Source organism: Triticum urartu, chromosome 7A, assembly GCF_056163025.1.
Source record: "Triticum urartu cultivar PI428250 chromosome 7A, HENAU_Tu73, whole genome shotgun sequence".
In the NCBI taxonomy this organism is placed as follows: Eukaryota; Viridiplantae; Streptophyta; class Magnoliopsida; order Poales; family Poaceae; genus Triticum; species Triticum urartu.
Window position 1 is genome coordinate 678070180 of NC_141879.1, and position 143809 is coordinate 678213988.

General features: G+C 47.7%; 5 protein-coding genes and 3 pseudogenes across 8 annotated transcripts; 4 read left to right on the forward strand and 4 right to left on the reverse strand.

The window, feature by feature from the left end:
• Positions 1-23795: 23795 nt before the first annotated feature.
• Positions 23796-89638, reverse strand: LOC125528866 (uncharacterized; annotated as a pseudogene). The gene is made up of 6 exons (XR_015610432.1): positions 89385-89638; positions 89145-89245; positions 27767-27937; positions 27028-27692; positions 25102-25714; positions 23796-24202 (listed from the first exon to the last, which is right to left on the reverse strand). The product of XR_015610432.1 is annotated as an uncharacterized LOC125528866 (transcript).
• On the reverse strand, positions 37818-41271 carry LOC147961398 (uncharacterized). Its single transcript, XM_087537591.1, has 4 exons — positions 41218-41271; positions 39270-39840; positions 38853-39118; positions 37818-38757 (listed from the first exon to the last, which is right to left on the reverse strand). Exons 1-3 carry the CDS (start codon positions 41269-41271, stop codon positions 38991-38993), a joined length of 753 nt encoding a protein of 250 aa, XP_087393717.1. The 3' UTR covers positions 37818-38757; positions 38853-38990.
• Positions 44867-46964, forward strand: LOC125519759 (F-box protein At5g49610). The gene is made up of 3 exons (XM_048684518.2): positions 44867-45203; positions 45290-45353; positions 45471-46964. Exon 3 carries the CDS (start codon positions 45485-45487, stop codon positions 46757-46759), a length of 1275 nt encoding a protein of 424 aa, XP_048540475.1. The 5' UTR covers positions 44867-45203; positions 45290-45353; positions 45471-45484; the 3' UTR covers positions 46760-46964.
• LOC125519761 (Inositol monophosphatase family protein) lies at positions 89399-91790 on the forward strand. Its single transcript, XM_048684519.2, has 3 exons — positions 89399-90100; positions 90409-90805; positions 91172-91790. The coding sequence occupies exons 1-3, from the start codon at positions 89681-89683 to the stop codon at positions 91570-91572; spliced, it is 1218 nt and encodes a 405-aa protein (XP_048540476.1). The 5' UTR covers positions 89399-89680; the 3' UTR covers positions 91573-91790.
• Positions 91791-91989: 199 nt separating this feature from the next.
• On the reverse strand, positions 91990-97221 carry LOC125521618 (receptor-like cytosolic serine/threonine-protein kinase RBK1). Of its 3 annotated transcripts, XM_048686676.2 has the most exons (9): positions 96707-97221; positions 96487-96552; positions 94613-95203; positions 93893-94147; positions 93397-93551; positions 93230-93309; positions 92899-93034; positions 92548-92697; positions 91990-92468 (listed from the first exon to the last, which is right to left on the reverse strand). In XM_048686676.2, exons 1-9 carry the CDS (start codon positions 96720-96722, stop codon positions 92307-92309), a joined length of 1611 nt encoding a protein of 536 aa, XP_048542633.1. In that variant the 5' UTR covers positions 96723-97221; the 3' UTR covers positions 91990-92306. The 3 variants fall into 3 exon arrangements, with proteins under 3 accessions (XP_048542633.1, XP_048542634.1, XP_048542632.1); XM_048686677.2 differs by lacking the exon at positions 96487-96552; XM_048686675.2 differs by lacking the exon at positions 96707-97221 and having other exon boundaries at positions 96487-96699.
• A 20603-nt stretch (positions 97222-117824) lies between these two features.
• On the forward strand, positions 117825-119155 carry LOC147961399 (uncharacterized; annotated as a pseudogene).
• Positions 119156-127282: 8127 nt separating this feature from the next.
• LOC147961400 (transcription initiation factor IIB-1-like) lies at positions 127283-130426 on the reverse strand (annotated as a pseudogene).
• Positions 130427-137652: 7226 nt separating this feature from the next.
• Positions 137653-138549, forward strand: LOC147961401 (uncharacterized). Its single transcript, XM_087533791.1, has one exon. It carries the CDS (start codon positions 137653-137655, stop codon positions 138547-138549), a length of 897 nt encoding a protein of 298 aa, XP_087389917.1.
• Positions 138550-143809: the final 5260 nt, after the last annotated feature.

Consider the following 143809-nt stretch of genomic DNA (forward strand, 5'->3'; position numbering starts at 1 on the left):
TACACACGCCAGGAGACCATGGCGTGGCATCAGAGGCTTTATGAACACCAAGTGCAGAGGGAAGCTAGATGCAGCAGGCTTTTCAGGATATGGCGGCCGGCAGGTGTCCTCAGTTCCCTCCAGCACAATGCCCTCCAGCACAACCAGTGCTGATGAGCTTTGAGGAGTTTTTGGCACAGACCGCTGGCCCCTCGCCGGTTAGTTCATCCCCAATCTATTCACCCAAAGCATGTCATGCCTTTCAACACAGTCATATATCCCGTGCATATGTCTTTTCAACATCCAGGGAACAGGTGGATCTACCGTTGGCGGTGGTCTTCGCAGCACTCCGGAGACACGGAGCCCGACCACTCCGATCCACGGAGGCGGAGGCGGTCTTGGCGGTAGCGCTGCCGGTAGCAGTGACGACCTGGGCTTCGGCGGTCTTGGCGGTGACGACCTCCGTGGTGCTCGACGTCCTGACGCTTAAGCCTTTGGGTCACATTGTGGCGGTCTTGGTGGTGATGATACTTATATGCGTTTCTTATTGTTCTTTGTGAGATTCTTATGCTTGGTGGTGATGATACTTATATGTTTATGCTTTGCGATGCTTCTTATGATGTGTGATGATGAATTTGTTCTGTGATGCTGCTGGGCCAGCTGTTATGTGATGCATATATTTGTTGTGTGCTGTATATATTCAAATGAATTGAGCTGAAACAAAACAGAAAAAAGAAAAAAAAACAGACAGAAACTATGCCGACGGCTAGGCCGTCGGCATAGAGCTGCCGTGAGCTCCCAGTGGCTGCCACGTGGAAGGCCTATGCCGACGGCTTAGCTGTCGGCATAGTTTCAAACTAAGCCAACGGCTAAGCCGTCGGCATAGGCCTGCTCCAGGAGCTCCCAGTGGCTGCCACGTGGCAGGTCTATGCCGACGGTCTAGCCGTCGGCATAGTTTCAACCTAAGCCGACAGCTATGCCGACGGCCAGGCCGTCGGCATAGAGCTGCCACATGGCGAGCAAGCATTGGTCAGCACTTGACGGCGGCCACCGTTAGGCGATAACGTTGCCGACGGCCGGGGCCGTCGGCATAGATGTACGGACGCCGTCGGGATAGGTCCTATGCCGACGGCCTTTCTATGCCGACGGCTTTCCTGGCTACGCCGACGGATATGTTGCCGACGGCCCTATGCCGACGGGTGCCGTCGGCATAGGCCTGTCCCGACGGCCTTTCAGGGCTATGCCGACGGCCCTGGCCGTCAGCATAGGGTGCGATTCCGGTAGTGAATAAGGCCTTGGTCCAACACAAAGGGATAGCAACAAGCCAAGGACTGACAAAAACCCGATAAAAACAGAGGTTCACTCCTAAATTAGCCACATAAACAGTGTAGCCCAGAATATTGCCGAGAATTTAGTTGTCAATATTAGCCATAATTTTCAAAACCGGATTGGTAATCGAACCACTAAGGCTGTTGATTTAGGTTATTTTAATCAGTCGGGCCTCCGGCTCAATAGGTTTATTGACGACAACAAAGGAAAATCTTTAAACAACTTTTTAAATAACAATAGATCAATGAATACACAACATAGTGTCATAGTCGAGGGAAAATCTAAGGTGCACCTTTGGTCTTCACTTTCTGCCACATGCCAATGAGAAATTTTCGTAATATAGAGCACATACATGCATGAAGAAATCTCCCACATAAATGTTTAGATCATCACATTAATTGCTATATTCTTATTTTTGGGAGCAAATTTCCGATCTATTCATCTTGCCATGGTAGTACAAAGAACACAAAGATAATAAAAATCACATCCATTTCCGTAGACCATCTAACGACGACTACAAGCACTCTAGCGAGCCAAAGGCGCACCGCCGTCATCGCCCCTCCCTCACTAGAACAGAGCCAAACTTGTTGTATTAGAAATTCGCAGAGCCAAAATTGAACGTGGAGTTAATTGTGGGATGGGGCCGTGACTATCGGATCAAACATGTTTCTCTCGTTAGTCGCAAATATTTTTCGGTCCACATTTTACAGACCGGACTGGCTACTTTTTTGTGCGGGCCTGGACCAAGCCGGGCTGGACCGAGCGGGCCACGAGCGGGCCAAAAAGCCTGCTTGTGTCGTCCACCCTGATGGCCACCATGGACGTCTTGGATATCAGCGTGCCAAGGATGTCAGTTCAACCAGCTGGCCGCTGTGCGAGTTTACCAGTCGAGGTGGCCGTCGTCTTGCCCTCCAAACATCTGGTGTTCATCCTCCATCTTCCACTCGCCTTCAAATGGAACAGATGAGCGAAACAGGGGCTGCATGAGAATATAGAGGCATGGAGGCGGCAGAGAGAGAGGGATATAAGCGAGGGTTGTGCGGCCCCTGCCAGGATGCGGACTGAGCGGAAGGAGGAGGGCAAGAATCACTTGACAAACTCTCTCGCCTCGTCGTTGCCGTTGCCTCTCATAGTCGATTGACCCGCATCCCGCGCCTCCGCTCGATCCCCTTCGTCCCTCGGGTGTATCAGCCTGACCCACATCCCGCGCCTACACTGGATCCCCTCGCGCAACTGGCGTCGGTTGATTCCCTCGCGGACCTCGCCTTAGATTCATGCCATTGATCACCTCGGCTCCATCCACAGAGATCGAGCGCTTCCTCTCTCCTGTATCCCCGCGTACACACATTCTCATCTATACCGGTGACGCCTGTGCTGGATATTTTTCTTTTGAGTCTATAAACATACTTTACTTTATTGAGTAAACAAGTTCATGGAGATAGTCCTTCGAAGATGAAGGAACAATGCTGAAAATTTCTAGATGTTTCCAAAATCTCTTTTATAATGCTTGCATAAACTCCTCTAGTATTGTTCTTGATATCATGAATCACACCTTGGCAGTCCGAGGCCACCAGCACATGTGATAGCGCAAGATCCATGGCTAGCGCCAGAGCTTCACGACAAGCTACTGTCTCCAGAGTGGCTGGGTCAGAAATTCCCCTAGTCCGGATGCTGAAGATCCCATATATGTTCCGGCTGAATCCCTGCAAACTGCACTAAATGTACCTACTGTCTCCAGAGTGGCTGGGTCAGAAATTCCCCTAGTCCGGATGCTGAAGATCCCATATATGTTCCGGCTGAATCCCTGCAAACTGCACTAAATGTACCTTCATTGAGATCACATGCGACTTCACCATCCACTCTAATTTTCGCCATCCCAGGAGGTGGAGGGATCCACTCTAATTTTTGCCTGCCAGGATGCGGACTGAGCGGGAAGGAGGAGGGCACGAATCACTTGAACAACTCTCTTGCCTCATCATTGCCGTTGCCTCTCATAGTCGATTGACCCGCCTCCCGCGCCTCCGCTCGATCCCCTTCGTCCCTCAGGTGCCTCGGCCCGACCCACATCCCGCGCCTACACTGGATCCCCTCGCGCAACTGGCGTCAGTTGACTCCCTCGCGAGCCTCGCCTTAGATTCATGCCATCTATCACCTTCGCTCCATTCACAGAGATTGGGCGCTTCCTCTCTCCTGTATCCCCGCGTACACACATTCTCATCTATACCGGCGACGCCTGGGCTCGATTTTTTTTTGAGTCTAAACATACTTTACTTTATTGATGAATAAACAAGTTCATGGTGATACAAATGTAAGTCCAGTGGGTTTAAGAGCCACACATAGCGCCCGAACTACAGACCAAAAGTATGTTTAGCGAGGCTATGTGCCTCGAAAGTGTTAGAAATATGCCCTAGAGGCAATAATAAATTGGTTATTATTATTATATTTCCTTGTTCATGATAATCGTGTATTATCCATGCTAGAATTGTATTGATAGGAAACTCAGATACATGTGTGGATACATAGACAACACCATGTCCCTAGTAAGCCTCTAGTTGACTAGCTCGTTGATCAATAGATGGTTACGGTTTCCTGACCATGGACATTGGATGTCGTTGATAACGGGATCACATCATTAGGAGAATGATGTGATGGACAAGACCCAATCCTAAGCCTAGCACAAGATTGTGTAGTTCGTTTGCTAAAGCTTTTCTAATGTCAAGTATCATTTCCTTAGACCATGAGATTGTGCAGCTCCCGGATACCGTAGGAGTGCTTTGGGTGTGCCAAACGTCACAACATAACTGGGTGGCTATAAAGGTACACTACGGGTATCTCCGAAAGTGTCTGTTGGGTTGGCACGAATCGAGACTGGGATTTGTCACTCCGTGTAAACGGAGAGGTATCTCTGGGCCCACTCGGTAGGACATCATCATAATGTGCACAATGTGATCAAGGAGTTGATCACGGGGTGATGTGTTATGGAACGAGTAAAAGAGACTTGCCGGTAACGAGATTGAACAAGGTATCGGGATACCGACGATCGAATCTCGGGCAAGTACAATACCGATAGACAAGGGAATTGTATACGGGATTGATTAAGTCCTTGACATCGTGGTTCATCCGATGAGATCATCATGGAACATGTGGGAGCCAACATGGGTATCCAGATCCCGCTGTTGGTTATTGACCGGAGAGTCATCTCGGTCATGTCTGCATGTCTCCCGAACCCGTAGGGTCTACACACTTAAGGTTCGATGACGCTAGGGTTATAAAGGAAGTTTTTATGTGGTTACCGAATGTTGTTCGGAGTCCCGGATGAGATCCCGGACGTCACGAGGAGTTCCGGAATGGTCCGGAGGTAAAGATTTATATGTGGGAAGTCCTGTTTTGGTCACCGGAAAGGTTTCGGGGTTTATCGGTAATGTACCGGGACCACCGGGAGGGTCCCGGGGGTCCACCAAGTGGGGCCACCAACCCCGGAGGCTTGCATGGGCCAAGAGTGGTGAGGGACCAGCCCCTGAGTGGGCTTGTGCGCCTCCCACAAAGCCCAAGGGGCAGCTAGGAGGAAAAAAAAGGAGGAAACCCTAGGCTTAGATGGGCCTAAGGCCCACCCTAGGGGGCGCCTCCCTCTCTCTCCCTCTTGGCCGCCCCTTGTTTCCCATCTAGGGCTGCCGCCCCCCCTAGGGGTGGGAACCCTAGAGGGGGCGCACCCTCCTCCCTCTCCCCTATATATAGTGAGGCCTAGGGCTGCCCATAACACGCGATTCAATCTCCCCGTTGGTGCAGCCCTGCCTCTCTCTTCCTCCTCTTCTCCGGTGCTTGGCGAAGTCCTGCAGGATTGCCACGCTCCTCCATCACCACCACGCCGTTGTGCTGCTGCTGGATGGAGTCTTCCTCAACCTCTCCCTCTCTCCTTGCTGGATCAAGGCATGGGATACGTCACCGGGCTGTACGTGTGTTGAACGTGGAAGTGCCGTCCGTTCGGCACTAGGATCTCCGGTGGTTTGGATCACGACGAGTACGACTCCATCAACCCCGTTCACTTGAATGCTTCCGCTTAGCGATCTACAAGGGTATGTAGATGCACTCTCCTTCCTCTCGTTGCTGGTCTCTCCATAGATAGATCTTGGTGACACGTAGGAAAATTTTGAATTTATGCTACGTTCCCCAATAGTGGCATCATGAGCTAGGTCTATGCGTAGTTTCTATGCACGAGTAGAACACAAAGTAGTTGTGGGCGTTGATTTTGTTCAATATGCTTACCGTTACTAGTCCAATCTTACACGTACGCTTACGTGAGACCGGTTCCACCGACTAACATGCACTAGTTGCATAAGGTGGCTAGCGGGTGCCTGTCTCTCCCACTTTAGTCGGATCAGATTCGATGAAAAGGGTCCTTATGAAGGGTAAATAGCAATTGGCATATCACATTGTGGTCTTTGCGTAGGTAAGAAACGTTCTTGCTAGAAACCCATAGCAGCCACGTAAAACATGCAAACAACAATTAGAGGACGTCTAACTTGTTTTTGCAGGGTATGCTATGTGATGTGATATGGCCAAAATGATGTGATGAATGATATATGTGATGTATGAGATTGATCATGTTCTTGTAATAGGAATCACGACTTGCATGTCGATGAGTATGACAACCGGCAGGAGCCATAGGAGTTGTCTTAATTTATTTATGACCTGCGTGTCAACATAAACGTCATGTAATTACTTTACTTTATTGCTAACCGTTAGCTGTAGAAGTAGAAGTAATAGTTGGCGAGGCAACTTCATGAAGACACGATGATGGAGATCATGATGATGGAGATCATGGTGTCATGCCGGTGACGATGATGATCATGGAGCCCCGAAGATGGAGATCAAAAGGAGCAATATGATATTGGCCATATCATGTCACTATTTGATTGCATGTGATGTTTATCATGTTTATACATCTTATTTGCTTAGAACGACGGTAGTAAATAAGATGATCTCTCATTAAAATTTCAAGAAAGTGTTCCCCCTAACTGTGCACCGTTGCGACAGTTCGTAGTTTCGAAGCACCATGTGATGATCGGGTGTATAGATTCTTACGTTCGAATACCACGGGTGTTGATGAGCCTAGCATGTACAGACATGGCCTCGGAACACATGCAAACACTTAGGTTGACTTGACGAGCCTAGCATGTACAGACATGGCCTCGGAACACAGAAGACCGAAAGGTCGAGCATGAGTCGTATGGTAGATACGATCAACATGAAGATGTTCACCGATGTTGACTAGTCCGTCTCACGTGATGATCGGACACGGCCTAGTTGACTCGGATCATGTAATCACTTAGACGACTAGAGGGATGTCTATCTGAGTGGGAGTTCATAAGATGAACTTGATTATCCTGAACATAGTCAAAAAGGATTTTGCAAATTATGTCGTAGCTCGCGCTTTAGTTATACTGTTTAGATATGTTCCTAGAGAAAATTTAGTTGAAAGTTGATAGTAGTAATTATGCGGACTAGGTCCGTAAACTGAGGTTTGTCCTCATTGCTTCATAGAAGGCTTATGTCCTTAATGCACCGCTCAGTGTGCTGAACCTCGAACATTGTCTGTGGATGTTGCGAACATCTGACATACACATTTTGATAACTACGTGATAGTTCAGTTAAACGGCTTAGAGTTGAGGCACCGGAGACGGTTTTGAAACGTCGCGAAACATATGAGATGTTTCGAGGGCTGAAATTGGGATTTCAGGCTCGTGCCCATGTCAAGAGGTATAAGACCTCCGACGATTTTTCTTAACCTGCAAACTAAGGGAGAAAAGCTCAATTGTTGAGCTTGTGCTTAGATTGTCTGAGTACAACAATCATTTGAATCAAGTGGGAGTTGATCTTCCAGATAAGATAGTGATGTTTCTCCGAAGTCATTACCACCAAGCTGCTAGAGCTTCGTGATGAACTATGATATATCAGGGACATATATGATGATCCTTGAGATATTCGCGATGTTTGACTCCGCGAAAGTAGAAATCAAAAGGGAGCATCAATTGTTGATGGTTGGTGAAACCACTAGTTTCAAGAAGGGCAAGGGCACAAAGGGATACTTCATGAAACGGCAATTCAGCTGCTGCTCTAGTGAAGAAACCCAAAGTTGAACCCAAACCCGAGACTAAGTGCTTCTGTAATAAGGGGAACAGCCACTGGAGCAGAATTACCCTAGATACTTGGTAGATGAGAAGGCTGGTCGATAGAAGTATATTGGATATACATTGTGTTGATGTGTACTTTACTAGTACTCCTAGTAGCACCAGGGTATTAGATACCGGTTCGGTTGCTAAGTGTTAGTAACTCGAAATAAAAGCTACGGAATAAACGGAGACTAGCTAAAGGTGAGCTAACGATATGTGTTGGAAGTGTTTCCAATGTTGATATGATCAAATATCGTACGCTCCTTCTACCATCGAGATTGGTGTTTGCATTGAGCATAGACATGATTGGATTATGTCTATCGCAATATGGTTGTTCATTTAAGGAGAATAATGGTTACTCTGTTTATTTGAATAATACCTTCAATGGTCTTACACCTAAAATGAATGGTTTATTGAATCTCGATCGTAGTGATACACATGTTCATGCCAAAAGATATAAGATAGTAATGATAGTACCACCTACTTGTGGCACTGCCACGTAAGTCATATCGGTATAAAACGCATGAAGAAGCTCCATGTTGATGGATCTTTGGACTCACTCATTTTTGAAAGGATTGAGACATGCGAACCATGTTTATTGGTAGATATGCATGAAGAAACTCTATACAAATGGACCGTTTGGACTCACTTGATTTTGAATCACTTGAGACATGCAAATCATACCACATGGGCAAGATGACCGAAAGCCTCGTTTTCAGTAAAATGGAACTAGAAAGCAACTTGTTGGAAGTAATACATTTTGATGTGTGCAATCCAATGAGTGCTGAGGCATGTAGTGGATATCGTTATGTTCTTACTTCACAGATGATTTGAGTAGATGTTGAGTATATTTACTTGATGAATCACGAGTCTGAATTATTGAAAGGTTCAAGTAATTTCAGGGTGAAGTTGAAAGATCGTCGTGACAAGAGGATAAAATATCTATGATATGATCATAGAGATGAATATCTGAATTACGAGTTTGGCACAGAATTAAGACATTCTGGAAATTGTTTCACAACTAATACAGCCTGGAACACCATAGTGTGATGGTGTGTCCGAACATCATAACTGCACCCTATTGGATATGATGCATACCATGATGTCTCTTATCGAATTACCACGATAGTTTATGGGTTAGGCATTAAAGACAACCACATTCACTTTAAATAGGGCACCACGTAATTCCGATGAGATGACACCGTATGAACTATGGTTTAGAGAAACCTAAGCTGTCATTTCTCAAAAGTTTGGGGTTGCGACGCTTATGTGAAAAGTTTCAGGCTGATAAGCTCGAACCCAAAGCGGATAAATGCATCTTCATAGGACACCCAAAACAGTTGGGTATACCTCCTGTCTCTGATCCGAAAGCAATAGGGATTGTTTCTAGAATCGGGTCCTTTCTCGAGGAAAAGTTTCTCTCGAAAGAATTGAGTGGGAGGATGGTGGAGACCTGATGAGGTTATTGAACCGTCACTACAACTGGTGTGTAGCAGGGCACAGGAAGTTGTTCCTGTGGCACCTACACCAATTGAACTGGAAGCTTATGATAGTGATCATGAAACTTCAGATCAAGTCACTACCAAACCTCGTGGGACGACAAGGATGCGTACTACATCAGAGTGGTACGTAATCCTGTCTTGGAAGTCATGTTGCTAGACAACAATGAACCTACGAGCTATGGAGAAGCGATGGTGGGCCCGGATTCCGATAAATGGCTCGAGGCCATATAATCCGAGAGAGGATCCATATATGAAAACAAAGTATAGACTTTGGAAGAACTACTTGATGGTCGTAAGGCTGTTAGGTACATATGGATTTTAAAAGGAAGACGGACAATGATGGTAAGTATCACCATTAAGAAAGCTCGACTTGTCGTTAAGATGTTTTCTGACAAGTTCAAGGAGTTGACTACGATGAGACTTTCTCACTCGTAGCGATGCTAAGAGTCTGTTGGAATTATATTAGCGATTACTGCATTATTTATGAAATCTTGCAGATAGGATGTCAAAACATTGTTTCCTCGACGATTTTCTTGAGGAAAGGTCGTATGTGATACAATCGGAAGGTTTTGTCAATCCTGAAAGATGCTAATAAGTATGCAAAGCTCCAGCAATCCTTCTAAGGATTGGAGTGAGCATCTCGGAGTTGGAATGTATGCTTTGATGAGATGATCAAAGATTTTGGGTGTATACAAAGTTTATGAGAAACTTGTATTTCCAAAGAAGTGAGTGGGAGCACTATAGAATTTCTGATGAGTGTATGTTGTTAACATATTGTTGATCAGAAATGATGTAGGATTTCTGGAAAGCATATAGGGTCATTTGAAAGGTGTTTTTCAATGGAAAACCTGGATTGAGCTACTTGAACATTAAGCATCAAGATCTATAAGGATAGATCAAAACGCTTAATGGTACTTTCAAATGAGCACATACCTTGACATGATCTTGAAGGTGTTCAAGATGGATCAGTCAAAGAAGGAGTTCTTGCCTGAGTTGTAAGGTATGAAGTTAAGACTTAAAGCTCGACCACAGCAGAATAGAGAGAAAGGACGAAGGTCGTCCCCTATGCTTAAGACATAGGCTCTACAGTATGCTATGCTGTGTACCGCACCTGAAATGTGCCTTGCCATGAGTCAGTCAAGGGGTACAAGAGTGATCTAAGAATGGATCACAGGACAGCGGTCAAAGTTATCCTTAGTAACTAGTGGACTAAGGAATTTTCTCGATTATGGAGGTGGTAAAAGAGTTCGTCGTAAAGGGTTACGCCGATGCAAACTTTGACACTAATCCAGATTATTCTGAGTAGTAAACTGGATTCGTATAGTAGAACAGTTATTTGGAATAGCTCCAAATGTAGCGTAGTAGTTGCATCTACAAGATGAAATAAGAAATTTGTAAAGCACACACGGATCTGAAAGGTTTAGACCCGTTGACTATAACCTCTCTCACAAGCATAACATGATCAAACCCAGAGCTCATCGAGTGTTAATCACATGGTAAATGTGCACTAGATTATTGACTCTAGTAAACTCTTTGGGTGTTAGTCACATGGGGATGTGACCTTGAGTGTTAATCACATATCGATGTGAACTGGATTATTGACTCTAGTGCAAGTGGGAGACTGTTAGAAATATGCCCTCGAGGCAATAATAAATTGGTTATTATTATTATATTTCCTTGTTCATGATAATCGTTTATTATCCATGCTAGAATTGTATTGATAGGAAACTCAGATACATGTGTGGATACATAGACAACACCATGTCCCTAGTGAGCCTCTAGTTGACTAGCTCGTTGATCAATAGATGGTTACGGTTTCCTGACCATGGACATTGGATGTCATTGATAACGGGATCACATCATTAGGAGAATGATGTGATGGACAAGACCCAATCCTAAGCCTAGCACAAGATCGTGTAGTTCGTTTGCTAAAGCTTTTCTAATGTCAAGTATCATTTCCTTAGACCATGAGATTGTGCAGCTCCCGGATACCGTAGGAGTGCTTTGGGTGTGCCAAACGTCACAACGTAACTGGGTGGCTATAAAGGTACACTACGGGTATCTCCGAAAGTGTCTGTTGGGTTGGCACGAATCGAGACTGGGATTTGTCACTCCGTGTAAATGGAGAGGTATCTCTGGGCCCACTCGGTAGGACATCATCATAATGTGCACAATGTGATCAAGGAGTTGATCACGGGGTGATGTGTTACGGAACGAGTAAAAGAGACTTGCCGGTAACGAGATTGAACAAGGTATCGGGATACCGACGATCGAATCTCGGGCAAGTACAATACCGATAGACAAGGGAATTGTATACGGGATTGATTAAGTCCTTGACATCGTGGTTCATCCGATGAGATCATCGTGGAACATGTGGGAGCCAACATGGGTATCCAGATCCCGCTGTTGGTTATTGACTGGAGAGTCATCTCGGTCATGTCTGCATGTCTCCCGAACCCGTAGGGTCTACACACTTAAGGTTCGATGACGCTAGGGTTATAAAGGAAGTTTGTATGTGGTTACCGAATGTTGTTCGGAGTCCTGGATGAGATCCCGGACGTCACGAGGAGTTCTGGTATGGTCCGGAGGTAAAGATTTATATATGGGAAGTCCTGTTTTGGTCACCGGAAAGGTTTCGGGGTTTATCGGTAATGTACCGGGACCACCGGGAGGGTCCCGGGGGTCCACCAAGTGGGGCCACCAACCCCGGAGGCTTGCATGGGCCAAGAGTGGTGAGGGACCAGCCCCTGAGTGGGCTGGTGCGCCTCCCACAAAGCCCAAGGGGCAGCTAGGAGGAAAAAAAGGAGGAAACCCTACGCTTAGATGGGCCTAAGGCCCACCCTAGGGGGCGGCCCCCTCTCTCTCCCTCTTGGCCGCCCCTTGTTTCCCATCTAGGGCTTCCCCCCCCCCTAGGGGTGGGAACCCTAGAGGGGGCGCACCCTCCTCCCTCTCCCCTATATATAGTGAGGCCTAGGGCTGCCCATAACACGCGATTCAATCTCCCCGTTGGTGCAGCCCTGCCTCTCTCTTCCTCCTCTTCTCCGGTGCTTGGCGAAGTCCTGCAGGATTGCCACGCTCCTCCATCACCACCACGTCGTTGTGCTGCTGCTGGATGGAGTCTTCCTCAACCTCTCCCTCTCTCCTTGCTGGATCAAGGCATGGGAGACGTCACCGGGCTGTACGTGTGTTGAACGCGGAGGTGCCGTCCGTTCGGCACTAGGATCTCCGGTGATTTGGATCACGACGAGTACGACTCCATCAACCCCATTCACTTGAACGCTTCCGCTTAGCGATCTACAAGGGTATGTAGATGCACTCTCCTTCCTCTCGTTGCTGGTCTCTTCATAGATAGATCTTTGTGACACGTAGGAAAATTTTGAATTTATGCTACGTTCCCCAACAGAAAGTTCATGCATTTACTGAATTTTTTGAGCTAAATTACCCTGAAATTGAAAATCACTACAAATGAACTCTGAAAAGGTTGAAAGTTGGCATGGTATCATCATTTCACCCACATAGTTTGTGCAAGAAAGTGGAGAGGGTTACGGCAAAAACTGGATGCACTGCGTGTACAAAATGGACAATCTCTTTCAAAGTATCAGGGTTTCGGACGAAAACTCATCTGTTACAAAGGCATTTCATTTTTTAAAACTTATTTCAACTCTAGACTTTTTCTGTGTTCAGTATGCACCATTCAAAGCCACGTCATCAGTTTTCAACCCTTTCTGACATCATTTGCTATTTTTCATGCATTTACTGAGTTTTTGAGCTAAATGACCCTGAAATTGAAAAACGCTACAAATGAACTCTGAAAGGTTGAAAGTTGGCATGGTATCATCATTTTACCCACATAGCATATGCAAAAAAGTTGAGAGGGTTGCAGGAAAAATTGGATGCACTTCGTGTACAAAATGGACGATCTTTTTTGAAGTATCAGGGTTTCGGACGAAAAGTCATATGTTATAAAGGCATTTTTTTTAAATAACCCAAGTATTACCAAATTTAATATAATGATAAAACACACTAATATTAAACATAAAAAAAGAATCACTGAAAAATCTATTATTAAATTTAAGTTATTCACAAACTAGTGATTCACACAAATTTCAAATAATTCAAATTTAAACTATTCAAATTTGAAAACTACTGGCACTAACAGAAACTTTATAATTTTTTGTACCTAAAGCAAAAATATTCACAAAGAAACTCTAAATACAGCAAAAAACAACTCGGAAATAAATAAAAGAAATTAAATAAAGCAGTAAAGAAAAAAACTAAATAAAAAAAGCCCGCCTACTGGGCCACAGCGGCCTGCATACAACTAGAAACTCAACCTGTAGTTGGGCTAGGATGCAGGCCCGCAAGGCCCAGTAGGCCCACATGGCAGCATGGCAGAGTTAGGCTCAGAAGCCTGCTATAGAGAGGAGCTCGAGAAAGCTACCGCACTGGGGCTTATAAACCAGTGCGGACGCTCATCGGCTAGCAAGGTGGGACTAAACTTGTAGAATGAGAATAAAATTTACAAAAATATAAGTATGCAATTTACTTGTTTGATTTCAATGAATAATTATTTAAATAGTTGTTCTTGAAAAGGAAAAATTAAATGCAGAGGGTGATTGATCTTGTAGATGTGAACAAAAGCTTCACGAAAGCATTTTGAAATCATCAAAATAAGCAGTAGCTTATATAGAACATTAGGTATATAGACCATGCAAAGTGTTGCTATATTAAACTGAAGCAACCTTATTGCAGTGGATGTCTGGAAAATGTTTTTTTTTGAAAAGGGGATGTCTGGAAAATGTAAGATAGAGTTAACTTAGCAATGGCATGTTACAAGTGTCTGAACATGTCCTCATAGAATATTACAGGAGTACTGTATTGTGTCAGTATGTAGGCAATATCGTTCTATCTATACACCAAAAAGAAATCTGAACCTTTGTATGGCTAGCTGAGGGAATTAAAAAAGCAACAGCACCTGATTGCAAAGTTACTTGTATGTACGCTTAAAAGCTTTGCTTGATCGATCAAGCGGCCGAAGTGCTGATTGCCCGACCGCTGTGTTCCTGCACACAGAGCAAATTATTTTTTCAAATCAAGCAATTAAGTAGAAAGAAGAATATCATGCGCTTCGTGGCACTTACAAGGTCTGTCATGCAATGGTGGCATTGTCTTTTTAGTCTGTAACCCCATGCCGAGTTGAGCAATAATATTCAGACATACCCATTGCTAACACACTCACGCACATAATGGCTTTTGGCTGATTGATTTGGCTGGCTACAAACACAGGCACACAGCACTCAAAAGTTCACTTGATGGCCACACGTATGTATTGTATGCCTATCAGTTATTTTGTTTGTTGCTTCACAGCACTTCTATTGGAAGACGTGAATTTGGTAGAGGCTACAACGGCTGCCTGGGAGATGCATTTCCATGGAGATGGCAATCAAAACCAAAAGGAGGGAAAAGGAACAATGAAAAACAGGGAATTGATTCATGGATGTAAACTTCTCTGTATATTTTTTGTGTGCCTCTCATGCCGCCGCTGCCGACAGCGGAAACTGGGTGAGTTGTTCTAGATGCCTCCATATCCACGCCTCAGACGACTCCATGGCTGCTGGTTCTTGACTCCATGGCTGCTGGTTCTTGATACTGACACCGAGCGCATGTATCTTTGATGTTTATAGACAGATTTAGCCATTTCAGACGACTTCGCTCCCGTCAACGAACTTCTTATGAAACCCTCCTTAAGCTCTCCTCAAGTTGAAGCCGGTCGACGTGGCTGCTATGCCTTGGGAAGAAAATTCATGAAACCCTCCTCAAGCTCTTTTGAACTTGAAGCCGAGATCGAGCGATGCGCTGGCTAATGTGCCTTGGGAGACAAACGTAGGGACCCTCCTCAAGCTTTGCTCAAGTTTGAATTTAAATCTAAGATTGATCGATGCTGCATCTGATTTGGCCTTGGGAGAAACCATGCAGTATTCGGCTGGATTCTAGAGCGACGGCGGCGGCGTGCGTGAGGGCAGGAGTCTGCAGGCTGTAGCCCTATTTTTGATGGACTCACGTATTGGAAAACTCATCTATCGCCCTATTTTTTTAGTCTTCCTTTTACGCTAGAGTCAATGTATTAATCTACCTAAAATCTAAAAAGTGGTCGGCCACCAACTAACAAAGTCGGGCGGACGACTCGTGGCTGTTCATCGTGCGAGCGATCGCGCCCAGATCCGCCAGGTGCCACCTGGTCTGGATTGGTCGCGCACCGCGGTCGTGGGCGGTTTTGTCCGCATCCGGACGTGGGAGGCCCACCTGTAAGCGGTAGAGGAGAGAGTAGTGGGGGTCGTGGGCGGCGGTTTTCGAAATCTGCGCCTGAAATCCCTCGCCGCAGCGTGCTATCTCTCCCCATTCCGTCTTCGTCTTCCTCCTCGCCATCCTCTCCACCGAACGGGGCGTGGTGGGTGGAGTGCTCAGATTGGCGGCGGCTTGCGGGTGGTTCTCCTCGCGGGAGAATCACCGGTGCTCCTCGCCGTCGGAGGTATGCTCGCCCTCCACTTCTACATGCTTCTCCTCCCTCTCTCTATCTCGTGGAGCGCGGATGGTGCCGAAATGCGAGGGGAATGCTCTCTAGGGTTCGGGAACGGCGCGAACTACCCCCGCTTATCCTCGATTTTGGTCACGTTGAGTTCCCTTCTCCTATCTCGTAGCACGCGCCCAACGGTGGTCGGGATCTACAAGGTGGCCTGAAATCCCTCGCTGCAGCGAGTTCTCTCCCCATTCCGTCTTCGTCTTCCTCCTCGCCATCCTCTCCACCGAACGGGGCATCGCGGCGGAGTGCTCAGTTTGGCGACGGCTTGCGGGTGGTTCTCCTCGCAGGGGAATCGTTGGAGGCGTAGTTCACGGCACGGGGGTGGCTGGACAGGGTCAACGTGTAGTTGGCCAGGGTACGCGGTAGTCGTTAGGTAGAAGGGATGCATGTCCACGGCGCTCGTTGCGCGATTTTAGGGCGATTTGGCTGTTTAGTTCATGTTCCGTTCAATTTTGCAGAGATTTGAGATCTGTTCATGATTCTTAGTTATTCTGTAAGTTGTATTAGATGTGTGCAATGTTGTGTGCAATGCATTGGCTGATTTTGTAGTTGGTGTTCAGAGATTTAAGTGGTTAGTTGCACAAAATTCTCCTCAGTTGGCTGTGTCCATATAGTACTTGGCTGTCCATATGCTCTGCAGTTGCAGCAGTTGTTTTGGTCAGTTGGCTCACTGTCTTTGTACTAGGTGGTTGTCTATACGGTGTTCAGTTGCACAAGTTGCCTGCTCAGTTGGCTGCATCGCTTTTACTAGTTGGCTGTTCATATGTTATACACTTGTGCCAGTTACTTTACTTAGTTGGTTTTACTTAGTTGCATATGTTATACACTTTTACTTGTTGGCTGTTTCCCCCTCTGCTGTGTGCAACTAGGGCCTCTTGTTTGTGCAATTTTAGCACCAATGCTTGCCAGTTTTCCAATATAGTCTACCCAATCCACCAGCGTTGTGGTGGCTGTGGTGGTTTATGTGTTATTCTCCTGCTTTGTGCAACTAGGACCCCTTGATTTGTGCAAATTAGTACCAATGCTTGCCAATTTTCCATTTTAATTTTTTTCAATGTGCAAGTCTTTTGTTGTGGATGTGGTTGTTTTCATGTATCTCCCCTCATGTTCAACTAGGGACGCTTTTTCAGAATAAGTTATCTCACTGAGCTTGTTGCCTTTACTTAACTTTTTTCTGCCTAGGTATTACTTGTCACAGTTGGCAAGTAATAACTAGGCAGAAAAAAGTTAGTTGGCTTATTTGATGTCCAGTTTGCACAAGGTTTACTGCACAGTTGGCTGCATCATTGTAGTAGTTGGTTGTCCACATCTTCTAACTATGTTTTTTTGTTGTATTTTCTGCCGCAGGGCAAAAATGGTTATAATAGGAGGAGATGCGGATGGCAATGAAGGAGATGTATTTTTTCACTTTTTTTCTTTTGTTTTTGACTTGTTTTCAACTTATGCATGTATGCTAATGTCTTTTTTTTCATGTTTTCTTTTGGTTGCTTAATCAGCGTTCTGGAAGTCAGCCGCTTCGCCGAAACTCGAAGCGTCCTGCTAATCGCCAGCCACGACCTGCGCAGACTGTTGAGCAGGGAGAGGATGTTGAGGTAAGTGGCATGCTGATGACACAAGTCCAATTTTTTTGGTTTTGTTTGGGTCATATAACATTTTTTTTGTTTTTTCCCATGCTCATGTTTTTTATTTTTTTTCTTAGGATGCTGATCAGTTCCGTGTTGTAAAGCGGACTAGACGTGCAGCACTTGATAAGGGAGCTGAGTCATCTTCTAGGGTAAGTAAAATCTCGAATATAAGTGTTTTTCTCGCTTTTTTAGATAGTGATGAAATTATGCAGCAGTTCGCACCACTATTTTTGTTTTTAGTTTGTCAATAACAACCTTTTGTAGTTGACATCTCTAGTCATATTGATTTAAATACAGTTGACATTAGTTGGCATTAGTTGGCATCTTGTAGTTCACTAGTTGGCATCTTTCATAGTTGACATCAGTGGTCATTTTTTTGTGCAGGCAGCAGTTGCTGGAGAAGCTGTCGCATCTTCCGCAGCAGATGCTGAGGTATGTGGGTTTTTTGTGTGTGTTTATGATCTATTTGAATAGTTCTTTGCAAACCTTTTTTAGTTACTGTTTTTCTTGTTTGCAGTATCATTTCTTATTGTTGCACATCCACTAGAACTTTTTGTAGCTGCCAGGTCTTGTACTTTTTTTATTTTTTTTGAAGGTTGCACACTGGCAGTCTTGCAGTTATCCTCATGAGCTTTATTAGTTGCACAAATAAATCATATTAGTTGGCATGATCCATTTTATGAATATATAGCTCATTCTAATACTGATCCAAATGATGATTGCTAGTTTTTTTTTCATTCTTGTTTTTTCTCTTGTGTTTAATGTTTGTGTAATGTTTTCATTTTCTCATCAACAGGGCAGTGGTGAAGGAGTTGAGGTGGCTGCAGGGGAAGATGTGGAGCGACCATCACAAGCAGGCAGGATAAGGGCATCACCAGCGCGGTTTGCAAATTTCAACACCTCTCTATCCCCACTATAGAAGTCAGAGCTAGTTTCGAGGTTGTTCGGGGGGCTATTGAACTTATCAGACACACTTCCAGCGGACCTCACTAAGTTCCTAGTGTAGTCCTACCAGCCACAGACCTCTGAAATGGTTTTCCCAGGAAGGGGAAGGATCCGTGTCGATGCTGAAAGTGTTCAGAGGGTATTTGATCTCCCAAACAGGGGTCAAAAAGTCAGATATTTAGTTGACAAGGATGCCACTAGGAGATTCAGACAGGCTTTCAACATAACTGGAAATTCTCATCCCCAGATCACTACATGGCTCAAGATGATTCAGGATATGGCTGGAAGAACGGATGACACATTCTTTATGGCCTGGCTTGCGGTTGCCTTCAGCACTTTTCTAGCACCAACCACGGCCTTGAAGCTCAGCCCAAAGTGTTATGGACTTGTGCTAGATCATCAAATGCTAAAGAATACAAACATCTGCCTCTTTGTAGCAGAACACATTAACGAAGCTTTTCGGAACATGGACCAGGAGAAGCAAACTGTCTGCTGCTACTTGTATCACTTGATGGTTAGTGAAAACGACCACTTTTTCCATCTGTTCTTGTTCTTTCTGTGCAGTTATAGTTTGCTGAAATACTCATAACAATAATTGAACTTGCCTTTTTCTTTTGTTTGGGTCTGGTGCAGATACTATACCTTGATGCGCTCGTACATGACATCCCAGTAAGCAACTGCGTGATACGATCGAATGCATGGGATAGTACTCTAATTGCCAAGGTGATCAAGAAGGATACTATCTCTCCTGGTGTGTTCGGCAAATTACAAGTGAGTTCTTTTTTGTTTTTTTCAACAGTGTCTTCCTTCTATGTTATTTTGATGTCTGGTCACTTTTTTGGAAATTGCACAGAAAACTGTCATCAGTTGGCACAACAATGCATGTAGTTGCACAGCTTGTAGCTTTAAGTTTGGCAATCTGCACACATGTTCATTTTAAATTGGCACACCATCTTTTTTAAGTTGCACAGTTTTACTAATCTTATTGCACAGATGTGTTGCATCAGTTGGTAGAAACTTTTTTTAGGTGCCATGTGGGTTGCACAGTTTTTGTGTCTTTGTTCAGTTGCATATATGTATAGTTGAATTTGTCTACCCAGTATCTTGTTGTAGTTGCACAGGTTGTAATGTGTGGTTTCGTTCAACACACAAATCTATTTTGATAACCTTGTTATTTTTTGTTTCTTTTTTTTCACATCAGCTTAAAGAGGAGTATAGAGGCATGGAGCAGACACCACTGTTTGGTGGAATTTTGCAAGCTGAAGCATTCGTGGCATCCAAGTTACCAATAACCTACAATCCGCAGGTTAGTGTTTTGCATACAGAAACTTGTACCACTTACCAATATTTTTCTATTGGTTGGGATGTATGTTCAGTTGGACATGTATAACTTTTGTAGTTGCGAGAATACAGAATTTAGTTGGCTGTGATGTATGTTCAGTTGCACATATAAGCTTCTGTAGTTACACATGTTCTTTTGGACAGTCAAAGTGTTCATTTACAACCATTGTCATCAACTTTTGGCAGAATGCATGTTTTTTAGTTTGTGCCACAGTGCATGTGTAGTTGGCTAGAATCATGTTTTTAGTTGGCTAGAAAGTGTGTATTAGTCATTTTTGCTTATCACATCATGGTCAGTTACAGACATTTTACTTTTTATTATTTTTTCTAATTGAATCAGTACTGAGTCTTTTGTGTTGATGCAGAAAAAGGCAAAGATTGCGAAAGTGGTCAATGAGCTGTGCAAGGCTGTAACTGAACAGGTTGGCACCTTCATTGAAGCAGTTGCCAAGATCGATGATCAGGAACTAGATATTGATCCTTACGTACAGCAGCCATCAATGCAAACTGGGGCGTCACGCCGTGCTCCAAAAAGAAAGAGACGGGGGTCAACTATACAAGAAGAAGAAGAGTTTGTTGAGGATGAGTCAGAAGAAGATGAGGAAATGGAAGCAGCGACAGATGCTGACAACGACGAGGACACAGATGCGGATGAATCAGAGGAGGAGGACAAGGATGAGGATAACAATGAAGAAGATGCAGAGGAGGAAGAGGAAGAGGAGGAGGAGGAGGAGGAGGAGAAGGAGGACAAACAAGAAGAGGACAAAAGAGAGGAGGAGGACAAGGAAGAAGATAGTGAGGCAAAGGAGGAGGAAGAAGAAGGTGAGGCCAAAGAGGGGGATGGGGACAAAGGGGCAGCAGTTGATGGCAGTGAGAGAGGAGAAGACAAAGGCGCAGCAGCTGATGGCAGTGAGAGGGAAGAAGACGATGATGAAGAAGACGAGGATGGTTATGGTGATGATAAAGGGGATCCAATGGAGGCAGCGACAGCAGCGATGACGATGATGATGACAACGCTCCTAGTTCTAGTGGTACAGGTGGCAACACATTCAGGAGGACTAGCACTTCTGCCACCCCTGCGAGCAGCAACAATTCATTGAGTAGCAGGAGCACACTACAGATGTTGATTGACAAAACTTGCTGGAAAGACAAGGATTTGCCGAAGTCAAAGAAAAATGACGAAGCAGAGTCTCAGGGCAGCATTGATATGTTCAAGCTCTGCAACTTGAAGCCAGCTTTGCCAACCACCTTTCCTGTGCCAGATTTCAGCGACAAAGATATGTGTGAGAAGATCAACTTTGCCAGTGACAAGAGCCTGTTCTTATCAAGTGAAGCTGAAAAGAATCAAATTGACATGGAGGAAGCAGGAAAGGGTCTTGACTCGGTTCATTCAAAGGAAAAATACAAGGAATATTTAAAGCAGCTCCCAGACCTAAGCTCCAGCAAGAGCAAGGCAGCATCCATGGCAAACCAAGGAGAAGATGGTGAGTGCAGATGCTGAAGTAAATATGGTAAAGGAAGTTGTGCTTCAAACTGATATGCCAACTGTAGTGAGTAGAGAGCCAACCAATGTCAGAGAAGTTCAACAGATCAAGGGGAAGACTCCCCTTTCAACAATCCCACCAAAACCACCTAAGCAGAAGATTGTCAAGTTTGCCAGGGGCACAAAGGGGGAACACGCCACAAAAGATTTGGGGTTCAGAGACGAGAGAGAACTGTGAGCCGCAGCCATTGATGCAGGGGTGCCAAGTTCTGCTAGGTTGCTGCTAACTCAGACTGGAAAGATGCCAACTACAGATACCAGTGTGCCAACTGATGTGTCAGTTAGTAGCATGGTCACAGTCAAAACCACCACAGCTGGTCAGGAAGGCACCACTGCAACTGCAAGCCCCAAGGTGCCTACTCATAGAGATGCTTCAATGCCAAACACAAAAGGAGGTGATCCAACTATCAAAGTGCCGTCCCCAAGAGCTGACTTTCAGCAACCATTAACACAAGAGGAGGTGTTCAACATTATAAGTAGGTGCAAGCCTCCAAGGCCGCCAACTACAACACTATTGCGAACCAAGTCAGTGAACGATGCACCCGTGTTTGTGCCGCAAGGAGATGCCCTGGTCCTTGAACCCTTACGCAGATCAAAGTCTTATCATGGTGACGGGTTCTGCGATGCACCATCTTTTAACCTTGGCATAGATGGTGATGCTCCAGCAGCAGAAACAGCGGAAGCCGGTGTGATTTGCATTGATGAGTGTGAGTTGGACCCAGCAGCTGTGAATGAAGGATGTGCTGCTATTGATGCTGGCAAGGCAATAGCTCAAGAGCTAGATGTTGGTTCACCAGAGAATTGCCACACCCCGATATGCGCAGAACCAGAAGCTGGCATGAGCAGTTCTTTGGGACCACCTATTGCACGAAGACAGAGGAGGGTATTAAGGCCCGCAGCATCTCAAAGGTCTCCATTCATTGACTACAACAAGAAGAAGACTTTCAGCTCCAATGAGGCAGTGAACAAGCTTTACGCTGCCCTCTTGTATTGGGTCAGGCATCACAAAGGAGCAAATGATGAAGCTACCAGGTAAACTAACTCCCCACATCCTACATACATATCTTTTTCAGTTGCACAGGACTAGCCACTTAGTTGCATAGAAAGCATAGCATATTGCACAGAATAGGGATTTTAGTTGCACACTGTTCTGTTTTCAATTTCATACATATTTTTTTTGCTGCTATGACCCTTCGAGCTAACTTGTCTTTTTATTGCTTTCAAAAAAATAATCAGCCCTGAGATAATCAGGTATGGTGCTTTCTACATTTCTTTAAAGGAGTTAGTTGATTCGATGAAGCCGGTTCAATTGTTGTCAAAAATTGTTATTGAGACTGGAATCTTACACATCATGGATAACTTACCAGAAGGGTCAAAGAAGGTTGTTATGCCACTGAGGTTTTCTGTAAGTTTTTCCAAAACCTTCTTTTTACCCTCATCTTTGTTCTGTAGCACTTTTTTCGTTGACCATTTGAGGGAGGCCTTTCACCTACTAAGGAGTTTTGAGCCATGTTTTATAATCTCTGCAGATAAATTTACAGCAAGGAATCCACAATGTGAATGAGATAAAGAAGAAGTTTGATTACAAGAACCGTCTCGATAAGAAAGACTTGGTGAGTGTTGTGCCCACATGATCAATCGTTTTTTAGTTGGCACCCACAGCATGTCTAGTTGCACATGACACATCTGTTAGTTGGCAGATACTTGTTGCAACTTGTTTTTAACTTGACCAAGTCTTTTACTGTTTTTTCTTAGCTACAGCCTGTATTTTGTGTCTGAAATCATTCACGGTTGCAGGTCATGCTGCCAGTGCTCGAGTGCGCTGATGTAACCGATAAGGAGGGAGGGAGGCATTATTGGGTCTTCAATGTCAATTTGAGGGACGGACGCTTTGAAGTTCTTGACTCAAGCAGGACGCTGGACAACATTGTGCTGATGACCATCGCCTCTACCATCGCGGGGGCAGTACGCCAGCTATGGAGGAAGCATTACCCAAAGTTCAGCATCGAGCACTTCCAGATTATTGACATTGACGTACCGAAGCAGCTCGGCAAGTAAGACAATAAGCATGGCATTCCTTCTCAATCATATACCATCATTTTGTAGTTTTTAAATTTTTCTACATGAGCAATCTTTAATTTTTTTAAGACACAGTACTAGTCTTCAATCTGTTTTATCATTTTTATGAGTTTCTAATGGATTATCTAGCCAGTTGCAGAGTGGCGCATAAGTAGTTGCACACTGGCACGTAAGCAGTTGCACAGTGGCACATAATGAGTTGTAGTAGAACACAAGCAGTTGCACAATAGGACATAAGCAGTTGCACAGTAGAACAGAAGCAGCTGCACAGTAGGACATAAGCAGTTGCACAGAGTGCATTACCTTTATTTGGTTTTAATTTTATGTGACAAATTTTTTTTGCCCATTTTGCAGTAATGAGTGTGGGTTGCTCGCACTGCTTAACGCCACCGAGTGGAATGGTAGCCAACTGCCCAACTACGACCCTAAGGAAGTAGTCAACATCAGGAAGAAGCTGGCATATGATTGGGTCACCAGCGTGCACAACACCGCCCCATGGAGGAAGTTGCTGAGATACAACAAGGAGTAGGTCAGTACTATTTTTCTTTTTTTCTGCTCCATGGAGGAAGTTGCTGGTTTGTACAATTTTTTAAGCAGATTTTGTAGTTGCACACTACTAGTAATTGCGTTTGCAACTCAATATCATCACTTTTGTTGATACATTAGGAGCACTGGATATACAATTGTTCAACAACTAAATATTTAACCAGTTGTCAACAAAGGCACAAATAGCAACTTTTTTTACACAGTGCATGAACTAATTCAAGGAGCATAAATTAGATAAAGAGGAATCATAGATGCTGAATGTGTCCACTTGGTCCCAACATTGCTAAAACAAACATCATTCTTTTCCTTTTTTGTTCCAAAGTTACAAATGAGGAAACAGAATCACAGGAGTCTGAGTGGACACACACCAGCAGTGTGCTCTGTAGATTGGCACTGGCTGCATTTGTTTTTCTTCTTTGGGTGTAGCTCCAGTGCCGATTTTTACCATCGACTCTTTGCCCTACCCTTTGTAGTAGACCTTGGAGGATCCCTGGACACAAAATCATCAGAAGCTTGTGCAAGGGATGCAGCCTCTAATGGGGCAGTAGGACCGTCACGATCACCTGTGTAATAATCATATAAAAAGTTTAGTATTTTTGTTGTTGTGCAACCAGCACTGATGTTCTGTGCAACCACACAACACATTTTGTGCAACTAACTGATTGTTGTGTGCAAGTTAAGTTGAAAAAAACACCTGCCCGTCATGGTACTTGGATTGTAATCGCCTATGGGCAGAACATGAAAACAAGTTAGATTTTTAGCTTGATCCTCAAACTAACACAGCGCACGCAACTAGGCAGCATGTTCTGTTCAACTGGGCACTATGATATGTGCAACTAAAGTCACACACCCTGGTTTTTGTTTGGCGTCGGTGAAGGTACTTACCTGGGTGATGAGCCCCCTGAGTCCTGCCTGTAGGTCCATTGAGAGTAGCACGCAGGGCACTGCTAGTTGGGCCTGGCGGGGGAGGAGGTCTTTGAGGGTTGGCATCACATATAGGCAGAACAGGACAAACAAGTCAGTTGTGTTTATCTTTTGATGCTCGAACTAACACAGCGTGCACAACTAGGTAGCCTATTCGGTGCAACTGAGCACCATGATGTGTGCAACTAGAGTTACAGACCTAGTTTTATGGGGAGTTCGGGGCAGGTAATTACCTGGACGATGAGCCCCCTGAGTGTTGCCTGTAGGGCCATTGGGAGGAGCACGCGGGGGAGGAGGTGGCGGAGGATGTCGTGTATAGCCAGGAGGGGGAGGAGGTTCTTGAGGGTTGACATCACCTATATCCAGAACAGGAAAAATAAGTTAGTTGTGTTATCTTGATGCTTGAACTAACACAGCATGCGCAACTAGGCAGCCTGTTCTGTCCAAGTGGCTACCATGGTGTGTGTATCTGGGCACAATGATGTGTGCAACTGAAGTTACACACCTAGTTAGATCAGGAGTTGGGGCAGGTAATTACCTGGATGATGAGCCCCCTAATTGCTTCCTGGAGGTGGAGGAGGTCCTCGAGGGTTGCCATCATCTGATGGCCCCGTTGCAGCAGTCGGTTTTTTCTTTTTCTTGGACTTGTTCAGGTGGCCGATCTCGGTACGTGTCGCACGCATATGCTTGTATACAATAGCTTGTGCTGTATCAGAACCACTCGCAAACTTTGCTAGTTTCTAAAAATAGTATATCATGTTCATCTCCCTTGTCTGCTTCTTTGATTGAGTAGGCATTTCATCTGGTTGCTCATAACCAGTCCCTGGCGCACTAGGTACAGCAGTAGGTGTCCACCGTCTTAGCAGGTACCTTTCCGGTATGACATCAACTCCAATATGGGTAAACACCTTGAGGATGTGGCAACAGAGGATGCCGTCCTTGTCCAGTTTACAGCACTCACACAAATAGGAACCCTCCTCCACCCTTGCCTGCACCAAGTAGTTTCGAGAACCATATTTGGCAACAAATTCCTGGTTCGGTTTGAGCTCAAATACATCAGCACCAACTTGGAATGCATTATAATGTTCAATCAGCTCAAACTCTTCTCTGTACTTGCGGTAAAGGTCCCTAGTATAGGTTTTGTAAGCTTGCTTCTCTATTGGGAAGTTGGACCACAACTCAATCTCAAGGTGTTCTGTCCTGTAATCATTGCAGCCTTCCTTGGCAAGGATGTGGTTCTGGATTTTTTCATATTGCTTGACGAAGTTCAGCATTGAGTTGTGTGGGTTCACATATCTTTTCAGGATGGCGTTGAACCCCTCACTACGATGTGTAGACTGGAGGAAGGGGAAGAACCTGTGTTTGAAGTAGCACGGCACCCAAGTTGACCTGTATTCGTACAACTTCTCAAAGTGCGTGTGTGTCATAGCCTCATACTTCATCATTAACCCATCCCAATTCTGCTCAAACTCGTCTATAGTGAAGTTGAAGTCAATACACTTGTTGAAATCATCAGAGAGTCTTGGATTCCAGCACAGCAGCCAACCAACTTTTTCCTGAGCCTTTTTCATGATGTGCCATCGACAACAGCGGTGCATGGTGGTTGGAAAGATGCTTTGTATTGACTGCCTCATCGCACCATCCTGATCGGTGATGAAGTTGTCAGGAGGTTTGCCATCCATAGCCTCTAGGAATGCTCTAAAGACCCAATCAAAGCTCGATGCCAACTCCTACCTCACAAGCAACCCAGCGTGAAAGATTGGCCATGTCGGTTTATTCCTATGAATGGCGCGAATGGCATATTGTACATGTTGGTCATGTAGGTGGTGTCAAACGATATGCAATCGTGGTACGCCTCCGCATAAGCTTTTCGAGCTAAGCAATCCACCCAAAATATGTTGACAACTCTGTCCTCTTCATCATATTTCACCTTATAGAAGAAGTCTGGATCGGTTTTTTGTATATCCTTGAAGTGCGCAATTGTCTCAATCAGATCACCCTCCTTTGTGTCATCTCTACGGAAACTTGTACAAAGATTTGTTATTGCCTTTGGTCCGAACGGCACCATCATCTCAGATCCATAGAACTCTGCCATTACATGCATCATTCGTCCTGCATAATACAAAAACAAACAGTATATCCTTTTTTAGTTGCACAAATGTGCACATCCAGCTGCACAGTAATAGGACATGTGTTGGCACAAAAGATAATCGCAGGAAATGGACACCTAGCTGCACCTTTTTAAAAACACTTTGCAGTTTTTGCATACAGGACATTGTGTAGTTGCACAGTAAAGACAATCTAGTTGCACAAGAAGCACCAAAAGTGATATACAAAAAGCATGGGAAGTTGGACACCAGTTGCACAGTTAAGCCATTTTAGTTGCACAGTAGTACCATAACAGTTGCACACTGGACTGCCTAGAGGGAAACTTAATTCTTTAAGGGATATAGAAAAACACCACACCTGTAGTCAAGTTGCAGTTATACAAGATGCCCAGAAACTCCTTTTCATCAGGTGAGATGCCTTGGTGGGATCTCAAGTATTTGGACAATGAAGGTTTGTTCACGAGCGGATGATTGTGGTCACGAACAAAGTGCGTCACCTCCCATCGCCCATTTATCAGCTTCACCAACATTTTCGCCTTGCATTCAGTCTGCTTTATTGTCTCGCGTTTGCGCTTCTTCTTCTTCTTACTAGTACCAGCCTCCTCTTCAGCAAATATTGGAGGTTCTTCTTCCATCTCCTCGTCACTGTTAACAGATTTTGGATCTAGAATAGGGTCCAGGACAGGAGGAGCCTCGGCTCCTCTATCATCAGCTTTGGGCTTCTTGAACTTGTTGCGGCAAAACTGTTGTTTTATCAATTCATTGGTGCGAGGTGTCCGTCTAGAGGTGTTCATCTTGATAGAGAAACCCATCCGTAGTGCGTAGCTGTTGTAGTGATCCTTAGCAATTTGAAGGCTGTCAAACCTCATGCCAACATAGGGTTCCATAGGTTGAGAACCAGCCTCATCCTCTCCTTCTTCTACTTGCACAGCTCCGTCAACAGCCCCAGCTCTAGCTCAGTCCTGGTTGGACCAGGAACATTTGCCTCGGTTCTCATGTCATCAAGAGTATGGCTCTCTGACTGCAAAGACACCACTACAGGGGCACCACGGGCTAATGACTGGCCTGCCACATTGTCATGGCCCGTAGGGTTACCATCACGACGTGCCTGCGTGTAGTAAACAGATCGACCATTTTCTGTCCAATTTCCTTGTTGTATGCTGGGTTGCTGCTGATCCATATCATGAGGAACCTCATTGAGATCTGGAGGAAACTCATTGAGATCAAGCATTTTTTTCCTTATTTTTGGATGCTGCCACACACTCCCTGCACATATAAAAAAGAAGAAATTGATGTCATCAGTTGGTAACCACAGAAAAAGAGTGTTTCAAACAACCTAAAAACTTAGTAAATAGGCAGTTGCACACCATTTTGTGACAATCTTAGTTCCAAAAGCAACATGACCGTAGCATAATCTTTATTATAACAGTTATGAAATTTTTTGTTTGCACATATTTGTTATGTTAGTTGCACAGTTTGCAGTAAATAACTGGCAAGAGCATGACTTCTTTTTGCTACAGAGTTTTTCAGACTTTTTCCCTTTGTTTTGTTGCAATGATCTGTAGGTTTCCGTTTCGCAAGGAGCTCTTTTCAGATTTTTCTGCACATAATTGGATGCTACATTTGAGAAGGAAAATCCAGGTGAAAGAAGAAAGAAGAATTGGAGGACAGATTATAGTTATATGTTTTTCATCGCCGTTTATGTTTCTAGTTCTGGTATATTTGAACAAATTAATATGGTTTGCAATAGGTGTGGGACCAGAATATATGTGTGGGACAAGATTATATGTGTGAATATGTTAATATAGTTTGTGGCTTCATTAGCCATGGACAAAAGTTCTTGTGTTTTTCCTGTTGCACTACAGATTTCTGGTTTTCGCTAGAATAGACGTCTCAATTGCCAGGATGCATTTTCCCACTTGGTCAGCATACATATTCAGTTGGACATTCAATGTTTTTAGTTGGCTAGAATAGATGTCTCAGCTGGCCAGGTTGCATTTATTTCAGTTTTTGGCCAACATGCATGTTCAGTTGGACAGTTAATGCATTCAGTTGGCTAGAATAGATGTCTCAGTTGGTCAGGATACATTTTCTCAGTTTTTGGCCAACATGCATGTTTAGTTGGCCAGAAAACATGTTTTTTATTTGCACATATACTACAGTTTTTCTAAAGTGTTCACTCACAAACATGTATTGCCAAATATACATGTTTACTTGGCCAGGATACATGTTTAGTTGGCCAGGATACATGTTTTTTTAGTTGGCCAGAAAACACGTGGGGTACAATGCATGTTTTAGATTTGGCTAGCATGCATGCCGAGTTGCCAGAATATAGGTTCAGTTGGCTGGGATGCATGTTCAGTTGCACATTTATGAATTTTTCGTTGCACATATCTATTGGGCAGTCAATTTTTTGTTCATTTTGCAAACAATAACTACAAGTTGGTAGAATGCATGTTTAGTTTTTTGCTACAATGCTTTGTTGAGTTGGCTTTAATCATGTTTTAATTGGCCAGAGAACTTGTTTTTAGTTGGCTTGTTTAACACATCCAGGTGGTAGAAACTTGTTTGGCATGCATCAAGTAGTTTTTGGCATGTTTAACACATTCAGCAGTAACATCAAGTAGGCTGGTGTGATGTGCTAGATTCACCTCTTTTTTGAAGCAGCTTCTCCATGGATTTGTTCTAGATCCATGGAGAAGGGGGTTTACATATGCCTATGCAGTAGAAGAAAGGGGGAAGTAAAGAGGGGCAGAGGGGGCTTACCTACTTGATCTTACTGCCTGGTATGGCTCTGACCACCCTGTCCTTTAGATCTTCTTTTTTGAAGCAGCTCCTTCTACTTTGGGGCTCCCATGGCGACTGTGTAGGAGGAGGAAGAAGGGTTGGGGGCGATTCTGTTGGATCTGCTTCTGGCGTGGAGAAGAAGAAGGCAGCGTGGGAGGGGCTGAGGCATGGGGACGAGCGGGGGCATGGGTGCGAGCTGGGGATAGCTGGTGTTGGAGTAATGGGCCATGGGTAGGCCAACCCGAGTCCCATAACCTTTCAAGGCATCGGGGCAGGCTGCGCCCCTCAAGACCCCAGGACAAAGAGCCGCCTCCTGAGTAGTCGACGGCAAGGCGGCCAACTGCCCACTCACGGCCGAGTCCCAGGAACGACTTCCAGAGAAGCCGGCTTTGGAGAGTCGGCCTGCGACTCCAACAAACCCCATGACCTCATCAAAGGGGACGAGGCAGGGGCGTGGCTACAGCGAAGCCCACCCCCGCCCTCACCAAAGGCAGGCATGGCCACAGCACGCCGTACCCCGGAAGATCTCCGCGCGGCGTGTCACTGTTGCCATACCGGCCCTGACATCAGCACCGCAGGGCCGAATCCTGCACCCACGACGGCTTGTCTGTACGGCCTGGAGGCAGCAGGCCCCACCAATCAGTGAGACCTCGGGAGACAGCAGGAGAACCACCAGTCGGACCCGTCGGGAGTCGGCCAAGCCCTCCCCCGGGGCCCACGCGCCATTAATCAAGACATGATGGGGAGTGGCAACAGTGATCGCCCGCCAGGTGGCGGGGCTGTTGCCACGACCTCATGATCAAGCCCGCGTCATCAGAAGCACGGCTACAGTAATCAGCAGCCGGCGAGACCCGTCCACGACGGACGCGGTCTGTCGGCTCCGTACCAGGCCAGTCGGCGGGCCCCAGCGGTCGGCAGAGAAGACAGAGGCCAGAGGCACTGACGGCTGGGCCCGCGTCCTACCGGATTACCATTGTACCCCTGGGGGGTAGGCCTATATAAACCCTCCAGGGCACCCATGCAAAGGGTTGGAACCCATTAGCTCTAGACCAGATCATATAGAAGGGAGAGAGCTAGTCTTGCCCTCTCCTACCACCAGGAAACAGCTCAAGGAGCAACTGTGTAAACACTTTGGCCATAGTGATCATGTGGAGACCCCGTAGAGCAGCAGTAGGGGTATTATCTCCCCGGAGAGTCCCGAAGCTGGGTAAGATTCGCCGGCGTGCATGTCTTCGCCTCATCCCATTTCTAGGCACCAGCGACGTTCTACTCGCCCCCACCATGATAAGCCATCCGTTGGCTTATGTCGCACCAAACCCCCGACATTTGGCGCCCACCGTGGGGCCTGGTGCACCGCCGCCCGGAGATCTGCTCTGGACGGGAACCCTTTTCCTCCCTGGCGAGCGCAGCCAGCCAGGCACGCCAGACGGAGTTTTCGCCGACGCGCTAAGCGGCGTCAAGATCGCCTGCGCGGTCAGCTCCTTGGTCGAACTTGTCGGCGAGATCCGCCTCTCCGATGAACCTGCATCCAACGCAGGCACGGGCGGCCCCGAGAACCTCCTCGCGGGCCTCCTCGATCAACTCCACGTTTCTGGCGAGCCTGCCCTAGACTTGGAGTCTGTAGGCTCCACCGACCCGATGTTGGTCGACTCCGACACCGCGTCGCTCGACGCGTTCCCCACCAATGTGGTGGTCTACGACGAACCTCTCCCCCACGCAGAGAGCAACGGAAGCACCGTCACCGAGGTGCTAGTCATCAGTCATGATGAGCTCCCCGGCGGAGGAGCGCACGACTCGCTCGGCGCAGCGCTGCAAGACCTAACTGCGCCCATTCCGGAAGACGCTGATGCAGAGACGTTGGAGGCGCGCCGCCTTCATCTCGTTGAAGGCGCGAAGAAGCTAGCCAACATGAGGCGCTTGTCAGAGGCCTACCAGCGGGAGATGGATCGCGCCGTCGGCGGCTCGCCGGCCTCGGTGGGGCCCAGCCGCCTTGGCGCGGTCCGGCAGCGCGGCGTAGCCATCGCCAACCTGTTTGGGGCAAGCTGCCCTGTGTACGCTACACCAGCGGAGAACATCCGAGCCACCGAGGCAGCGGCGGACAAGTTGGACAATTTCGAGGGCGAAGAATGCCGCCTCATGATGGAACGAGTCCAGCGGCTTCTCGACGCGGCCGCCGCGCAGAACGAGGCCGGATGCCACACGGAAGCGCCTCAACGGCCCGTCGACGACCTTCACCGAGATCAAGGCGCGACATCTCGGACGCCGACTGGCGGCGCCCGACGAAGAAGAGACAAGGAGCTGACTGTCAGCCACAGTCAGACTCGCATTACCATAGAGCGCGACCGAGACGGCCGCCCAAGAGCAGTGGAACGACGGGACGACTGTCCGCCTCCCCCTCCCCGCAAGGAGAGGCGAGTCTCCCCGCCGCCTGTTGACCATCCGACTCTCGGTGACCGCCTTGGCCGCCGAGAGGGAGTTGGGGAGAATGACGCCCGCCACCGGATCGACCGACTCCACCGATCCTTAGCGCTGGAAGAAGAAGATGAGCTGGGTCCGCCTTGTTTCGGGCCCCGCATTCGGGACGAACCCTTTCCCAGAAGGTTCACGCTCCCAAGAGACACGCCCAAGTATACCGGCTCCATGAAGCCGGAAGACTGGCTAGTCGACTACTCCATGGCTGTCAGCATAGCAAACGGCAACAAGCGTGTCACCGTAAAGTACGTTCCGCTCATGCTCCAGGGCACGGCCCGGACATGGCTGAATAGCCTAAAGCCCCGCAGCATCAACAGCTGGGTCGACTTCACTGAAGCGTTCGTCCGCAACTTCACCAGCACGTACAAGCGTCCTCCCAAGCCTCGTCAGCTCTCCTTGTGCGTGCAAGGCCCCGACGAGTCGACTCGCGATTACCTCACGCGTTGGGCCGAGCTCCGGAACTCCTGCGAGGGCGTGCACGAGGTGCGGGACATCGAGTACTTCACAGTCGGGTGCAGAGAAGGCACCCTCCTCAAGCACAAGCTCCTCTGCGATGAGCCAGAAACCCTCGACGAGCTGCTGATCATAGCGGACAAGTACGCCACGGCCGACTCCTCCATGAAGGCGGAAATTCAAATCAGCACAATTGGCAAAGTGGCTCCTCAAGCTCCAAGAACTCCGGCGGCAGACACCGGCCGGCGACAACAGCAGGGCGACAACAAGCGCAAGGCCCCGCAGCCGGCTTCCAGCAGCCGGCAGGTCGCGGCCGTTGAAGCCCAGCGGCCAGAAGAGCAGCCCCCACCCAAGCGACAGAAAGGCGGCAAGCCAAACTGGTTGCCGGCCTTCTCCTATGAGCAGACCTTGGATGGACCTTGCAAGTTCCACAGCGGCGCAAAGCCGTCGAATCACACCACCTGGAAGTGCCACTGGCTCACCAGGATCGCCAAGGGAGACGACTTCCTGCCTCCCCCGCCTGCTGGGCAGCCGCCTCCGCCCCCGCCCCAGCAGCCGGCTGTCAGGCCAGTCGGCGCAGTACAAGACGAATACCCTGAAGAGCATAGAGCCTATGTGGTGTTCACCAGTGTGGCTGATGATCGACGCAGCAGGCGGCTGCAGCGACAAGAGGTGAACGCAGTAGCGTCGGAGACGCCAGAGTTCATGCACTGGTCTGAGAAGCCCATCAGCTGGAGCAGGGCTGACCACCCAGAAGTGATGCCGAGTCCGGGCTCCTATGCCTTGGTCCTGGACGCCACCTTTGCTACAGACAGACGAGCCGCTCATTTCTCGCGAGTTCTGATAGACGAGGGCAGCAGCATCAATATCCTGTACAAGGACACCATGGAGAAGTTAGGGATCAAGCAAAGACAACTTCAGAACAGCCGAACTGTTTTCCACGGCATTGTTCCTGGGCTTTCCTGCTCGCCAATCGGCAAGATCCTTATGGATGTCCTCTTTGGGGACAAAGATCACTTCCGTAGAGAGCCCGTTTGGTTTGAGGTGGTGGATCTTGAGAGCACATACCATGCGCTGCTTGGCCGACCTGCCTTGGCCAAGTTCATGGCGGTCCCCCACTACGCCTACCTCAAGATGAAGATGCCCAGTTCCAGAGGAATTCTGACTGTGGCCGGCGACTACCGGAAGTCGTCTGCTTGCGCAGCAGAGAGCAGTCGGCTGGCCGAGTCCTTGGTAATCGCGGCTGAGAAGCGGCTCCTTGAGCGAGTTGTGGCGATGGCCAGCAAGCAGCCTGAGGTGTCACCCAACCCAAAAGAGTCGGAGGCTGAGGGTTCGTTCAAGCCGGCCAAAGAGACAAAGAAGATACCCTTGGACCCGGAGCACCCAGAGAGGTACACCGTCGTAGGTGCAAACCTCGACAGCAAATAGGAAGGCGAGCTCGTCGATTTCCTCCATGAGAATCGGGACATCTTCGCATGGTCCCCCAAAGACATGCCAGGTGTACCGACGGAATTCGCCGAGCACAAGTTACATGTCCGATCTGATGCAAAGCCGGTCAGACAGCCCCTGCGCCGCTTATCAGAAGAGAAGAGAAGAGTTGTCGGAGAAGAGATAGCCCGACTCCTAGCAGCCGGCTTCATTATGGAAGTATTCTTTCCAGAATGGCTAGCAAATCCGGTCCTGGTATTAAAGAAGAACATGCAGTGGCGAATGTGTATTGACTACACGAGCCTCAACAAGGCCTGCCCCAAGGACCCATTTGCTTTACCAAGAATCGATCAGGTGATAGACTCCACAGCCGGATGTGAGCTGTTGAGTTTTTTGGATGCATACTCAGGATATCACCAGATCAAGCTAAACCCGGCTGACAGACTGAAAACCGCCTTCATCACGCCGTTTGGAGCCTTCTGCTACCTCACCATGACGTTCGGCTTAAGGAACGCCGGCACCACCTTTCAGCGTTGCATGCAGAAGTGCCTCCTCAAGCAGCTCGGCAGGAATGCCCATGTTTACGTGGACGACGTGGTAGTGAAGACGAAAAAGCGTGGGACACTGCTGCAAGACCTCAAGGAGACTTTTGAGAACCTGCGCCGGTTCCAGATTAAGCTCAACCCCGAGAAGTGTGTCTTCGGAGTACCAGCCGGCCAGCTCCTTGGCTTCCTGGTCTCTGAACGCGGCATAGAATGCAACCCAGTAAAGATCAAGGCCATTGAGAGAATGGAGGTACCCAGCCGACTGTTGGACGTGCAGAAGTTCACCGGCTGCTTGGCGTCCATCAGCCGATTCATCAGTCGGCTGGGCGAGAAAGCTCTCCCCTTGTACCAACTCATGAAGAAGACCACTTTTTTCGAGTGGAACCATAAGGCGGACGAAGCTTTTCACCAGTTGAAGAAGATGTTGACTACTCCACCCGTCCTGGCGGCTCCGACTCCCAAGGAACCTATGCTCCTGTACGTCGCCGCCACCAGCCGGGTAGTCAGCACGGTCATTGTAGTGGAACACAAGGAGGAAGGCAAGGCACTACCTGTCCAGAGACCGGTATATTACCTGAACAAGGTACTGTCGACCTCCAAGCAGAACTACCCCCACTACCAGAAGATGTGCTATGGCGTACACTTTGCTGCCAAGAAATTGAAGCCTTACTTTCAAGAGCATCCAATCACGGTGGTCTGCATGGCCCCACTTGCCGAGATCATCGGTAGCCGAGATGCTTCTGGTCGAGTGGCCAAGTGGGCCATAGAGCTGGCTCCTTACACCATCCACTACCAGCCCCGCACCGCCATCAAGTCACAAGCACTGGCCGACTTCCTCGTCGACTGGGCGAGACCCAGTACCTACCTCCAGCACCTGATTCCACCCATTGGCGGATGCATTTCGACGGCTCCAAGATGCGCACTGGCTTGGGAGCCGGCGTCGTCCTCACCTCTCCCAAAGGCGACAAGCTCAAATATGCGCTGCAAATCCACTTTGCCGCCTCCAATAACGTCGCCGAGTACGAGGCGCTCATTCACGGGCTCCGGCTTGCCAAAGAGCTTGGCATCCACCGGATCTTGTGTTATGGCGACTCAGACTTAGTGGTCCAACAATCATCTGGCGACTGGGACGCGAAAGATGCAAACATGGCGAGCTACCGTTTCCTCGTGCAGCAACTCAGCGGGTATTTCGAAGGGTGCGAGTTCCTCCATGTGCCAAGAAATGACAACGACCAAGCAGATGCATTGGCACGAATCGGCTCTACCCGCCAAGCAATACCATCTGGTGTCGCCCTTCAATGCCTCCTCAAGCCGTCTGTCAAGCCTTCACCAGAATCAGACTCCATTTTTGTGCCGGCTCCTCCCGAAGACGTCGGATCCGACTCCAGAGCTCCAGCAGTCGGAACAAGGATTTTGGCGGAAGACCCCAAGGCTGCCACAGCCAAGCCCGGCCCGGGGACTGCGGTGGCGGACTCGAAGACTCCAGAACCCGGCCCAAGGACCACGCCAGTCGGCCTGGGGACTTCATCAACCCAGCAAGCGGCTATTGACTCCAACCCGCCGCCTCCCAGCCCAACCGCCCTCGTCCAAGTCGCAGTTCTAGCAGTCGAAGAAATAGCAGCACCCTCATGGGCCCAGCCCATCCTCAAATTCCTGGTGAACAAAGATCTACCGACTGATGAAACTTTAGCTCGGCAAATACAACACCGGGCGGCAGCCTACAACATAGTCAACAGAGAGCTGGTCAGGCGCAGCGTCACTGGTGTCAACCAGCGCTGCGTAGAGCCAGAGCAAGGCCAAGCGATTCTCAAAGACATCCATCAAGGCGAGTGCGGCCACTATGCGGCTTCAAGAGCACTCGTCGCCAAAGCCTTTTGACACGGTTTCTTCTGGCCAACTGCCTTGGAAGAAGCCAAGGAGTTGGTCCAAAATGCAAAGGGTGTCAGAAGTTCAGCTCCAAGCCGCACCAGCCAGCTTCTGCACTCAAGACCATCCCCATTGCCTGGCCTTTCGCAGTTTGGGGTCTAGACATAGTGGGACCATTCAAAACAGCACGAGGTGGTTTAACTCACTTACTTGTCACAGTGGACAAGTTCACCAAGTGGATAGAAGCAAAGCCAATCAAGAAGCTGAACGGTCCGACTGCCGTAACTTCCATCTCCGATATCATAATTTGGTACGGCATACCACACAGCATCATCACCGACAATGACACAAATTTCGCCAAAGGTGCCTTGGCCCGTTTCTGCGCAACACAGGGCATCCGACTGGACCTAGCGTCCGTCGCCCATCCGCAGTCAAACGGCCAAGTGGAGCGAGCAAACGGCCTCATCCTGTCCGGTATCAAGCCTCGGTTGATCGAGCCTCTGGAGCGCTCGGCTGGCTGCTGGCTCGACGAGCTGCCAGCCGTCCTCTGGAGTCTGCGCACGACTCCAAACAAGTCAACCGGCTTCACGCCCTTCTTCCTCGTCTACGGTGCCGAAGCCGTCATCCCAACAGACATAGAGTTCAACTCCCCACGAGTCACCATGTACACCGAGGAGGAAGCAGAAGAAGCACAACAAGACGGCGTCGATCTGCTGGAAGAGGGCCGGCTGTTGGCACTCAGCCGGTCCAGCATCTACCAGCAGAGCCTGCGCCGATACCACAACAGGAAGGTCAGGCCAAGATCTTTCCAAGAAGGCGACCTTGTGCTCCGGCTGATCCAGCGAACAGCCGGCCAGCACAAGCTGTCGGCGCCTTGGGAAGGCCCTTTCATCATCAGCAAAGTACTGGGCAACGATTCCTACTACCTGATCGATGCTCAGAAGCCCCGAGCACGCAAGAGGGACGACTCCGGCAAGGAGATAGAGCGGCCATGGAATGCAAATCTCCTCCGAAGATTTTACAGTTGATGCAGTATGTACCACGCTACCTTTTGTATTAAAGTACCAAGACTTCGGGCCCCCCGAGGCGAGCTCGGGGACTGCCCTCTTTTGTCTGTATGATAAAAATTATGACTGCGAGTATGTTACTCCTTTTTGTGCCGTTTGGCACCGGGCTCGACAAGTCGGCCCGGGGACTTGCCGCCTTGCACTATGAAATACTTCCTGCAGTCGGACAAGTAGTGTGTAAACGCCTAAACCGTCTCCTATCAGAAGCCGCAGCTCGCAGAGCGACTGTATGGTGGGCAGCAGTAAGGTAGAATGGGCATTCGCATGAAAAATGGCTAAGGACTCAAAGCATAAAACATAGCTCAAGACGGCTTCCAGCCTTTCTCGCAAACCGACTCTCGGATAGTCGGATTGCCGTCTTCTATCTAACTTGCTCAAAAAATCTTGAGAACGGCTAAGTATTTGCTTTCCCAAAGTAGCCTAGCACTTGATCCAGCGACAGTCCGCAGAGCGGCTATCCGATTGGCAAGGCAGGCAACTAAGAGAAAGCGGCAAAGGAAAAAATCCAAAAGAGCAATGAGCAAGAAAAGATAGAACTCAGATAAATATATTTACATAACATAGGCCCTTGGCCGAATTTTCGAGCAGAGGTTCAAAATACACCCCGCGGATGGAATGGTGCGAATTAACAAGTTCTTCAAAGACTACTGAAGCAGACAAAACAAAGATACAGCGGCAGCTCAAGAAGCAGCAGACGGATTTGGAGGGACGGAGGAGGCGCCAGCGCCAGGCGTCGGGGCGGCCGGCTGGCTAGTCTTGGCTTGATCGCCTCTGGCGGCAGTCGGGTCGGTCGCGCGCGGCTCATTGCTAGAGGCACGGTCGAGCTGAGACTGGCCGTCTGCTCCGTCTTCTGGTGCCTCCGCCTCACCTCCGTCCTCCGCCTCGCCCTCTTCCTCGACGCTAGAGCCAATCACCTCCGCCGAGTCCTCGCCGTAGTCTGGGTTCATCCCAAACCACTCCGGCGATACCTCGTCGCCATCTTCAGACCACTCGGGGACGAAGATGCTGGTGTCGGTGTACTCAGTGATCGCCGCAGCACGCTTGACGAGGGCGTCTTCCGCGGCTGCCAGCTCCGGTTGGGCCTCCGACCAAAGCGTGGCCAGCCGGTCTAGGTCCAGCCCCGGATACCATGCCTTGACGAACTCCAAGGCCCGGCGTGCTCCAGCTCGGGCCGAAGAGCCCTTCCAGGCCTCAAGACGACGAGTCGCGACCTCTAGCCAGTCGGCCGTCAGGATGGGGGTGCGCGGAGCCTGCATATCCGGCCACAGGGCGGCAATTGCCTGGGCACTGACACGCTGAAGCCGGCGCAGCATCCGGTGAGCCGGCCGAAGGCGAGCCTCGATGCTCAGAATGTGCTCGTCAAGAGTTCGGGGGGCATCGACGGCAATCTCTGCGCCCTCCGCCCTCCGACCTTCACGGTCAACCTTGATGGCTTGGATGGCGGCCTGCGACTGCCCAGGGAAGAAGTCTGCAAAGACACGAAGAAACGAAGAAGCAAGTCAAAAACCAGGAGTCGGCACGATTTAAGTCGGCAGCTCGAAGAAAGAAAATAAAGAAACTCACCATCACGATGTCTTCAATCTCGTGGAAGCCGGAGGACAACAGCGCCTCCTTGTCAGACCAGGAGGAGCGCTCGCTTGCGAACTCGGCCAGGAGGGCAGTTTCCGTCTCCTCCGCCTCCCTCTGCGTCTTCACAAGCAGCTACTTCTGCTCTGCCAATTGAGTGGCCACCAGATCGCGCTCCATGGCGAGCTTGCCGCACTCCTCCTCTTTGGCGTGCAAAGCAGAGTTGGCGTCGCTCAACTGCTGTTGAAGAGCAGCGTTGGCCCCTGAGAAGAAGAAAGAAAGAAGGCGTCAAGTCATCAGTAAAGAAGGTCGCCGGGGAGATCCGGCCCGACTGCTCAGCAGTCGGCCCGAATCTCGAGGACTACAGCCCGCGGGTGCGCCAGCGCGCCCCCGCGAAGAAGGAAAAGGACTTACTCCGGCTCTCCGACAGATCAGCGGTCCGCTTGCCCAGCTCTGCAATGTTACGGTTGAAGGCAGTGACGCGGAGGTTGTGGTAATCCTGCGACGAACGTTTCAGACAAAAAGTTAACACCCAAAGTTCATCAATTGGAGTTCCGGGCTGCCTACTCAGCAGCCAGCCCGAAACTCGGGGACTACACCCAGTGGGTGCGCTGGCGCGCACCCACAGAGAGGAACAAGGAAAACAAAGGCCAAAGGAAAAACATACCCGGACGGCTGCCCGCGACGCCAGGTATGCCTTGGTGCAATTCTGGAGAGCGTCGCCCTCGGCACGAAGCTTCGCCTGGACGTGCAGAAGCGCCTGGTTCAGCGGCCCTGTGCCGCCTCCTCGCACCCACCCAATGGGCGCGGCGCTCGTCGCCTCGGCGTCTGGGATCGCCGAGCTGGCGGCGCAGGCTTCCAGGGGGCGGGGTGCCGAAATCGCCTTCTCCAGACGGTGGCGCGTTGGCGAGCCGACTTGAAGGAGTAGCCTCGCCACGGCCTCGTCTTCGGTCGGCGGCACCGGAGGGCCCGCCGGCTGCTCGCCCTATGCACCTTCAGATGACGGCGGAGGCGCCGGCGGAACGCTCACATTCGGCGTAGAGGGGTCACCGTCCTCCCCCTCCACGACGGGGTTCTCCCCACCGGCTTCCTCAGTCTGCCCCGTGAACTCCGGAGGCGGTGGCGCAGAGTTCAACGGGGTAACGAGAACCGCCGACTGGCGGCGTGCGGCTTCCACGGCCTGCTGCTTCGCCGCGGCGGCGGCTTCGGCCTCCGCCAGTTTTTTCTTGGCGGAGGCCTCCGCCCTGTCGGCCTCCGCCTTCTCCAGGCGGAGGGCCTCTTCTTCGTTGCGCTTCTCCTGCGCATTCCGCTCCGTCGCCTCCCGGAGGTCAACAGCGGGGTCAATCCGCCGAGTGGTGGCGGACGTCTCCGCTGACCCCATGACGGAGGCGGCGGTGACCCTCTCAAGAGAGAGGGGAGCCCTGAAGCAAGAGGGGCAAGCAGAGACTTAGACAAAGTCACAAAGAAAGAATAAAACTTTGAAGACAGAATACTTACGCGGAGACCAATGGCGGCTTCTTCACTTCCTTACAGAAGCGGATGGCCTTCGCGGCCGCCTCGTCCCGCCGGGTCGCCGCAGCCGAACCCTTGGGCTTCTTCGTCTGACTGCCGAGCAAGGTCGGCACGGCCCTGCGCTTCTTTCCGCTGCCTGGAGCGCCCGGCGCGCCAGAAGAGCCCGCGCCAGGTTGGCTGGCTCCTGGCCGATGGCGAGGGGCGACTTCTCCCTCGGCGTCGTCGTCAGGCCAGTCGGCGAAAGTGGCCGAAGGCCTGAAGTCGCCTACTGTCCCTCCTCCTCCCTCGGCGTCGTCCTCCAAAGCCGTCGTCCCTAGATCGGGGTCGTCGACGTCGCTCTCCGCCCGGTCGGCGGGGAACTCGCGAGCCGGCCCCGAGGTGCTGGCTGGTGGGTGGAGGAGGGGATTCTAACCAAAGCCGGCTGGTCAAAACAAAACTCGGCAAGAAGAAGACAATCCAAAGAAAGAAAGGAAAGGCGACTCACCACGGGCAAGGGGTTGGCACGGGAGTACGGCTCCTTGCCGAACCGCCAATCCTCCAGGAGCCTGTTGTCCGAGAGGTAGTTAACCATGAAGGCCACCTCTTCGTGAGGCATGTCCTTGGTGCACATCTGACTTGGGTCGTGGTGCCCGCTCATCTGGCATATCATATGGGGGCGGCCTTGGAGTGGGAGAACTCGGCGCGAAACGAAGGCGGCCAGCAGGTCTGGACCAGTCAGACCCTCCGACTGCGTCAGCACTCGGAGTCGCGTGATGGCGCTGGCTCCCGCAGGCGTCAGTGACTTGGCCCGGTACGACCAGTTGGGCAGTCGTCCAGCCGGCGGGCCGGCTTCGAAAGCCGGCAAGTTGACCCAGTCCCCCCTCGTGGAGGCGTTCTTGGCGTAGAAGTAGGATCTCTGCCACATCTTCACCGACTTGATCAGCAAGATGGAGGGGAAGGGATTGTCGGCCCCCGACCTTCGCACGACGATGAAAGCGCCGCACTGAGCCGGCACGCCCGCGGCCTGGGTGCCGAGCTTGGAGAAGAAAAACTCCCCCCAGAGCTCGAGGGTGGGGAGGACTCCGAAGAAGCCTTCGCACATGGCCACGAAGGCGGACAGCAGTACCACTGCGTTGGGGGTGAGGTGGTGCGGCTGGAGGCCGTAGAACTCGAGGAAGGACCGGAAAAAACTGCTCGCCGGCAGCCCCAACCCGCGCAGGTAGTGCGAGCGAAAGATAACCCGCTCGCCCTCCTGCGGCGTAGGGGAAATCTCCCCCTTCGGCGCAAGACGCACCTGCACGCGATCCTCGCCGGGAAGCCGACGAGTCCGGTAGAGGAACTCGATGTGGTCTTCATGAACTTCGGAGCCGTCCCAGGTGCCGGAGCGCACTGGGGGAGGCGCGGTGGCAGAGGAAGAACTCATTGCGAGCTGTCGCTGCAGCGTTCGCCGGAGCTTGGGCGTGCGACGGAGCGAAGAAGAGAAGAGGAAGGAGGAGAGCGAGGAGCAGCAAGGAGGAAGAGAACGAGGAGTAGTGGGAAGGAGGCGCGCGTGCCCCCCCTCTTCCCCCTACTTATAGCCTCGTGGGCTGCGAAGCCGAGGGGGCGGACGTGGGGATTTACTGCGCCCACAACCCCAGGACCCCATGATCCACGATAAAGTTACTACGTGCAGTAACTCCACGGGAATCCCAACCGTACACCGGGGCCGCAGCGGATCCGCTCGGGCGCCGAGGCGCGGTAGTGGCGGGCCCCGCCTATGGGCCTGTCCCATCGCGCGCGTAGGCTGACAGGACGGCCTAGCCACGTGCCCTCGCGTGACAGGCCTAGAACGGGCGGCGGACTGGAGGCTTAGCTAGCACGCCACTTAAATCCCGCCGCGACGTTCGAAATACTGAGAGAGTCGGAATTAAGTGAGTCCGAGTTGAGCAAGTCCGACTCCTTCTAGTCGGCCCGGCAGAAGTCAATCAAAGACCATGTGTTGAGCACCCGGAAAGAGAAACTGCTGAGGCTTCTCGGCCGATCGTCCGTGGCGCCTCACCAGCTTCGGGGACTACTGTCGGAGTAATGGGCCACGGGTAGGCCAACCCGAATCCCATAACCTTTCAAGGCATCGGGGCAGGCTGCGCCCCTCAAGACCCCAGGACAAAGAGCCGCCTCCTGAGGAGTCGACGGCAAGGCGACCGACTGCCCGCTCACGGCCGAGTCCCAGGGACGACTTCCAGAGAAGCCGGCTTTGGGGAGTCGGCCCGCGACTCCAACAAACCCCATGACCTCATCAAAGGGGACGATGCTGGGGCATGGCTACAGCGAAGCCCACCCCCGCCCCTCACCAAGGGCAGGCATGGCCACAGCACGCCGTACCCCGGAAGATCTCCGCGCGGCGTGGCACTGTTGCCATACCGGCCCTGACATCAGCACCGCAGGGCCGAATCCTGCACCCACGACGACTTGTCTGTACGGCCTGGAGGCAGCAGGCCCCACCAGTCAGTGAGACCTCGGGAGACGGCAGGAGAACCACCAGTCGGACCCGTCGGGAGTCGGCCCGGGAGAGTCGGCCGAGCCCTCCCCCGGGGCCCATGCGCCATTAATCAAGACGTGATGGGGAGTGGCAACAGTGATCACCCGCCAGGCGGCGGGGCTGTTGCCACGACCTCATGATCAAGCCCGCGTCATCAGAAGCACGACTACAGTAATCAGCAGCCGGCGAGACCCGCCCGCGGCGGACGCGGCCTGTCGGCTCCGTACCAGGCCAGTCGGCAGGGCCCGCCAGTCGGCGGGGCCCGCCAGTCGGCGGGCTCCAACGGTCGGCAGAGAAGACGAAGGCCAGAGGCACTGACGGCTGGGCCCGCGTCCTGCCGGATTACCATTGTACCCCTGGGGGTTAGGCCTATATAAACCCCCAGGGCACCCATGCAAAGGGTTGGAACCCATTAGCTCTAGACCAGATCATATAGAAGGGAGAGAGCTAGTCTTGCCCTCTCCTACCACCAGGAAACAGCTTAAGGAGCAACCGTGTAAACACTTTGGCCATAGTGATCATGCCGAGACCCCGCAGAACAGCAGTAGGGGTATTATCTCCCCGGAGAGCTCCGAAGCTGGGTAAGATTCGCTGGCGTGCATGTCTTCGCCTCATCCCGTTTCTAGGCACCGACGACGTTCTACTCGCCCCCACCATGATAAGCCATCCGTTGGCATATGTCGCACCAAACCCCCGACAGATGGCCACGTGAGGCATTTTCTGTTTGATGGCCGCTCGATCGGTTTGTTTGGTGGCCGGTCGATCGGTCGGTTTGATGGCCCATTCTTTTTCTGTTTTGTGGGGGACAGAAGGTTTCCCTTTTCAGCCGGCCGCTCGGTTGCACTAGTGGGCAGCCGGCCACCCATTAGACACGTCCATTAATCTATGAGATAGGTGAATCAAAAGGCCCAGTTTTTTTAGCCTTCCTTTTATGATAGAGACGTGGGAAGGCTAAATTAATGCCAGCCTAGGCTTTTCTATGACTTAGATCCCATCAGTCAATTTTACGTTTTAAGTTACGGGCCCACCAGATTAACAGCCGGTTGTTTCTAATTTTTGTGGTAATTTCTAGCTAAATTCTCTTTTTTCTAGATGCATGTACTCATTTTCATCCGGCAAAAAGTGTGAATGGATGCATGTAGGTGGGACCCACCATCATTCATGCATGACATGCATGCAAACAGTTGTACTCGCCGCCAGGCCAAGCGCTGCCACCGCACAATGGATCCTACTTATAAAGAAAAAATGACGGACTCTAAAAACAGAATCAGTCAACGGGCACGTAGCCAGTCCCATAGAAAAAAAAAATCCTTCGCTTTGTCGAGTTTATCTGTCTGGAAAATTTTCATTGTCAGTTTTAGATTTTGTGATCATTTTCTTCTTCTTAAAGAATAATACCAATGCCAGTAATTCATACTTTTTTAGAAAATTACATGCTCTTAATTTTATTCGGTTTTATTTATTTGAAACTACATATTTTTGAATTTGTTGTCATTTTTATTTCATTTTTTTGTTTTAAAGTGTAATATCGGTGCCACTAATTGATTCTTATTCAGGGAACTTTATTATTTTGATTTTTCCAAAGTTTCTGTTTCATTTTTTCTTTAGGGGTAATAATAATGGCACTAATTCATTCTTTGTTTGAAAAATTCATTATTTCTATTTTTTATTTCCTTTTTTATTTAAGGGTTATACCAATGCCAATAATGAAGTTTCCTTCATTTTTTTGAAAATTCTACTATTATATGCTTATTCTTGCATAATATACGAAACGTAATTTTTGTGTAAGCCGTGTGCAAATTTTGTCACGGTTTGTCAATAAGGGTTATACCAATGTCTATTTTTACTTTGATCAAACATATAAAAAAAAGTCAACATTCACAATACCAAATCAGTAATGTTGGATTGTTATGAAATGTAGTTTCATATTGTGCTAATATTTTTTAATATAAATTAAATCAAACTGGATCATGTTTAATTTGACACAAATCTAAAACGCAGAGTAAAATAAAGTATATCCCTTTGCTAGGAAAAAGTGATTGACCCCGAATTTCAGTCGATTGACATCTAGGCGGTCCCATTTTTCTACACTCCTATACAAGGCTAGGAGCCGTGTCGTCCCATCATCTCTGTCACCGAGCCAGTAAATGAAGCTGTACTAAATGTGGCCTGTCTAACTTCGATGTCCTGTCTCATCTCACTACCATCAAAGCAGCTGGCTCTCTGCCGTTTCCACTGGCCACTGCAAGGAGAGGCAGCTAGTTTGACCACCGTTCCCCACACTATCTCACCGGGAGTTTCTCGCCGGATCGAGCACCGTCTTCCTGCCGCGCGCGGAGGTGAGCAGGATGGCCTTGCTCAGCGCGTTTTACCTGTCTGTACCATCTTTGTTGAGCGGAAAGATTGATTTGCTGCTTCTTTTCAGTTCACCGGAACCGGATCCGGCGGAGGGAAGCACCGGCTGCCATTGCTCGCCGCCGTCTCCCAGGGTAAACCCGTCTCTCATTCCTCGCCAACTTGTTCCCTTGATTGAATCCGGCCGCCGAAACCGCCGGCGCAGCGCTCCGTCTTGGGGAGTTTCTTACGGCTGCCGCTTCTCCTTTCAGGTGACCCGAACCCGATGCGACGGAGCAGGATGCCGGACAGGAGAGGCGCGGCCGTGATCGACGACCTGCCCGACGACATCATCTTCGGCAAGATCCTCATCACGCTGCCGCCCAAGGACATCAGGCGCTGCCGCATGGTCCGCACGTCGTGGCGCAGCGCCACATTCACGCCGGAATTCATGGCCGAGTACCGCCGCCGGCAGCCGTCGCTCCCCATCATCGACGGGAACGGGCTGCTAGCCAGTTTCGTCACCCTCCGTGACGCTGCTGCCGCCGGAGCCACCGGCCAGCAGATCTGGCCCTTCCTCTGCAGTTGCCGTAAATCTTGCTGCGAGATTCGCCTCCATGCCTCCAGCGACGGCTTCCTCATCGTCTCGCGGGGAGACCGGTTCTACATCTGCAACCCGACCACCCGCAAGCACGCTCACCTGCCATTTCCTCGCCCTCCTCTGCCGCGCTCCTCCAGCATCAATCACATCTGCATACACGGCCTCTACCAGCACAAATCAACCAGGAAATACAGGCTGCTCTTGTCCCATATTGACAAGAAAGAAGCCACATTGTACGTCCTCACCGTGGGAGCCAACGAGTCGAGGAGCATCCAAGTCGTCATGCCAACACTGCCTTCGCCTTCCCCGGAACAAACGCGCTCCTTACTCTGTGCGCTATGCCGGTCCTCACCAGTCCACTACCGTGGCAATCTGCACTGGTTTTTGTACAAGTCCAATCTTCCTGGCAGCAGCAGCACCGGGGACATTATTGTGTTCGACACAGAAGCCGAGTCATTCCGCTGGATGAGAAACCCTGCCCACAACAGCATCATGAACAGGTTGTTTGACATGGAGGGCACGCCTGCTTTTCTAGGCACGTCGGCTCATCTCAACACCGCCACCACCGCCATGGATGTTTGGGTGATGCAGGACTACGAGGCTGAAACCTGGGCCTTCAAGTACCGGATCGACGTGTCAATGATAGAGGCGTCACGGCTACTTGATTCAGCTTCTCCCAAAGAGACAAGTAAAAGGAATCTACCACTTGATTCAACAGTGAGATTTCTCAGTGGGATGACTCCGCTTAATGAGCGCGAGCTGCTCGTCAGCTTTAATGATAAACATGTCTTGCGTTGCGACACTGACGGCAAGTTCTTAGGACTGGTGACCATTGGTAAGAAACAGTATTGTATGGAGCTTACCGACCATCGCCTCCAAGAGAGCATTATGCCGGTTCCGTCCAGTGAGATGCAAGGAGAAGATGAGGATTTTCCATTCTCCACAGAGCATGACTTCTGAAGATAGTTCGGGGTTTCTTTCTGGTTTGTTTTGCCCTTGGAGCATCTACCTATCCTGTATGAGTCATGCCTTCTGTTCTTAGCTCTTCGTAAGTATTATTAGTCCCAGTAGCACCTATGCTATCATCAGTTGTCGCCTATTATGATGCCTTGAACACTGTTATAATGTGCTGAACAAGAGTATCTATCTATGCTATTATATATATCTCTACTGTTTGTGCCCAACATTTACTTTCAGTTTGCAGTGTTAAGAAGCATGAACCGCATTGTCATTAAAATAAGAGATTCAGACTTGGACTCTTGCTCATGCTCCTCTTTGAGAAAAACGCTCTTGTCAGACAAATGGCATTTTTAGTTTTTGAAATGGTTAGTCTGGATCTTTCCTTCCACAGCTGATAGGCTATGTTTGGTGATCAATATATTACCACCTACTGGCTCAGCTCTTTTTGGTTGAAGTATTCTTGTCAGACATACTTGCATTGCCTAGCTGTGTGTATTTATTAATACTTGATTGGCCCCAATTTGTTCCTCGTTGTTAACCCAGTTTGGCCACTTAATTAGAACTAGCTGCTCCTGCTTTTTTTGTTGAAACATTTTTGTCAGGCATGCGTGCATTGTGTAGCTGTGTGTATTTGTCACTTAATTAGCACCAATTTGTTGTGCCTGATTAATTAAGTATGGTCATTGTTGAAATTTTGGGCAACCAATTTGCTCCCTTGACTTTGGTCATCTCTCCTGTCTTTGTTACGTGCTGCTTTCATGTTCAGGATCTGGTGCTTTTCGGGTAGAAACACGTTAGTAATGTGCTCTCTCGGATCAAGTTCAGTGTGCTGGTTGTCCGGTTCATCTTTGTCTAGATAAAGATTTGTAGGTTTAAATATACTTTCATGTGGTTCATGTCTGAGATTGCATGGAAAATCCAGCCACTTGAGTGCTGTTTTTGATCAATCAACCATACCAGTGAAATTCAGTACTTTCCCTCAAAAAGCACTTCATCATGGCTAGCTTTGAGAAAAAGATTGTGGTTCAAAATCAAACGTATCTTGGGGGATATATCAGTGCAAGCTTGTGCATTCCCCGTTGCTTATATCCTAACAATGTTGGAAGCCTGCGGTATTTTCTACCCAAGCACACTCCCGGATTTAGTAAGCACTGAAATTTGTTGTGCATGTCTGCATCTTTATAAAAAAGAAAATATATGATGTCTTCCCAACATGAAAAATGCTGGTATAAACTGGGTACACGCTTTTGTATTTGCAATCTAGTTGTTGACAAAAATGATCGACCTCTCAAGGCAGGAATCTTTTATCTGTTGCCCTTCCACACGTTTCTCGCGGCATCACCAAATTTGGGATACAAATCAATTGGTATCCAGTATTTTCATGCTTGCCTGAAGTTTAGTTTGTGGAGGGTTGGATACAAATCAATCTGTGATATATGTTCCGTCTTCTTTTTCTTAGCTCTTCGTTTTTGTTAGTACTACTACCAGAGCATTGTCTTATGTTATTAGCTCTTCTTTTTGATAAGTACTATACTAGTAGATCATGTCAGTTCTGGATGGTCGTGGGCGCAGAGCAGAGCACTTCTGCTTTCGAAGTGGCATATAGCATTTTTTGGGTGGCACATATGATATGATCAAATGATGATTTATTTATTGGCACGTGTATAAGCAAATTTATCATGATATGTAAATTGAATGCAACTAGGTAGGTAGGTTCAGTTGCAAGAAAGGGGAATCAAATCTGGTCATAACCAAATCTGCATTGCACTAGTGGCACGACAGAGCTAATTTCAGTTGACTACAGACACGAAGCACACACATGGTTTTGCATCAGTTTCGGCTGACACAAACACAACATTCTACATAAGCAGAAGATGTGAAGCAGCTTACCACGGGCGCATCATCATAGTAGACCAACATATGCATTTAGCCTATGGCCAGCCCTCGACCAAGCGCCCTACCGATTGGCCTGAAATAGAGCTGAATTCAGTCACTATGTCCGTCAGTCTCGTCAGGATATTCAGTAGTCATAGAAGTTCCCAAAAGGCATAGACCGAGCTTTTTTACCGCGTTCTGTGAGGATATTAAGTCATTTTAGAAGATTATTTGATGGGGGTTTCCTGAAACCAACATTTATTACAAGAGCCATCATATACGGAGAAAAAACTGTTTCTCTACGGACCACAACAGAGGCGGGTGGCGGAGTACTCAGGATGATCAATTTTTCATACTTCCACCGAAAACAGAACTAATAGAATGGCAATTAAATGATTGTTTAGCATGGACACTGAATTCAAGTCTGAGCTGTTTGTGCTAGTTCACCATAGAAGTATCCTTCTTGTAATTGCAGAATCCCTGGCTAGAATACCAGAAAAACTCAAGTCCAAGATCAATTAGCTCACCTCTGTTGGGGAGCGACAGCACTATACGTCCAAATGTGCAAACCCTTCTCATGAAATCAATAAAGATCATATACATAGTGCTGGAATTTAGTCTATTTTGAGCAGCCCAATAACTATTTCAGAAATTCCTAATAAATCCTAGAGGCCCACTTAGCCCATTTGTGCAAGGCAAGGGATACTACTAAAGTTTAGTCCCACATTGCTAGTTTAGTGGGAGTTGGACCTCCTTATAAGGGAGGTTCTTTCCCCACTTGTACGAGCATGAGAACAAGAAGGATATCCACGCGCGCTCCTCCTCCTCCGCCGCCCGCCCCGACCGGGGCTGCACTCTTCGGCTGCTGTCTATTCGTTTCATCTCCCGCGTTCCCTTCAGCTCCCGGCGCCGCATGACTTGTTTTATCTCTACTATATTAGTCATGCTATATCTAGTATTTCTGTTAATAAAATCATTTAGTAAATTGCTCATATTTCCAACAATTCAAAAACCTTATTATAGGCAAGGTGGCGCGTGAGAGCAGTACTCTGTTTAAGGCTGCTCTCTTGAGTGTTTTTGGTGAGAACATAGTTGATGCTTATGCGTCAATTGATAATGGAAAAGATATGTGGGATGCACTCGAGGCCAAGTTTGGGGTCTCGGATGCTGGCACTGAGCTGTACATCATGGAGCAATTCTATGATTACAGGATGACTGAAGAGCGCTCCGTGGTTGAGCAAGCTCATGAGATACAGTCATTTGCTAGAGAACTTGAGCACTTCAGTTGTATGCTACCGGACAAGTTTGTTGCCGGAGGTATCATCACTAAGCTTCCTCCTTCGTGGAGGAACTTTGCTACCTTACTGAAGCATAAGAGGCAGGAGTTTTCCGTTCCGGATCTCATTGGCAGTCTTGATGTGGAAGAAAAGACGAGAGCAAAGGACACACGTGCTCGAGGTATTGAGGGAGGATCTAGTGCCAATGTGGTACAGAAGCAGAACTTCCAGCCCCACAAGTTCAAGAACAAGGGCAAGTTTGATGGTAAAGCAAAGTTTGAGAAGAAGAACAAGGCTGTGCAACACACGAACTTCAAGAAGAAGAATGACAAGAAGAAAGGTGCTTGTCATGTGTGTGGGGATCCTGATCATTGGGCTCCTAGTTGCCCTAATCGCTATGACAAGCGTCATCCTGGGAAAGGCGGCAAGACCGCTAATGTTGTCATTGGAGAAACTAACATGAAGGATGCTGGGTATGGTATATTTCCCACTATTCTTTCAGTATGTCATTCCCCTGACTGGTTGATTGACACGGGTGCTAATGTGCATGTATGCGGTGATATTTCCATGTTTTTGTCTTATCAGACCGCAAGGACTTCAACCGTGCTGATGGGCAACGGTTCAAGTGCTTCTGTTCGTGGTGTTGGCACGGTCGATCTGAAGTTTACTTCAGGGAAGATCGTGCGGCTGAAGAACGTGCATTATGTCCCCTCCGTCAATAAAAATCTTGTTAGCGGATCTCTTCTGTGTAGAGATGGCTACAAGCTTGTCTTTGAGTCGAATAAATTTGTAATATCCAAGTATGGAGCCTTTGTTGGTAAAGGCTATGAGTCAGGAGGCTTGTTTCGTTTATCCTTATCAGACGTTTGCAATAAAGTTGTTAATCATATTTGCAACAATAGTGAATCCAATGTGTGGCATTCACGTGTTTGTCATGTTAACTTTGGTTGCATGTCGCGACTAGCGAAGTTGAACTTAATCCCTAGTTTCACCACCGTCAAGGGATCTAAGTGTCAAGTGTGTGTGCAAGCTAAGCAACCTCGTAAGTCTCAAACGACTGCGGAAATAAGAAATCTTGCACCACTAGAGCTCATACATTCAGATCTATGTGAAATGAATGATGTGTTGACAAAAGGTGGAAAGAAATATTTCATGACATTAATTGATGACTCCACTAGATACTGTCGTGTGTATCTTCTGAAATCTAAGGATGAGGCTTTGAACTTTTTCAAGATCTACAAAGCTGAAGTGGAAACCCAACTTGATCGAAAAATCAAGAGGCTTAGGTCCGACCGTGGTGGAGAGTATTTTTCCAATGAGTTTGATGCTTTTTGTGCGGAACATGGTATAATCCATGAGAGGACGCCTCCCTACTCACCTCAGTCAAATGGGATGGCCGAAAGAAAGAACCGTACTCTAACTGATTTGGTTAACGCCATGTTAGACACATCGGGTCTCTCCAAGGCATGGTGGGGGGAGGCGATATTGACAACATGTCATGTCCTGAACCGAGTCCCCACAAAGAACAAAGAGATAACTCCATTCGAGGAATGGGAGAAGAAAAGGTTAAAACTCTCGTATCTACGAACATGGGGTTGTTTGGCGAAAGTCAATGTTCCAATTCCAAAGAAGTGGAAACTTGGACCAAAGACTGTGAATTGTGTTTTCCTGGGATATGCTTTTCATGGTATTGGCTATAGATTCTTGGTTGTAAAATCTGAGGTACCTGACATACATGTCGGTACGATCATGGAGTCGAATGATGCGACTTTCTTTGAAGATATCTTTCCCATGAAGGATATGGCTACCTCATCTAATCAGGAGATGCCTAGTTCATCGAATTAGGAACCAGTTACAATTACCGAACCCACAATTTTGATGGAACACTTTGAAAGTCCTGTGGAGGAGAACAATGAAGTTCCTAGTAGGAGCAAGAGACAGAGGACTGCAAAGTCCTTTGGTGATGATTTTCTTGTGTACCTCATAGATGACACTCCCAGTTCTATTTCAGAGGCCTATGCATCTGAAGATGCTGACTACTGGAAGGAAGCGGATCGTAGCGAGATGGATTCCATCTTGGCAAATGAAACTTGGGAGATAACTGGTCGTCCTTATGGGTGCAAACCTATAGGATGCAAATGGGTATTCAAGAAGAAGCTTAGGCCTGATGGTACTATTGAAAAGTACAAGGCTCGGCTCGTGGCTAAGGGTTATACCCAAAAGGAAGGTGAAGACTTCTTTGATACTTACTCACTTGTGGCTCGACTGACCACTATTCGAGTTCTACTTTCACTAGCTGCCTCGCATGGTCTTCTCGTTCATCAAATGGATGTTAAGACTGCTTTCCTAAATGGAGAGTTGGACGAGGAAATTTATATGGAACAACCAGATGGGTTTGTACTAGATGGTCAGGAAGGGAAAGTGTGCAAGTTGCTGAAGTCTTTGTACGGACTTAAGCAAGCACCCAAACAGTGGCATGAGAAGTTTGAAAGAACTTTAACAGCTACAGGCTTTGTTGTGAATGAAGCTAACAAATGTGTGTACTATCGCCATGGTGGGGGCGAGGGAGTTATCCTGTGCTTGTATGTTGATGACATACTGATTTTCGGAACCAATCTGAATGTTATTAAGGAGGTCAAGGATTTCCTATCTCGTTGTTTTGAGATGAAGGATTTAGGAGTGGCTGATGTCATTCTGAACATCAAGTTGTTGAGAAACGATGATGGTGGGATTACATTGCTTCAATCTCACTATATGGAAAAGATCTTGAGTCGCTTTGGCTATAGTGACTGCAAGCCCTCTCCAACACCATATGATGCTAGTGTCTTGATTCGAAAGAATCGAAGAATTGCTAGAGACCAATTGAAGTATTCTCAGATTATTGGCTCGCTTATGTACTTAGCCAGTGCTACAAGACCTGACATCTCTTTTGCTGTTAGCAAACTGAGTCGGTTTGTTTCAAAACCAGGAGATGTGCATTGGAAAGCTCTAGAAAGAGTTTTGCGTTATTTGAAAGGCACTGCAAATTATGGAATTCACTACACCGGGCATCCAAAGGTGCTTGAAGGGTATAGTGACTCAAACTGTATCTCAGATGCTGATGAGATAAAGGCCACGAGCGGTTATGTATTCACTCATGGAGGTGGCGCTGTTTCTTGGAAGTCTTGCAAGCAGACCATCTTAACGAGGTCAACAATGGAAGCAGAACTCACAGCACTAGATACAGCTACGGTTGAAGCAGATTGGCTTCGCTGGCTCTTGAATGACTTGCCGGTTGTTGAGAAACCTGTACCGGGTGTCCTTATGAACTGCGACAATCAAACTGTGATCACGAAAGTGAGCAGTTCAAAGGATAACATGAAGTCATCAAGACACGTTCAGAGAAGGTTAGAGTCTGTTAGGAAAATGAAAAACTCCAGAGTTATTGCGTTGGATTATATCCAAACGTCTAAAAATCTGGAAGATCCTTTTACTAAGGGTCTATCATGTAATGTGATAGATAATGCATCGAGGGAGATGGGTATGAGACCCACAATATGAGTTGTTCAAAGTGGTAACCTATTCTTTGTGATCAGAGATCCCGTGAATTAGATGTGGAAGGCAAGCTGTTGGTCAACTGAGAGGAGAGTATCCTTACTATTTATAATACCACTCCATGAAGATGCAATACTCTCCTAATCTGCATGGCAGGTTGATGTATATCTTAATGTGTTCTAAGTGGCTTATTTAAGCAGAGATGTTATCCTGCAGAAGATCTTTTGAAGAACACACCTATATGAGTCTAATTGTCAAACGTCGCAATCTATGAGAGTAGGGTTCTCTTCAGTAAACTCATGAAAGGTCACGGAGTATGACGCATAAGCTCCACCCGCGGGGAAGATCCACGGTATCCACATATCGGTCAAGGCTTTATGTGAAGCTAGATTCGCAGAAAACTAGCAGTTCAAGGCCCAGTCCACTGTTCAAGTTGCTTACTAGTGTAGCATAGAGTTCTAGGTGGAAGTTCAACTTAACAGTCTCCATTGCAGTACCGGTATATAAAACAGTGTTTTGGAACCAAAGGCAAATTTCTGTGTGCCTCTGGGATCTGGTGGGGGATTGCTGGAATTTAGTCTATTTTGGGCAGCCCAATAACTATTTCAGAAATTCCTAATAAATCCTAGAGGCCCACTTAGCCCATTTGTGCAAGTCAAGGGATACTACTAAAGTTTAGTCCCACATTGCTAGTTTAGTGGGAGTTGGACCTCCTTATAAGGGAGGTTCTTTCCCCACTTGTACGAGCATGAGAACAAGAGGGATATCCACGCGCGCTCCTCCTCCGCCGCCCGCCTCGCCACGCCACGCCACGCCTCGTCACGACGTGCCGCGGGTTGCGGGAATGAGCCGAGCCGATATCTAAATTTTTGCCACGCACTACGGTTATACGAAAGGTCACTCGGGAGCTGGAAAGTTTTTGCTGTAGTGGATATTGAATACGAACGCTGCACTCTTCGGCTGCTGTCTGTTCATTTCATCTCCCGCATTCCCTTCAGCTTCCGGCGCAGCCTCTTGCCTCCTTCTCTTCTGCCTATAAAAGGGAGGTCGCTCCTCTCAGAGAGACGCACCAGAATCTCTTCCTCCTCTCGCCACAAGTTCCTGAGCACTGCGCTGCTGCTACGTTCTTCCCCATCCCGTCTTGCAGCGTGCGCCGCAGGTCGGGATAGTAGGCCTCTGAAACCGTACCTTTTGAGTCCTGTACGGGAGAAGGGTGATAAGGTTTTTGGGGAGCGCTCAACGCGACTATTGGCTGCTTCATCACGGACGATCCGGTCGCCGACAACTACTTCCCCGACGACGACTTCTTCCCCGACGTCCACGACCTCCTCGACGACATGGCAGGCGAGGACACCGACCCCAAGTCCAGCGCTTCTGCCGCTGCTGTCCCGTACGTGTTCTTGTCTTTCCTGTTAAAGGTTTTGCCGCAGTTCCTTGTTCTAGTCCTTGTCCTACACATGATAGGTTCTACTTCATATATGCTACTTGCTATACTGTCTGGTTTAGATATGATAGGCTACGGTTCATATATGCAGAAGCTATTTACCTTCTCTCTGTCAGAACGCATGACTTGTTTTATCTCTACTATATTAGTCATGCTTTATCTAGTATTTCTGTTAATAAAATCATTTGGTAAATTGCTCATATTTCCAACAATCCAAAAACCTTATTATAGGCAATTTACCCCAAGTGGTTTTGCTGCTTCCATGAGACCTCCTATGTTTGAGGGTATCCACTATAAGAGGTGGCGCGTGAGAGCAGTCTCATGATTTCAAACCATGAGTTGCTATGACGCCACTCTCGACAAACCTGAAGGAGAGCTTGATGCTCAATAGGCACAAGCTTTTCAGAAAATGGATACTCTGTTTAAGGCTGCTCTCTTGAGTGTTATTGGTGAGAACATAGTTGATGCTTATGCGTCAATTGATAATGGAAAAGATATGTGGGATGCACTCGAGGCCAAGTTTGGGGTCTCGGATGCTGGCACTGAGCTGTACATCATGGAGCAATTCTATGATTACAGGATGACTGAAGAGCGCTCCGTGGTTGAGCAAGCTCATGAGATACAGTCATTTGCTAGAGAACTTGAGCACTTCAGTTGTATGCTACCGGACAAGTTTGTTGCCGGAGGTATCATCACTAAGCTTCCTCCTTCGTGGAGGAACTTTGCCACCTTACTGAAGCATAAGAGGCAGGAGTTTTCCGTTCCGGATCTCATTGGCAGTCTTGATGTGGAAGAAAAGACGAGAGCAAAGGACACACGTGCTCGAGGTATTGAGGGAGGATCTAGTGCCAATGTGGTACAGAAGCAGAACTTCCAGCCCCACAAGTTCAAGAACAAGGGCAAGTTTGATGGTAAAGCAAAGTTTGAGGAGAAGAACAAGGCTGTGCAACACACGAACTTCAAGAAGAAGAATGGCAATAAGAAAGGTGCTTGTCATGTGTGTGGGGATCCTGATCATTGGGCTCCTAGTTGCCCTAATCGCTATGACAAGTGTCATCCTGGGAAAGGCGGCAAGACCGCTAATGTTGTCATTGGAGACACTAACATGAAGGATGCTGGGTATGGTATATTTCCCACTATTCTTTCAGTATGTCATTCTCCTGATAGGTTGATTGACACGGGTGCTAATGTGCATGTATGCGGTGATATTTCCATGTTTTCGTCTTATCAAACTGCAAGGACTTCAACCGTGCTGATGGGCAACGGTTCAAGTGCTTCTGTTCGTGGTGTTGGCACGGTCGATCTGAAGTTTACTTCGGGGAAGATCATGTGGCTGAAGAACGTGCATTATGTCCCCTCCGTCAATAAAAATCTTGTTAGCGGATCTCTTCTATGTAGAGATGGCTACAAGCTTGTCTTTGAGTCGAATAAATTTGTAATATCCAAGTATGGAACCTTTGTTGGTAAAGGCTATGAGTCAGGAGGCTTGTTTCGTTTATCCTTATCAGACGTTTGCAATAAAGTTGTTAATCATATTTGCAACAATAGTGAATCCAATGTGTGGCATTCACATCTTTGTCATGTTAACTTTGGTTGCATGTCGCGACTAGCGAAGTTGAACTTAATCCCTAGTTTCACCACCGTCAAGGGATCTAAGTGTCAAGTGTGTGTGCAAGCTAAGCAACCTCGTAAGTCTCAAACGACTGCGGAAATAAGAAATCTTGCACCACTAGAGCTCATACATTCAGATCTGTGTGAAATGAATGGTGTGTTGACAAAAGGTGGAAAGAAATATTTCATGACATTAATTGATGACTCCACTAGATACTGCCGTGTGTATCTTCTGAAATCTAAGGATGAGGCTTTGAACTTTTTCAAGATCTACAAAGCTGAAGTGGAAACCCAACTTGATCGAAAAATCAAGAGGCTTAGGTCCGACCGTGGTGGAGAGTATTTTTCCAATGAGTTTGATGCTTTTTGTGCGGAACATGGTATAATCCATGAGAGGATGCCTCCCTACTCACCTCAGTCAAATGGGATGGCCGAAAGAAAGAACCATACTCTAACTGATTTGGTTAACGCCATGTTAGACACATCGAGTCTCTCCAAGGCATGGTGGGGGGAGGCGATATTGACAGCATGTCATGTCCTGAACCGAGTCCCCACAAAGAACAAAGAGATATCTCCATCCGAGGAATGGGAGAAGAAAAGGTTAAAACTCTCTTATCTACGAACATGGGGTTGTTTGGCGAAAGTCAATGTTCCAATTCCAAAGAAGCGGAAACTTGGACCAAAGACTGTGGATTGTGTTTTCCTGGGATATGCTTTTCAAAGCATTGGCTGTAGATTCTTGGTTGTAAAATCTGAGGTACCTGACATACATGTCGGTACGATCATGGAGTCGAATGATGCGACTTTTTTGAAGATATCTTTCCCATGAAGGATATGGCTACCTCATCTAATCAGGAGATGCCTAGTTCATCGAATCAGGAACCAGTTACAATTACCGAACCCACAATTTTGATGGAACACTTTGAAAGTCCTGTGGAGGAGAACAATGAAGTTCCTATTAGGAGCAAGAGACAGAGGACTGCAAAGTCCTTTGGTGATGATTTTCTTGTGTACCTCATAGATGACACTCCCAGTTCTATTTCAGAGGCCTATGCATCTGAAGATGCTGACTACTGGAAGGAAGCGGTTCGTAGCGAGATGGATTCCATCTTGGCAAATGAAACTTGGGAGATAACTGATCGTCCTTATGGTTGCAAACCTATAGGATGCAAATGGGTATTCAAGAAGAAGCTTAGGCCTGATGGTACTATTGAAAAGTACAAGGCTCGGCTCGTGGCTAAGGGTTATACCCAAAAGGAAGGTGAAAAATTCTTTGATACTTACTCACCTGTGGCTCGACTGACCACCATTCGAGTTCTACTTTCACTAGCTGCCTCGCATGGTCTTCTCGTTCATCAAATGGATGTTAAGACTACTTTCCTAAATGGAGAGTTGGACGAGGAAATTTATATGGAACAACCAGATGGGTTTGTACTAGATGGTCAGGAAGGGAAAGTGTGCAAGTTGCTGAAGTCTTTGTACGGACTTAAGCAAGCACCCAACCAGTGGCATGAGAAGTTTGAAAGAACTTTAACAGCTGCAGGCTTTGTTGTGAATGAAGCTGACAAATGTGTGTACTATCGCCATGGTGGGGGCGAGGGAGTTATCCTGTGCTTGTATGTTGATGACATACTGATTTTCGGAACCAATCTGAATGTTATTAAGGAGGTCAAGGATTTCCTATCTCGTTGTTTTGAGATGAAGGATTTAGGAGTGGCTGATGTCATTCTGAACATCAAGTTGTTGAGAGACAATGATGGTGGGATTACATTGCTTCAATCTCACTATGTGGAAAAGATCTTGAGTCGCTTTGGCTATAGTGACTGCAAGCCCTCTCCAACACCATATGATGCTAGTGTGTTGCTTCGAAAGAATCAAAGAATTTCTAGAGACCAATTGAAGTATTCTCAGATTATTGGCTCGCTTATGTACTTAGCCAGTGCTACAAGACCTGACATCTCTTTTGCTGTTAGCAAACTGAGTCGGTTTGTTTCAAAACCAGGAGATGTGCATTGGAAAGCTCTAGAAAGAGTTTTGCGTTATTTGAAAGGCACTGCAAATTATGGAATTCACTACACCGGGCATCCAAAGGTGCTTGAAGGGTATAGTGACTCAAACTGGATCTCAGATGCTGATGAGATAAAGGCCACGAGCGGTTATGTATTCACTCATGGAGGTGGCGCTGTTTCTTGGAAGTCTTGCAAGCAGACCATCTTAACGAGGCCAACAATGGAAGCAGAACTCACAGCACTAGATACAGCTACGATTGAAGCAGATTGGCTTCGCTGGCTCTTGAATGACTTGCCGGTTGTTGAGAAACCTGTACCGGGTGTCCTTATGAACTGCGACAATCAAACTGTGATCACGAAAGTGAGCAGTTCAAAGGATAACATGTAGTCATCAAGACACGTTCAGAGAAGGTTAAAGTCTGTCAGGAAAATAAAAAACTCCGGAGTTATTGCGTTGGATTATATCCAAACGTCTAAAAATCTGGCAGATCCTTTTACTAAGGGTCTATCATGTAATGTGATAGATAATGCATCGAGGGAGATGGGTATGAGACCCACAATATGAGTTGTTCAAAGTGGTAACCTATTCTTTGTGATCGGAGATCCCGTGAATTAGATGTGGAAGGCAAGCTGTTGGTCAACTGAGAGGAGAGTATCCTTACTATTTATAATACCACTCCATGAAGATGCAATACTCTCCTAATTTGCATGGCAGGTTGATGTATATCTTAATGTGTTCTAAGTGGCTTATTTAAGCAGAGATGTTATCCTGCAGAACATCTTTTGAAGAACACACCTATATGAGTCTGATTGTCAAACATCGCAATCTATGAGAGTAGGGTTCTCTCTAGCAAACTCATGAAAGGTCACGGAGTATGACGCATAAGCTCCACCCGCGGGAAAGATCCACGGTAGCCACGTATTGGTCAAGGCTTTATGTGAAGCTAGATTCGCAGAAAACTTGCAGTTCAAGGCCCAGTCCACTGTTCAAGTTGCTTACTAGTGTAGCATAGAGTTCTAGGTGGAAGTTCAACTTAACGGTCTCCACTGCAGTACCGATATATAAAACAGTGTTTTGGAACCAAAGGCAAATTTCTGTGTGCCTCTGGGATCTGGTGGGGGATTGCTGGAATTTAGTCTATTTTGGGCAGCCCAATAACTATTTCAGAAATTCCTAATAAATCCTAGAGGCCCACTTAGCCCATTTGTGCAAGGCAAGGGATACTACTAAAGTTTAGTCCCACATTCCTAGTTTAGTGGGAGTTGGACCTCCTTATAAGGGAGGTTCTTTCCCCACTTGTACGAGCATGAGAACAAGAGGGATATCCACGCGCGCTCCTCCTCCGCCGCCCGCCTCGCCACGCCACGCCACGCCTCGTCACGACGCGCCGCGCCACGGGTTGCGGGAATGAGCCGAGCCGATATCTAAATTTTTGCCACGCACTACGGGTATACGAAACGTCACTCAGGAGCTGGAAAGTTTTTGCTGTAGTGGATATTGAATACGAATGCTGCACTCTTCGGCTGTTGTCTGTTCGTTTCATCTCCCACGTTCCCTTCAGCTCCCGGCGCAGCCTCTTGCCTCCTTCTCTTGCGCCTATAAAAGGGAGGTCGCTCCTCTCAGAGAGACGCACCAGAATCTCTTCCTCCTCTCGCCACAAGTTCCTGAGCACTGCGCTGCTGCTACATTCTTCCCCATCCCGTCTTGCGGCGTGCACCGCAGGTCGGGACAGTAGGCCTCCGAAACCGCACCTTTTGAGTCCTGTACGGGAGAAGGGTTATAAGGTTTTTGGGGAGCGCTCAGCGCGACCACTGGCTTCTTCATCACGGACGATCTGGTCGTCGATGACTACTTCCCCGACGACGACTTCTTCCCCGACGTCCACGACCTCCTCGACGACATGGCAGGCGAGGACACCGACCCCAAGTCCAGCGCTTCTGCTGCTGCTGTCCCGTACGTGTTCTTGTCTTTCCTGTTAAAGGTTCTGCCGCAGTTCCTTGTTCTAGTCCTTGTCCTACACATGATAGGTTCTACTTCATATATGCTACTTGCTATACTGTCTGGTTTAGATATGATAGGCTACGGTTCATATATGCAGAAGCTATTTACCTTCTCTCTGTCAGAACGCATGACTTGTTTTATCTCTACTATATTAGTCATGCTTTATCTAGTATTTCTGTTAATAAAATCATTTGGTAAATTGCTCATATTTCCAACAATCCAAAAACCTTATTATAGGCAATTTACCCCAGGTGGTTTTGCTGCTTCCATGAGACCTCCTATGTTTGAGGGTATCCACTATAAGAGGTGGCGCGTGAGAGCAGTCTTATGGTTTCAAACCATGAGTTGCTATGACGCCACTCTCGGCAAACCTGAAGGAGAGCTTGATGCTCAACAGGCACAAGCTTTTCAGAAAATGGATACTCTGTTTAAGGCTGCTCTCTTGAGTGTTCTTGGTGAGAACATAGTTGATGCTTATGCGTCAATTGATAATGGAAAAGATATGTGGGATGCACTTGAGGCCAAGTTTGGGGTCTCCGATGCTGGCACTGAGCTGTGCATCATGGAGAAATTCTATGATTACAGGATGACTGAAGAGCGCTCCGTGGTTGAGCAAGCTCATGAGATACAGTCATTTGCTAGAGAACTTGAGCACTTCAGTTGTATGCTACCGGACAAGTTTGTTGCCGGAGGTATCATCACTAAGCTTCCTCCTTCGTGGAGGAACTTTGCTACCTTACTGAAGCATAAGAGGCAGGAGTTTTCCGTTCCGGATCTCATTGGCAGTCTTGATGTGGAAGAAAAGACGAGAGCAAAGGACACACATGCTCGAGGTATTGAGGGAGGATCTAGTGCCAATGTGGTACAGAAGCAGAACTTCCAACCCCACAAGTTCAAGAACAAGGGCAAGTTTGATGGTAAAGCAAAGTTTGAGGAGAAGAACAAGGCTGTGCAACACACGAACTTCAAGAAGAAGAATGACAAGAAGAAAGGTGCTTGTCATGTGTGTGGGGATCCTGATCATTGGGATCCTAGTTGCCCTAATCGCTATGACAAGCGTCATCCTGGGAAAGGCGGCAAGACCGCTAATGTTGTCATTGGGGACACTAACATGAAGGATGCTGGGTATGGTATATTTCCCACTGTTCTTTCAATATGTCATTCTCCTGACTGGTTGATTGACACACGTGCTAATGTGCATGTATGCGGTGATATTTCCATGTTTTTGTCTTATCAGACCGCAAGGACTTCAACCGTGCTGATGGACAACGGTTCAAGTGCTTCTGTTCGTGGTGTTGGCACGGTCAATCTGAAGTTTACTTCGGGGAAGATCGTGCGGCTGAAGAACGTGCATTATGTCCCCTCCGTCAATAAAAATCTTGCATGTCGCGACTAGCGAAGTTGAACTTAATCCCTAGTTTCACCACCGTCAAGGGATCTAAGTGTCAAGTGTGTGTGCAAGCTAAGCAACCTCGTAAGTCTCACACGACTGCGGAAATAAGAAATCTTGCACCACTAGAGCTCATACATTCAGATCTATGTGAAATGAATGGTGAGGGAGTCCTGGATTAGGGGGTGTTCGGGTAGCCGGACTATACCTTCAGCCGGACTCCAGGACTATGAAGATACAAGATTGAAGACTTCGTCCCGTGTCCGGATGGACTTTCCTTGGCGTGGAAGGCAAGCTTGGCGATGCGGATATTCAAGATCTCCTACCATTGTAACCGACTCTATGTAACCCTAACCCTATCCGGTGTCTATATAAACCGGAGGGTTGTAGTCCGTAGGCGATCAACTCCATATAGAACAATCATACCATAGGCTAGCTTCTAGGGTTTAGCCTCCTTAATCTCGTGGTAGATCTACTCTTGTACTACCCATATCATCAATATTAATCAAGCAGGACGTAGGGTTTTACCTCCATCAAGAGGGCCCGAACCTGGGTAAAACATCGTGTTCCCTCCCTCCTGTTATTATCCGGCCTAGACGCACAGTTCGGGACCCACTACCCGAGATCCGCCGGTTTTGACACCGACATTGCTGCTTTCATTGAGAGTTCCTCTATGCCATCACAATTAGGAAGGATGCCTCCTCCCATCTTTAAAGACAGCGCCATTGCTAAGGGAGCCTTGGCTGTCGGCCAAACCCTCCGGCTAGGTGGTTTCCTCATGACCGCCTGTTCGGCTGTTGCGCCGACGGTGACCTCTCGGGTCATCAAAAGCAACCTACACGTCAGCTCGGAGCTCGTCGAGCAGCTAGATCCAATGGAGCTCTCTTCCGTAAACAAGCTCTTGGGTCGCATCGCCGCCCTAGGGGTCGCTACGGATTACGACCAGGTTGGGCTTAAACCCGATCTAAGAGAAATTAACTCTCCCCAAGTCACCCACCACGTTGCCGTGGTAGAGACGCAGTGCGGCGACCCTTCATCTATTTTAAGGACTATCTACGTCCGAATTCCCGACCCTTCCAAGCCGGATACCCGCGGAGGGGGATATGTAACTCAAGATCTGAGCTTAGGATCAGGCAACGGGCCAGATTCACTGGACAACATCCAAGAATCCGAACTTCAGAGTTCGGAAACTCTTCGGCCTCCGAATCTTGGATTGGGTGAGGTTTCAGATTCAACGACACCCGCCCACCCGATCATAAGCGATCTCTCCCAAATCAGGCAGAGGCCCGAGGAAACAGTACATCATTACTGGACCAAATTCCTCCTGGTTATGAACAGGATAAAGGATTGCCGCGAGGAAGACGCAATCTCAATTTTCTGCAGTAATTGCACGGACAAGGGAATCCTTAACGCCGTAAGTCGTCGTGATATCACACGCTTCGCTGACTTGGCATCCATAGTACAAAAACACTGTGCGATGGAAAGCGCCTGGAAAACCGAAATAAATTTTTGGGATAATCCGGCCTTGAATAGTAATCCCGTCCGAACTAAGAAGGTGCATTATCACAGGACACCCGGGATAAACACCAAAAAGCCAAAACCCTCTACAGAGCATGGAACCGTACTGGAAAGATAGCTTGATGGACCCTGTAGAATTCACAGTACAGAGGTCGCCACACCAACTCACAGCCTTAGAGCATGTTCGATACTCTGGCAGGTGGCCAAAATCGGCGAGAACCTCTTAATTCCGGAGGCCGCAGAAAGCCAGCCCAAGGACACCAGTACCGTTCTCCCAGTCTTCGAGACTTTCGCATCAAACAATGTGCGAAAAAGAACACTCCGCAGCCTCGGCGAAGTCTATCAAGTTGCAAGAATAAATCCATGGAGCGACACTGCCATTACCTTCAACTCAAGTGATGAACCTAGATTCCGAACAGCCCGAGCACCAGCCGCGTTGGTCCTCAGTCCCATAGTGGACGGCTTTCACCTCACCAAGGTGCTCATGGATGGAGGCAGCGGACTGAACCTCATTTATGAGGAAACCCTTCAAAAAATGGAAATAGACTGGAACCGCGTCGAGCGAAGCAGCACAACCTTTAGAGGAATAATCCCCAGTCGGGAAGCGCGTTGCACAGGAAAAATCACACTAGATGTGGTGTTCGACACGCCGGATAATTACAGGTCCGAAGAAGTCACGTTTCAGGTGGCCCCGTTTAAGAGAGGATATCACGCTTTACTAGGGCGGGAAGCATTCACAATCTTCCAAGCAATACCCCATTACGGGTACATGAAGCTTAAGATGCCCGGGCCGAATGGAATTATCACTCTAACTAGTGATCCGGACATAGCACTCCGCGCCGAAAACAAGACGGCCGCATTAGCCCTTGAGGCGCTATCCGAAGCCTTAGCGGCCGAGGAACTGACTGCGCTGCGCTCCACGGTTAACAGGGATGATGTGATACTCGATAAGAGATCCAAATCCATGTCCTTCAAGCCAGCTGACGAAATAGTCAAATTCCAGGTCCATCCAACGGACCCCAATAAAACAGCTTCCATCGGGGCACGACTGACCCCTGATGCAGACGCCGCACTGCGAGAGTTCCTATGAGAGAACTGGGACATCTTCGCCTGGCACCCTTCAGACATGCCAGGGATCCCACGCAGGCTGGCCGAACACAGCTTAAATATCCTAAAAGGATTTAAACCTGTCAAACAAGCCCTTCGGTGTTTTTCCGAACCCAAGAGACAGGCTATGGGAGAGGAGCTAGCCAAGCTATTAGAGGCCGGATTCATCAGAGACATAAAACATCCGGACTGGCTAGCAAACCTGGTGATGGTACCAAACAAGGACAAATCCTGGCGCCTGTGTGTCGATTTTAAAGACCTTAACAAGGCTTACCCAAAGGATCCCTTCCCCCTCCCCCGTATCGATCAAATTATCGATGCCACCGCGGGACACGATTTGTTGTGTTTCCTCGACGCATACTCCGGTTACCATCAAATCAAGATGGCAGAATCAGACCAAGCTGCAACAGCATTCATCACACCATACGGCCCATTATGCTTCAACACAATGCCCTTCGGCCTGAAAAACGCCGGCGCAACATATCAGCGGATGATCCAGACATGTCTGGCAAACCAGATCGGCAAAACAGTGGAGGCGTATGTGGATGATGTGGTCGTCAAATCAAGACATTTCGAATCCCTAGTAAATGACTTGAGGCTTACATTCGATAACCTCCGAAAATATGACATCAAGCTCAACCCAGAAAAATGCGTCTTCGGCGTTCCAGCCGGAAAGCTCTTGGGCTTCATTGTATCCGGTAGAGGAATTGAAGCAAACCCAGCCAAGATCCGAGCTTTGTCACAATTGGATGTCCCAAAGGACCTTAAACAAATACAAAAATTAACCGGATGCGTGGCGGCTTTAAGCCGCTTCATCTCCCGCTTGAGAGAAAAGGCACTACCCCTTTATCGCCTCCTTCGGCGCACCGAACACTTCGAGTGGACGGATGCCGCCACGGCTGGATTTGATGAAATAAAAGCCATATTGGCAACAAACCCAGTCCTGGCCGCGCCAATCACCGGCGAACCAATGTTATTGTACATTACAGCAACACACCAAGTTGTCAGCGCAGTGCTCGTTGTCGAGCGGGAAACGGACGGACACAAATTCCCCCTTCAAAGGCCGGTCTACTACGTGTCCACTGTCCTCACTCCATGCAAATCACGGTACCCGCATTATCAAAAGATTGCATACGCGGTATTCATGGCATCCCGGAAGCTACGACACTACTTTCAAGAGTGTTCCATAACAGTAGCCTCGGAAGTGCCACTAAACGATATTATCAACAACCGCGATGCAACGGGACGGATTGCAAATGGGCCATCGAGCTTCTCCTGTTCGATATAACCTATAAGCCACGGCGAGCTATTAAATTGCAAGTTTTGGCCGACTTCGTCACAGAATGGACGGAGGCCGAGCTCCCTAAAGAGTACGGCACATATTCAAACTGGATTATGCATTTCGACGGCTCCAAAATGTTGGCCGGACTGGGGGCCGGCGTCGTCCTGACGTCCCCCACAGGAGACACAGTCTAATATGTGCTCCAGATCATGTACACGGATTCCAACAATGCAGCTGAATATGAGGCCCTCCTACATGGCCTCCGGATAGCAGTATCCATGGGTATCCAGCGCCTAGAGGTACGCGGGGATTCAAACCTCGTGATATCCCAAATAAATGGAGACTTTGATGCCAAGGACCCAAAAATGGCAGCTTACCGCGACGCCGTCCTAAAAATGTCAGCTCGGTTCGAAGGGCTGGAGTTTCACCATATAGCCCGAGAAAAAAATCAAGCGGCGGACGGCCTAGCACGCATCAGAGCAAAACGCGATGCAGTCCCCCCCAACGTCTTTTTGGAAAGATTGTTCAAGCCATCCGTAACATGGGAGGGGGAACCCGCAAATAACAGCCCGAACCCAGCCGCACCACTCGACGCCGAACAATCTGACACAATTGGAGGCTCTGCCAACGAAATTACACCTTCAGCCCACGTAATAATGGCGGTTATCGCCCCATGGATAGAACAATGTCCTAGCCTACCTTACTAGGCAGGAACTCCCGGAGGACCAAAACGAGGCCCGCTGCATAGTGCGGCGATCTAAGGCCTACAGAGTCCATGAGGGAGAACTTTATAAGAAAAGCACTACTGGAGTCCTGCAAAGGTGCATCTCCGAAGAGGAAGGGCGGAACCTCCTGGCTGAAATTCATGCCGGACTCGGTGGTCACCACGCCGCTGCTCGGTCCCTTGTTAGCAAGGCTTTCCGTACAGGCTTTTACTGGCCGACGGCCCGAGCAGACACTCAGGACCTAGTCCAATGATGCCCTGGTTGCCAACTTTTTGCCAACCAAAGCCATATGCCACCAACCGCACTCCAAACTATACCCATCACCTGGCCTTTTGCGGTCTGGGGGCTTGACATGGTCGGACCCCTTAAAGGTGGAACCCATAGGAAAAAATACTTACTGGTCATGGTGGATAAGTTCACCAAATGGATAGAAGCCAAGCCTGTTAAAACGGCCGAATCCGGACCTGTGATAGACTTCATATCCGGGGTTGTACACCGTTATGGCGTCCCCCACAACATCATAACCGACAACGGTACAAACTTTACCGCCGACGAGGTAAAACTCTGGTGCAAAAACATGGGCATCAAGCTCGATTATGCTTCCGTCTATCACCCACAAACCAACGGCCAGGTCGAACGTGCAAATGGTCTTATCATGAGCGGCATTAGACCTAGACTGGTGCGGTCCCTCAAGGAATCTAACACGCACTGGGTAGAGGAGCTCGACTCCATGCTATGGGGGCTGCGGACCACGCCAAATCACACCACCGGATACACACCATTTTTTATGCTGTACGGCGCAGAAGCAGTTCTGCCCTGCGACATAATTCATGACTCACCTAGAGTGCGCATGTACGAAGAAAGAGAAGCCGAGCTCGATCGGCAGGACAACTTGGACGCCTTGGAGGAGGAGCGCGATGTGGCAAAAGCCCGTTCCGCATTTTATCAACAGCAGGCCCGAAGATACCAAAGCAGAGAAGTACGGGCCAAAAATTACAATGTTGGCGAACTAGTTCTACGCCTGCCAGATAAGAAAAAGGACAAACTCAAGACCAAGTGGGAAGGTCCATTCATAATCGACCAAGTCCTGAATGGTGGGGCGTACCGCCTGCGAGATGCGTCGAACAACCGACTCGAGCCGAACCCGTGGAACGCCACCCGTCTCCGAAGATTCTATGCCTAGCGCCGGACTCTGTGTTCGTCTCCTTCCTCTGTCCATCCCTTTTTTGTATTTTTCTGTCTTACATTTCTCTCCTTCCCTTTTTTTTCTTTCATAGCCCTTAAAGGCTCATCTAGTGACGCGCCACTCGCGCTCATTAAACCTGGGGGCTTCTTTAACAGAAGCTTATTTATACGGGCTGCACGCCCAACACATGCGTCAAACTTCTGCATGTACCTTTTTTCTTCACCATTATATGCATCGATATGACTTAAGTTTTGGCCAAGCTGGGTTGCCTGTCTCCTGTGCTTACCCCTACGTTCCCGATTGTTCGGCTAGGAGGTAAAGGGAGCACCTCTACGATTGTTACTGCCGGGTCAGCCGGATGTGTACCTCAGACTGGGTGAAGCCGAAAGCTAGCGTTCTTAAGGAAATATTCGGTCGGTGAAATAAAAGATGATCTTTTTACTCATTTTATGCGCCCCCGGATGCTTTTTTCTGCCTCTCTTCACGCAGTCCGGAATGCACCTTAGGGCATGCCTCCCAGCGAAAGGAACCCTTAACGGAACTATTCTCTCTGGAAGATGTTTCTTACTAACCATGTAATATAACATAACTAGTTGGGCACTTGTCTGATAAAGCACTGATGACCCCTACGCCTGGTCTCCACGCATACCCCGGTTCTTATATAACCGCTAGGGTATTCGGACACACTCCGGACCATCAGGTCCCGAGGTTGAAGCGAAAAGGTCGGCAACGACAAACGATCTACAATCCGGCTAGAAGGCATTACACATGTCAATTCAAAATTACACAGTCATTCTGACTGATTGTATTCCTCTTCTATACCATCTAACAGGCTATCTAATTTACAGTCCTGCTGGGAATACTTCGCGGCCAACTCTACTTGGCCGTATACTAAGCTTAGAGGGATCTCCTTCCCGTCAGGCCCCACGGGTCCGACCTCGGTCATGTGGTTTGGGTCAGACTTCGTAAAACGGGTCTTCACCATGGCCCAGGCCTCCCTAGCGCCTTGTCGACAGGCCGATATCTTCCACAACCGAAAGCGCCGCCGAGCTCCCTTCAGCTTCTCCGCAAGCTCTCCAAGGCCCTCGGGCACGAAGTGGACAGGCCATAAGGCTTGGGCAATACCCCGCATCGCCCGCCGAATTCGCTCGTGAAGTTGCAAGAGTTCGGGAAGAAGGTCACCCGTAGAACCGGGCATCTCCTCCGCAGGACGACCTGTGAGCATACCTACAGACATTACTCTGTTAGTCGACTTCCTCGCCGAACTCTTTTTTCAAAGTTCGTTCAAGCACTTACTAAAAATGCCGCGTCGAAGCCGCTGGTTCTCCTTCGTGGAGTCCGACAGCTGGCCACGAACATCTTTAAGTTCGACGTCCAGCTTGGAATTGGCATCCTGAAGATCATTCTTCTCTCGCCTCACCTTTGTCAACATACTCTCACCGGCCTTTAGCCGGCGTATGTAACATCCCAAAATTCTAAATTTTGGAAATGTTATAATAAAAAGATAGATTTGACTGATTGTTTGATTGATTGTCTGAAAGTGAGTGAATTCGAAACTTTTTGAAAGTTAAATGAGAGGGAATAAAAGGACTTTCCCAAACTTTCATATTTGCTTTCTGATCTCCATGAATTCAAATTCTTTTCAAATACAAAACCCTTGAGCGAAGATGATATGACTTCTTCCATTTAAATTAAATGAAAGGGTATTTGAAAATAATTGGATTTCATTTGGAAATATTTCAATTCATAAACTTTATGATTTTCACAAGAGAAGATAAAATGACTTCTTGAAATTATGAAATATGAGTTGGGAGTTTCAAAGTATTAAATTCAAAGTTTTTTGAATTTATTTTCATTTTGGAGTTATTTGAGTTTTATTCAAATTATTTTTCTCCAAAAATAAAATATATGGAAATTAGGGTAACATGATTCCCTACAATAGAAAATTGGAGAAAAATTAATTTGAAATCATTTTGGTATTTTTAAAATGATTTTTGTTGGATTTTAATAGACCAGTAGCACTCTTTGAATTATTAGAATTTGTGCGTATTTTATTTAATGCTAGAAAAATGTTCACGTTGTAGATAATCTTTTTCTGAAAATTTTGTTATATTATATGCCTATATAATATTTTATTTTATTTTGTTTTTCTTTCTTTCTATGTCTGTGTTTATTTAAAAAAAACACTCTCTCCGCCGAACTGGGCCGGCCCAGCTAGCCGCCAGGCCAACCCAGCCCAGCGCGCCGCCCCGTCACCCCCGCGCGACCGATTCCAGGCGGGAGTCCGCCGCTGCCACGGCTCACCGGAGCCTTCTCCCCGCCGGACTCCTCCTCCTACCCCTTCCCCAAGCCGCGCCTCCCCTCCCCACCTATAAAGGGCGCCGCCCCGGGCCCCGTCTCTCCTCTCCTCGCCGCGCCGCCTCGCCTCGCCTGCCGTCGCCGCCACCGCACTTAGCCGCCGCCGCCTCTTTGCGCCGCATGCCTGGATCCGCCGCCTGCGCCGCCGTTGCCTGCCGCTGCGACCTCGCCACCTCGCCGCACCTCTCCGCCGCCAGCGCCGCCGTCCCGCGCCACCCCCAACCATCGCCGGAGCCGCTGCTGCCGTCGATCATCGCCGTTAGGTTTTTCCTACCTGAACCGCTAATCCGGTAAACCGCCAGGTCCGGTTTATTTTTTTGGGGGGTTTAGGTTTTTCTTCGGTTTTCTGTTTTAAAACCCGGTTTCCTTTTAAATCAAGTTATTTAGTAAATGCTCTCTGGTTAGGTCTTCGCAGCGAATGATTTTTCGTTCGCTAGCGTTCGGTAATGAACACTCACTATTTAGACTTTTTCTTTTTCTGTTATTTTCAGCCAGGGACCTATTTGCGATAAATTTCTTCACAGATTAGTCCCTGTACTTCAAACCCTCATAACTTTTTACTCGTTAGTCCAAATCCAACGAAACCAACGCTCACATCTTCGTTATGATCTCCTCTATCCATTAATCCAACTCAAACATGTTTTTGAAAAGTTTAAAATTTGAATTAGAGCAGATTTGAATTCAAACTTCGTTTGATCATAACTTGAGTTTCGTAGCTCCGTTTGAGTTGATTCTTTTTGCAAATCGAAGCTCTTGACCTAAACATTCTAATAAGGCCAAATTCACATAATTTTGGTACTGTTAGAAATTGTTTTATGTTGCAAGAGTTATTTGCTTGGTTTCGATGTTTTCCGAATTGTTTTCTTCATTCTTTCTGATCTTTTGAGTGATTGCTTATGTGTGGTTACTATTGCTTGATTTCGATAGATTGACTGGAGTGTGACGAGTAGATCTATCAAGAGTTTTGAGTGCGAATCATCTTCATCAACATTGCAGGCAAGTTCACACTTTGATCATACCTTTTCTGCAACCCAGTTTTATTGCATTAGATCAATCCTCACACATTGCATGGTTAGGATCTAATTAAATTGTGGGATGGGAAGTAGATGAGGTAGTACCTATTACCTGTATTATTATCAAACCTTTGGGAGTTACTTCTACGTTTGCTTATTATGCCATGCTATGCTAGTAGACGTGGATTGGGTGAGTGATATCCATGACAGATGTGAGTTGATAATTTTTAATGGTTTATCTAAGGTGGCCACTTAAACACACGTCTGGGTGGATTGAGGCACCTGATGTCTATCAGGACTTGCCTGTTTTATTTTGGACCGCCACCCAGGCTCAAAGGGATCATAAGATAATTCATGCTAGAAACTTCCGTGTGCAGTCACATGCTACTATGGGCTCTGGCATAGTTGACTAAGTTGTGCGAACTCTTACGGGGTGGACTAGCAGATGTAGGGGTTGTAGGTGGTACGGTCTACCCCACATGTAAGGTGCTAGCGCTTCTGAAAGACTGTGTCTCGGTCATCCGTTTCTCAAACACCGTGTAGTGCGAGAAAACAAACGGAGGCGATCGAGTCATGTGGGGAAAAGTGCGCAAACCTCTGCAGAGTGTACAAACTAATCATGATTAGCCGTGTCCCCGGTTATGGACAACTTGAGTATCTAGTACTTGAATATCATGTGAATCTCATCATGTTACTTCTAATGAATATTGTTGGGTTTAATGATGTTACTTAATTGGGATTGAGAATGCTGTCAACCATTCTCAATGTTCAACAACCACCATGATAGTTAAATAAATTTATTCCTTTGCAGTAGGGAAAAATTGGCTTTACGCAAAAACCTTATAACCATAGAGCTTTTCCACCAGCAAATATGCATATAGTGATAGCCATTGTTCATCATTTTTCTCTATGGTGTGAATTTGCCAGTACATTCAATGTACTGACCCGATTTGGGCTGCAACGTCTCATGTTGCAGGTTTCTTACGACGAGTAAGTGATACGTTAGGGTTACGATTTCTACACTCAACTTTGCCGTTGGTGTTGATGGGAATCCACAACCTTGTTGCTTCCGCTATATGGATTGAGGTAATAGTATTTACGTTACTTTATACATGTGATTTACCTCTGTTATAAATCCTTCGAGTACTGTGTGTGTTAGCATACCAATCCAGGGATGACACTTAAGCACAGAGACTTGACCCATTCGGGTCGGGTCGCTACAAGATGGTATCAGAGCACATGTTGACTATAGGACGTGACCCTAGAAACTGGCAAGCCCATAGCAAAGATTTTTCTCTACAACTTTCCCTTTCAAAAAGATCTTTTACCTCTCTTCTCTTCTGAGCTTATTCAAAAATTCCCTTTTGTGAGACCATACCCCTTTCCCCTTTTGACCACACGAAGATTCGACTGATGAGACCACTCCAAGAAGTACAAGATATCAGACAACAAAGACCACTTCGAAATGAAGAGTATTTTCCGTGCATCTGAATAGTGGAAACTACAACGGTTGAAGACCGAAGACAAGTAGAATTTGAAGGCTCTGAAGAATCCCCAGATTTGTAAGACCTAGGAAGGCTACCCTGATGGAACTTAACAGATTATGGAAGTTGTCAATACCCGAGATCAAGGTGTATTGGAGAAAGACTGAAACAAGGAGCATGAGAACTCGAATTTTTGTCAAAGAAAACCCTAAGGCAGGGGATATCAATTATGGAAGATAGCTCATGGCAATGACAAGGGAAACACGGTTATCCGTGATGTCATCGCCCGCTGATGCTATTGTCACCGTGTTGAGTTAAGGATGCATTTCTTCAGAATGGATTTGATGGAAGAAGGCTGATGGAGCACCTATTAGTAAGATGAAGTTTTAGCCCTAGCCGGTGTATCACCAGGATCTGGAGTAGTACATCAAGAAGTTTAAAATGGAGCCCCAGGAAGTCGTATTAGACAAGAAGTATTTCATGAGGAACTCAGGATCCTGAAGATGAGAGTAGCCAAGCTGGAGAAGCTACAACCTCGAGATACCGGAGAATTGTCAAGAACTAAAAGACAGTATGATCATGGCTCATGTCAAGGATGTTGAAACCCGGAAGTTTGAAATGCAACTCCGGAATATTAAAGGATGTCACGAGAGATTTCACGTCAACAGAGATGATCTGGCAAAAGAACTTGAGAAGACAAGCATGATCGGAAGAAGCCATTGGAGGCATGAACAAGGTTTGAAGAATTTGGAGACGTTGAAGATTTATTGACCTTAGAAGACCAAACCCCTGTTATACACCTACGTTAGATGCGACGATTGTGAGCTGTCATTTGTTTGTTGTTTTCCGACAGCCACAATAAAAAAAATCTGTCTTTTCAAAACTTTTGTTTGTATTGTGTGCGTCCCTCTCCCTCTCTCTTATCTCACCCCAAAACCCATGGACCCAATAGAGGATGAGTGGAGATGAGCTTGTATATTCGGGACCAATGAGTCAATTGGAGACAGACCAATGGATTCAGAACATGGAGGATCATATGGAGAACAACCCTATAGTCAGAAAGGATATGGCCCAGCATGCTCTTCAATGCTTTGAAAGAGGTGTTGCTACTTGGTGGAGGATGTATCAAACCATCAATGGATGGCAAGGAGTAACCACTTGGAAAGAATTTAAGTTGACCTTGCTAAAGTCTCAGTTTGTGTCCCAGAAGTTGAAGCCTTATGGAAAGGATATGAAGAAACCTTGTGCATGCAAGATTTGTGGAGAAATAGGACACACCCATAAAGAACACAAGGATGAATGCCCTAATTGCGAAGGAAGTCACCCAGTTGAAGAATGCCCAATTAGGCAGATTACTTGTTTCATGTGTGAAGGGACTACCCACTATCCTGCTAAGTGTCACATTTACCCCATGGTACAACGAATCGTCCAGCAGAAGAAATAAGAAATGAAAGGAGCCCTCATGGAAATTTTAGAAGAAATTGTGATGAAGGAGGACACATCTAAAGAGGACTCGAGTAAACCCTGCATTAAGTCTTGCTATTCATGTGGAGAAGAAGGACACATCTCCCAAAATTGTTTGAATGGGGATCTAGTAGAATTCCCGACAGAGGAAGTAGAATATGACCCACAGGAGATAGAAGCTCTGATGGGAATAGAAAAGTCCAGAAAGAGAAGTAGATTGGATTTCAGGAAGGTTCTGAGTCATGTCACTTGTTATAAGTGCAAGGAGTCAGGGCACTACCTCAACAATTGCCCAAAAAGGAAACCTCGAAACTTGTCAGAAGTAATGTGTTTTAGTTGTAAAGGAGCAGGGCACTTTGCTAGAGAATGCCCCAAGGAGAAGGAAACTTGTGCTAGATAGTTGAGTTTGCAACAAAAGAAATGGAGTAGTAGAAGTGAGAACATTTTTCTTTTATATTGAGGTGTTGAGTTGAGACCTGTAATGGAAAAGCGAGAAATTGTAATCACTTGAGAATGAATAAAGTTAGCATCGTTGGTACTGATATGGATTTTATGAGTTGTTACTCTATGAAGGAGAATTTTGACCATACTGAGGATAAGAGAAATATGGTCTATGGAAGATTTGTGCATTTTAAGGGTGGTAGTACCCTGTAATGGATTTCGGACAAAATGAATACGAGTTTTGTCTCGATATGTGTGATACCCCAAGAGTATGTTGGATGAAGTTGGAGACCGTCAGTTGTTTGGATCAAATGTGATCAAGGAGTCAGAAGAGAATGTTCAAGATAGACTGAAGGTAGCTCAGTCCAGGCAGAAGAGTTACGTAGACTCAAAAACTCAAGGAGGTAGTCTATGAAATTGGAGACAGAGCATGTCTTCGTGTGACCCCTTTGCGAGGAGTTAAACGATTTGGAGTTAAGGGACAGTTAGCCCCGAGAATTGTAGGACCATACCGAGTTATGGAGCGTATGGGAGAAGTGGCCAACAAGTTGGAGTCATCCGAAGGACTATTAGGAGTTCATGATGTGTTTCACGTTTCCCAGTTGAAGAAGTGCCATGCAGAGATGGCCAGTATTCCCTTGTAAGGACGCTTGACCCTGGAAAGGATAATGATGTTCCATGAAGTGGAATTGGACTTCATAAGTATAAGTTTTTATCTCGGTATGAGGGATACCCCACGAGGATGAAAAGATGAAGTACTATTGGATATAAAGGAGGTATGATGTTGGAAATATGGATCAATGGGAAATTCCATGATGAGTGTGAGTAATCACGTTTCGTTTGGAGCCAATAGAAGGAAGAAGACAATACAATTGGATGGATTCTAAGTATTCTAGGAAGCTGGAAGTTGGATGTTGGAATAACGATAAGTTGCCCGATGATAAGTTCAATGACTACAAGTGATGAGGTGTGCCATAACCCACAGGTCCCAGGACCTGCCAAGAAGCAAACACACTCTTGCTGAAGGAAAAAAACCCTAGAAGGGGATATGCCCTTATCGATAGACGATCTTATAGGAGTAACGCAAAACCTGATAGTGGTGAAGGAACGATAGATGTTTGTTTGGCTTGCAGAATCTATGGATTTATCCGAACTTCGTTCATCGACGAGAGAAATTCTGCAATGCTTGTGAGGATGACCGAGTGTTAGAATGCGAGATTCGCTAAACCATATACAAGGTAATGATTTGGGTGCGGGATGGATTGATCACCATACCGACTTACTCTTATTATTCGCCTTGATATATGGGATGGTAAATCTGAGTGACTTGCCTATAGTAGAGAGACAACAATATTAAACCTTGTTTAAACCTTAGAATGGTATAAGAATTTTTCCCTTGTACACGGCAGCTTTTTGCCAACCGTAGGTTATACGGTGAGGATCAACCCAGACCCATTTCCTGCAGGAGAAACCATAAATTGTTGACCACCATGAGATATCGATAGTTGTTTAGTTTTGGCGCCAGACTAGTCAGCTAAGAAGACCCAAACTCGGAATAACCTTACCAAGAGGAAAGGACAGAAGAATTTAGGAAAAGGTTATGCCACTACCGGATGAACCAGAGAAGGAATTTTCCGAGGATTTGAGAAGACCGACACTGTTAACAATATGGATGAAGTATATGAGTTTTTGATGGAGCTGTAACCATGCTTCTAAGGGTGGTAGCACCCCAGACCCCTGTGATGATTGATGGATTTTGAGGAGAACCCCAAACCCTAAACCTATTTTCTTGCTAACCTCTCCGAATCTCGAGGACGAGATTCATTTTAAGGGTGGTAGGTTTGTAACATCCCAAAATTCTAAATTTTGGAATGTTATAATAAAAAGATAGATTTGACTGATTGTTTGATTGATTGTCTGAAAGTGAGTGAATTCGAAACTTTTTGAAAGTTAAATGAGAGGGAATAAAAGGACTTTCCCAAACTTTCATATTTGCTTTCTGATCTCCATCAATTCAAATTCTTTACAAATACAAAACCCTTGAGCGAAGATGATATGACTTCTTCCAATTAAATTAAATGAAAGGGTATTTGAAAATAATTGGATTTCATTTGGAAATATTTCAATTCATAAACTTTATGATTTTCACGAGAGAAGATAAAATGACTTCTTCAAATTATGAAATATGAGTTGGGAGTTTCAAAGAATTAAATTCAAAGTTCTTTTGAATTTATTTTCATTTTGGAGTTATTTGAGTTTTATTCAAATTATTTTTCTCCAAAAATAAAATATATGGAAATTAGGGTAACATGATTCCCTACAATAGAAAATTGGAGAAAAATTAATTTGAAATCGTTTTGGTATTTTTAAAATGATTTTTGTTGGATTTTAATAGACTAGTAGCACTCTTTGAATTATTAGAATTTGTGCGTATTTTATTTAATGCTAGAAAAATGTTCACGTTGTAGATAATCTTTTTCTGAAAATTTTGTTATATTATATGCCTATATAATATTTTATTTTATTTTGTTTTTCTTTCTTTCCATGTCTGTGTTTATTTAAAAAAAAACTCTCTCCACCGAACTGGGCCGGCCCAGCTAGCCGCCAGGCCAACCCAGCCCAGCGCGCCGCCCCGTCACCCCCGCGCGACCGATTCCAGGCGGGAGTCCGCCGCCGCCACGGCTCACCGGAGCCTTCTCCCCGCCGGACTCCTCCTCCTACCCCTTCCCCAAGCCGCGCCTCCCCTCCCCACCTATAAAGGGCACCGCCCCGGGCCCTGTCTCTCCTCTCCTCGCCGCGCCGCCTCGCCTCGCCTGCCGTCGCCGCCGCCGCACTTAGCCGCCGCCTCTTTGCGTTGCACGCCTCCGCCGCGCCTGGATCCGCCGCCTGCGCCGCCGTTGCCCGCCGCTGCGACCTCGCCACCTCACCGCACCTCTCCGCCGCCAGCGCCGCCGTCCCGCGCCACCGCCAACCATCGCCGGAGCCGCTGCTGCCGTCGATCGTCGCCGTTCGGTTTTCCCTACCTGAACCACTAATCCGGTAAACCGCCAGGTCCGGTTTATTTTGGGGGGGGGGGGTTTAGGTTTTTCTTTGGTTTTCTGTTTTAAAACCCGGTTTCCTTTTAAATCAAGTTATTTAGTAAATGCTCTCTGGTTAGGTCTTCGCAGCGAACGATTTTTCGTTCGCTAGCGTTCGGTAATGAACACTCGCTATTTAGACTTTTTCTTTTTCTGTTATTTTCGGCCAGGGACCTATTTGCGATAAATTTCTTCACAGATTAGTCCCTGTACTTCAAACCCTCATAACTTTTTACTCGTTAGTCCAAATCCAACGAAACCAACGCTCACGTCTTCGTTATGATCTCCTCTATCCATTAATCCAACTCAAACATGTTTTTGAAAAGTTTAAAATTTGAATTAGAGCAGATTTGAATTCAAACTTCGTTTGATCATAACTTGAGTTTCGTAGCTCCGTTTGAGTTGATTCTTTTTGCAAATCGAAGCTCTTGACCTAAACATTCTAATAAGGCCAAATTCACATAATTTTGGTACTGTTAGAAATTGTTTTATGTTGCAAGAGTTATTTGCTTGGTTTCGATGTTTTCCGAATCGTTTTCTTCATTCTTTCTGATCTTTTGAGTGATTGCTTATGTGTGGTTACTATTGCTTGATTTCGATAGATTGACTGGAGTGTGACGAGTAGATCTATCAAGAGTTTTGAGTGCGAATCATCTTCATCAACATTGCAGGCAAGTTCACACTTTGATCATACCTTTTCTGCAACCCAGTTTTATTGCATTAGATCAATCCTCACACATTGCATGGTTAGGATCTAATTAAATTGTGGGATGGGAAGTAGATGAGGTAGTACCTATTACCTGTATTATTATCAAACCTTTGGGAGTTACTTCTACGTTTGCTTATTATGCCATGCTATGCTAGTAGACGTGGATTGGGTGAGTGATATCCATGACAGATGTGAGTTGATAATTTTTAATGGTTTATCTAAGGTGGCCACTTAAACACACATCTGGGTGGATTGAGGCACCTGATGTCTATCAGGACTTGCCTGTTTTATTTTGGACCGCCACCCAGGCTCAAAGGGATCATAAGATAATTCATGCTAGAAACTTCCGTGTGCAGCCACATGCTACTATGGGCTCTGGCATAGTTGACTAAGTTGTGCGAACTCTTACGGGGTGGACTAGCAGATGTAGGGGTTGTAGGTGGTACGGTCTACCCCACATGTAAGGTGCTAGCGCTTCTGAAAGATTGTGTCTCGGTCATCCGTTTCTCAAACACCGTGTAGTGCGAGAAAACAAACGGAGGCGATCGAGTCATGTGGGGAAAAGTGCGCAAACCTCTGCAGAGTGTACAAACTAATCATGATTAGCCGTGTCCCCGGTTATGGACAACTTGAGTATCTAGTACTTGAATATCATGTGAATCTCATCACGTTACTTCTAATGAATATTGTTGGGTTTAATGATGTTACTCAATTGGGATTGAGAATGCTGTCAACCATTCTCAATGTTCAACAACCACCATGATAGTTAAATAAATTTATTCCTTTGCAGTAGGGAAAAATTGGCTTTACGCAAAAACCTTATAACCATAGAGCTTTTCCACCAGCCAAATATGCACATAGTGATAGCCATTGTTCATCATTTTTCTCTATGGTGTGAATTTGCCAGTACATTCAATGTACTGACCCGATTCGGGCTGCAACGTCTCATGTTGCAGGTTTCTTACGACGAGTTAGTGATACGTTAGGGTTACGATTTCTACACTCAACTTTGCCGTTGGTGTTGATGGGAATCCACAACCTTGTTGCTTCCGCTATATGGATTGAGGTAATAGTATTTACGTTACTTTATACATGTGATTTACCTCTGTTATAAATCCTTCGAGTACTGTGTGTGTCAGCATATCGATCCAGGGATGACACTTAAGCACAGAGACTTGACCCATTCGGGTCGGGTCGCTACAGCGTAAGAGTTGTTGCTTGTCCGGATCGAGTCCGGCGCCATCTGCAATATGATTTGTCAGATTTGCACCCACACCGCACAATACTAATCTTTCGAAGTGTATCTTACCTGAGGGGGTCTCTTTGGGCTCCCCTGCTACGGCTAGTGCGGCCTCTAGTTGGGCCTTGCACTTTTCCAGCTCCTGGGACAGTACGGTATTCTTCTCTGTAAGAACCTGCATATTCAATGATCCTTAAATCAGTTGCTCTAACTGCTTCAAGTCTCGGGGGCTACTGGCATATATATATATTTAACCAAAATTTTCTTACCCGTATGTCTTTTACATACTGCTCCATAGCTCTGGCTAAACCGTTTTGAGCGGCACGGAGGTACGCATCTCCCGAATTAAAGGCATCTAAAGCCTCTTGGGAGAAACAAGCATCGCGTAGAATTGTCCGGCGACGCCTGTGGTTCATGGCACTCTCCACTTCAGAATTTGTGGCAGACAACCTGTCCGCATCCTCTGTCGGAGGAGCGTCCGGTGCGGGCCTTGTGCTCGCCTCCGCTTCCTGGCCAGACGTTGGAGCCTGGCTGGTGGAGGCGCGATTGGCAACCTCTCCGGATGTAGTCCGGCGAGGTCTCTTCGTTCTGAAGATAGCACGAACGTTAATATGCCCTGACAGAATAAATCCAGGGAAACAGAGGGTGCACTATACCTTTGCGCCGGCATCTCAGTCCGGACTACATTCATTTTTGCCCCACGGGGCCCTGCGGCCCCTCGTTGGCTAGCCGCCGCAGGTTCGGCCTCCCGCCTCGGAAATCTCCGCTGCAAAACACGGTTGTCATCAGAAACACCGGGCTACGTGAGGGTGGAATCTCTTTCAAGGGAATAAGACCCCGGTTTCTGTCACCTGGGAGGTCGGGATTAACCCTGGGTAATCCGCTGTAATGGCTACCAAGGTATTGTCCTTGCTTAGCTGATAGAACACCCCGTCGATAAGCTCCACCGATATGTCCGGATCCTCTTCGGAGTCCGGATTGAAGGACCGTTCGGGGTCCTCGGGCTGTGGAGGGCGGCTGTTTATATCCTTTACCTCCTGTCGCAGTTCCTACATTGAAGTCGTTAGACTACCTATCTAACCATGGGAGTATAAAACAAACGGGCAAGCGCAATTGTTCACTTACCCAACTTGGAGGATCGTACATACTGAATCCGGCCCGCGGGTTGACGCGGAGGAATTCCTCCTTTTCTCCCTTGTACAAAGAGGATAAGATCTTTACTAAGGCGGCGGCTGAGGCCGGCCCCTTATGACCGTAACGTGTGGCGTCATCCTCCCTGTTGAAATCCCACATGGGGTGGCCTCTATATTGAAGCGGCTGCACCCCCGCATAATGCATGCGGCCATGACTCCAATCATGGTTAGTCCGGAATGAGCCAACAGTCTTATCCGGCCCATCAGGTAAAGGACGTCTCTGTCGCTTTCTCTTTGAGAGCTCCGCGGACGCCAGCTCAAGCGTTTCTTCAATGGAGCACTGTTAAACTCAGGGAGACCGACCCGGATAGGGTCCGGTAGCGGGACATCATCTATGTAAAACCATTCCGAAGGCCAGTCCTCGGACGCCTTCTTTGGGGTTCCGGATAGGTATCCGGTCCCGGCGATGCGCCATACTTCGGCTCCGCCCACTTGATATATAGACCCCTCTTGAGAACGGGGCACTAGGCAGAATAACCTCTTCCACAGCGCGAAATGAGCCTCAACGCCTAAAAATAGCTCACAAAGGGCGACGAAACCCGCAATATGCAATACGGAGGCGGGCGTGAGATTGTGCAGCTGGAGGCCGTAGAACTCCAGAAGCCCGCGGAGAAATGGATGAATTGGAAATCCCAGTCCCCTTATTAGATAGGGGACGAGGCACACCCGCTCTCCTTTAGAAGGATTGGGGGTGCTCTCTGCTTGTTTTCCGCCATTGTAGGTGGCGAGCCGGCCCGGATCGGGACCATGTATGCCTGAGGGAGAAATCCCTTGGCCTGAAGCGACACTAACTCGCTATGCGGGATGGTGCAACTCTCCCAGTCCCCGGGTTTGGGACCGGAGGGGCGAGGGGAGGAGCTGCGACGGCTGGTCATGTTGGAATGGACCTTTGCTGGAAGCGCTCTGATGATAACTCGCAGAAAGGAGAAGATGTGGTTTGGACCTAAATCCCCATCCCGTTAAATAGGCGGCTCGTTTATACGGCTAGGGGTGTGGATGTAAAAATGTCCCGGCTTTTCGCACTTGTTTGACACGTGGAAGACAGCCATTATTGGGCGTGGAAGCCGAGGAGCACTACATTACAAAAATCGAACATTATTCCTACAGGTACACAAGATTTGGAGAAGAACCCGCCTTGCAATGCCGAACAATCTGCGCGCCGGACTCGTCGTCATTGAAGCCTGGTTCGGGGGCTACTGAGGGAGTCCTGGATTAGGGGGTGTTCGGGTAGCCGGACTATACCTTCAGCCGGACTCCAGGACTATGAAGATACAAGATTGAAGACTTCGTCCCGTGTCCGGATGGGACTTTCCTTGGCGATGCGGATATTCAAGATCTCCTACCATTGTAACTGACTCTATGTAACCCTAACCCTATCCGGTGTCTATATAAACCGGAGGGTTGTAGTCCGTAGGCGATCTACTCCATATACAATAATCATACCATAGGCTAGCTTCTAGGGTTTAGCCTCCTTAATCTCGTGGTAGATCTACTCTTGTACTACCCATATCATCAATATTAATCAAGCAGGACGTAGAGTTTTACCTCCACCAAGAGGGCCCGAACCTGGGTAAAACATCGTGTTCCCTGCCTCCTGTTACCATCCGGCCTAGACGCACAGTTCGGGACCCACTACCCGAGATTCGCCGGTTTTGACACCGACAAATGGTGTGTTGACAAAAGGTGGAAAGAAATATTTCATGACGTTAATTGATGACTCCACTAGATACTGCCGTGTGTATCTTCTGAAATCTAAGGATGAGGCTTTGAACTTTTTCAAGATCTACAAAGCTGAAGTGGAAAACCAACTTGATTGAAAAATCAAGAGGCTCAGGTCCAACCGTGGTGGAGAGTATTTTTCCAATGAGTTTGATGCTTTTTGTGTGGAGCATGGTATAATCCATGAGAGGACGCCTCCCTACTCACCTCAGTCAAATGGGATGGCCGAAAGAAAGAACCGTACTCTAACTGATTTGGTTAACGCCATGTTAGACACATCGGGTCTCTCCAAGGCATGGTGGGGAGACGATATTGACAGCATGTCATGTCCTGAACCGAGTCCCCACAAAGAACAAAGAGATAACTCCATTCGAGGAATGGGAGAAGAAAAAGTTAAAACTCTCTTATCTACGAACATGGGGTTGTTTGGCGAAAGTCAATGTTCCAATTCCAAAGAAGCGGAAACTTGGACCAAAGACTGTGGATTGTGTTTTCCTGGGATATGCTTTTCATAGCATTGGCTATAGATTCTTGGTTGTAAAATCTGAGGTACCTGACATACATGTCGGTACGATCATGGAGTCGAATGATGCGACTTTCTTTGAAGATATCTTTCCCATGAAGGATATGGCTACCTCATCTAATCAGGAGATGCCTAGTTCATCGAATCAGGAACCAGTTACAATTACCGAACCCACAATTTCGATGGAACACTTTGAAAGTCCTGTGGAGGAGAACAATGAAGTTCCTATTAGGAGCAAGAGACAGAGGACTGCAAAGTCCTTTGGTGATGATTTTCTTGTGTACCTCATAGATGACACTCCCAGTTCTATTTCAGAGGCCTATGCATCTGAAGATGCTGACTACTGGAAGGAAGCGGTTCGTAGCGAGATGGATTCCATCTTGGCAAATGAAACTTGGGAGATAACTGATCGTCCTTATGGGTGCAAACCTATAGGATGCAAATGGGTATTCAAGAAGAAGCTTAGGCCTGATGGTACTATTGAAAAGTACAAGGCTCGGCTCGTGGCTAAGGGTTATACCCAAAAGGAAGGTGAAGACTTCTTTGATACTTACTCACCTGTGGCTCAACTGACCACTATTCGAGTTCTACTTTCACTAGCTGCCTCGCATGGTCTTCTCGTTCATCAAATGGATGTTAAGACTCCTTTCCTAAATGGAGAGTTGGACGAGGAAATTTATATGGAACAACCAGATGGGTTTGTACTAGATGGTCAGGAAGGGAAAGTGTGCAAGTTGCTGAAGTCTTTGTACGGACTTAAGCAAGCACCCAAACAGTGGCACGAAAGGTCACTCGGGAGCTGGAAAGTTTTTGCTGTAGTGGATATTGAATACGAACGCTGCACTCTTCGGCTGCTGTCTGTTCGTTTCATCTCCCGCGTTCCCTTCAGCTCCCGGCGCAGCCTCTTGCCTCCTTCTCTTGCGCCTATAAAAGGGAGGTCGCTCCTCTCAGAGAGACGCACCAGAATCTCTTCCTCCTCTCGCCACAAGTTCCTGAGCACTGCGCTGCTGCTACGTTCTTCCGCATCCCGTCTTGCGGCGTGCACCGCAGGTCGGGACAGTAGGCCTCCGAAACCGCACCTTTTGAGTCCTGTACGGGAGAAGGGTGATAAGGTTTTTGGGGAGCGCTCAGCGCGACTACTGGCCGCTTCATCACGGACGATCCGGTCGCCGACGACTACTTCCCCGACGTCCACGACCTCCTCGACGACATGGCAGGCGAGGACACCGACCCCAAGTCCAGCGCTTCTGCTGCTGCTGTCCCGTACGTGTTCTTGTCTTTCCTGTTAAAGGTTCTGCCGCAGTTCCTTGTTCTAGTCCTTGTCCTACACATGATAGGTTCTACTTCATATATGCTACTTGCTATACTGTCTGGTTTAGATATGATAGGCTACGGTTCATATATGCAGAAGCTATTTACCTTCTCTCTGTCAGAACTCATGACTTGTTTTATCTCTACTATATTAGTCATGCTTTATCTAGTATTTCTGTTAATAAAATCATTTGGTAAATTGCTCATATTTCCAACAATCCAAAAACCTTATTATAGGCAATTTACCCCAAGTGGTTTTGCTGCTTCCATGAGACCTCCTATGTTTGAGGGTATCCACTATAAGAGGTGGCGCGTGAGAGCAGTCTTATGGTTTCAAACCATGAGTTGCTATGACGCCACTCTCGGCAAACCTGAAGGAGAGCTTGATGCTCAACAGGCACAAGCTTTTCAGAAAATGGATACTTTGTTTAAGGCTGCTCTCTTGAGAGTTCTTGGTGAGAACATAGTTGATGCTTATGCGTCAATTGATAATGGAAAAGATATGTGGGATGCACTCGAGGCCAAGTTTGGGGTCTCGAATGCTGGCACTGAGCTGTACATCATGGATCAATTCTATGATTACAGGATGACTGAAGAGCGCTCCGTGGTTGAGCAAGCTCATGAGATACAGTCATTTGCTAGAGAACTTGAGCACTTCAGTTGTATGCTACCGGACAAGTTTGTTGCCGGAGGTATCATCACTAAGCTTCCTCCTTCGTGGAGGAACTTTGCTACCTTACTGAAGCATAAGAGGCAGGAGTTTTCCGTTCCGGATCTCATTGGCACTCTTGATGTGGAAGAAAAGGCGAGAGCAAAGGACACACGTGCTCGAGGTATTGAGGGAGGATCTAGTGCCAATGTGGTACAGAAGCAGAACTTCCAGCCCCACAAGTTCAAGAACAAGGGCAAGTTTGATGGTAAAGCAAAGTTTGAGGAGAAGAACAAGGCTGTGCAACACACGAACTTCAAGAAGAAGAATGACAAGAAGAAAGGTGCTTGTCATGTGTGTGGGGATCCTGATCATTGGGCTCCTAGTTGCCCTAATCGCTATGACAAGCGTCATTCTGGGAAAGGCGGCAAGACCGCTAATGTTGTCATTGGAGACACTGACATGAAGGATGCTGGGTATGGTATATTTCCCACTATTCTTTCAGTATGTCATTCTCCTGACTGGTTGATTGACAGGGTGCTAATGTGCATGTATGCGGTGATATTTCCATGTTTTTGTCTTATCAGGCCGCAAGGACTTCAACCGTGCTGATGGGCAACGGTTCAAGTGCTTCTGTTCGTGGTGTTGGCACGGTCGATCTGAAGTTTACTTCGGGGAAGATCGTGCGGCTGAAGAACGTGCATTATGTCCCCTCCGTCAATAAAAATCTTGTTAGCGGATCTCTTCTGTGTAGAGATGGCTACAAGCTTGCCTTTGAGTCAAATAAATTTGTAATATCCAAGTATGGAACCTTTGTTGGTAAAGGCTATGAGTCAGGAGGCTTGTTTCGTTTATCCTTATCAGCCGTTTGCAATAAAGTTGTTAATCATATTTGCAACAATAGTGAATCCAACGTGTGGCATTCACGTCTTTGTCATGTTAACTTTGGTTGCATGTCACGACTAGCGAAGTTGAACTTAATCCCTAGTTTCTCCATCGTCAAGGGATCTCAGTGTCAAGTGTGTGTACAAGCTAAGCAACCTCGTAAGTCTCACACGACTGCGGAAATAAGAAACCTTGCACCACTAGAGCTCATACATTCAGATCTATGTGAAATGAATGATGTGTTGACAAAAGGTGGAAAGAAATATTTCATGACGTTAATTGATGACTCCACTAGATAATGTCGTGTGTATCTTCTGAAATCTATGGATGAGGCTTTGAACTTTTTCAAGATCTACAAAGCTGAAGTGGAAAACCAACTTGACCGAAAAATCAAGAGGCTTAGGTCCGACCGTGGTGGATAGTATTTTTCCAATGAGTTTGATGCTTTTTGTGCGGAACATGGTATAATCCATGAGAGGACGCCTCCCTACTCACCTCAGTCAAATGGGATGGCCGAAAGAAAGAACCGTACTCTAACTGATTTGGTTAACGCCATGTTAGACACATCGGGTCTCTCCAAGGCATGGTGGGGGGAGGCGATATTGATAGCATGTCATGTCCTGAACCGAGTCCCCACAAAGAACAAAGAGATATCTCCATTCGAGGAATGGGAGAAGAAAAGGTTAAAACTCTCTTATCTACGAACATGGGGTTGTTTGGCGAAAGTCAATGTTCCAATTCCAAAGAAGCGGAAACTTGGACCAAAGACTGTGGATTGTGTTTTCCTGGGATATGCTTTTCATAGCATTGGCTATAGATTCTTGGTTGTAAAATCTGAGGTACCTGACATACATGTCGGTACGATCATGGAGTCGAATGATGCGACTTTCTTTGAAGATATCTTTCCCATGAAGGATATGGCTACCTCATCTAATCAGGAGATGCCTAGTTCATCGAATCAGGAACCAGTTACAATTACCGAACCCACAATTTCGATGGAACACTTTGAAAGTCCTGTGGAGGAGAACAATGAAGTTCCTATTAGGAGCAAGAGACAGAGGACTGCAAAGTCCTTTGGTGATGATTTTCTTGTGTACCTCATAGATGACACTCCCAGTTCTATTTCAGAGGCCTATGCATCTGAAGATGCTGACTACTGGAAGGAAGCGGTTCGTAGCGAGATGGATTCCATCTTGGCAAATGAAACTTCGGAGATAACTGATCGTCCTTATGGGTGCAAACCTATAGGATGCAAATGGGTATTCAAGAAGAAGCTTAGGCCTGATGGTACTATTGAAAAGTACAAGGCTCGGCTCGTGGCTAAGGGTTATATACCCAAAAGGAAGGTGAAGACTTCTTTGATACTTACTCACCTGTGGCTCGACTGACCACTATTCGAGTCATTTCCTGTTAAAGGTTCTGCCGCAGTTCCTTGTTCTAGTCCTTGTCCTACACGTGATAGGTTCTACTTCATATATGCTACTTGCTATACTGTCTGGTTTAGATATGATAGGCTACGGTTCATATATGCAGAAGCTATTTACCTTCTCTCTGTCAGAACGCATGACTTGTTTTATCTCTACTATATTAGTCATGCTTTATCTAGTATTTCTGTTAATAAAATCATTTGGTAAATTGCTCATATTTCCAACACATAGAAGATAAATCTGCAGCGAGCATACATTAATTAATATGCATATGCATATAAAACTCTATTAGATTGTCAATCAACAAGATTTAAGTAGTCGTTATTCTCCACGTGGGAAGACCTCTTTGCTATTCAAGAACAGAACACGCGACAAATATTCAATCAGGACATGACCTAACAACTCCAGAACTCATATGGAAACAAATAAAATATAGCACTTCAACACTTCACTATTGGGAGGAATGAAAGAAAAATACTCCCTCAGTCCCACAATGCAAGACGTTTTTTAGTGTAGTATTAAGAAACATCTTACATTGTGGGGCAGAGGGAGTATTACTTAACCTTTGTAAGGACAGCGAAGAAGCAACAAAAGTATTAAAAAAAAGTACTCCCTCCGTTCCGTGACGTAAGACGTTTTTTGACACTAATGTAGTGCCAAAAAAAACGTTTTATATTATAGGATGGAGCGAGTAATATCTAGTTGCGCAATAAAATCAGAAGTTCTTGATGATCCACACTTAAAGATGGGCTCGCAGACATTTTGAAGGAAATATGTACTCCAGGGCTAATTTTAGCCTAAGCATGATAGTTCTGAGCATGGGCATTTATTTCTCCACCTTTTTAATGTTTGTAAAAATCCAATATGTTAATCAAGTGAGGCGAAAGCCATGATGGCAAGGCAAGACAACCACATGCAACGCCCGAGGAAGGACCACCTGCCGGCGAGGTAATCCTGTGACACTGTCCGCCAGATCAAGAGAAAGGCCCACATGGCAGTGAGAACATATTGCACCAACCATTAGCAGGACAACAGTCAACGACGACTCGGACGGCAAATGGCCTGAGAACGCCCGGTATCCACCAGGTTTGAGGCTTTATCTTGAATTCGGAAGTCAGTCCAGAACAATTGTCTATGAGTAGTTGTTTGGAAACATTGGTGCCTTTGCTGGTCTATGAGTTCATATCTAATGGAACACTATGTCCTTCAAACACTTAAGCGAGTGTTAAGTGCTTGCTTTCATGGGATGATCGCATTAGGATTGCAGTAGAAACTGCGACTGCTCTTGCTTATCTCTACTTAGCTGCTACAATGCCAATTTTCCATAGGGATGTCAAATCAGCCAATATATTGTTACATGACAATTTTATACAAAGGCATCTGACTTGGGTGATTTAAGGTCTGTATTACTCGAACATACTCCTGTGGCGACAATTGTACATGCATGGTAGGATTGGTTATACTTAGACAGGGAGTATGAACTGACTGGGAGGAGTGATGTTTATAGTTTTGGAGTTGTGCTTGTGGAGCCTCTCATTAGAAACAAGCCAATTTTAAACTCATCTCATTATTTGGTGTAAGCATTTCATCAGGGAACTCTCATGGGAATTAGGGATTCTCGAGTTTTGCGAGAAGCAGCTGCCGAAGAATTGATGTTATTGCATCAATAGCAGAATCATGCTTGAGCTGAAGCAGAGAGGCCGACCATGAAAAAGATGTAAAATTGTTCATACTTGTAGCGAACAATTTCTACCTCGTTCATGGTCAGCCTCTCATGGTTCATGGTCGGCCATGAAAAAGATGTAAAATTGACATCTCTACGCAAAATTGGCGCTAGCTAGCAGCTAACTAGAGATAAACAGGAGCAGCTTATACCGCATGCAATCCTAACGCGGTCGATCATCCCATGAAAAGCACGCATTGGACACTTACGGCGCCGCGTGTGGATTCATGGTTTTCCTCACGCGCCAGCAAAAGCACCATTGCTTCCGTGTTCTTCAGACAGAGCGGCCGCATGGTCTTCCTCCCTCCCTCTGTCAGAAAGCAAAATTCTGAGTTTTAGCCGATGATCAAGGCGCCGAGATCTACTGATTATCAGTTCTCAGCCCACGCACGTTTGCAGAGCACGTATATATGGAAGATCACACGGAAGAATTCTCCAATTCCACTGACCTCTGGCCGGAAGCGCCGCCTTCCGCCGATCCGGAGCTGGATCGGGCGTCGATCGGGGCTCGACCGACGGCGCGCGCTCGAACTCCGCCACGGTGGCTGGGAGGAGGAGGCTCCGGGGGAAGAGGAGCTCGGGAGGGAGAGGAATGGGGCGAGGGATCCGCGGGGGAGGACAAAAAAGAGTGGAGGGAGACTGGAGAACGTGCGGAGGGGAGTGAAGGAGCGTCTCTCCCACGGGTCGTCACCATCGCCATCCATCGAGCACCACCCACCACCCACCGGTGGTGGCCAGCGAAGCCATGACGCTATCCCCTCACACACTCCGCCCGCCCCTCCTCCTCCCCCTCCCGCTCCCGCCAACTTCAAACCGACGACCGCCGCCGCCTGCTTCCCGCCCCCGCCCGCTCCACCCGGCGCTCGCACGCCGCAGCCGCAGCAGCGTCCTCCTCGCCCGGCCGCCGCGCGCGGGCGCGGGCGCCGGGGACGGCGGTATGGCGTCGCACGGCTCGCACCCCACGCTGCTCGAGCACATGGGCCGGGCCGGCGCGCCCGCCGACCTCGCCGTCCTCGTCGCACACATCCAGGCCGCCTGCAAGCGCATCGCCGCGCTCGTCGCGTCCCCCGGCAACGCCGACCTCTCGCGGGCCAAGCCGGCGGCCGGTGGAACGGCTGCTTCCGCGGCAGGGCGTGACGCGCCCAAGCCGCTCGACGAATTGTCGGTGCGTGCTGGTTCCACGAGTTGTTTGATTTTGGTGTCATTGCGAGATCGGCGCTTGATAAGAGCAGTAGGCCTGGAGAGCTCAAGCATTGGCACACTGAATTATGTAGGGTTTGGATTGGGAATACATGCATTGTTTCAATGCTTTAGCTACTGGATTTGCATTTTTGCTCCTGCTACAAGTTTCTGCTACTATATTAGTTTGCTTCGGTTCAAAGACTGTACATATCTCTGATGGCAATATATGCACCTTGGCCTGAATGGTAGTGAATCCAAATAACCTGAATACTAACTTCATTTTAAATTCAGAACGAGATCATCCTGTCGTCGCTCCAAAGCTCTGGAAAAGTTGCAGTCGTGGCATCCGAAGAAAATGATCTCCCCGTTTGGATGTGCGACGACGGTCCCTACGTTGTTGTCACCGACCCGCTTGATGGCTCTCGCAACATTGAGGTGTCGATCCCCACTGGAACGATATTCGGGATATACGATAGGCTGGTGGAACTCGACCAGCTCCCTTTGGAGGAGAAAGCTCAGCTCAATTCGCTGCAGAGTGGTTCACGCTTGGTCGCTGCTGGATACATCCTTTATTCATCTGCCACCATCTTCTGCATCAGTTTCGGCGAAGGAACCCATGGATTCACATTGGATAGATCGACAGGAGAATTTGTTTTGACGCATCCGTCCATGCAAATACCCCCCAGAGGTAAGTAAGATGCATATGTATATCAGTATTTCTCGCAATAGGAAAATATGTATATCGCTATTTATTAGTTTTCTGATCATCTTACTTATCAAATCTTGATTGGTTCTTTTTACCTAGTTCCAGTTTCACCGGTACTACAAGCTTTAGCAAATCAGACTTCTGAATTTATAGTGCTCAATGGGCATCAACACGACTACACGAGTAACTTTAGAAGGTAGTATTATAGGATAATTTTTCTTATCTGAAATCTGAAATTGTTCCTTCTGCGACTTCAGCTATCCAGTATCCCTGTAACTTTAGAAGAATGCATGGTCTGACAGTTACTTCTATATTCCTCTCAAAATCTGTAATTGGACACAATGTCAGGACAGATATATTCAGTGAATGATGCGCGGTATTTCGACTGGCCAGAGGGCCTGAAGAAGTACATCGACACGATCAGACAAGGCAAGGGGCAGCATCCCAAGAAGTACTCTGCTCGGTACGTGTGCTCGCTGGTCGCTGACTTTCATCGGACGATCATATACGGTGGAGTCGCAATGAACCCGAGGGATCACCTTCGGTTGGTTTACGAGGCAAATCCTCTCAGTTTCCTTGCCGAGCAGGCAGGGGGGCGAGGCTCAGATGGCAAAACCAGAATCCTGTCCATTCAGCCTGTGAAGCTGCACCAGAGGCTGCCATTGTTCCTGGGGAGCATGGAGGACATGCTTGAGCTAGAAAGCTACGGAGATGTCCAGCAGAAGGTCAATCCTGGATACGATGTCTAATGTTAAGCATGAGGTGATAGCTTCAGGTATTGTAATGAGGTAACAGATGTATATGGCAAAATCTACATTTGCAAGCACAGTATTGTCTCTGTATTTTATTTTGTTGCCTTCTTGCCTAGGCAATTGCAGAGTACTGCACGGTGGAGGTCAGAAGAATTTGATGTAGTTCACTGTGAAAACAAAATATGCAATATGGCTTTTTTTTTGTAACGCCCATACATTTTACTCTCGGGAATATATAACTTACGAGCGACCAATGTTAAATATTTAAGGCAATTTTTCTGGCAACCCTTGCATTAGCAGATCCATGTAAGCTGTAGTAGTAACCAATTTTTATGCAGCAACTGAACTTATTCATCAAACACTAGTGCTGAAAGCCCAAAACTGCGAAAATGGAAGGTTATAACAAAGGACACATGAATAAACCCTGCAGATGACCAAAATACATTCCACTCTTCTATCTCTAAGCATGTTCCCATATGAGGAATTGTGACATACAGGCATACAGCCAACATCATTGGCCCTGGCCATACAGGTCACAGTACCACAGCACACAGTGACCATTGGAAGCCAAGAATGACACCTTAGATCAGCGACAGGGAGGCAAACGACAGATTGATCCCTCACATCTATCCATACACTCTATAAACATCTCTGGAAAGCGGGAGGATCACAATGAAGATAGTCACGATGTACAAAAAGATGCCGAATCTGTCCAAAGTCGGCTAAAAAGATCACTGCTCCAACGCAAGCTGCTTGTGCTTGTCCAGATCATTGAGGTAACTCGTGCGAGTGTAGTCCTCTGAATCACAGGAGTCGAACATTGGGGGCTTTGTGGGTCTAGGCTTTCCCATCAGTTCGAGTGATTCCCTATCTCCCTTCATGAAACGGACCACCTGCAACCAAAGGCATCACTTCGTCAGTTTACAGAACTCATTTTGCACTTGAGGCGACAGGGACACCCAAATCACTCACCGATTTCATGCTAGGCCGCAAGTTTGCGCTGTGGTGGATGCACATGGACGCCACTGCCAGGGTGAGTGCCATCTCTTCTGGGTCATATCCAACATCAAGAGAAGGATCCACCAGCCCCTTCATGTTGTTCGACTCGAGCAGCGGTTTTGCCTTTGAAATGATCAAAAGAAATTTATGAATCCAAAGGGTTCAGAAGTATGTAACTATCCGGCTTTATGTTTTCCATGCACATTTTAGGACTACAGTTGAGTCAGTTTGCTCTATTTATATTTATATGATCAAACAATAATTCAGTGAGCTAATTGGAATCTACTTGTGAAGTAGTATATCAGAGCAATCTGCTATACTCACCCATATCACCAGGCTCTGTCTAGAAGAGTCCACGGCTTTCCGCCCTGTCACTAGTTCAAGAAGCAATACTCCGTATGCAAACACATCCGTCTTCTCATTTATGATCCCGTGCATGAAGTACTCTGGGGCCATATAACTGTAAAAGGGGGTAAAATCAAAGTTGAAATAACAATGACACATTGTTTTGGTCCACTAGGAAGATTTTTTCTCTTTTCAAAAAAAAAAGAGGAAAGCTCTGGGCTCTGCATCAACTGATGCAAGCAGCCAGTCTGGTGGGAAGCATGAAGTCATCATGAACATGGAGCAGTATTCAGAAATATATGAAACTCACCCGAATGTGCCTTCAATGGGGAATACAACCTGATGGGTGCATTTGTCAGGAAGCCACTTCGCAAGGCCAAAATCTGAAATCTGTGCAATGAGGGAGCAAAAAATGCATCAGTTTACATCATCAGGAGTAGTAGAATGGGCTAGGGCTAGTGTAACAGTAATACGTACCTGAGGTTGATAATCTTCAGTTAAAAGAATATTTGAAGCCTTGATGTCTCTGTGAATTATGTGCCGATGGCAGCCTTCGTGTAGATAAAATAGCCCTTCAGCGATTCCAAGTGCGATATTGAACCGGGCCTTCCACTTGAGGGCTCCCTTTGCACCTGATCAGCCAAGCTCCATTAGTCATTACAATTACAGCACCTCTAAAGTACACTCTTATTTGAGTGGTCCTTTTCATTAGAAAAGGGTATGATCATGCATATGTTTTCAACTGAAGAAGTACTACATGAAGTGATGGTGCAATAAGTATATACATAAATGCAAATTATGAGCTTAATATGCACTCAACGGACATCAGCATTTAAGATACTTTTTAAGTGTTCACGTTGTGTTGGCGTACATGGCAAGATATTTGCTCTATTTCTCCTTTTTTTGGAAGCCACCGCAACAAGTCAACTGTACCATTCATTGCCTAACTAACAAATTGTTCAGAGGACTGTACCATGGAGAAGAGAAGCCAAGCTTCCATGTGGTGAGAACTGAAGAACCAGGTGCAAGCCCCCTTCCACACTGAACCCCAAGAGCTGTGCCGCGTTTGGGTGGTTGACGTGCGCTATTATTCCAAGCTCGGATAGGAAATCGCTGATCCTGTCCTCCTTGTTGCCGCCTTTTGTTAACCTTTTCACCGCCACAAACTGTCCATCAGCAAGCTGTCCTTTGTACACCTCAGCGTGCCCTCCCTTTCCGATCAAATTATCTGGTAATATCGTACATTCAGATGTCAGGCAAAAATGTTTAGAGATAATTAAGACACAAAAAAGTAATTAATTCTGGCCAATAATGGCACTTTTAGTCTACTTGGAAGGAAGAAATAGAACTAGTATTAGGTTTCCACATCATATGGTCACAATTGTTGGAGGTACCACAATCTTGAAAACTGGACAAGCTAAAGAAACTAGTACAGAGTGACAACTGATGACAATAATGTGGTCTGGTACTTGAATTTTCCAACTAGCAACCAGTAACAACCATCATTAACCTAAGGAACAGTTCATGATTAGGACCTCAAACCCCCTTCACTCAGTGAAATCATGGGAGTACAATTATAAACCCATTTCTTTACGGCAAAGCCACATCCCACAAGCTTTGCAATGATAGTAACAGAGCCCAATTATCAAGGGCACTGAATGACAGCAACATAGGAGTTAGTGTTGCATGTTACCTGAACTGAATCTGTCAGTTGCAGCGCAGAGCTCGTCGTAGTCGAAGCTCCTCCATGATGGCCTCCACTTCTCGATCTCGGGGAAGATCTCCGGGGCGATTACGCTGCAGTCCATCTGGTTCTTGCCGCTCCGCATCCTCCCCAGGTACCTTTTAAGCCCCGTGCTCTTGGACCGCTGAGGGAACGTCACCGCCCTGGCCATCAGCTTCTTCCTGCTGAGTATCAGCCCACTGATCAAATTCCTCCACTGCAGCGGCTGCACGCTGCGGCTGGGCTCCGCCGGCTGCTCGACGGAGGAGCTCTCGTCAGAGTCCACGCTGCCGGACACCGATATGTCCAGCACGGCGCGGGGAGAGCTCTGGTCGGTGCACAAGCTGTTCTCATCATTGCAGCTCTTGGAGAACATTTCAGGCACCTCTTTGCCACCTCCATCAGAACCGGCACACTGGCTGCTGCTGCTGTCACTGCTATGCCCCTCACTGGTATCTTCACTCGGTACAGCGGCATCAGTTACCGAACCACTGCTGCCGCAATCCGCATCGGCAAGTTCGCCTGAGCTTCTCCTGCTCTCTTCCTGGGCCGCTCCTTGCACTAACCGGACAGACAAAAAAACAAGATTTACACAAATCAGCAGGAGCAGCCACAACAAGTCTGCATGGCAACAAAACCGAAGTCTCTATTCATGGACAAAACCAACCACCAGCCATGAAAAACAAGACAAAGCCCGCTGCCCGTCGCCGCAAGGTACAAATCATTGTCACACACAAGGCCCCATTCTATTTTTCCATTCCATTCCATGATGATTCATGATAGGGGGACGTTTGTGCTCCTCTGGTTCGGCGATGAAAAGCACATGCTGCCATGTTGATTTGCCAACCCCATGCAGGGATCCCCGCCCCCTAACAAATTGACATCTGCACCACCACCCCCTCCAAAACTGATGCTTTCCTTGCGCCTACCCCGTCCAAGGCTGCAACGGAACGGAATGGAATGGAATTCACCCATGCAGGGACATGTAGGATCAAGTGGGTGCGGATTGATAAAGAAATGTGGATGTCAACTTCGGGGATTTTGGTAGGGGATGGGGAAATTTTTGGGGAATTTGACATGCTAGCAGTCTTTTATTTGGAGAGATACTGGAGACAGCTCAACCTAAAATTTAAAACTGTTGGAAATAGGGCCGGAATCCGAAAACTGATATCAATAATCTCTCCTCAAAAAGACTAAGCTCTTGGTCAGTCCTGGAGCACGTGTGGTGGCACAAATTCAATTCTTGGGATTGAAATGAGGTAAATTAAATTTGGGTGAATTTGACAACCTGCCAGTCTTTTATTTGGAGATATACAAGAGACAGCTCAAGCAAATATATAAAACTGTTAGAAACAGAGCCAGGATCATAAAACTGACATCAATAATCTCTCCAAAAAAGACTAAACTCTCCGTCAGTCCTGGGAACACGTGTGGCGGCACAAATTGAAACTCTTGAGGATCGAAATGGGACCAAAAAAAATAGCTTAATTTTTTATTGCTACTACTACTAAAAAAGATATCCCGCATCTGCTTACTAAAGCACGATAATCATCAACTGCCTCTGTTTCATCAAACCAAAAATACTAGTAAACACTTGGTCAGTTCTTGGACTGGAACACGTGTGGTAACAGCACGAATTAAATCCTTTGAAGATTGATTGAAATGAGACCGAAAATAAAATAGCTTGAATTTAGTGAATACTAAAAAAAGGAGAGATTCTGCAATCCGCCTGATGAGGCAGGAGAATCAGAGGAGGAAGCAGAGGATCCGGCTAATTACTCACACCGGGGCAGCAGCAGCAGTACAAATGAGGAAAGCAATCAATCAGTAGCCACGGCGCTCACCTTCCTCGCCGGAGCCAAGGAGAGGATCCTCCGCCCTCTCTGCTGCTCCTCCTCCGCCGCCGCCGCCTGCAGGTTCAAGCAGGAAAAACTCCCAGAGTTTCGTCATGGCCCCGCCGGCATCGCCGGACGGACGGAAGCAGGAAAGCAGAGGGGGAGAAGGAAGCAGAAAAATATTGTGTTGGGAGCACCAGAATCTGGTAGAGAGGTTGAAGAAGGATACCTTCCGTGGAGGCCATTATATCCCTCCCCTCCTCTGCTTCCTTGCCGCTGGTCGCCAAGAAGTTCGCTTTCGAGGACAGGGACGGGGACCGAGCTTGAGGAAACCTCAGCAAGGACGACCACTGCTCCTCCCACCGCCGGTGCCTTCTCCTCGCATTGAAGAGAGGAGACTACTCCTCCAAGACACAACACTGTTTGAATCACCGGACAGGGGAAGCGGGGAGAGACGGAGGCAAACACTCCAGCTACGAGCGGCTGGTAGGCAGAGTACTATGGAGCTCTGCACGGCGACCAAGAAAATGGAGGACGGAGGGAATGGATGGGGGCAACCGAAATTAATACGGGAGGGGGGGAGAGAGAGGGAGGGGTGGCGGTTCTTTTTGAAACTGGGGCGGCGCTTCTTCCCCCTCCGCCGCAGATATTCCTCGCTTCTCTGAAAAGCAGCGAACAATGCGGAGGAGAGAGGTCTAGAGTGGGGAAGAGAGAAGGCGAGGGGGGGGGCAGGCGATGAGCGATGAGGGTTCTCTCTGGTGCAGTGCAACTTTATGTAGTGACCTGCTGGGTGCCCACACAACGCAGGCCAAGACAAGGCTAGGGAATAAAATAGGTTTTGCAATACTTTTTTTTGCGATCTAGATTTTATAATATGTTTTTGTGAAAGAAAAATAAAAAGAATTGTGGTGGTAATGGAACGGTTCTCATGGTCTCATGGAGTGATGCAGGAGGAGGGACGAGTTGGTGGTGGAGAAGACAATATAATTAGTGGATCCTGATGGTGCGTTTGTCTTCTTTCCATGGGCCCTGTGCTCGGCTCTAGTAAGTACATCTTTGGTGCGTGGATTAGATGTTGCTGTTAGTGTTAGGGGCGGGGCGATTAAGCTGATGGTGTGGTTTGATCCTTTGCGCGATTAGGGATTAGAGAAGACTACTTTGTGCGTGTTGGATGCGGCGGTAGGGTTCGGGTGTTGGGAGTGAGCCGTGCCTTTCCTGTGGATGGAGTCCTACAACCATCGCCCTTTTTTCTTGGTCTATTCGAGCAAGTATAATAGGATGGCAGTAGGCGGGTTGTAAGCTTTTAAATATTATATTTTGGATAAGTTGAAGAAGAGAGAGGAGGAGAGAGAAGAGAAGCGGGCTACTGATTAACAGCCGGCTGTAGCACGTGCTTTTAGGCATGTTGTGAGAGAGAAAGATGGGTTATGTATAAAAATAATAATACATATTTATATACAACTATTATACTTGCCGGCTATAAAATTGCTTATAGATAATGTGGCAAGACCATATAGCCAGCAGCTAGCTATACTATTAACCATGCTCTTCTGCTGCTGCTAGCGGCTCGTTTCTCAACAGAATATTTTAGGCATGGGATGGGAGATCAGGTGTTGGCACTGAGCTAGAACACTCCGTTTTGCATGGCCATGTGCTCATTTAGCACCGGGGGCACATGCGTTGGAATGGACAACGTGAAAATGCATGCCCTGATTTGGCGTGAAAGCGGCACGGCCGGTTGGCAAAATTCATGGATCGTGCCTCGTTGCCTGTTTGCTCCACGTTGAGGTGGCAATCAAGGCCCGGCGCAAAAGGTCGCACAAAGCATCCCTTGGGCCAAGGGATAATTGCATCGCCGCTTGTGATTAAGGAGGGATCGGGACCAGTGTTTTTGGTTGTCAATGTAACAGGGTTTTACAGTAGAAAAAAATATGGCTTTCACACCGAAACACTGCCGCGTTCAGACCTCACATTAGTAGTACCTGATTTCAGTTCTCAATACAATAAAGTTCGTTTTCACACCAAAATACTCCCCATGTTCCACAACAAAAACTAGCAGTACCTTATTTCAGTTTTAAGCATTTCATTTTGAATTTTTTAAACATTTGGGTAGGATAATTTACTAGCTACTAATAGGGATAAGAAAATGGCTCAGCGGATGGTCACATGGCCTTAATGGGTTCAATTTAATTTATGCATGACTATATACCAATATAAAAAAATCCAAAGGGCTAGATTTAATTAATTTTGACCATCAAACGATGTCAACCAAACAACCTAAATTGCTTCAATAGTGAGCGCTCAACATGTTTAATGCGCAATTAATATCGTATCAAATATCAACATTTGCGATAATCACTTGATTAACATGTAATTGATATCTTATAGTATAATATCAACGTGCAATTAATTTTCTCTCTAATATTAACACGCATTGCGTGTCCGCATTTACCAGTACTTCCTCCGTTTCTTTTTAGTCTGCATATAACATTTGGTCAAAGTCAAACTTTGTAAAGTTTGACCAAATTTATAGGAAAAAATATCAACATCTAGAATACTAAAGCTATATGGTATGAAAATTAATTTCATGGAGCATCTGACAATATTGATTTCATATTATGAATCTAAATATATTTTTTGTAAACTTAGTCAAAGTTAACCAAGTTTGATTTTGATCAAATCTTATATGCAGAGTAAAAAAAAACTGAGGGAGTATAACATAGTGGTACACTGGTGCTCCAGCATGAATGCAAAGAGGACATGTGGGTTGGGTCTTCTCCTCAAACTGACGCGTGTTAACATAGTGTTGTAATTACCGGGGAAAGTTATGCAAGAATAACTAAAGAATGTGAGGGTATCTTCAAAGTTGACCCTCAAATCGCATCTATCCGTCCAGTTCAAGAATGTGAGGGTATCTTCAAAGTTAACCCTCAAATCGCATATATCCGTCTAGTTCAAGTTGTTTTGTCCTCCAATATGGTATCTCATTTATCACATTTAGTGTCCCATAAATCAGAAGCAAACTAGGAAGGAGGGCTTTGCGGGAGTCCAAACCAACTGACGCCATGCTCGCATCCGATAGCCTGAACCCACCCAAAGACCTCTCCCGTGCTTTCTCTCCAACGGATGTGCCGCTTCCTACGCCGTATTCATGCCGTCCAGAGCCGCAACGGCAGGGCAAGGCTATCGCGGCCCTGTGCCCTTCCATCGCTGGAAGGACTACTTCGACAACGATGGCGGCACGGACGGCAACGGCGGTGTGGCCGGCCAGGACTGTCACACCTATGAGGTCACTGTCCGCTACTCACTCCGTCCATGAATAAGTGTACGTTTGGCATTCAAAATGTGTCTATAAAAGAGTGTAATTCTATCTCTCCAATGCACTATAAAATGGTAGAAAAACACTTCCCTCATCACACGCTAATCAAAACTAATATCATTCAACACATCCTCTCCTCACTTTCTACACACACTTACTAGCTCGTTGGGGTGGGGTAATTAAAGAGGAAAGATGGTGTCTTGTACCTTCTCAATGCATTTTTTTACTCCACTTCATAATCTGTTCTAAAATTTCTATGTTTACACTTATTCATGGATGGAGGGAGCACAAGTTAGTCTCGTTGTTTTTTTAGTTTCAAGTAAAAGTTTGAAATATTGTCCGTTTGTGTAATTATGTTCGACTATGCTGAATTTTGTCGTGTTTGATAAAATTTATCTAATTTATTCAACTTTGTTTTGAAATGTATGCAAGCACGATTGGATGGTCGGCTCCCACATCACTGTCCGGTGACTAGTTCGGATCAGTCCGTGGATGGATACGATGTCCGATTTGGGTCGGTGTTGGAGATGCCGTGAGAAAAGATTTACCCAAAAGAAAAAACATGCAGAAAAAATACATTAAAATTTGTTCAGTGGAAATCCATTTTTGTTTCGGTTTGGTGTAATTGGGGGAATATCTGGTGCATCGGTGCTTGTGGTGCTACGGGTGCACCGAACTCACGTTGCACATTTTAAATGCTCAAAAACTTCTGAAAGAAATTTAGCACATTCACACAACATTAATGTAGTTTGTCACAAAATTTCAAGTCAAAATTCGAAACATAGCTTCTAAAACAAAAAATGACAAATTCAGCACTGAATAGTACGTAACATAAGTTGGGCTTTAGATTTGGTCCATTATCACACTGATGTCAATTTTATCATTTTTGTATCTCAGAAAATGTTTTAAATTTTGATGCGAAATTTTATAACGACATACATTGATGTTGTGTCAATGTGCTAGAATATTTTTAGAATTTTTAAAATATTATATGGCATACGATGCACCGGTAGCACCATAAGCATGGGTGCACCGGATACGTTCCATGGTGTACATCGGTGATTGAGTATACTATAATCTACTCCTACATTGGCGCAAACACGAAGCTGCTACTCCATCGATCAGAGCATTCGGTTGCCCCACACGGCCACGCGACATTAACTACTCCGAGCCGCGTGTTCAGCCGGCGCGGAGTGCAACCAGCCCAGAGAGAGACACATTAATAACACCGCGATTAAATTGCTTGCATGGTATAGTATCTACCTTTGGACACGGGAAGATCGCCTTGTCCTTGCACCGTACCAACCGCGTACCAGTACAACACAGGGCGCCGTTCATTACAACAGGAAGGTACCAGTAGCTCCCCATCCATCTCGATTTTCAAACGTTGCTATCATCGATGATTGTCCGGGTTGCATCCTCTGATTCTATATACAGTAACTAAGTAGCTGATCCCACTAATAATATGTTTATCTCACACCGCAACAAAAAATGTTTATCTCAACATGTAATTATGTGATGCGTGAAAAAGTCTTGCCTCAACATGCACAATATGCATGCAAAAAGGCTCAAATGGTTTACTTATACTATATTCAGTTTTAGTTCTTACATTATTAATCAAAATATCCATGTTCATATATTTTCCGAGAAAACGCAAAGGACCTTTGCGTTTCTTTGCATTGAAAAGATAGAGATTCAGTTACAAGCGTCCGAGGGGCGAGGACACACAAATTGAGATAAATATGTGATAGTTTTTTCCTATTTTGCAAGCAATTTTCGCAGTAACACACATTTTGGGTTATAGTTCCAAAAAACTGTCACATTTTCAAAAGTTTCAGAAAAGACTGTCATAAAGTTGGTTGGATTTTTCAAAAAGACACTAGTCAACAACTCAACATCGATTGGTTACGAAATAAATAGGATTACGATAGGGAGGCCCATCTGTCAGGGCTACGTCAACCTGGGACAGATGGCGCGCCCACTAACGATCGTGGGCCAACGCGTTCCGACAGGGTCAAAATGGCCCGAGCCGGCTTTCTTTTCACTAGATACCCACTCCTCTCTTTCCCACGCACTCTTTGACCTAGTTGGTGATCAAGCCCCTCGACGATGGCGAATCAATTTGGGGGGGGGGGGGGGGGGAGGGAGGGAGGCATTGACAGTGATGACGTAGAGTACTCAGAGGTGGACAAGTGGCTCGCCAACGACAGCTTCGCAACGCAGCCACCGCCATAGCCTACATCGTCGCCGCCGCCTGCCCACACAACCACCGTAGCAGGAGATGTCGCTTGAGTATCGAGCGGCGAGGGCTGTAGCCAGAGCTGCCATCACGGATCCGCCCGGCAGCCACAACCGGGCTCCCCCAGGCGGCATTGAGTAAGTACCCATCCCTTCTTCCTCCTCTATTCTTGCCTTAATTAGCTAGTGGATGAAAAAGATTAGGGGTTAGACCCTGGATCTAGTATTTGTAGCCTCATGATTAAATGGATCTAATCTTGTTAGGCTCTGGATGTAGTTCATTGAGGCTCTAGATAAACTTGATGTAGTGTTGCTAGCCTCTGCATTAGGGATTCCATGTCATTGTTGTGGTTAACCTGTTTGAATTAAAAAGGTTGGTGTAATGCAGTTCAATAATTGTTTTTGGACATAAATGCAATTTGAGTACTTAAAGCAGTAGGATGATCATTGTCAGCTTTGCACAGACGCGAGCATCTCCCGATTCTTGTCGGCGATGACAGGGTTGGTGGCGAGGAGCTCCACTACAGCTATGGCATCCACACGCTCCAACTCCAGTTGAGCTAGCTCAGCGTTGTGCTCCTCCAAGAGCGCCAGTTTGTATTGCTACTCCGCCTGCAACACGATAAACCTGGATGCCATGCCGCCCATGGCGTCGATGACCATATCCTCCTCCGCTGCGCGAGACGCGGCGCATCCTCCTCCGCGACCTCCACCATAGTCAAAGGTTGAGCCGCCTCATTGTGGGTCTGGTGTCGGGCATCCATCGTGATTTAGGCATGGTGCTCCAGTATCAGTTGATTGTACCATGTAGCCAACTAGCACACCATGGTGATGACGGATGCGAACCAGGGGCGTGGACGACGGACTAGGGGCTCGGGCAGTGGGAGGATGTGGTCGACGATACAATTTGGGGGAGGAGGGGTGGGGGGTGGGGGGTGGCCGACCATCTTTAAATAGCAGAGATATGCAGAAAGGCAAATGTTCAATATGGGCAACCGAAATAGGCCTCTCAGGCGAAGCATCCGCGTGAAGGCAAGTACGTGGACAGTCGGTCAAGCCATGTGAATGTGGGCACGCGACGGGTTCTAAAGCCGGCATATTGTTTTCGCGAAAATTGTGGGGTGTGGGAGTCCGACGTGACGGATGTGTGGACTCCCACAAAGCTCTCCTAATCTATGTCAAGGCTGTGCTTCTGAATGTTAAGATCGATCCGACTCAATTTAGTGATTCGCGTTGGATGGTTAAAAGTATTAGGACGGGTACGGTCTAACCATTTTAGAGAACTTTGATGAGCCCGTGTTGGAGATGCCTTAACAGGGAGTGGTTGAGGCTGCTCCTGCGAAACGATGCGTGAACCAAACATGATACCTCACTTCATGGGACCATGAAACACACCATTTGGAAGCTAGCTACCACGTCGAAGGTCGATGTACATATGCAGATGTCTCCACTATAGATTACGTATGGGGCGTCCGTACTTTATTTGACACGGCCTGATGAACACCTACTATATCTGCCCGTCGATAACGTGAGCACTGAGCGGAGTGTGAGCGTGCATGGCTCGGGCAAAGAATATAATACACCTGTAGAGTGGGTGAACCGAATCCTCGACGCCCGTTAATTCGGTTTCGTGCGTGCGAACCACTCGCCATGAGCCCGGACTCATCAATATCAGTATCACCGCCACAGTTCCACTCCGAGAAAAATGTCCACTCCACTCCACCAGCACGTATTTTCTTGCGCCGGCAATTCGCTACACTTACGTAAGCACGTTTGCTGTTGAGCTTCTCCAACAAGACTGTTTGGGTACCATTGTCAGTGGCACAGATAGCAATCCTAAGCTGCTTCTGCACGGCAGACAAAACGGCGAGTTAATCGCATTTATAACTTATAACTTATAACTTCTATAAATCCACGTACCCTACCCACGATTGGATTTCAAGTGGCTGTTAGCGTCGCACGGCACGGCCCGCCGGACGGCCGTGTGGTCAAACGCTAACAAAGTATCCGGCGGCCAGGGCCATCAGCTTAAGAGTGCCGCTAGCAAAAGCGAGCGTGCATTGCCAGAGCAACGAGTGGCCTGAAGCAGCAGAGGGAGTGCGAGAGATCGAGCAGGTGAGCGACTCCTCGGAGCATGCATGTGTGCATATGCTGACAAAAGGTGGCATCAGCGCTGCACGCTCCACCTCATCAAGCAGTAGCGCCAGTCTCATGCTTTTCAAAAAAAAAGAAAGTTGTACGCAATTGCTTGTTAGTTTGGCCAGTATTTTTGTCTTTGCTGACCGATGCACCATCGGTTTTGACTGGCACCGAGCGCTGTTTCTTCCGCCCGCAATCACAGGAGTGAGTGGCGATGGGTTTCTCCCTGTTTTGTTTTTCAGGTCAAACAAACAACCTAACCAACATGCTCCCTGCCGTGGTTTTCCGTCGTCGACTTTGGTGGTCAGGTCAGCCTCGCGGCCGAGAACAGCACGCGCGCGCATGTGGCGACGACGGCGGCGGCAACAAGGGGCCGGGACGCACGACACGAAACCGATGAGAACCTACCCGACTTCTTCTCCGGCCACGTGAGCCGGTCGTGGGTGGCGCCGTCGCGATAGTGCCGTCCGCCGTCTGTCTGCCGCGCGCGTGCCCTTCTGACTCATGTGAGGCCCCGCCCGGCCCGGCCGCCGCTGCGTGACAAGTCCATGTTATGAGGGCTATTTTAAGGGCGATCAGTAAATTTTCTCTCGCATCCCCCATTGATAGCGGGGATTAACGCACCGACGCGAATGCCAGAAATCGCCATTCAATCTGACCGTATACATTTCAACCACATTTTTTAATAAAGCAGATAAAATTCATGCAAACACGACGGATTTTATACAGACCGGACGAGATTCATTACATTTTGAACATATTTTAAATAAAACAGCTAAAGTTATTTGCACGTCAGGCCGCGCAGAGCTCCATTCACATGACACTGACACACTATACTAGTCTACGGCTGGCCACGACAGATCATTTTTGTCTTCATCATGTCCAGCAGTCCGCTCGTCGGACTGTCGTGAGCCCGGAAGTTATATGATTCAGTGCAATGGGCGGCTCGCTTCCCCATGTTCGGCAATGCCGGTCATTGGAGTGGGACCGTCGCGACGTGCTTAAGTGGGAGGGAGAGGGGAAGACGATGGCCTGCAACCGGGCAAGACACCGGCTGTGTGCGCCGACGTCGCCTGGGCGGTGGCCTTCATGGGACCCAAGCGACGATGCACCCCCCCTCGGCGTGTTCTACTTCACCTCGATGACCTTGACAAGTGCGGATGTGTTGGACCCCGCGTCGCCGAACTCCACCGGCAAGGCACGGTCACAGACACGATGATGGTGGACGGCGCGGTCGCAGGCACGGGAGGAGAGGTGCGACACAGTGTTGTCCACGACAGTCATGATGCCTGTGTCGCCATGGTCCACCGCGTGCCAGCCTAGAGCAACACGCCACTACTCGGCGAGCTCGCTTAGAGCGGCGAGTTGCTGAAGAGCTTTTGCCTCCGCGAGCTAGCCTGCAGCCGTCTGGACTGTCGAGGGAGGCGGAACATAGAGTTGCCTGGGTGGTATCCGACGGGCTCGAAGGGCCACCCAGCCAACTTGTATGCCGGAGAACTCGTCTTCCTGCTCGCCGGATGCCATGGAACTTCTGGAAAAAAATGATGTGCAAGGAGGAGATGGAAGCGGAGTGTGGTGTGATTTTTGCCCACCATCTGGCATCGTTTAAATAGTGGCGGAGGGGGTGGCCGGAGCCAACCGGCGTTGTGTTTAATGGCGGGCGGCTCACGGACGGACATGTGGCCGAAGTAGATTTCTCGGCACACGCATGAGTTTTAATGGAAGGCGAGCAGTCCATGGCCGTTTGAATGCAGCAAGGAGGCGTGTTCAGCCGAAGGAGCAGCAAGCGGTGCTCTCTCAGCCGGTGCCCCGCTTCAATGCCGACAGTTAAAGGTCATGTCCGTCAACGCGAACCTCCCGTCTGGTCCAAGCGCGGCCATCAATGCCGGCCATTGCATGCTCTAGACCGGCAAGAATGCGGCGAGGCAAGCGATGCAGTGTGTGGGATGAAAATCACAAAAGGGCCGGTAGGGGGTTTCGGTGGGCCATGATGGTCAGACACGGAAGCTGCTGTGCTACTCCATCGATCAACCTTTGCGCACAAGAAGACCGCCCTGTTCTTGTACCAGCAGCAGTACTACAACAGGGCGCCGTGGAAAGGTTTGACATCTGGATCCATCCTACTACGTTCATTCATTACAACCAGACGGGTATCGGTTTCGATGATTTTCAAACCCGTTGCCATCATTAAATGCTTGTCCAGGTGCCATTCCCTGATTTTTACTACAGTGCTGGTTGCTTAAGACTAGTCACAGACTCACAGTGAAGAGTAAGTTAGAGTTGTCTATGTTACTACCTTCACAGTGGATAGTAACATATGTGTTGTGTCATGCATCACTTTATTTATTAGGTTATAGACTCATATTTTCTTAATATGTGTGATGTTACAGTAAGGCCCCTCCCAATGCTCCACCTTGTACAGGTGCTAAGCCTTCCACGTAGGTAAAATATCTGATGTGGTAAGTTATTTAAGGAGAGATGAGTGTGGTGACCCCAGAAAGAACCAATGCTAAGCGCGTGAACCTAGACAAAATATTTAAAAGAAGGGAGCCCACCAATACATGAAGAGATTTAGTTGCTAAATCATTAAATGAAGTAAGCTTAGCAACCATAAGCTAAGCACCTATGCATTGGGGAGTATAGTTGTTAAGCTATTTAATGTGCTTAGCACCTCATCTAAGCACCCATGCATTGGCAGCAGCCTAACTAGCCATGTTATCACATGACTTTCTTTCTTCATTAATTACATGCCACATCATTTATTTTTATCTAGATAAATGTGATGTTACTATCTATGTTATTCCCACTGTGGGTAGTCTAAAACATAGTGCTTGAGGCTGCTCCTGCAGACGCCGCGCGAATGGATTGCGTACGGGCGTTCGAATTTTACTTCACCAGACCTGATCGAACACTTACTAGTAGTACTCGTCGATGACGTGATCAGGAGCAGTGAGCATGGACGCATCAGCAAAGAATGCCAGGAGGAGAGTGGGTGAACCGAATCCTCCTCCTCCTCGTCGTCGTCCATTAAATCGGATTCCTGCGTGCGAACCACTCGCCATGAGCCCGGTCTCGTCATATCCATATCACTTCCACAATTCCACTAAGAGAAGAATGTCCACTCCACCGGAGCACCATACGGTTTATTATCTTTCGCCAGAAATCCGCTACGTACGTACGTACGTATGTTGGTGAGCTTCTCCAACAAGACTTGGTTGGGTAGGAGTAGCAGAGCTGACAGCAATTCGTAAGCAGAGGGGCAACATACGTACCACACACATTTGCACAGAACAATATGTACTGTGTCACCACACTGAGGGGTTACTGCCAGTTATGAACCGCGAGTTAATTGCACTTAAATTTGAAGTGCAGCACACCGAACCTCTGGCCCTTCCTTGGAAAAATTGCTCCGTACAGAGGCCTGATTTTCTTTGTCATGCTGGCTATCGACCGACTTGGCGTCCGTATGGTCGTCGACTCACGAACCCCACGGCAAGACAGACGTAAAAGCAACGGACTTGGACGTGCACCAGTGCACAACGGACTTGGACGTGCACCAGTGCACATGCCCTATCCACGATCAGACTTGATGAAGTGGCTGTTCGCGTCGCACGTAAAAACACTAAGACCTTGTACGATGTTAGATATTTAGAGAGATGTTTAGAAAAGCAATGCAGGGTTTTTTGAAACACCGGTGCCTATTTCTAGAATAGAGAAGCCGAATTAAGTGTCTAACCTTCATAAATAAGCACCGATACTTAAAAACACTGATTTACTCCTCTAACCACATTTCAGATGGGGCCATCAGCTTAAGAGTGGTAGCTGCACTTTTTGGGCGGGGGATAAGGCAAGGCTCGGTCAGGTTTAAGGGTGCGTTTGGATTGCAACCAACAGCAGTCATACCAAAAAATTGGAAGGCCCATGGAAATTGGCTAGCGCTTGGATGGCAGCCAAAATTTTGGCTCGCCCGACGGTTCCGCCAACGGCCAGTGCAATTCTTGCCAACGTATGGGCGAGCTGGCGGCGCGGAAAAGCTCCGCCAAAACATTGGCGGCGCCCACGCCCGCTTCCTCCGTGGGGTCTGCTTAATTATTGCAGCGATTAACTCGCAATTTACCTTGAAAACTAGGGCTGGAATTCGAGCCGAGTCGAGCCAGCTCGGCTCGACTCGCTAGAGCTCGTTTCGTTAACGAGCTAGCTCGACTCGACTCGTTATTATAACGAGCTCAAATCCAAGATTGGCTCGACTTGTATAACTCGCGAGCTGGCTCGTTTAGCTTGTTAAGCTCGTTAAAGATATGAACATAAAACCCTCAAATATTATAAAAATGATTATGTATATATTACACATACATATCACTAACAATAGTAATTTCCTTGTAACGCATGAATCTCCTAGGCGGTTGGGCCTTCAACGGCTAGGCCTTGTGTTGTGCGCCTAGGACATAGGGTGCTAAGTGGCTGATCTATTTTGTATTGGGAGTGGCTAATTTTTTGTACCGAGCCTAACGAGTTACACGAGTACTCGTGAGATTGGCTCGTTTAACTTGATCTATAAACGATCTTAAACTAAAGCTTGGCTCGATTCATTATTCTTCGAGTTCGAGTCGATTCGAGCCGAGTCACGAGCTACTCATTTAGCTCACGAGCTTCGAGCTTTTTTTTCCAGCCCTACTAAAACGATTTGTAGATCCGCATATTTCTCCAGTCCCCTGATCGTCTGGTGGTAGGTACTCCTTTTATTGCTCAACAAATCTGCATGTGCATGCATGAAGATAGCTACGTAATCACCACATAATTAGCATGAGTCGTGTAAGTTTGTTAATCCGCTATAAGCAGTAATTAATTTGTTTATTATACTTGTACAGTCGAGTAACAGCCCTACCTCATATAACTACTTCTGAAAAGCACAGAATTTTGTTACCTAAAAATGGGATTTTTTTTTGACGATTGTAACATATATATGTGCTTCTGCATGCCATTTTTTCGTTACTTTATGTGTATTCTAGCTATTAAAAAAACATGTCACATTTTTTTGCGGGGCGTGTCACATTTTTTATGACTTGGAATAAAATGAAGCATGGATCAATCCTAATTTCCAAAATTTGCCACGTAGTTGGCAGCAAACAAAATGGGAGCTCAATGATTTTGCCAAAAAATTGGTAGGTACATATGGCTCTAAACCAAACAAGAACAGCCAACCAAAATTTTGGCCATGCCCTCACTTTGGTCGTGCCAAAAAATTGGTGAGGCTAGTTGGGGCACAAACCAAATACACCCTAAGTCACTCACCACTACTAGAATACACAGGTTTTGGCCTGACATCCTTGGCAAAGCTCACGTGACAAAATTTGGCCTAGTATCTATCGGCATAGTGGCTGGGCAAAGAAGAGGCTTTGCGGTCGCGAGCATGTGGCTTAAAGCAGTACCGAGGGAGAGAGGTCGAGCAGGTGAACGACTCCAGGGTCCATGCATGTTTGCAAATGCTGCCAAAAAGGGCATCACTAGTGCGGTGCACATTCTACCTCACCAACAGTAGTGCCACTCGTGCAGGTTCTCTGATCTCCTGCCTTGAGAAAAAATATATTCTAAATACAGTAGCTTTTTATTTTAACCACTAGTCTTTTCTATAGAAGATAAGTTTAACCAGTAGAGGCATTTTGTCCTACTGACGGTTGACCGATGCACCATCGGTTGACTGGAATGTGTGCTGTTTTCCTTCGTGGACGATGATCCGTTTGCTCCCGCGTGTTGGGCGGCCAAATTCACTGTTCTAACCCTTATGCGAAAGTTTAGCCCGATTTGATCCTATTTATAAAAAGGTTTCGGATTTGACCCTTTTTGTACCGCCATAAACGTTGGCGGTAGGATATAACAGGCTACCGCCATAGTCAATGGTGGCAGGCTTCTGGTCAATATGATGACGTGGCAACGATGTGGCAAGTGCCACTCTTGGTGGCGGTAGGACCTGGGCCGAAGTAAGGAATGACAGGAGAAGATCTTTTCTATTTTTCTAAATACAATCACAGGATATGTATGCTTCCTTATGTGCAAGATATTGTGGCATCTTCATTCAACATCTTCACGGTCCATCGGCTACCGTGCCACAATGGTGTCCTACGCTTAGTAAAAATGAAAAAACTAACTAGTCTAATTGATGTTAGATATGGATTATTGTCAAAAAAATTGCTTATCATTTATAAGGAAAGTGTGTTTTTAAGGAATGATAGGAAAATATCTTCTCTCTTTCCTAAATACAATCACATGATGCCAAGGAAAAAATATGTTTATTTTTTTGCTCAATAAAAATGAAAAAACTGGTCTAATTAATGTTATATATGGAATATTGTCAAAAAAATTGCTTATCATTTATAAAGAAAGTGTGTTTTTAAGGAATGATAGGAAAATATCGTCTCTCCTTCCTAAATACAATCACACGATGTGTGTTTCCTTATGTACATGATATGTGTAAGACATCAAAAATGTTTTCTTTTTCTTTATTTTCTTTACCATACTAAAACTACGCCTGGAGCACTTGTGTTAAAAAATGTTTTGTGTAGCACTCACATATATATGTGCACTTACGAAACATGTATATGGCAACCGTGTGGCAGATTACGAAACTGCCACACGCATCCAGCGCCGTCAGTTTCCTCCGATCTTCTTCCTTTCCCGCACGTCCTTCCCGACCGACCTGCCGATTTCTTTCCTTTCCCGCACGCCTCCCGATCTCCTTCCTTTCCCACACGTCCTCCCCCACCGACCTCCCCCGATTTCTTTCCTTTCCCGCACGCCCTCCCCGATTTTATCAGGCACACCCGCTCGTGCTTTCCTAATTTTCGTAATCATCAATTATGGCCCTACGCGCCTTCCCGATTTTTGGCAAAAATAATGCTTGGACTAGGATTTGATCTCTGGTCTGGTAATCAACAAAGGGAGCTAACCACCTCACCTATGACACTCATTTGTTGAACAAGCTAAGGGAAATACTGTTTTTGATATGTTTTTGCCTTTAATATGTTAACACTGAAAAACTTTTTGTTTCAAGTATCGTGGTAACTTTGATCATTGGAAATAAATTTGTTGAACCCGCCCCCTGGTAATTTCTGTAAATAGCACGATGACATTCACACCATAGACCTGATAATTTAGATACAAACATCGTGGTAAATTTAACCATTGGGGAAGACAAATGTGAAAAGATACCTGATAATTTATGTGTAAATAGATGGTAATATACGTAGCGCACATCTGATAACTAAGGTAGAAACACCATGGTAATTTTGACCGTAGGGAATATATATTTTTTTTGAAAAAATACTCCGGTATCTTCTGTGTAAATAGCACGGTAGTATAACTCCCTCCCCTGGCATTTTTATGCGTAAATAGCATGAAAACATATGCACTGCGATAACTAAACACCATGATAAGTTACCCGGGGGGGTGGGTTGTTGCTGGAACATATCCCTGATAAATTTTGTGTAAATAGCATGATTTTTTAAGCACTACAGACTTGATAGGTTACCTAGAATCACCATGATAACTTTTTGTCCCGGGAAAAAGTTGTTCAAAACACCCCCAACAATTTTTGTGTAAATAACATGATAATATAAGCATCGCATAACCGATAACTTGCAATATAAACATGATGCTAACTTTTTTACCAAAGGAAAATAAGTTGTTAAAAACATACACTCGCCTCGTGCATGGGCCTCTTGGATGAACACAACACATGACGTGCCACGGGAAAGTCACATAATATTTAGTGTCATGAGGGGCACACATGTTATATGCATGATAAGTTACGCAAAAACATCATGGTAATTTTTTACCTATGAAAAAAGCTACCAAAACACACCCAAGTTTTTAGGTGCAAGTACCATGATAATATACGAACTGTAGACCTGGTAACTCATGTACAATCCCGCATGGTAACTTTCACGGGGGGAGGTTGATGTATATATACCCTGATAACATATGTGCAAGTACCACGGTATTTTACATATCAAAGACCTTATAACTTATGTACAAAACACAATGGTAACTTTGAAGGGGTGTAGTTGTTGAAGCATAGTACCTGATACGTTCTATGCAAATAGCACGGTAAGTTATGCAACACAGGCCTGATAACTTGCATACGAATACCACGGTAACTTTGTCCTGAGGAGAAATCATGTGGCGGACGTGAAGAAGTGGCAGTTTTCTCGGGGGTGGGCGCCCGAGATGTGCGGGGGAAGCAGGTTTCTCGGGCGAGGCTGCGGGGTCGTTTGGGAGGAGGTGAGGTCAAAGGACGAGAAATCGTGTGGTACTTTAAAATGAAAGAAGTAGAGGTGTGGCAGTTTTGCTTATATGACACACGTGTGCCAAATATCACAGTCCATCTAATTAATATTCATGTATGTGCTTTATAATTTATGTTAATATTTGAATCAAATTCTATATTTTTTTGTTCACGACACAAACATGTGTCATGTCATATGTATCCATACTTTAAATGACATTGTAACATTCACTCGATAGTAGCATATTAGTTAACATAATTATCTTACCCCGGTTCAATAGTGAGAATAATTTGAAATTACTAAGTGTATGACACAATTGTGGCACGGTAACCGATGTACCTTGAAGATGTTTAATGGAGATGCCACCATATCTTGCACATAAGTAAACATGCACCTGTAGTAGAAAAGATCATCTCTTGCCATTCCTTAATAGAAAAACTTTCCTTATAAATGATATTTACATGGTTAAAAAATGTTTTTGATAGTAACCCGTGTGTAACATCAATTAGGCTATTTTTTTCAATGGTATTGGGCAAAAAATATGAACATTCCGTGTGTAATAAATATTCACATAAAGATCATCTCTTGTCATTCCTTAAAAGAAAAACTTTCCTTATAAATGATATTTACATTGTAAAAAAATGTTTTTTGATAGTAATCAATGTGTAACATCAATTAGGCTATTTTTTCCATTGATATTGGGCAAAACAAATAAACAATAAAAATTTATGAACATTCTGTGTGTAATAAATATTCACATAAAAATCATCTCTTGTCATTCCTTAAAAGAAAAACTTTCCTTATAAATGATATTTACATTGTAAAAAATGTTTTTTGATAGTAATCAATGTGTAACATCAATTAGGCTATTTTTTCCATTGGTATTGGGCAAAACAAATAAACAATAAAAATTTACCCTTGGCAATTATCAAACCCAAGACCTACTGTCGCTAACGTACACACTCTAGCCAGCAGACCATCGAAGCAGTTCATTACTAGTGGGCCACGCACATTACTTATGGCATTCAGTTCGGCCCAGGTCCTACCGCCACCTAGTATGGCGGTAGCCACTTGCCACATTGTTGCCACGTCATCACGTTGACCAAAAGCCTACCGCCGTTAACTATGACGGCAGTCTGTTATATCTTACCGCCAACGTCTATGGCAGTGGAAAAAGGGTCAGATACGAATATTTTTTACAAATATGGTTAAATCGGGCTAAAGTTTCGCATAAGGATCAAAAGCGAATTTGGCCGCGTTGGGCGGCCTGTTCTGTCAGTTTACTCTCAAACAAACGCGGCAGGAACATTTGAGTCGTGTGTTGGAGTTGGCCTCTTAGCATCTATAGCCGTACCTAGTTGAATCTACTATAATTGATCAGAGCGTTCGGTGACCCCGCACGATATTAACTACAGCTAGCCGTGCACAACTCCCATAGTCTCGCGTTGGAGTTGGCCAGCGCCGTGCAGAGGCTTCCATGGTCGCTGTCGTGTAGAGGCTCTTCGGCCGACCCGCCGAGCTCGCCGTGACCGTGCACGCGGGCCAGTCGAAGGGGAGCTCAAGCACCAGCTATGGCGTGGGCGATGGCCGCGCCACGGGGAAGTTGTGCGTGACCGTCGACGTGGTCCAGCCCGAGGTCGAGGTGCGTGACGTCACGCGCATGGAGGTGCGCCAGCCTGAGATTGCCATGCGCAGCCACCTCAGCGAGCGTGGGCTTCGGCGGCAGATCTTGGAGTCCTGTGGGGACGGGCGCGGCAGGAGGCAGGCGAAGGAGGGAGGATGAGGATGGCTGCAAGCGGCAGGGGCGGGGAGCTCGGAGTGCTCCCGCGCGAGCAGGTCGCGAAGGGAAGGCGTCGTGGAGTCGCTGATATGTGGGCCAGGGGCGGACTTGGGTGGACGAGAGGGGCCGAAGAGAGCGATCGTTTTTGTTCTGGACGCATTTGTGATCTAAATTTGCTTCGGATATAGGGCCGTACCGGACAAAAAGACATCAGCCGACAACTTTGTTCGTTTGAGTACGCTCATTAGATCGAGTTTCGCCTCAAACAGATACAAGCGGATGATTTAGGGTCTAGGATTGGAGTTGGCTTGATGCAGGAGGGATGGGAGATACCAGAGTTAGTGGTGGGGAAGACAATATAATTAATTGGTGGATCTTGATGATGTGTTTGTCTCCTCTCTGTCCCCGTACCCAACTCCAGTAAATATTTGGTACATGGATTAGATGTTGCTGTTAGTGTTAGGGGCGGGGCAATTAAGCTTGATGGTGTGGTTTGCCTTTGCGCAATTAGGGATAAAGAATGGTACTTTGTGCGTGTTGGATATGTGGTAGGGTTTGGATGTTGGGGAGTGAGCCGTCTCTTTCCTGTGGAGTCCTTGCACCCATGGCCTTTTTTCTAGGTCCATTCTGCTCCTAGCGGCTCTTTTCTCAAAAAAAAGTCATGGGGATCAGGTGCTGGCACTGACCTAGAACACTCCATTTTGCATGGGCTTGTCTTCGCTTGGGCTAAGAGGGTGCTTGGATCCAAGGGATTTATTTTAGTTTGATTAAAAATAGTCTCTTTAAAAGGCTAAAGTTCCAACCACCACTGACTAAAGAGAGCCTAAAACTAGTCTTGAGACTAAATTTTTTTAGTCAGGGGTATCCCTATTAAAATGTGGATTAGTCCTCTCTCTCCTCATTTAACGCCTCTTCTTTAACACATGCGAGTACTGAATTGGAGAGTTTGAAGGATAATAAATGCTCATTAACTTGATTTTTGTCTCTTTAGTATTTGGATCCAAACATGTGTGAGGCTAGTAACTTTTAGTCCCAATACTTTTAGTCATGAGACTAAAACGTATCCAAGCATCCTCTAAGCATTAGGTGGGGGCACAACATATGCATTGGAATGAACAATGTGAAAATGCATGCCCTGATTTGGTGTGAAAGCGGCACGGCCGGTTGGCAAAATTCATGGATCGTGCCTTGCTTGCTCCTCGTTGTGGTGCCAATAAAGGCTCGGCGCAAAAGGTCACATGAAGCACCCCCTTTGCTTTGCCCAGGGGATAATTGCAACGCTGCTTCTGTTTAAGGGATCGGGACCAGCGTTCTTTGTTCTCAATGTGCCAGGTTTTCTTTAATCGGGATTGATAAATCTCAGTCGATTTAGACTTAGTCTCAACTGATGTCATAGTCGTGAGATCTTATGTACAGATCCGCGTAAGAAAATTTACATATTCAGTCATTTGACTGAGACTTGGTTAAGTCTTAATCGACTAAGATTCAACAACATCCAGTAAAATCCATTTACGCACCGAAATACTCTCGTGTTAATAACTGACATTAGTACTACTAGTACCTGTTGATGTCGGTTTTTAACAGTTTTTTTAAAACAAACATTACATGATTTCAGTTTTACACATTTTCGATATGATAACTATTAATGTAATCGACTAAGATCCAGCAACACCCAGTAAAATCCGTTTACTCATCAAAATACTCTCGTGTTAATGCCTGACATTAGTACTACTAGTACCTCCTGATTTCAGTAAAAACAAACATTACATGATTTCAGTTCTACACATTTTCGATACGATAACTACTACCCATTGCCCCGAGCCATTGGGGATAAAAAAAGGTTCAGCAGGTGGTCACATAACCATAATGTGTATTTTTTTTATTTTGTAACATCTAGTACTGCTCCTTATGGAGGATGACTAATTCCCTTGAATGCAAAAAGCTGGGGAGATGTGGGTTGAGTTTTTTTCTCTCCAAAAAGACTCGAGATTATTATAAAGGTTCACAAGACAACACAATTCATCCTAAACATAACAATGATTGCATCACGGACCCTGCCCATCCAACGGCGACTGTCGCCGTCAGAACGAGCCACCGCCGTGCCGTTGTCGCGGCTTCCCTACTGGAGCCGACTTGACCTTGTCAATGACAGTCAGGAAGTCTTCATGCACGGACCTCTAAGGACCAGCGAGTGCCCTAGAGTTGTAAGCGTCATCATTAAACCCTTGAATCAATCTGAAGCAGCTGACACCAAATCTCGTTGGTGCCGCATGAGTGGCGAGAAATCCTAACCTCATTGCACCAAGAAGACGGTAGGAGTCTCTATGCCGGAGCTCCATCGACCCCAGCCCAATGGATGAACTGGAGGAGGATCGAAACCCGTAAGACCAGCTCAAAGATGAAGTGTCGTCATCCGTTGAAATGCCGTCTCTACGATTGAAATGGAAACCTAACTTAAACCACAAGCCGGAGTCGAGGCACCGAGATCCTCCGCCCGTCCGCGCGACAGGCAGAGGTGAGGTGGATGCAGAGGCTCATCGGCAAACCTTAGAGGGCATGGATGCCCTAGCCACCGCCAATGGGAGAGGAAAAGAAAAATTCTAATGATATTTGGGTTAAGTTTTCTCCGCAAACCGAGGTGGGTTAACATATTTTCTCTCTGGGTGATGTGGTTTAATATAGTGTTGTGACTACCGGAGGAAAGTTATACAAAAAGAAACAAAAAACGTGGCAAAATCTCTATGGAGAACAAAAGAAGTTGAAGAAAAAAATACTGCAGAAATAGTTTTTTGTTTCTCCTTCGTCGACTTCGGTGTGATTAAGTCTAACTACTCCTACATTGACTACTCTCCGGGCAGTTCAAACTGCAAACACCGAAGCTGCTACTCCATCGATCAGTGCATTCGGTTACCCCACACGACATTAACTACGGCTAGCCGCGTGTTGGGCTCAAGTGCAACCAGCACAGAGAGAGACGCATTAACAGCAGGATTAAATCCGCAGCATCCACCTTTGGACACGAGAAGATCGCCTTGTCCTTGCATGGTACTAGTACGTACTCCTACCACCAGCGGTCTGTACCAGTGTACAAAAGCCAAAAGGGCGCCGTGGCAAGGTTCACATCTGGATCGAGTATTTAGCCAAAAACTATCACAATTGACGAAAAAACTACCACCCTACGATTTTGTGCCAAAAATTATCAAATTTGGACTAAACCGTGACAAAAAACTACCAACTCACGAAATCGCTCGCTTCGGCCGCGCTAACCCCGAATCTGACCGGTTGGGCCCGCGAATCAGTTGCCACGCTGGCGAACGGATGGCCGCCGCGCGTTGACGGCCGTTAACGGCCCATCCGTGGTCGGAACGGCGGCTGTCGGTGGGCCAATAAGTCAGAGCGAGCTCAGCCACTCGCTCATTCTCTTCCTCCTCGCTCGCTCTCACTCGTCCTCATCCTCCCCCTCTCCCTAGTGCTCTGAGCAAGCTCAGCCTATCGCCGCCGCTGCCGCGACCATTGCTGCCGGTAGAAGTTGAGGATGCCATCCTAGAATGACGAGGAGAGCTCGGACGAGGACATCAACATGGTTTCAATGGATCCTCAGCTCTTTGTAAGTGCATAATGGTGGAACAGAGTTAGGGTTAGGGTTAGTTCATCCAGATTGGAGATTCCAAGTTGGTTTTGGTTTGATTCGAACTTTCTTTTGCAGGAAACCCCTGACAGTGTGGTGGAACCATCTTTTTGTGGTTCTTACACTGAATCTGAGCCGACGTGCATGATGCATCATCAGAGGCCGAAGAAGGTGGTGGCTTTTGAAGGTGCTTTGACTGGGAGGCGATTCCTGGGTTGTCCTGTGCAGCAGGTATTAAATCTTGCACGCTAACTTGTTTTGCTGGTGGAGATGTGTGATGTGTTTTGCTGCTGGAGATGTGTGGTGCAGCATGTGGTGTAGAGATGTGTGCTGTAGTTTAGAATTGAAACTTGAAAGTGCCATACATATGGAAGCTATATGTGAAAGTAGATCTTTAGTTAACTGAATTCAATACATGACTGAACCTGAGAACACCTACATGCAGAGATCTTTAGTGTACTGTGAACTGAATGTATTTGGTAGGTGTTAACTGAATATAGTTGTTAACTGAAAAAAAATAGAGTTAAATGAATTTATATCTATTGCTAAATATAGCTGTTAACTGAATATAGTCAGCTGTTGTGTGCTTATTATGAAAGAATTATGTTTGCATAATTCAGAAAGCATATTGATTTAAACAAAGGGTTTCAATTAAATGAAATGACTTTATGACTTTAGTTATCTGTAGTAAGGTTGTTACTAAGTGCTTTGTGCTTAATTATAAATAATTGTTTCTGTAGGATGTAGGTGTGAACTGTGGGGTTGTGGAGTGGGTGGATGGTCCTTGGCCAGAGATTCTACAAAGGTGCCTAACAAGGATTTGGGACATGTACCATGAGCAGAACTTGGGAAGGGTGAAGGACAAACATGCCCATGAGAAAGAGGTGGCCAAGCTACAGAAGGAAATTGATTTCCTGTGAAACAACTACAGCCAGTTGGTGGAAGATGTATCCAAGCTTTTTGACTATCAAGATGGCAAGATGTCTCATGACATGGACTATACCAGTCAGGCAATCAATGATCTAAATGCAAAGAAGAAACAACTTGAGGATCAAGCAAAGATTGAGATAAGTATGGAAAAGATGAAGCTTGCCAAGGAGCAAAGGTGCATTCTTCAAAGCCAAGCAGATATCATTCAGAACATGAGGAAGGCCATGAAGGAAGTGGAGGGGGACAGGGACCTACTTAAGCAAGAGAAGAAGAAGCTGGAGTATCTGATTGCTGATCTGGTCAATGCTGGGCATGCCAGCAAAGATAAGCTAGAGAGGATCAAGGCAATTATGAATGAGTAAAGTGCTTGGTGTGTGGGTTAAGTAATTAGTAGGCCTATATATATAGCTGGCCTTGGAATGTCATGCATGTTAGGTGTATATTTTGGGAAAGTTTCATGTGCTTTCAGAATGGTATGAGGGAGGGAGGTACTCTTATGGTTTAAGAACTAGTTGGTTTTATCTATGATCTAATGACTTTTATGTTAAGACCTACTATGCTAAGTGAGTACTCGTGCTAAGTTAAGTAAGTAAGAGTGTTTTATCTATGATGAGGCTGTTTTACTCTGCATATATCATGTGTGGATAACTGACAGTAGTGACATAGTTGGAAGTAGCAAGTAGCAAGTAACATATATAGCAAGTAGCTTAGGTAGTCTGACAAATAACTTAACATATATAGCAAGTAGCAAGTAACATATATAGATAGTGCCTGACATAGATAGATAGATAGTACTGACATTCATAGTCTGCAAGTAGATAGTGCTGACGAAACTGAACCTAGGAACTTACTGAACTTACGAAAGTTCAGGACTGACGAAACTGAATTTTTTTTGCACTGAACTAACTGAAGGCAGCACTTCACTCCTCCTTCAGCATCTTCAGGCGCTGGGAGCGGCGCACCGCAGTCACGGCCGCCCTCTTCTTCTTGCCCGGCGCTGGCTCCACCACATCTTCCTCGCCGCCATCTTGTTCTTGCTTCACGACGACGCCGTCTGGGAGATCGGAGACCTCCGGCAGTGCATCCACTTGGATTGGGAGGTTCCTGTCCCCCTCCACGGCGTCGAGGACTGGAGCCAGCAACTACACTCTAGGCTCGTCGTCGGAGAGGACGACGACCTCATCCACTTCGTTGTCAGAGTCGTCAGAGGACTGATCCTCATCATCATCACTGGACTCGTCATCAGAGGACTCGTCCTCAGAAGACTCGCCGTCGGAGTCGTCATAGGGCCCAAGGACCCATGGATTGCGCCTCTCCCAGTAGGCGTTGTTGATTGGGGCTGGGAGAGCAAGGACGGCGTCGGTGACGTGGTCCGCGGCGGCCGGCGGCGTGGCGGATGAGCGGTACATCCACCATCGGGCGCGCTGCCTGGGGTCGGGGGAGCGCTGCACCTCGCGCGTCGCCCACAGCAGAAGGGACGGCGGCGGGATGGTGCCGCCGGCAGGGAAGGCGCGCTCCTTTTCAGCAGCTGTCATCACCTTCACGAGGCCGCAGGCGTGGTTCCTCATCATCGCCATACCGGGGAACCAGCGCGCGATCTCCCTATACTGCGCGCGCATCTCCTGGTTGTTCCTGGCGAGAGCTTCGATGGCCAGCTGCCAGTCCATGGCGACGGCGGTGGCGGTGGTTGTCGGCGGCGATTTCGACATGAGAGAGGGGGAAGTGGAGTGGGCGGTGCGAGCGGTGAGTGGGCGAGTGAGAAGAGAGTCGTGGTGGGTGGACACGTATTAAAGGCGTAGAATCCGAAACGGCTGGTTTTACTCAACGCACGCTCACCACGCAGCCGGCCGCAACGCACGCTGAACAGGGGACGTGGGTAACAACATATAATAAGTTCAGCCAATGCTAGTCAAACAAATCACCAGCACTAGCCCATTGGTATTGAATGCATGATCATCCACCTGCTGTTCTCTGTTTTTTTCTTATTCTTCTGCCTTTTGATCATCTGCTTAGTCCTAATTCCTTCAAACATAGTCCTAATTGGTTTGGCCCTAACATCAAGGATCATTTTGTTGAAAACTCACTAAGGTTGTTCACAACAAGATCAGTTTTGCAATTGTAATCCATTGCAGACCTACACCAAGTCTCCTTTGGAATTTTTTGAAGCCACTTCCAGGCATCCTCACACTATGCTTTTAGCTCTGCCATTTCTAATTCATGGCCATGTTTGGTGAATGAGTAGCTAGCCCGATCTACTAGCTTCTTTAGTTCTGCTCCTCTGAAACCAGCTGACTGAAAATTTGCATATATGTGCCTGAGGCAGTATCTCTGAGGGGAATCAGGGAACACCTCATTTATAGCCTTAAGAAGACCCTGATTGTAAATTAATAACCATGGTCATGAACAAAAAGAAATAAAGCTACTAATAACAATATATATCTGAACTACTGGCTAAGATAGGGTGCATACCTTTTGCCTGTCAGAAATAATGGTGTAGGTTCCAAATTTGCTACCACTTCCAATGCAACATCTTAGCTAGGTTAGGAACCATGCCCAACTCTCTGAATCTTCATTATCAACCACACCAAAGGCTATGGGATAGATGTTGTTGTTGTTGCCATCTCTTCTTGTGGCTGCAAGAATTTGCTGTCCAGTGGTTAGCTTGATGAAGCAACCATCAAGCCCTGCATCCATACCCAAATTAGCTACCATAAATTTACAACAAGATATTTTGAACAAAATGCATTTATAGATTTACCTAAAGGTCCTGCAACCATTAAGAAATCCTGGCTTTCATCATATCATCTCCTCTCTCAAACACGAATTTTCCATGACTGATCTCGGTGAGCTTCATCACTTTCTAGGCATCAACGTGATACCCACCACCACCGGCTTGTTCTTGTGTCAACAACAATATGCCCTAGAAATTCTTGATCGTGCCAAGATGCTCAATTGCAAACCCGTCTCTACTCCCGTTGACACACAGTCCAAACTATCCGCCCATGATGGTCACCTTCTTGACAATCCCACCCTCTACAGCAGCCTTGCAGGAGCCCTCCAATACCTCACTCTCACTAGGCCTGACCTAGCATATGCGGTTCAACAAGTCTGTCTCTTCATGCATGTGCCCCGTGACACTCACATGCAACTCATCAAACGCATCCTTCGGTATCTTCGTGGCACCACCCACTATGGCTTGCAGCTCTACAAGTCGTCCTCACGTGATCTTGTTGCTTACACCGATGCCGATTGGGCAGGATGCCCGGACACCCGCAAGTCCACCTCCGGGTTTTGCGTTTTTTCTCGGCCACAACTTGCTCTCATGGTCCTCTAAACGGCAGGCCACGGTGTCACCATCCAGCGCTGAGGCCGAATACCGTGGTGTTGCCAACTGTGCCGCCGAGTCTTGTTGGTTGCGCCAACTCTTGCATGAACTTCGCCATCCACCCACTCAGGCCACTATCGTATATTGTGACAACATCTCTGCCTCATATATTGCTTCTAATCCCGTCCAACACCAACGGACCAAGCATATTGAGATCGATCTTCATTTTGTCCGCGACCGGGTGGCTCTCGCTGACGTTCGAGTCTTGCATGTTCCATCTAGTTCGCAATTCGCAGATTTGTTCACCAAGGGCTTGCCATCACAGGTTTTTCACGAGTTCCGACGCAGCCTCAACGTCCATCCACATGGAGTTCCGGCTGAGGGGGGTGTTAACACATAGTATACCTGTGTATGTACATGTACTTGTATTCCTAGATAATAGGATCATGGATCACGCCTAGGCCTGCGTGCCACTTCCATCGGGCTGTTTGTTGTAACTCCACTTGTATATCTTGTGACTGTGTGGGTGAATGTAATACAGAGAGAGCAGTTCTATCGTCCAGCTCATCTTCAAGTGAGACTTTTGTTTTCAGATCATCCTCGAGTTTATCTGTTGGAACGGATCAGATGGAGTTCCGGCATAAAATCTTACCGGTACCTGGGGGAGGCGAGGTTAGGGTTTCTCTCTGGGCGTATGTGACGTCTAGATTTGATGTCAGGTTATTCAATGAACCTTCATAATAGATTTGAAATTTCTTTTTCATAAAAAAAATCGAAGTCACTCCTCCTCCTCCAAGAAAGAAAGCCAGGGTTCCTGCCTCTCGTCGGCGCCGCCGCAGGTCCGCCTCGTCTCCGGTGGCCCAAGGGCCATGGAGGCGCGGTGGATCCTACCAAGGGCCGGCGGGAGGGCTCCGCTTTTAGTCGTTTTTTCTTGTCTTGTTAGGGTTTGTGTCCTGCTCAGAAAGACGGGACGGCGGCGACTCCCTTAAGATGGAATAGAGGTCTCCCTGCCTAGCCCCCATTCCGGCGGTGCATCCAGCATCGTTGGTGGGCGTGTGGAGGTGTGTCTCCTGCGGATCTATCTTTGGTGGATTTGCACGGATCTCGTCGTTGTTCGTCTACGTACGTGTGTCTTCGGGTTGAATCCTTCTAACCTACGTTATTCATCATCTGCGGCGGTTGCTGTTCTGGTGCGCTGGTCCTATGGGGCCTTAGCACGACGACTTCCCGACTGTCTACTACAACAAGTTGTGCCCGACTCCGACGATGGAGGGGTGATGACGGCGGCGCGCCTTCGGCTCGCTTCAGTGCTTGTAGTCGTCGCTAGGTGGTCTACGGATCTAGATGTAATTTTTATTTTTGGTGTTCGTTGTGCTGCCATGATTGAAGATGAATAGATTGGAAGTTTTTCGAAAAAGAAAAGAAAAGGAAAGAAAAGAACCATGCATATGTACAGAACATAACATTTTTTTCGAAAAGGGCGCTTTATTACTTAAAAGATTTTAAGCATTACACCCGGCCTCTGCATAACTAAGATGCACACAGCCAAATAAGATCCTCTCACACAAAATAAAAATAAAACGACAAATTACAACGAAACATGCAGAGTTCGTATAACGCCTAATATGGAGGGGGGCCAATCATTAGATCATGCTGCCACCCATGTTGGGTAAAAATATCGCTCGCCGTAGCCTCCAATCGTGTACACACCTCCGTAAACAAGCCTCGATTCTCCACGCGTTGTAGAGAGGACCATAAACGAAGAGTCCCGGTACATCTGTAGATAACCTGCAACAGAGAAATACTTTTATCGTTAAAAACCTTATCATTTCTACATAGCCAAAGCGACCAAATAACGGCAAGCGCTCCCACCCTGAGAAGAGTTCTAAACCTGTGATCAATACCATGTAACCAGTTGCCAAATACATTAGCAACACTAGAAGGAGGATACAAGCCAGAAGCTATTTGGGTGACTGACCATATAGAACGAGCCAATTTGCATTGGAAGAATAAATGTTTTATTGTCTCCTTATGGTGACAAAATACACATTGCGGGCTTCCATGCCAATTACTCTTAATAAGGTTATCTTTAGTAAGAATGGCTCCGCGACGAAGATACCATGCAAAGATTTTATTCTTCAGCTTGCAAAAAAAGAACATTACAGCACGTTTAGGTTGTACGTAACTTGGATGGCAAAAGAGTTACGGGAGGAAAGTGGCTACTCTCTCCATCTCAGTTTACAAGTCTTGCACGTGTACCTAAGCCGTCAATTCGACCAACCTAATATGAGTATATATTTCAAAAAAATATATCATTAGAAACTTTAGGTGTTATATTTTCTAATGATATAAGTTTTATGTTAAATAACTTATTTTATATAAGTCAAATTGACGACATAGATACACATGCAAAACTTATAAACTGAGATGTGGGGAGTAGGTTTAATTGCAAAATGAGCATTTAAAAAGTTTTTGGCTGTGTTGACTCAAGTGCTTGAACCCTGCATTGTGAAGGACGAATTTCACCGTTTAATCTACACTAACCAAAGCCTACAACATTCCCAGTGAGAGATTTTTCCAATTACTCGCATCCATTTACTCATCTAGATTCCGCCAACCTCCTAGACATTGCCTACCATTATATTATTGTTGATGACCACACGCATCATGATCCGTGCAGTTCACGGACATGAAACGGATGCCAGCCGATCCTAGCGGTGTATCATTGCCACATGCTATAATTCTTCGTCGAGAGTATTCGTGAAGGATAAATATGATGATTTGGAATAATAAATGCTCTTGTTTATAGACATTTTGGTTGCTATTAATCATGTGTTTAATCATTACATTATCACTTGGTTCATAGCAATCATGTTTCCTCCGTAGCGAAGCACGGACATATGTGCTAATAGAGTATTTAAAAACATAGGTTTTGACTTGACGTAACGTTGCAAAGCTCACTTGACATGAGTTGGAGTGGTACGTATCCGCATGGTGGCTGCCGAAAGACGAGGCTTTGCGATCGCGAGCGTGCAGTGCAGTTCGACCAGAACAGTGGCATAAAAACAACTCTAGCAGGGCCTGTATTCCGCTTCAGTCCGCAAAATAACCGTGAAATTATGGGTTGGGACGGGAAAACATACCTGATCAGATCCCGTATCCCGTCTTGGCTCGCAAATATTTTTACGGGGCGCGGCAAATTTTCTTTCTCAACCTCTATCGTCACGGGTTGGAAGGCCGACCCGAGTTCAACCCCTATCCGCAGCGAGATTTGACGGGAGGGACATTTCCGTGCGCCCTTTCCCACTTCCTTCACTCTCCGCCATCATTGCCCCGCCTTCGTGCGCTCCGGTGCTCCCTCCCCGGCCGTCCCTCACCGCCATGGACGACCCCATGCTGTCCCCCGTAATCGTCGAGGTCGCGGACGCTTCTTCCCCACGGACGGATCTCGTCGCCGGTCATGTTGGCCCTGCCGCCGTCACCCAAGCAAACGCCGCGCCTGTCCACAAGCGGCAGGGCAACGTGGTCGTGCAGGGCGGGAATCCGGCTGCCCCCGCCGCGATGGCCTGCGCTCCGGGCGCCAACGCGGCAGCGCGATCCCGGCCGGTGGCGGAGAAGGTCGGCAAGGTCGTGGGCGTAAAGCGGAAGAAGATTCCGGCTACAAAAAAGCCACTTTCTTCATCGTCTCACTCCATCCCCCGCAAGGAAGTGCTCCGGCGATGCCATTCAACGGTTCCGCTCCCCCCACAAGCGAGGTGTTTAACGAAATGGCCGGAAGGTATGCGTCGTCGGTCAAGGCGATTTCCTTTCATTTTTAGATTTTCTGTCAAATGCGAGATTTGCAGTTTTTCTGTTTGCGGGTCGTCGCGGTGGTGCCCGAACAGAACCCGCAGAAGCCGACCCGTAAAAAAGCATATTCCGAGAATACTTTTATGCGGGTCTATTTGAGGGGTCTACATCCATGGCCGTCTGTGCGGGTCGCAAAAGCGATTTTGCGCGAATTGCAAACACGTTTTGCGGGCCGGTGGGATGTGGGGTCTGCTAGAATTGCTCTAAAGCGGTAGCAGTAGTGAGGGTGAGGAATCGAGCAGGTGAGCGACTCCTCGGTCCATGCATGTCTACAGATGCTGACAAGAAGGTGCAGGTTCCGTCGCTGGGCTTTGAAAAGTTAAATACTGCCCACTTCTCTCTGTTTTTCTACCGTCATTTGCCCACTACGGCACTAAATTCAGCCTGACAGTTGATAAACAGAAACAAACAACAAAATTCTTCTTGACGTATGAAAAGGGAAGCATTGTCAACGGAATATCTACTGCGCTGGCCCATCCGAGCGTTGTTTTCCGCCGCGATCACAGGCGTGACCGGTGGCCGCCATCGTCCCGAGATCCTGTTTTCCAGCGTCAGTCAAATAACCAGCATGCTCTGCCCAGCCGTAGTTTTCCTTCCATCGGTGCTCAGCCTCGCAGGCCAGGGCATGTGCCATGTGGTGCCTGGTGGCTACCAACCGCGAGGGCGGCGGCGAGATGAAACCGACCGGAACCTACCCCGAGTCTTATCACTCCGGCCACGAGGTGAGGGTGGCACCGATGCATGCGTCCCGATAGTGCCGTCCGCCGTGCGCCCGCACCGCCCGGTTGCAGCTACGCGACAAGTCCCTCGCCTCATGAGGCCATGACACACCCTTTGGAAGCCACCACGTCCAAGGTCGATGTACTGTCGTCTCTACTATGTAGATTACGTATGGGGCCTCCGTATTTTAATTGGCCGGGCGTAGTGAACACTTGAGGCGCATTTGGTTATCTGTACTTTTTTTTTTCGTTTTGCATATTTGTCTCAGTTGGGTCTGTTTGGACATATGCAGCCAAAAAATTATTATTTGCATGTTGATTGGTTGCCTGCATTCCCTGTATAGTAGCAACGTCTTTACACATTGTGTTTGGTTGCTCGCGTTGGCTGTGATCATACTAGTGCACGTTGTTTGGTTATCTGCGCGACGTATGATTAAGACTTAACAGCTCCCCATAACACACAATGCCATGGCGATTGCAATGAACGATGATGAGGACAAAAGCAACTAGTTCATCACACCGCCATCGGACTCGACACCCGGCTGCTGCCCGTCGCCGGAGCTGTTCTCGTAGTAGAGCTCGAAGCCGGAGAGCTGTTAAGTCTCTCCGGCTTCCGCGTTGTGCCACACATCGAGGACACCCTCCTCCAGCCTCCGCGCGGCCTCCTACGCCGTCGCCGCCTCCTCCTCCCCCCCCCCCCCCCCCCCGCCCGAGCAGCGGTCCGAAGCGTCGCAGGTAGCCGGAGACGGGGTCCACGCCGACGTCCGTCGCTTGCCTGGCCTCCTCCTCGCCCAGGCGCTTCCTGATGTGCACGGTCAGCTTGGCGGCTGCCATCCGCCGTTGCCATGGCCAGCCCCCTCAGAGACCGCGGCGAGCCCTCGTTGCGGCGCGCGATGGAGAGGCAGGGCACGTAGAGCCTCCCTTGTTCCGGCAGGACCGGCCCTTAGCCCAGCCCGGGCTGCGCGGCCACGCCCTGGCCTCCTCCATCTTCCAGAACACCTCCCTCGGCCCGATCCCCGACGCCAGCCGCGAGGCCGAGCCGCTCCGCCATGTCGGAGATGGACGCGTCGAACCGTTCGTGGGCCCCATCTCCGCCTCCTCCCCTACATCTCCCACCTTTCCCTGGGAGGCCGGCAACGGCAACAACAACCCAGCAGGAGCGCTGCTAATACGCCGGTCGAGTGCCTCTGCCTCGCATTGCAGTCGAGACGCTCCTCATCGCGCTGCGCTGGTCGACGAGCCCATGCGACGCCTCGGCTCATCCCCCTCTCCCCGTTCTCCTCTCTCCCTTGCTTCTTCTTCCTCTACTCCTCTCTGATATAATCTCGAACCCCTCCTCTACGGTTGACGAAACCACAAATCGTCGCCTGAATGGAACCGTGACATCGATGTGCATCTTTTTCGTATGGACCTTATCTCGAATCGAAGTACCATTGTGTAGATCAGAAGGGATGAAGAAAGGGGATTAGGGACAAGTTTAATGGAGGTAGGACAAGAAACCACGCGCAGAGCTCGCATCCCTCCTATATCCCTGCAACAGGACCCATCATGTGCGCTAAAATTGTTTCGACCCAGCCAGGCTCGCTGGAAACGGTTGATTCGGCTATTCCTAGCGGGCCTAGCTAGGAAGTGCTTTAAGTTTCGTGCAGCCCAACATTTGTATGTGAATTCAGGCAATCAAACGGGCCAAACTCATCCCGCGGGGGCCTGGTTGATCCTAATGCAGGCAACCAAACGGGTCCTTGCTTTATCCACTCGTTCGATAACTTGAGCAGGAGGAGGTGTGTGAGCATGCATGGGCTCGGGCAAAGAATAGAATACACCTGGAGAAGTGGAGAGAGTGGGTGAACTGAATCCTCGTTGCCCGTTAATAAGGTTTCCTGCGTGCGGACCAGTCGCCGTGAGCCCGGACTCATGAATATCCATATCACTTCCACAATTCCACTACGAAAAGAATGTCCACTTCACCTGCAGCGTAGGGGTATGTATTTTATTGCGCCGGAAATCCGGTAAGTACGTACGCAGGCAGCACGTTCGTGATCGAGCTTCTTCCACGCAAAAAAAAAAAGCTTCTTCAACAAGACTGTCTGGGTACCATTGTAAGCAGAGTGTCTGCTATTGAAAACCCGAACCAACATACTACGTACGTACCACACACATTTGTACTGCTAGTGTGGCTACTGTCAGTGGCACTGTCACAGATAGCAACCCTAAGCTGCCTCTGCACGACGGACAAAACGGCGAGTAAACTGCATTTAGCTTATGAATCAAACCCTGCACCAAATCCTGCCCCGTCCCGAAGAATTGCTCCGTGCAGGGCCTTGGTTTTCTTTGTGCGTCGACCTGGCGTCCGTACGTACAGTTGAGAGGAGAAAAAATCGGGTCACGGCTCGTCAAACGACACAATGGACCATCACCCCACGGCAAGACGTCAAGCAACGATCCACGTACCCCACCCACGATTGCATTGGATTGGATCTGAAGTGGTTGTTAGCAGCTTAAGAGTGCTAACAAAGTAGTATCCGGCGGGGCCATCAGCTTAAGAGTGTCGCTAGCAGAAGCGAGCGTGCAATGCCAGTGCAACGAGTGGCCTGAGCATGAAGCAGTCGGAGGAGTGAGAGAGATCGAGCAGGTGAGCGACTCCTCAGTGCATGCATGTTTGCATATGCCACAAAAGGTGGCATAGCACTGCACACTCCACCTCATCAACCTGTAGTGCGGTTTCCATCTCATGCCTTTCTGAAAAGGTTGTACTACTACGTAATTGCTGCTTAGTTTAACCAGCATAACCAGTACTTTTGTCTGGCCGACCGGTGCACCATCGGTTTTGACTGGGATCGAGCGCTGTTTTTCCGTCCGCGATCATCGGAGCGACTGATCGGTTTCTCCCTGTTTTCCAGGTCAAACATCCAACATGCTCCCTCCCCGCCGTGGTTTTTCATGGTCGACCTTGGTGCCCGGGTCAGGCTCGAAAACTGGGATTCGGTTTGTCTGCTCCCTTCCTATGCTCCTATCCATGCTCCCACTTCATCCTACGATTGTTTTTTTTTGTTTTTTTTTCTAATTTAATCATCTTCCTCCTGATTTTAAAAGGATAGGGCCGGATCTTATTTTGTTTCAATCAAATCAAACCACGTACGCGGGAGCACGAATGGCCACGCGCTGGGAGAGCAGGCAAGTCTCGTCCCGAAAACTGCACGCGGGCACATGTGGCGACGAGGGCGGCAGCGACAAGGGGGACAGACAAGGCCGACTTTTTCTCCGGCCACGTGAGCCGGTCGTGGGTGGCGCCGTCGCGATAGTGTCCCGTCTGACGCACCGACCCGGCCGGGCGCCGCTGCACGTGTCACGTGAACCGGCCGTGGTGAAGGTGGCCAGGTGGCGCCGAGACATACCTCGTGATAGTGCCGTCCACCGTGCGCGTGCACTTAGGTCTCATCTCAGGCGCTGCCCCACCCGGCCGGCCGCCACTGCGTGACGAGTCCACAGTGATGTCTCTCTTAACCTGAACCTTGAATTGGTTCCTAAGAGCAATTCCAACTGGGTGATCCATTTTTTCTGTATTTGTTTGGATTGCCGCGGACAAAAACATTGGTCCAACGTGCCGATTTAAACATAAAATAAGTTTGCTTCATGTCCGTGCCGACCCATTTCAAGCTCAATTTTGGTCGTAAAATGCGTCAGCGCATACACGAAGCGAACGCGTCGCGCGTCCCCTTGTTGTTCGTCGCGGCCCACATGTCGGCCGACCAAGCACCGGCGCGGTCGTATTTAACGCGGGCCACCTACCGTGGGCCCACACGTCAGCAACCGGAAGCCGCGGGAGGAGGCTGCCTACCAGCCGGTGCTGGCAGTTGCCATGCAGACCTCCACCGAGGAGGAGCGGCGCAAGGTGGAGGCGGACTACCACGCGAGGCTGGCGAAGGCCCTCACCCTCTCTGTGGCCGGCGATTGCGTTGTGCCGCCGTCACCGCAAATGCGCAGCCCGCCTCCCCCCGCGACGCCTAAGGCCGAGCCAACCGATCGCTATGTCTGGACCAGCCAGCTGCACGAGTGGGTCAGTGCCCCCTTCCTCCCCCTTCCCCATTTGACTCGACACAACGCTGGCGCAGGAGGCCGCGTATCTTGAACATTCGAGGCAGCGCATACTGATGGACGAGTGGCGCGCAGAGGAAGCGCCGCCACAAGGAGCAGGAGGAGTGTGCCCGCCTAGCCGCAATGCCACCAACGCAACACACGTCGGAGGAGGATGTCCTGGCGGCCTATGAAGTCGCGTTCGGGTGGGCTGGGCCGTCTCCTGTTTTCATCGACCTCAACAACGGCGACGACAACGGCAAAGGTAAGGGCAAGACGGACGACTAGGGTTGCGGGCGCTTAGTTTTTTTAATGTTTATTATTTAGTGTTTAAGAAGACTTTGGCCGATGGTTGATCGGTCATTTATATTTAATTATATTTTATGAAGTTTATTTCGGCCATGTGGACTAAAATGGGTATGTCTTCCGTTGGAGGCACCGACTGGTCTAAATTAAAAAATAGACGCGCACGTCCGCCTAACTGAGCCAAACAAACAAAAAACGGACAAAGCACGCGTTTGTGACGCGTTTAAGTTACTCTAACATTCGGGAACAGGCGGTTTAAATGTAATTTGTCGACCAACACGATACATTGTTGGTTCGCTGACCTGTCCGGATGTCCCTTTTTTCTTTTTACGTGTAGGATGTCCTTTTTTTCACAAACGGAACATAAATCCGGTGGCTTGCGGGCGACCGACCGCATCCACGTACTCATCTAATCTACTGCTAGTACGTGGAAAAGGTTCGCATCTGGATCCATCCGACGTCCATTCATTTACAACAAACGGGTACGGTACTTCCCGATCCATTGCGATTTTCAAATGTTGCCATCATCAATGCTTGTCCAGGTGCATTCGCTTAATTTACTACTGCTTAGCTTAATACGGAGTGGTTGATGCTGCTCCTGCAGACGCTGCTTGAGTTGACGGTCCGTGAACAGCCGGAGTGGCGACGGTGTGTCCAACCATATATTCATCAAATGTTTCAACAAAGAGGGACGAAAGAATGAAGAGGATTTGTGGTATGCAGGTGCGGGGCACCGAGTCTGTCGTTTGTGTCTTTTCTTTTGGCTTTTGATTTTTAAATTTGCATATCTTTTTTTTAACTTAGTCGATGCTAGAAGGGTGAGAGAGATTGGTGGAATCGTTTAATTGCATTGCTTGAGCCTCATAGGCATATGTATATGAGTACATGATCATTTTGAAGTACAAGGCAAGATAGAATAATATCCTACTTATCATAGTTTTCCTAATAATCACGATACTCAATATCCACCCGCAGTCACAACGATAGTGACGAGACGGTGAGACCGGAGAAGAATCTGAAGGTAAACCGACGGACATCCCCACAGTCGTAACGGTCGACGCAACGCAGAAGTTGTGGCTGGAGTGAAAGCCGATGAGGTTGCTCAAGCAAAGCGATAGCCCTTTTGTGCTAATGTCGATGTAGTCAAGAGCGTAGAGTGATAGTGCAGTAGCTCGAAGGGACGATGCAGCGGCGGCACAGATCGGTGCAGCCATGGGGAAAACCACGGAACGGCGGCGCTATGGCTCGACGGAGCGAACGCACCTGCAGCCCGTTGCTTGATCGGCGGAGACACACGAAAACTTGATGACAATCTTCATATAAGTTGGCACAACACATGCGGTTGATCAGACCATACATCGTGCATTAGACGGCGGAACGTTGCAGCAGCGTGGAACGGACGTGGGCACGCACTTGTGCGTTAAGGCTCATCCGAACTGATCTTAATCTAGACTCCCTAGCAGCCAACCACCGCCGTTCACTGCCAGCCAACATGCACGCTTTATGCATGGAAACGCTAGTAGAAAACAGGGGCTTTGGTTCGATCAAAAAAACATTAATCCCGGTTGCATTACGAACTGACCGAGCATCCGTATTTTATTTCACCGAACTGACCGAGCATTTGCTTCATCTCAGTCCGTATTTTATTTCACCTGAGCTGACCGAGCACTTAGTTCATCTCAGTTCGTAACGTGAGAAGGAGCAGTGGGCATGGGCGCATGAGCAAAGAATGACAGGAGGAGAGTGGGTGAACCGAATCCACGTCGGCATCGTCGCCCGTTAAATCTGATTCCTGCATGCGGACGACTCGTCATGACCCACCCGGACTGAATATCCATATCACAACGAGAAGAATGTCCACTCCACCTGCACGGTAGGAGCACGTATTTTCTTGCGCCGGAAATCCGCTACATACGTACGCACGTTTGTGGTTGAGCTTCTCCAACAAGACCGATTGGGTAGGACCGTAGGAGTAGCAGAGCTGACTGCAATTCGTAGGCAGCACACCGAACACTATATTGTGTCACCACTGGGGTGACTGTCAGTTAGCAACCGCAAGTCGATTTGCACTTAAATCCTAATTGCAGCACACCGAACTCGTGGCCCTCCCTTGGAATAGTTGCTCCGTACAGAGCCCTGTGTTTTCTTGGCATGCTGCGATCGACCGACCTGGCGTCCGTCCGTATGTCCGATCGTGATGAGGAGCCGGGTCTCGGGCTCGTCAAACGACACAAAGGACCATCATCCACGAACACCACGGCAGGACGTAAAGCAACGGACTTGGACGTTCCCTACCCACTATCCGACTTGATGAGGTGGTTGTTAGCGTCGCACGGCCCGCCGGCCGGCCGTGTGGTCAAAACACGAATCCACTAGTTAAAAACGCATGCTTTGACTTGACGTGCGTGGCAAAGCTCACATGACATAAGTTGGAGTGGTACGTATCGGCATCGTGGCTGCCGAAAGAAGAGGCTTTTGCGATCGCGAGCGTGCAGTGCAGTTCGACCCCACCAGTGGCCTAAAGCAGTGGTACTAGCGAGGGTGAGGGATCGAGCAGGGTGAGCGACGCCTCGGTCCATGCATGTCTACAGATGCTGACAAGAAGATGCAGGTTTCCGTCGCTGGGCTGGGCTTTGAAAAGTTAAATACTGCCCACTTCTCTCTGTTTTTCAACTGCCATTTGCCCACCACAGCAGTAAATTCAGCTGACAGTTGATAAACAGAAAGAAACAACAAAATTCTTCTGTCGTAGGAAGACTTGTCCATGGAATATCTACTGCACTGGCCAACCTGTTTTCCAGCGTCAAACAACCGAACCGGAACATGCTCTGCCCAGCGTCAAACATCGTCCCCAGATCCTAGTTCTCCATCGGTGCTCAGCCTCGCAGGGCATGTGGTGGTGGCTGCCTACGCGAGGGCGGCGGCGAGTTGAAACCGACCGGAACCTCCCCCGTCTCTGATCACTCCGGCCACGTGAGCGGTCGTGGTGAGGGTGGTGCCGAGACATGCGTCGCGATAGTGTTGTCCGCCGTGCGCGCGCCCGCACCGCCCGGCTGCTGCTACGCGACGGGTCCCTCACCTCATGAGACCATGACACACCCGTTGGAAGCGGCCACCACGTTACCACGTCCAAGGTCGATGTATATATGCAGATGTCTCTACTAGTATAGATCACGTGTGGGGCGTCCGTATTTATTTGACCAGGCCCAGTGAACACGTACTTATCTACTCGTCGACAACGTGAGCAGGAGGAAGGGTGTGAGCGTGCATGGGCTCGGGCTCGGGGAAAGAATATAATACGAGAAGAGTAGGTGAACCGAATCCTCATTGCCCGTGAATTTGGGACGCAGCTTCGGTGCCTTAAAGTCACCTGCCTTTAGGTCATTGACATGTGGACCAGTTAACTGTTGGGCCCATATGTCAATTCGGTTGACTGCCGTGTTGGTCCATCACCACCTCAACAACCAGCGGCCGTTATTCCGTGGCTCCATTCCGGCGTTGAATCGTAACCGGGAGAGCGGACTTTTTCTTCTCTGAAAGGACTACTTTGATACAACAAACCCGTTGTTCAAACATCACAAATTTCGCCGCCGGTTCCGTATGAGTAGGCATGTTTTCAACCGTATTAGAGAGGGAGTGGTCGGCTATGATGACTACTTCGAGTGCAAAGAGGATGCCGTCGGCAAGATTGGTTTCTCCTCTTATCAGAAATGCACTGCCGCCATCCGAATGCTTGCATACGGAGTGCCCGGTGATCTCATTGACGAGTACGTCTGTATGAGCGAGTCTACATGCCTAGAGTCCCTGTATAAGTTCTGCAAGGCTGTGATTGCTGTGTTTGGCCCTGAGTACTTGAGAGACCGACAGCTGAAGATACGGCCCGTTTGTTGGCGATGAATGCTAGCAGGGGCTTCCCGGGGATGCTTGACAGCATAGACTGCATGCACTAGGAGTGGAAGAACTGCCCTTCTGCTTGGCAAGGGCAGTATAAGGGACATGTCAGGGCTTGCACTGTCATACTAGAGGCCGTGGCGTCTCAAGATCTCTGGATCTGACACTCTTTCTTTGGCATGGCTGGATCACACAATGATATCAACGTGCTTCAGCGCTCGCCGGTGTTTGCTAGGCTTGCCGAAGGCAACAGCCCATCGGTGAACTTTACTGTCAACGGCCACACCTATGACAAAGGGTATTATCTGGGTGACGGTATCTATTCTCAGTGGACCATTATTGTCAAGACAATACCCAACCCTGTCGGAGAGAAAAGGAAAAGATTTGCCCAAGAGCAAAAGAGTGCTAGAAAGAATGTCGAGCGTGCCTTTGGTGTCTTGTAATTTCGATGGGGCATTGTTCGGTATTCTGCTAATACTTTGATGTCAGGTCAGCCTCGCGGCCAAAAAACGGACGCAAGAGGCCGACTTTTTCTCCGGCCACGTCAGCCGGTCGTGGGTGGCGCCGTCGCGATAGTGCCCCTGCCCCGTGCGCGTGCGCGTCTATCTCGTCTGACGCACCGACCCGCCCGCCCGGCCGCCGCTGCGCGTGCCAGGTGAACCGGTCGTGGTGAAGGTGGCGCCCAGACATGCGTCTCCATCGATCATAGTAGTACTCGGTTAACCCACCGACATTAACTAGAGCTCTGCCCCGTATCAACCTCACACCGAAAGATCACCCTGTCCTTGGAGCGGCAGCAGTCTGCACCAGGAGTACAACAGCGCGCCGTGGAAAGGCTCGCATCTGGAACCATCCGACGTCCATTCATTTACAACAAACGGGTACGGTAGTTCCCGATCCATCTCGATTTTCAAATGTTGCCGTATTCTATGCTTGTCCAGGTGGATTCGCTTAATTTACTACAGTACTACTGCTTAGCTTAACACGGGGTGGTTGATGCTGCTCCTGCAGACGTTGCTTGAGTTGACGGCCGGAGGGGCGATGGTCGTCCAACCATATATTCATCAAATGTTTCAACAAAGATGGACGAAATAATGGAGAGGATTGGGGGGTACGTAGGTGCGGGGGCACCGAGTCTGTCGTTTGTGTCCCTGTTTTTCCGGCTTTTGATTTTCAAACTTTTATTTATGTTTTCAAAACTTAGTCACCCGATAAAAAATCACTTAGGCCTCATTCGGTTTGAAGGATTTTTATAGGAAAAACATAGGAACAAGGATTTCAAAGAAAATTTTTCTATATATGCATTCGGTTTGTAGAAAATGCGTACATGAATTTCATAGGAATACTACTCATTTCCTATGTTTTTGAAGGAAACTATACATCCAACCAAAGCTCATTTTACACGTAGGAACAAGACAAATCAAATCCTTAGGATGGCAAGTGCTATCCTATCAAATTCCTATACTACTCCTAATTCCTACGTTTTGATTCCTCCAAACCGAATAAGCCCTTAAAGTTTCAACTCTGAAACCTGGTACTCACGACTAACAAAAGAAATTTTTAGATCCATAATCGTATGTCATTAAAAATTAAAGCTTATTTTGCCTCTCGTGTGGTATCCAACTACTTTACGAATCACTACGCAATCGAGCGGCGGGGCAGGACCTGAAATGTGCGTGTCCCTGTAAAATTCTGAGCGAAAAGAGGCGAGGGAGAGAAAAAAGTGATGGTGTCCGAGGCTAAGTCGTTGATGGTGTTTGCTCACATCCGGACTCCCCTAGAACCCCTCCCCGTTGGAGATGCCCTGAACCGGACACGATATGTATCTCATTTCATAAAGACCATGACATAGAGAGTGAGTTTTCGGTTCTGGGTTGCAGACTTGCAGTGGAAGCTGCCACGTCCATGGTACGTCGATGCACACATGCAACTGTGCTTAGTATAGTCTCTCTCTCAAAAAAAAAAAAAACTGTGCTAGTTAAGAGCACGTATGCGGCGTTCGTATTTTATTTTACTCGAACTGACCGACCACTTACTTCATCTCAGTTCTTAACGTGAGCAGGAGCAGTGAGCATGGGCGCATGAGCAAAGAACGGCAGGAGGAGAGTGGGTGAACTGAATCCACGTCGTCATCGTCACCCGTTACGCCAACTTCACCGCGCGAACCCATCTTGTTCGCGCGCGTCTTTTTAAGGTAAAAACAGACGAATAACGCAGTCCAGCGTGCGGTCTCAAACGAACAAATGTCTGGATTTCGTCCGTTTTCGACCCATCTTCCGTCCAAACGCCCTTGTCCCCCCGTGACCCGCCTGTCGGGGACGCTAGCAGTCCCTTCGCTTCCAACCTCTCTCTCCCGCCCCGCCCCGCCGCCGGCGCCGCCGCTATTCTCCGGCCGCCTCCTCACCGCGCAGCCCCCGGCGGTCCCTACCAAACCACGTCTCGACATGGCCGCCACCACGCCCGCGCTTTGGCCGTAGTTTTGGCCGTCGATCGAGGTGTTTGGCCGTCACCGTCTTTGCCGGTCGCAGAGGGGAGACGACCGCCGGCGATGTAGCACAGCAGCCTCGGCAGCTTCCGACGAGAGCTCCAGAGCGGCCAGTAGCCGGCCGGAAACCACCCCTACTGCGTCGAGGTGATCATCGCAGCCTCTTCACCACCATGACCGCAAGGTGTTCGGTATTTTCCCCACAAAGGTATGGACCGTGGAGACGAGTTTTTCTTCCATCACTTCCTTTGTTCATCGGATGATTCGTCGTCGGATGATGAAGATCTCGTGGTGGCTGCACTGATCGTTCACGACCACATTCAATGGCAGCTTCCTCGGTACAGGGGGTCAGTCCCTGGCCGTGCTCCCAACCTGAACCGCAACAGGGAGAGAGGCCACGCCCTGCTCTATGTCGATTATTTTGCCAACACCCCGCTCTTCAAGCCGGATAAATTTCGTCGCCGTTTTCGAATGGCAAGGCATGTGTTCAATCGTATCCGAGAGGGAGTGGTTGCTCATGACCCATACTTCGAGTGCAAGACGGATGCCCTTGGCAAGCTTGGATTCTCCTCTTACCAGAAATGCACCGCGGCCATCCGCATGCTTGCATATGGAATTCCAGGCGATCTGGTGGATGAGTATGTGCATATGAGTGAGACAACATGTCTGATGTCAATGTACAAGTTTTGCCAGGCTGTGATCGAGGTGTTTGGCCAAGAGTACTTGAGGCAGCCAACTGCCGCTGATACAGAGAGATTGTTGGCGACCGACGCAGCTAGAGGCTTTCCAGGCATGCTTGGCAGCATAGATTGTATGCACTGGGAGTGGAAGAACTGTCCATTTGCTTGGCAGGGCCAGTACAAAGGGCATGTCAAGGCGTGCATTGTCATATTAGAAGCGGTGGCATCACAGGATCTTTGGATATGGCATTCTTTCTTCGGCATGGCAGGTTTTCACAATGATATCAACATGCTGCAACGTTCTTCAGTCTTCGCGAGGCTTGCGGAAGGCCACTCCCCACCTGTCAACTTTGAGATCAACGGCCACCAGTACAACAAGGAAACTATCTATCAGATGGTATATATCCTCAGTGGTCAACTTTTATGAAGACAATCTCGAAACCCTAAGGTGCGAAGAGAAAGAGATTTACCCAAATGTAAGAGAGTGTTAGAAAGGACGTGGAACGTGCTTTTGGTGTGCTTCAATCCCGTTGGGGTATCGTTCGAAACCCTGCACTGTCATGGAATGAAAGGAAGCTTTGGAAGGTGATGACTGCTTGTGTGATCATGCACAACATGATCGTCGAGGACGAGCGTGATGAGAGTATCTTCGACCAAGGATTTGATTATCAAGGTGAAAATATTGAGCCCCTGCACCATGACCCGGCCACATTTGAACAGTTTGCCTAATTCCACCGTGTGATGCGTGATTGGCACACTCATTTGAATCTTTAAAATGACTTGGTAGAGTACGTGTGGGATTACATTGGCAATCAATAGATGTATTGGTCTATTTTATGTTCAGTGTAGACAATTTTGATTTGGTTGTAAAATTATTTTAATTTCCAGACAAATATTTGGGGTTGTAAAAACTAGTTTTGATGGAAATATGAGCATTTTTGGCCGCGACGAACAGGATGGGGCAAAAGGGATGGGGCCGCGCGCTGGGCGAACAGCCATCACATCCCAGGACACACCCGGATACTATCCCAAATCCCTATCCAAATGAATAGAATCCGGACAAAACGAACGTCCATTTGAGATCGCGCGGTGGAGTTGGCCTTAAGTCTGTTTCCTGCGTGCGAACCACTCGTCATCACCCATCCGGACTGAATATCCATATCACTTCCACGATTCCACTAGGGGAAGAATGTCCGCTCCACCAGAGCACCGTACCGTAAGAGTACGTATTTTCTTGTTGTTGAGCTCCTCCAACAAGACTGGTCGGGTAAGAGTAGACCTGTCTGCAGTTCGTAAGCACTAAGCAGAGCGGCAATATACGATAGTACACTGTGTATGCACTGGGGTTACTGTCTGTGAGCGACCGCAAGTTTATATTGCACTTAGGGGGTGTTTGGTTCCAAAAACTTTTTTTATATTAAGACTAGGAAAAGTTCATAGCAAACCAAACAGGATGTGACTTTTTAGGACTTTTTTACTAAAAATCCTTAAAAACATTTTCTTGAAAGTTTTTTTAAAAAAATTCTAAGGACTAGAAAAAGTCCTAGGACTAGAGAACCAAACACCATCTGGGCTCTCCAAACTTCTGGCTCTCCTTTGAAGTGTAGCACACCGAACTTCTGGCTCTCCTTTGGAATAATTGGTCCGTACGGGGTCCTGGTTTTTTTTGTCATGCTGGCGATGGACCGACTTGGCGTCCGTATGGTCGAAGGAGACTAGAAACCGGGTGTCTGGCTCGTCAACCCACGAATCCCGAAATCACTAATTAAGGAGTACTCGTTGCAAAGAACATTCCACTTTTCTAGGTCGCAACAAATGACTCACATGCAGCGCGCCACTTGTCGCAATCTGAGAGTTTTTCCTTTTTTCATAGATCCGCTTATTCAAAACGTTTTATCTCTTAAACCGCGCGTCCAAATCTCGAACCGTTTTCACCATTGAATTCCTCGCGTCGAGATTTTCAAAATTAGATCCCATGTTGATAGGTTTCGACGAACTTTTTTTTCACGAAAAAAACCGGACGAAAAAACCAAACTGGGAGCACAGTTTTTTCCCTTTCCGAAAGAGGCACGCCCATGCCTCTGGCGAAATCACAACTGTGCCTCTCGTGAAAGCAAAACCGTGACTCTCGTGGAAGAAAAAAAAAACAGAAAACACGTTTTTTTTGTTCTCGAGAGGCACGGCCGTAACTCTCGCGAAAGCAAAACCGTGACTCTCGCGTAGAAAAAAAAACAAAAAACACGTATTTTTTCCCTTTCCTATAGGCACGGCCGTGACTTTCGCGAAAGCACAACCGTGCCTCTCGCGGTAGTAAAACCGTGACTCTCACGAAAGAAAAAAAATAACAGAAAACGCGTTTTGTTTTTCCCTTTCCTAGAGGCACGGTCGTGACTTTCGCAAGCACAACCGTGCCTCTCGTGGAAGCAAAACCGTGACTCTCATGAAAGAAAAAAAACAGAAAATACGTTTTCTTTTTCCTTTTTCTGAGAGGCACGACCGTGACTCTTGCAAAAGCACAATCGTGCCTCTCGTGGAAGCAAAACCGTGACTCTTTCGAAAGAAAAAAAAATAGAAAATACGTTTTTTTCGTTTCCGAAAGGCACGGCCATGACTCTCGCTAAAGCACAACCATGCCTCTCACGGAAGAAAAACCGTGACTTTCGTGAAATGAAAATAAAAGAAAAACGCATATTTTTCGCGCAAAAAATATAAATTTAAAACTTTTTTTGATCGAAAAGCGAAGAAAGACCGGAGGAAACCCAAAACGTCGAAAAATCCGGAAAAAACCATTTAAAAAGCCAAAAACGCGTGCGGAAAAAGAAAAAAAACAAAATCCAAAGAAAATATCCAGAGCACGACACATGGCGAATGGCTGAGAGGACGCCAAGTGACGCTGATCGTTGCGAGGTTCCCGAAGTAGCGCTCGTTAACTAGTTGTTCCCCACGAACCCCACGGCAAGACAAACGTAAAAGCAACGGACTTGGACGTGCGTGCACCCTACCCACAATCAGACTTGATGAAGTGGTTGTTAGCGTCGCACGGCCCGCCGTGTGGTTGAAACACTAACAAAGTAATCCGAGGCTAAGCATTTATAGTCGGATGTCTTAAACCTGTCTCATCCATTCGGTTATTATTCGGTCATGATTTTTCGATTCAGACGGACCCCTCAAACGATTCTGAAACGCGCAGATTAACCGGCACCCCCATATTCGGCCCAAATATGGGGCGGATATCGGGTGCCCGGGCGGATCCGGCCCAAGTTGTCCCATCTGACCCCATATAAATCCCCTCCATTCGCTCGCCGGACCAAACCCTAGCCACTTCACTCCCCTCCCCTCCGCCACCCAAACTCGTCTTCGACTCCTTCCGGTCGTCCCTGGCATGGCGGGTAGCGGATCCGAGTTCTTCACATCCAGATCCGCCGACCCCGAGCTCATCCCACGCGGCCCCGAGGAGGAGATGGTTGTCCGGCTTGCGCTCCGCCGCGCCCGGGAGGAGGCCCGTAGACGGCTACGCTTGGACTTCATCCGTCGGGAATCCATTGCGTCCGCCCGGATGGAGCATCGATCCGGCCCTAGGCCGACCGTAGCTACCTCACCGGAGGTCGTGCGGTCCATCTGGCGTCCGAACGTGCTGGCGGACGCGCAACCCCTCCGGTGGCGCGCCGATATTGGGGACGCACCATCGTCCCACGAGGCCATGGCATGGCGTGCATGCCGTGCAAGGCACCGAGTGCGGGAGGCAGCGGCAGCCCCCACGGCGGCGGATGTCCGCGAGGCAGAGTCGCATTCTCCTACGCATCGTATGGTGCATCAGTCCGGGCGCCGCACCCTCATCGTGGTGGACGTCGATGGTTCGTCTCCGGACGGATCCATCATCGATCTGACGTCCACCGACAACGTTCGGGTTTCGGTCTTCGGCGAGGAAGAGTAGGGCATGGGAGACGGCGCGGCCTTGAGTCCCGTGAGCCACCTCATGTCCCATGCCCTGCCCTACCTTGCTAGCGACCGGACCAACACTCTGAGGAGCACAGCCGGCCGCCGGACATGGCCAGGGCGGAGCCGGACGAGCTCCGCGTAGATTAGATTTCACGTTGCATGTAATAATATGGATTTGAGATATCCTGATGTGGAATGCGTTTTTTAAAGGGTGACCGGTCACTTTTTGCGGGCGCGCGTCCCCGGGTGTTTGAAGAGTGAGATTTGTTAAGTCCGGCTTTAGATATTCTAAAAGTGCAGTAGGCAGTAGCTACACTTTCTGGGCGGCGGATAAGCTCACTGGATCGTGTGTGTGTGGAATGCTCACGGAGTTGGACTAGTACTCCAGTACGTAGGCGCGTAGTGGCTGGCCAACGAACAGGGCTTTGCGATTGCGACGTGCAGTGCCAGTGCAACCAGTGGCAGTAGAGAGGGAGTGGGATGGAGCAGGCGAGCGGTTTCCTTGTGGCATCACCAGTGCACAATGTACCTCGTCGACGTCAACGGCGGTGCCAGTCCGTGCGGGCTCTCTCTCTCTCCTGCCTTTCAAAAAAGAAAGCAACTTTTAACATTACACTAGCGTTTTGGTTTAATCAGTAGTCTATTGTTTGCTGACCGATGCACCATTGGTTTTGACCGCGATCGAGACTTGTTTTCCTCCGCGATCACAGGAGTGAGTGGCGATGGGCTTCTCCCTGTTCTCAGGTCGATCAAACAGCTTGCTATGCCCGGCCCCCTGCAGTAGATTTCCACCGTTGACTTGGACGGCCAGGTGCATGTGGCGGTGGCTCATCCAATGCGAGGACGGCTGCGGCGGCGACGGCGACACACGAGAAAAAACCGACGAGAACCTGTCCGGCTTTTACTCCGGCCACGTGAGCCGGTCGTGGGCGGCGCCGAGGTATGCGTCGCAACAGTGTCCCTGCCCTAGCGCTCCGTGCTCGTGCAGGACGTCCACGATACGTCTCTTTTCGTTGCCGAAGTGTAATACTAGTAATAAATAGGATAAAACATCAAATTTGACGTTAGGATCATCGATATAACAGTCACAGTACGTGTTTAGACAGAAAATCACAAGCATCGGCATAATTTTTCACACTTCGCACTAGTAAGACAATTAGTTAGTTTTGACCATGTTTTTTGTTGGGCAGATCCATGTGGGAGGAGAGATGGCGAGCGGTGACGGCACACCCTGGGCCAATTCTTTTTTTTTTGACTGCATGAAATCCTTTGAAATTTATATAAGTACATAAAAATATGTCATAATATTCCCTTAAAAATGCCCCATACGAATGCTTACAAAATAAAGCATCAATTTATGTTTCATTTCAATTCATCCTCGCTTCAATACTTCAACTCATCAAGCAATGTGCGTACACACCGTGACAATGCATACATGAGAAAGAAAATTACCCCGCGCCGGCCTCGACCTATGGCGAACTGTGGCCGACGACCGGGGCGCATCGTAGGTTGGGCTGCTCTCATCGGGTGGTTGTCGCCTAGGAGCTGCATCGCAACCTAGGTGCATGGAGATTGGACGGGAAATTATAAACCAAGAATTAATGGCAATAATGACTTCTATTTTCATTGCAAAATAAAAATAAAAATAATGACTCCTATTTTGCCTGCTTGATAAATTGTGAGGAGCCAACCACTAGTACTCTTTGCGTTTCTAAATATAAGACTTTTTAGAGATTTCAATATGGACG

What these genes read in the sequence shown, in the direction of transcription:
- LOC147961398 (XM_087537591.1), bottom strand. Translation starts at nt 41,271, where the DNA reads ATGTGGCAGAGATCCTACTTCTACGCCAAGAACGCCTCCACGAGGGGG. An exon ending in CCTCCACGAGGGGGGACTGG is followed by an intron (nt 39,841 to 41,217) that starts GTCAACTTGCCG and finishes GAAGGTGCATAG; the next exon opens with GGCGAGCAGCCGGCGGGCCC. An exon ending in TGATCTGTCGGAGAGCCGGA is followed by an intron (nt 39,119 to 39,269) that starts GTAAGTCCTTTT and finishes TCTTCTTCTCAG; the next exon opens with GGGCCAACGCTGCTCTTCAA.
- LOC125519759 (XM_048684518.2), top strand. Translation starts at nt 45,485, where the DNA reads ATGCGACGGAGCAGGATGCCGGACAGGAGAGGCGCGGCCGTGATCGAC.
- LOC125519761 (XM_048684519.2), top strand. Translation starts at nt 89,681, where the DNA reads ATGACGCTATCCCCTCACACACTCCGCCCGCCCCTCCTCCTCCCCCTC. An exon ending in AGCCGCTCGACGAATTGTCG is followed by an intron (nt 90,101 to 90,408) that starts GTGCGTGCTGGT and finishes TTTTAAATTCAG; the next exon opens with AACGAGATCATCCTGTCGTC. An exon ending in CATGCAAATACCCCCCAGAG is followed by an intron (nt 90,806 to 91,171) that starts GTAAGTAAGATG and finishes ACACAATGTCAG; the next exon opens with GACAGATATATTCAGTGAAT.
- LOC125521618 (XM_048686675.2), bottom strand. Translation starts at nt 96,592, where the DNA reads ATGACGAAACTCTGGGAGTTTTTCCTGCTTGAACCTGCAGGCGGCGGC. An exon ending in CTGAAGATTATCAACCTCAG is followed by an intron (nt 93,310 to 93,396) that starts GTACGTATTACT and finishes CTCATTGCACAG; the next exon opens with ATTTCAGATTTTGGCCTTGC. An exon ending in GACAGAGCCTGGTGATATGG is followed by an intron (nt 92,698 to 92,898) that starts GTGAGTATAGCA and finishes ATCATTTCAAAG; the next exon opens with GCAAAACCGCTGCTCGAGTC.
- LOC147961401 (XM_087533791.1), top strand. Translation starts at nt 137,653, where the DNA reads ATGGACCGTGGAGACGAGTTTTTCTTCCATCACTTCCTTTGTTCATCG.